The sequence below is a fragment of the Oncorhynchus clarkii genome, chromosome 31 (assembly GCF_045791955.1).
Source record: "Oncorhynchus clarkii lewisi isolate Uvic-CL-2024 chromosome 31, UVic_Ocla_1.0, whole genome shotgun sequence".
NCBI classification, from domain to species: Eukaryota; Metazoa; Chordata; class Actinopteri; order Salmoniformes; family Salmonidae; genus Oncorhynchus; species Oncorhynchus clarkii.
Genome location: NC_092177.1, coordinates 7,847,704 through 7,957,703, shown reverse-complemented (window position 1 = coordinate 7,957,703; position 110,000 = coordinate 7,847,704). Strand labels below are relative to the sequence as shown.

General features: G+C 42.8%; 6 protein-coding genes and 1 pseudogene across 9 annotated transcripts; 2 read left to right on the top strand and 5 right to left on the bottom strand.

Annotated features, from left to right (window-relative positions):
* Positions 1-89: 89 nt before the first annotated feature.
* LOC139390485 (complexin-2-like) lies at positions 90-4,596 on the top strand. The gene is made up of 4 exons (XM_071137618.1): positions 90-100; positions 559-644; positions 2,160-2,347; positions 4,399-4,596. Exons 1-4 carry the CDS (start codon positions 90-92, stop codon positions 4,594-4,596), a joined length of 483 nt encoding a protein of 160 aa, XP_070993719.1.
* A 20,134-nt stretch (positions 4,597-24,730) lies between these two features.
* LOC139390654 (THO complex subunit 3-like) lies at positions 24,731-27,728 on the bottom strand. 2 transcript variants are annotated; one of them, XM_071137924.1, is made up of 7 exons: positions 27,524-27,718; positions 27,038-27,194; positions 26,497-26,701; positions 26,105-26,266; positions 25,825-25,925; positions 25,389-25,593; positions 25,065-25,277 (listed from the first exon to the last, which is right to left on the bottom strand). In XM_071137924.1, the coding sequence occupies exons 1-6, from the start codon at positions 27,701-27,703 to the stop codon at positions 25,430-25,432; spliced, it is 969 nt and encodes a 322-aa protein (XP_070994025.1). In that variant the 5' UTR covers positions 27,704-27,718; the 3' UTR covers positions 25,065-25,277; positions 25,389-25,429. The 2 variants fall into 2 exon arrangements, with proteins under 2 accessions (XP_070994024.1, XP_070994025.1); XM_071137923.1 differs by having other exon boundaries at positions 24,731-25,593; positions 27,524-27,728.
* Positions 27,729-29,855: 2,127 nt separating this feature from the next.
* On the bottom strand, positions 29,856-52,064 carry LOC139390745 (shootin-1-like). 3 transcript variants are annotated; one of them, XR_011629535.1, is made up of 18 exons: positions 51,752-52,064; positions 48,388-48,448; positions 43,418-43,512; positions 42,758-42,920; positions 41,824-41,921; positions 40,519-40,600; positions 38,787-38,881; positions 36,241-36,387; positions 34,421-34,574; positions 34,075-34,234; positions 33,888-33,961; positions 33,648-33,760; positions 33,453-33,467; positions 32,868-32,933; positions 32,587-32,722; positions 31,727-32,042; positions 30,625-31,320; positions 29,856-30,014 (listed from the first exon to the last, which is right to left on the bottom strand). XR_011629535.1 is itself a non-coding variant. In XM_071138087.1 (17 exons), exons 1-17 carry the CDS (start codon positions 51,827-51,829, stop codon positions 31,143-31,145), a joined length of 2,028 nt encoding a protein of 675 aa, XP_070994188.1. In that variant the 5' UTR covers positions 51,830-52,064; the 3' UTR covers positions 29,856-31,142. The 3 variants fall into 3 exon arrangements, 2 of the variants coding, with proteins under 2 accessions (XP_070994188.1, XP_070994187.1); XM_071138087.1 differs by having other exon boundaries at positions 29,856-31,320; positions 32,587-32,719; XM_071138086.1 differs by lacking the exon at positions 29,856-30,014 and having other exon boundaries at positions 30,129-31,320.
* A 1,688-nt stretch (positions 52,065-53,752) lies between these two features.
* LOC139390484 (transmembrane protein 216-like) lies at positions 53,753-54,566 on the bottom strand (annotated as a pseudogene).
* A 4,126-nt stretch (positions 54,567-58,692) lies between these two features.
* On the bottom strand, positions 58,693-70,460 carry LOC139390788 (matrin-3-like). The gene is made up of 17 exons (XM_071138183.1): positions 69,175-70,460; positions 68,902-68,963; positions 68,710-68,748; positions 67,425-67,501; positions 65,052-65,101; positions 64,827-64,943; positions 64,456-64,581; positions 64,172-64,297; positions 63,955-64,079; positions 62,754-63,756; positions 62,388-62,469; positions 62,225-62,268; positions 61,885-62,028; positions 61,634-61,764; positions 60,797-61,428; positions 59,509-59,630; positions 58,693-59,081 (listed from the first exon to the last, which is right to left on the bottom strand). Exons 1-17 carry the CDS (start codon positions 70,099-70,101, stop codon positions 59,049-59,051), a joined length of 3,840 nt encoding a protein of 1,279 aa, XP_070994284.1. The 5' UTR covers positions 70,102-70,460; the 3' UTR covers positions 58,693-59,048.
* Positions 70,461-70,920: 460 nt separating this feature from the next.
* Positions 70,921-73,483, bottom strand: LOC139391134 (polyadenylate-binding protein-interacting protein 2-like). The gene is made up of 4 exons (XM_071138683.1): positions 73,308-73,483; positions 72,695-72,837; positions 72,335-72,511; positions 70,921-71,770 (listed from the first exon to the last, which is right to left on the bottom strand). The coding sequence occupies exons 2-4, from the start codon at positions 72,830-72,832 to the stop codon at positions 71,714-71,716; spliced, it is 372 nt and encodes a 123-aa protein (XP_070994784.1). The 5' UTR covers positions 72,833-72,837; positions 73,308-73,483; the 3' UTR covers positions 70,921-71,713.
* LOC139391133 (matrin-3-like) lies at positions 73,460-86,724 on the top strand. The gene is made up of 20 exons (XM_071138682.1): positions 73,460-73,520; positions 74,548-75,552; positions 75,941-76,002; positions 76,226-76,264; positions 77,226-77,335; positions 77,827-77,891; positions 78,058-78,174; positions 78,684-78,809; positions 78,994-79,176; positions 79,630-79,754; positions 79,868-80,501; positions 82,230-82,356; positions 82,553-82,695; positions 82,797-82,925; positions 83,004-83,126; positions 83,232-83,362; positions 83,514-83,838; positions 84,080-84,239; positions 85,791-85,906; positions 86,094-86,724. Exons 2-20 carry the CDS (start codon positions 74,764-74,766, stop codon positions 86,154-86,156), a joined length of 3,567 nt encoding a protein of 1,188 aa, XP_070994783.1. The 5' UTR covers positions 73,460-73,520; positions 74,548-74,763; the 3' UTR covers positions 86,157-86,724.
* The last annotated feature ends 23,276 nt before the right edge of the window (positions 86,725-110,000 follow it).

Below are 110,000 nucleotides of genomic sequence, written 5' to 3'. Positions count from 1 at the left end.
TGTTTTGGTCACTTTTGAATGCTGGCGGTGCTTTCACTCTAGTGGTAGCATGAGACGGAGTCTATATAGGGGAGGTAATCAGGAAGGGGATGGAGTCCAGGTGAGTGTCATGAGGCACAGGTGCACGTAACGATAGTGACAGGTATGCGTAATAATGAGAGAACTGGTGACAACGAGCACCAGAGAGGGGGAGAGGGAGTAGACGTGACAGTTGTTTACATTTATCATGGGGTAGTAGTGCCATAGTCCGTGGGGGCTATAGATTTGAAAGCAGTTGGGCGCTAACAATGCGCAGAGTGACCTTTAACCATGTTCTCCAGGTGCTCCAGAGTGACCTTTAACCCTGCTCTCCAGGTGCTCCAGAGTGACCTTTAACCCTGCTCTCCAGGTGCTCCAGAGTGACCTTTAACCCTGCTCTCCAGGTGCTCCAGAGTGACCTTTAACCCTGCTCTCCAGGTGCTACAGAGTGACCTTTAACCCTGTTCTCCAGGGGCTCCAGAGTGACCTTTAACCCTGTACTCCAGGGGCTCCAGAGTGATCTTTAACCCGGCTCTCCAGGTGCTCCAGCGTGATCTTTAACCCTGCTCCCAGGGGCTCCAGAGTGACCTTTAACCCTGCTCTCCAGGGGGATCTATTGGCTCCTGGTGGCCAGTAACTTCCTGTGTCAGTAGTAACTTGGCCTGCAGCCAGCCTCTTCCTGTTTCAGAGCAGTAACTTGGCCTGCGGCCAGCCTCTTCCTGTGTCAGAGCAGTAACTTGGCCTGCGGCCAGCCTCTTCCTGTGTCAGAGCAGTAACTTGGCCTGCAGCCAGCCTCTTCCTGTGTCAGAGCAGTAACTTGGCCTGCGGCCAGCCTCTTCCTGTGTCAGAGCAGTAACTTGGCCTGCGGCCAGCCTCTTCCTGTGTCAGAGCAGTAACTTGGCCTGCGGCCAGCCTCTTCCTGTTTTAGAGCAGTAACTTGGCCTGCGGCCAGCCTCTTCCTGTTTCAGAGCAGTAACTTGGCCTGCGGCCAGCCTTTTCCTGTTTCAGAGCAGTAGATCAATTCCAGGATAAAGTTGTAACTCTGCTGTTATATACATCATTCATAGTCACTCAGGTGATGCTCTGTTTATTATTGATCTGACTCTGGTAACAACAACAATATCGATACGCTGGGAGAAATCGTTGTGTTATAGTCACTAGAGAGCTGCCACGTGCTACGAGTCAGGACATTTCAGTCATTACTGATTACAAGATGACATAGACCTTTTAAACTGGACTGGCTGGTCCACACACTAGTTTTACAACTGAAGTCTATGCACCATTATTTTATCCCTAGCAAGTTTATATTATTGTAATTGGGAATCTCTCTATATTTCATCCTTACTCTACTGTACTCTACTGGAACTTTACAGACCCACAGTTGGGTTGCTGATACGGTATGTCATATAGACCAGTGAGACAGGTTGCTGATACAGTATGTCACATAGATCAGTGAGACAGGTTGCTGATACAGTATGTCACATAGATCAGTGAGACAGGTTGCTGATACAGTATGTCACATAGATCAGTGAGACAGGTTGCTGATACAGTATGTCAGTTAGACCAGTGAGACAGGTTGGGTTGGTGATACAGTATGTCATATAGACCAGTGAGACAGGTTGGGTTGCTGATACAGTATGTCATAGATCAGTGAGACAGGTTGCTGAAACAGTATGTCATATAGATCAGTGAGACAGGTTGTGTTGCTGATACAGTATGTCAGTTAGACCAGTGAGACAGGTTGGGTTGCTGATACAGTATATCATATAGATCAGTGAGACAGGTTGGGCTGCTGATACAGTATGTCACATAGATCAGTGAGACAGGTTGCTGATACAGTATGTCATATAGATCAGTGAGACAGGTTGGGCTGCTGATACAGTATGTCATATAGATCAGTGAGACAGGTTGCTGATACAGTATGTCACATAGATCAGTGAGACAGGTTGCTGATACAGTATGTCATATAGATCAGTGAGACAGGTTGGGCTGCTGATACAGTATATCATATAGACCAGTGAGACAGGTGGCAGGTTGTGGCTGTAGGATTTGGGTTGGTAGCAGATGGACAAATAGAAGTGTATTGTATTGTATTTTAACTGAATGACTTCAGGCTCTGTGTGTGTGCCTGCTTCCTCCAGGGGCCACTAAAGACATGGGGAAAATGTTAGGCGGAGAGGAGGAGAAGGATCCAGAGGCCGCAAAGAAGAAGAAGGAGGAAGAGGAGGAGAGACAGGAGGCACTGAGACAACAGGAAGAGGAGAGGAAGGATAAGCACCGGAAAATGGAGGCAGAAAGAGAAGTCGTACGACAGTCCATCAGGGACAAGGTGAGCACTGCAGCAGTCCACAAATGACTCAGAAACTATTTTACATTCAATGTACCTCGTTATAAAACCATTACATTACTCCAGCCCCAACCTTCAGCTGTATACTACACCTTAAAAAGTACTTTGTATAGTTCTTTGAATCCCAGATTGCCCTTTTAATGTAAACTATAAATAATATACAGTTAGTTCAGAAAGTATTCACAACCCTTGACTTGTTCCACATTTTGTTGTGCTACAGCCTGAATTCAAAATGGATTCAATAGATTTTTTTCCCCCTCACCCATCTACACATGATACCCCATAATGACACATTTTAAAACGTTAGCAAATTTATTGAAAATTAAATACAAAAATATCTAATTTACATAAGTATTCACATCCCTGAGTCAATACTTTGTAGAAGCACCTTTGGCAGTGATTACAGCTGTGAGTCTTTCTGGGTAAGGCTCTAAAAGCTTTCCACACCTACAATATTTGCCCATTTGTAATTTTCAAAATTCTTCAAGCTCTGTCAAATTGGTTGTTGCTAGACAACCATTTTCAGGTCTTGCCATAGATTTTCAAGTAGATTTACGTCCAAGCTGTAGCTCCGAACACTCTCCTTGGTAAGCAACTCCAGTGTGTATTTGACCTTGTGTTTTAGGTTATTGTCCTGCTGAAAGGTGAATACATTTCCCAGTGTCTGGTGGAAAGCAGACTGAACCAGGTTTTCCTCTAGGATTTTGCCTGTGCTTAGCTCCATTCCGTTTTATTTTTTATCCTGAAGAAGTCCCCATTCCTTCTCGATTACAAGCATACCCATAACATGATGCAGCCACCAACTAACTGGCTTTAAAATATGGAGAGAGGTACTCAGTAATGTGTTGTATTGCCCTAAATATAAAACGTTGTATTCAGGACGAAAGGTTAATTACTCTTACACATTTTTTTGCAGTGGTGCCCTGTTGCAAACAGGAGGCATGTTTTGGAATATTTGTATTCTGTACAGGCTTTCTTCTTTTCACTCTGTCAATTTAGTATTGGGAGTAACTACAATGTTGTTGATCCATCCTCAGTTTTCTCCTATCACAGCCATTAAACTCTGTTTTAAATTGGCCTCATTGTGAGCGGTTTCATTGCTCTCCGGCCACTGAGTTAGGAAGGACGCCTGTATCTTTGTAGTGACTTTAAGTTTAATTAACAACTTCACCATTCTCAAAGGGATATTCAATGGCTGCTTTTTAAAATGTTTACCCATCTACCAATAGGTGCCCTTCTTTGCAAGGCTATTGGAAAACCTCCCTGGTCTTTGTGGTTGAATCTGTGTTTGAAATTCACTGCTCGACTGAGGGACCTTACAGATAATTGTATGTGTGGGGTACAGAGGTGAGGTAGTCATTCAAAAATCATGTTAAACACTATTATTGCATAGAGTGAGTCCATGCAACTTATTGTGACTTTTTAAGCACATTTTTACTCCTGAACTTATTTAGGTTGCCATGGCAAAGGGTTTGAAAACGTATTGACTCAAGACATTTCTTCTTATAATTTTAAATGAATTTGTTTTAAAAAATCATCTAAAAACATAATTCCACTTTGACATTATGGCTATTTTGTGTAGGCCAGTGAGAGAGAAGAAATCTAGATTTTATCCATTTGAAATTCAGGCTGTATCAAATCAAATCATATTTTATTTGTCACATGCGCCGAATATTCAACAGGTGTAGATCTTACAGTGAAATGCTTACTTTACAAGCCAATAACCAACAATGCTTTAAGAAGTAAAAGAATTGCTAACAACAACAAAAAAATCGAAAATCGAAAATAAAAATAACTAATAATTAAACAGCAGCAGTAAAATAACAATATTTAACAATATTTAATAACAAACGGTAACATAACAAAATGTGGATAAAGCCAAGGGGTGTGAATATTTTGTGAAGGCACTGTAAGTGCAAGAATCAAGCCTTGTGGAACTCCATTTGATCTCAAGATGGGAGGTGTGGGAGTGCTACACCTTATGAAAGTGGCATCCTCATATATTGTTATCACTGTGCCCTTTATCCACGCAGTATGGCTTGAAGAAGAAGGAGGAGAAGGAGGCGGAGGAGAAGGCAGCCATGGAGCAGGCCTGTGAGGGGTCTCTGACGCGCGCCAAGAAGGCCATCCCAGCCGGGTGCGGAGACGAGGAAGACGAGGATGAGGAGAGCATTCTGGACACCGTCCTCAAGTTCCTCCCTGGACCTCTAAAGGACATGTTCAAGAAGTAAAGAACACATCAACAACAACACATGGTTCGGTCCAGCCAGGGGGAAGGGGAGGAGAGATCTGGGACTGGGGATTTGGGTAGAAAGGGTTCTTGCCAAACGGCCATTCACTGCCTTTACAGAAGTATTTGTTGTTTTCTTACTCTGACTAGACACAATGTGGTTATATATCTACCCACAGCTTCTCGTCGGTCTCTCAACTGTCGACTGAGTTTATGTTTGGTTTTTATCCCCCACTTATCTAACATTCCAACATTGGTATATAGATTCACCGCACCAGGTAGATGCATTTGGATTGGTTGGCCATTGGTATTAACTGGGGTAAGGAGTTTCTGTCCAGCCATGCATTAGAGAGCAGGGTTCAATCCACCGTACCAATGGACACTTCAATGGGCAATTCCTGCTCATGTGGTTGAAAAGCACTGACAACACATATCTGAAGATGGAGCGCTTTTTCTTTTTTTCATTCGCTGGCTTTTTCTATTTTTATAGTAAGTAAGCTACTGTAACTGTATGGGAAGGGGATATTCTATTCGCGGTCTTTTTGAGATCAGCAGTTTAGTTAGTTTTAGACTGTGCCTTCGTAGGACTTCCTCCAACAGGGGAACTGTTAATGAGGGTCTCGTTGAAGTCGTTTGATGATATCATTTAACTTTGTTTGTCTTCAAAGGATGCAAACATGCCACATTATGACGGATGTATTTAATGTTAGTCTGGCTGTACGAATAGAGCTGATCCAATGCCTTCTTAATGCTATGAAACAACTAAGGCAAGTGGAATATTTGATTTCCCTTTAAATTCCTGACTAATAATAAAACATCTCTCATTTTCCCAGATTAAATATAGGAGATTATCAGCCTGACAGACGGCATCTTGTGAGAGAAACCATTTTTGCTCAAACAAAGGTCACCCCGTCAACATTAGACACTCAGATTATCCATAGAATACAACAGATTCACATTCAACATTAAACACTCAGATTATCCATAGAATACAACATATTCACATTCAACATTAGACACTCAGATTATCCATAGAATACAACATATTCACATTCAACATTAGACACTCAGATTATCCATAGAATACAACATATTCACATTCAACATTAAACACTCAGATTATCCATAGAATACAACATATTCACATTCAACATTAAACACTCAGATTATCCATAGAATACAACATATTCACATTCAACATTAAACACTCAGATTATCCATAGAATACAACAGATTCACATCCAACATTAAACACTCAGATTATCCATAGAATACAACAGATTCACATCCAACATTAAACACTCAGATTATCCATAGAATACACAAGATTCATATTCAACATTATACACTCAGATTATCCATAGAATACAACATATTCACCCCGTCAACATTAAACACTCAGATTATCCATAGAATACAACAGATTTACATCCAACATTATACACTCAGATTATCCATAGAATACACAAGATTCACATTCAGTGTAGAGAAGAAGAAAAACACGCACAGTTCCATGAAAATGATTTAGTCAACATCATATTTAACAGTTGGTGGTTAGTGCAGTCCAAAGACAATCAAACGTGAGCACTGCATTACAGTGAAGGAAGCCGATACTGCGTATGTCGTCCTTTCACTACCCACCTCCCACCTCCCATACCACATGTCTGTTTTACACAAGGTACTTGTTTAACTCATTCTTTTGGAGGCTATTATGAAACAGTAAGCAATGTTTAATGGAATTTCATTTATTTAATAGTTAATCAATTGACCTAAATAAATTCCTTCATAAATTCCATGTTATCCTGAGAGACAATCGCATTGGTAGTGTTTGAATCATTAATATCCAAAGATACTGAAAAAACACGATCATTTATTTTGTCCCCACTAACTAAGGAAATTGTCCAGAACTAAGGAAGTGGTCCAGTCTTGTTGATTTCAGTAGGAATAGGCTGGCAACATATAGTTTTTATGTCAACATTGATGTCATTTTGGGATACACTTTCCAAAGACCAAACCCTGTGAAGCTTTAATTGTCAGAAATTCTCATATTTTTCATATAACGTACATGGCTACATGACATTGAAGATTGATATATTCGAGAAAAAAAAACTAAACTAAAAATTTAAATAATCACATGTTATGAATAAACATTTTCTCTTTTTTTTTTTATAGGTCTGATAGGGTTTTTTCACTAGGTAAAAGCATATGGTTTAGACTGTAATAATCACACACACACAACAAAAAACAAAACTATAACAATTATAATTCAATGTTGAATAGTTTTTTTTCCTGTAAAGAAAAAAAGTGTAGTTCCGTTACACTATCTACCTATTTGTCTAAACCCTTCTCACCAACTGTATCCTAATGTGTACAATATACAAGTGTATACGCAAACAAAAGACGAGGAGAAAACGATGAAGTCATTGTAACGATGTCTATGTACTACCACAGTACATGTACTGTATGTATGTTTGTATGTTTATACAATATCTGTGTCTTTCTATAGTGACGTGATATATCATGTTTATACAGTCCCTGTTTATAAGTGTCTATGAATCCTGTGTGCACAAACTCTAACCAGGCTCGAATTGGTTGTGCCATATGTCTAAAGAAATACTTAACACATTCCTTTCACATCGCCATAGGAACATAGGGGGGGGGGGGGGGAATTCACACCAAATACTACAACACAAACAATGGCCTGTTTATGTTGTAGTCTCCCGGCAACAGAATCTGTTTTACTAGATCCAGAAGTTTGGGTTGTTGTAGATTCTCAGCTCTGTGATGGCCTGTGTCGATCACATACAGAATAAGAGTTTGTTGATGACAGACTGAATTGTTATAACACCTGGCCCTATAACATCCTACTGCTATAACATCCTACTGCTATAACACCTGGCCCTATAACATCCTACTGCTATAACATCCTACTGCTATAACACCAGGCCCTATAACATCCTACTGCTATAACATCCTACTGCTATAACACCTGGCCCTATAACATCCTACTGCTATAACATCCTACTGCTATAACACCTGGCCCTATAACATCCTACTGCTATAACACCAGGCCCTATAACATCCTACTGCTATAACATCCTACTGCTATAACATCCTACTGCTATAACATCCTACTGCTATAACATCCTACTGCTATAACACCAGGCCCTATAACATCCTACTGCTATAACACCTGGCCCTATAACATCCTACTGCTATAACATCCTACTGCTATAACACCAGGCCCTATAACATCCTACTGCTATAACATCCTACTGCTATAACACCAGGCCCTATAACATCCTACTGCTATAACACCAGGCCCTATAACATCCTACTGCTATAACACCAGGCCCTATAACATCCTACTGCTATAACACCAGGCCCTATAACATCCTACTGCTATAACATCCTACTGCTATAACACCAGGCCCTATAACATCCTACTGCTATAACACCTGGCCCTATAACATCCTACTGCTATAACATCCTACTGCTATAACACCAGGCCCTATAACATCCTACTGCTATAACATCCTACTGCTATAACACCAGGCCCTATAACATCCTACTGCTATAACACCAGGCCCTATAACATCCTACTGCTATAACACCAGGCCCTATAACATCCTACTGCTATAACACCAGGCCCTATAACATCCTACTGCTATAACACCAGGCCCTATAACATCCTACTGCTATAACACCTGGCCCTATAACATCCTACTGCTATAACATCCTACTGCTATAACACCAGGCCCTATAACATCCTACTGCTATAACATCCTACTGCTATAACATCCTACTGCTATAACATCCTACTGCTATAACATCCTACTGCTATAACATCCTACTGCTATAACACCTGGCCCTATAACATCCTACTGCTATAACATCCTACTGCTATAACACCTGGCCCTATAACATCCTACTGCTATAACATCCTACTGCTATAACACCTGGCCCTATAACATCCTACTGCTATAACATCCTACTGCTATAACACCAGGCCCTATAACATCCTACTGCTATAACATCCTACTGCTATAACATCCTACTGCTATAACATCCTACTGCTATAACATCCTACTGCTATAACATCCTACTGCTATAACACCTGGCCCTATAACATCCTACTGCTATAACATCCTACTGCTATAACATCCTACTGCTATAACATCCTACTGCTATAACACCAGGCCCTATAACATCCTACTGCTATAACACCAGGCCCTATAACATCCTACTGCTATAACATCCTACTGCTATAACATCCTACTGCTATAACATCCTACTGCTATAACATCCTACTGCTATAACATCCTACTGCTATAACATCCTACTGCTATAACACCAGGCCCTATAACATCCTACTGCTATAACATCCTACTGCTATAACATCCTACTGCTATAACATCCTACTGCTATAACATCCTACTGCTATAACATCCTACTGCTATAACATCCTACTGCTATAACACCAGGCCCTATAACATCCTACTGCTATAACATCCTACTGCTATAACATCCTACTGCTATAACATCCTACTGCTATAACATCCTACTGCTATAACATCCTACTGCTATAACATCCTACTGCTATAACACCAGGCCCTATAACATCCGCAGATGCTATTCATTCTGACCTGCCCTCTCATGTGATGATGCAATTCATTTCATGACAAAAACAACATTTACAGAAGGTGGCTTTAACTCTACGTTTACTGAGACTTTTATAAACAATCAGAATTATATAATTCATATTCAACAACACTGTATGTTAACCCCAAACTGGGGACACAACAGTTATGTGTTGACTTATTAACATGCTGCCTCTAACGGTGATGGTCGACAGGTTTCTCCTATATTTTACCTTTATTTAACTAGGCAAGTCAGTTAAGAACAAATTCTTATTTTCAATGACGGTCTAGGAACAGTTAGTTAACTGCCTTGTTCAGGGGCAGAACGACAGATTTGTACCTTGTCAGCTCGGGGATATGAACTTGCAACCTTTCGGGTTACTAGTCCAACGCTCTAACCACTGCCGCCTGCCGCCCCATATATATCCTCTCATATCCTGAACTATATAACACACGTCACAGAGATAGTGTGCCACTGCCCAAGTAAAGTCCAGACAGGATGTGTTGCCATACAGATTTGCTCTCCTTATTACAGATCGTTTTAACAATATGTTTCCATTTTGGTCAAAGAAGCTGTTGAGGTTTTTGTTGTTGTCTTCATCTCAATACCCAATATAGTTCAGATACATATATGTTTCCTCGACATATTCTGCTGGGGACGTACTATATGCAGTAAATCAAACATCTGTGTATATTGATGATAGCATGTATTCCAAGCAGCATACAGCTCATACCTCTGCCCCAGTTGTAAACATACTCTTGCAATTGCGGTAATGTATGTATGAACATGTATGAGTGGTTCCAATTTGGCTTTACAATTATAATGCATATTTCTCTGTCTTGCTGCTGCATATTAGTGATATATGATGGTTGGGTGATTGTCCCTGGCTGGGATAGGGGCATAAATCTGTGTCCAAACTTCAACTGCGATACTCACACTTTCCTCCTGTAATTGTTTAGAGTAGGGTTTGTCAAACAGGAAAAATAGCCATATTTCATCTGTCTATTATCCTCTCTCTCTCTCTTTTATCTCTCTATATATCTCTTTCTCTCTCTCTCTTCCTCTCTCTCTCTCCCTCTCTCTCTCTCTCTCTCTCTTTATCTCTCTCTCTATATCTCTTTCTCTCTCTCTCTTCCTCTCTCTCTCTCTATATATATATCTTTCTCTCTCTCTCCCCTCTCTCTCTCTCCCCTTTCTCTCTCTCTTCCTCTCTCTCTCTCTATATATATATATTTCTCTCTCTCTCCCCTCTCTCTCTCTCTCCCCTTTCTCTCTCTCTCCCTCTCTCTCTCTCTCTCTTCCTCTCTCTCTCTTCCTCCCTCTCTCTCTCTTCCTCCCTCTCTCCCCTTTCTCTCTCTCTTCCTCCCTCTCTCTCTCTTCCTCCCTCTCTCTCCTCCCTCTTTCCCCTCTCTCTCTCTCTCTCTCTCTCTCTCTCTCCTTTCTCTCTCTCCTCTTTCCCCCCTCTCTCTCCTCTCTTCCCCCCCCTCTCTCTCTCTTCCTCTCTCTCTCTCTCTGACATATTCTCAAGGCACCACAGCATGATGTGAACTGCCTTTTTGCAAAGGGCTATTATAATTTAATTTTCACATAGATGAGTACATTTGTCACAAACAATGCTTGTTCTGGTAATGTTTACTAGGTATTTCATTATTTTGGTTGCATGAAATGGTGTGGAAATAATATTTATTATTGTCCTTCTGACCTATAATATTAGCAAGGCCAGGAACACAAGACTCATTAATGAAGCTCTCAGATGGAGTGATTTAACAATATAGATATGTGTCCTCTGGTATTACACAAGAACATTCCTATTTTTGAAATGGAATTGAGCCCTGCCCTGGTGAAATGTTCGATTGCATTAATTTAACTTGAAAAGGTGGAAAAACAGCAGAATTATAACTTTTCTCCTGTATATTACTTGCAATCTTTGGATTAGGGTTCAGGATGACTCCCTCAGAATTGAAGGAAAATACAAACAATATCAGGTCTGAGGTAACAAAGGTCTGATATTGAAAGACAGGATTATTTAGTCAATTTCAAAATAAATGGGATGCCCACATTCCAAAACATTCCAAACCTTAACTGTCATGGGCGCACTTTGTCCAAAGACAGAATGAGTGTTTTACTTGACATCATGTTTATGTCAAAACGATGAACAAAACGATTTTAAAAATAAAGTGATCATTTTTAAAACTAATATAAAACATATAATTAGTGTCAGAGAGAGAGAGATTTAAAAATATATATATATAATATTAATACTTTTTTGAGAGATGTTCATGCAATCATATGGGGAGATTTCTAGTGTGGTCAGGTTTTAAGATCAGATCACACATCCTGTTTCAGAATAAAGCTTTCAAATAGTGCACTCCTATCAACGCTATTGTCTGTCCAACTGTAGCCGTTATTGAGATTGATGTGTGACTTTTGTTTGAATGACTGGACTGCTGTTACATCTCTCTGATGTTGCTTAACACCTGTCAGCTATTTTGTAACGAGCCACACTGTTGTCCTGCCGAATACGGCTGTGAAACAAAGCACAGAAAGAATCCCACCATGCATGCAGTCCAGTCTTGAGAAAATGGCCCCTGCCTGTTAGTGCTATGGTACCCTATTACTGGTCAAAAGTGGGGCCCTACGCTCTTCGTAAAAAGGGTTCCCAAAAGGGTTCTTCGGCTGTCCACATAAAATAAACCTTTTTGGTTCCAGGTAGAACCCTTTAGGGTTCCAAGTAATACCCTCTGGTAAAAAAGGGTTCTACATGGAACCCATACAAATTGTATCTGCAACCAAAAGGGTTCTATCTTGAACTAAAAAGGGTTATTCAAAGGGATCTCGTATGGGGAGAGGCGTAAAAACCCTTTTAGGTTCTAGATAGCACCAAGCGATTCTAGGGTTCCATTTCAGCCATATTTCCAGTTGTATTTCCGATCTTCCTGACTGAGGATGTACAACTAACGCTAGTGTGAAAGGGTGACCGAACGCTAAACCTTAAATACATTCCAATGTTTTGATATTTGCACTAAAATATCTTCTAACTTTCCCTGTGGAGAGAAACTGTTGTGGGATCGGTCATTGTGTCACCCTGTCTTTAAGAACATTCTCTATGTGGCTCATCGTTGTCGTACTGTTTCAATGTGACTGCCATTGATGTTCTAAATAAGGGAAATAAAAATCATGATCATTTTTGTCAGTTTGAGGATTTTTTTTCCCCTTCTCAATACTACATTCAGGATGAGAATGTAAAACATTAGTAATTATAATGTCCTTCTCTGCATGTCATATACTCTTTTATGTGGAACCACATCACTATCGACTCATCATTGGGAAATGAAAATGCATAACAAATAAAAGTGTTTAAAAATAAACTTCTTGGATGATTTTGTAGATTCTTCTCATTATGAGCAAACAGAATTTGTAGATGTGCCAGTCACTCATTTACATTTTATTTTTATGTGTAACCTTTAATTAACCAGGCAAGTTAAGAACAGATTCTTATTTACAACGATGGCCTACTGGGGAACAGTGGGTTAACTGTCTTGTTCAGGGGGCAGAACGACAGATTTTTACCTTGTCAGCTCGGGGATTCGATCCAACAACCTTTCGGTTACTGGCCCAACGTGCTAACCACTAGGCTACCCTGGGTAGAGCGGACCTGTACACTCAGATCCACTCTACCCAGCTGCATAGTGTATATTCTACCTATTTACTTGCTACCTATCCCCCCCTGCTTAGAGTCTGATGAAGGAGGACAACAGTACTTTATCAGTTGAAGAGAGATTTAAAAGGAGAGATTCTGAGGGATTTGTTATGTTCTTACAGTAATTTCCACTCCATTCATATATATATATATATATATATATATATATATGAGGTTGGAATAATACAGTGAAATTGTGAAAATTAGGATAATGTCCTGTTATTATAAGAGGTGATTGAAAGGACAGCCTGAAATTCAGCCTGTTTTGGTGGGATGGAGTTCTGGCCTGCCTGGTGACATCACCAGGTGGCAAATGAGCTAATAAGACCAATAAGAGAGTTCCAAACGTCTCTGCCAATAACACTTCGTTTTCAGCTTTCCCTTCCTCACTCAGACCTAGCAAACTTCTAGCTTCAGAAATTGCTATCTTAATTGATGACAATCATAGTAAGATACTTAATTGTTAGACGGAACTGAATTGATATTCAGAAAAGGTTCTGCAATAATGAAATGTTAAATATGGAGATTAATTTAGCCACAAGCCAGTTCATTTTTACTTAATTTCTAGAGAGTGCCAACAGTTACTCATTAATTACATACAATTAAAATACATAATCCCTGCAATTAATGTGATGGTACAGAAGCTGTTGATTTTTAACATCCAGCACCATCCAGCATTAGAAACGTACAGTGCATTCGGAAAGTATTCAGACCCCTTCCCTTTTGCAAAAATGTCTAAAAACCTGTCCCCAGTGACAGTACCCCCCCCCCAAAGGTGCGGACTCCCGGCCGCAAACCTGAACCTATAGGGGAGGGTCCGGGTGGGCACCTACCCTCGGTGAAGGCTCTGGTTCAGGACACAGCCCTCCTTACGCTGATTCCTCCGCTTCTGTCGAACCGGACCATGGACCGTCGCCGGAGACCCCGGACTGGGGACCGTCGCTGGAGGTTCCGGACTGTGGAACGTCGCTGGAGGTTCCGGACTGTGGATCGTCGTTGGAGGTTCCGGACTGTGGACCATCGTTGGAGGTTCCGGACTGTGGACCATCGTTGGAAGCTCTGGACTGGGAACTGTCACCGGAAGCTCTGGTCTGTGGAGGCGCACTAGAGACCTGATGCGTGGGACAGGTACTGGTGGCACCGGGCTAAAGACACGCACCTCAGGGCGAGTGCGTGGAGAAGGCACAGGACGTACTGGACTGTGGAGGCGCACTGGAGACACAGTGCGCAGAGCCTGCACAGGATATCCTGGTTCAGGGAGGCGTACTGGAGGCCAGGAGCGCTGAGCCGGCAACGTCCGTCCTGGCTGGATGCCCATTCTAGCCCGGCCAATGCGAGGAGCTGGAATAGAGCGCACCGGGCTATGAATGCACACTGGAGACACCGTGCGCATCACTGCGTAACACGGTGCCTGACCAGTCACACGCTCCCCACGATAAGAACCGGGAGTTGGCTCAGGTCTAACCCCTGACTCTGTCAATCTCCCCTTGTGCCCCCCAAAAATATTTTTGATATTACCGTTTTTTGGAGCTTATACGTGACCCCTCGTGTCATCGCCGTTCCTCTTTCGCTGCCTCCATCTGCTTCCATGGCAGGGTCTTGTCCCCTGCCATAACTTCCTCCCATGTCCATGATGTCCTCCACTCGCCTTTCACCCGAGCCCAGGATATCCGCTCCTCTTGGACACTCTGCTTGGCCTTTTTGTGGTGGGATCTTCTGTCACGATCCGTCGTATGAGTGAGACCAAGGCACAGCGTGGTATACGTACATTCTCTTTATTCAAAGAATGAACACCGAACAAACCAACAAAAATAACAAGCTATACAATATAGTGCTGACAGGCAACTACACATAGTCAAGATCCCACACCAGAAAGTGGGAAAAATGGCTACCTAAATATGATCCTCAATCAGAGACAACGATAAACAGCTGTCTCTGATTGGGAACCATATCAGACCAACAAAGATATACAAAAGCCCTAGACATACAAAAAACGCTAGACATAAATAAAAAAAATAAAAAAACTAGAGTACCCACCCTAGTCACACCCTGACCTAACCAAAATATATAGAAAACAGAGATAACTAAGGTCAGGGCGTGACAATTATGGTGTATTGTGATGTCATTATGGGGTATTGTGATGTCATTATGGGGTATTGTGATGTCATTATGGGGTAATGTGATGTCATTATGGGGTATTGTGATGTCATTATGGGGTATTGTGATGTCATTATGTGGTATTGTGAGGTCATTATGGGGTATTGTGATGTCATTATGGGGTATTGTGATGTCATTATGGGGTATTGTGATGTCATTATGGGGTATTGTGTGTAGATTGCTGAGGACATTTTTTTACTTACCCCATTTTAGAATAAGACTGTAACGTAACAAAATGTTGAAAAATACAAGGGGTCAGAACACTTTCCGAATGCTCTGTATACATGGATTAGTGTCTGTATTGTGTTCAGCAACCAACATCCTTCCTTGTTTTACAGCTTTGAATGATGGACAGTTGAAAGTGGCTTAACAAATTAATTTATCATAATAAAACCATACATACAAGGCATTAGCATAGTAATTAATAAGGGCCTTCAGCCAAATATCTAAGAAATCCTTATGCCTATATTTTCTTGCAGGAAAACAGCAATAGCGGTATAAAGTATAGAGAGGTTGCATAAGGGTTTGCTGTAACTACCGCGTCTAGATCATCGTAACTTCTACTGTTACTGTGAATCTGCTGCTCATGGATGTAACACTCAAGTCAATCATTTTGGGCACATTGATAAAGATGAGAAAAAAATACTGTATAAAAGAAATAATTCAAATACTGACCTATATTGCATGCTCAAAAACATGGGGGAATTATATTATTTTAATACTAATATAATTGCTCAGAGAAATAGATTTAGTTTAACAAGCAAATACATCTTTTTTTTAAATACTCAAAAAGATAAGTGTCAATGTTTGGCATCCCTGTTTTCAGTATTTCAGCACCCTACCCTTGTGAGGATAACGACACTGAGCCTTTTTCCAAAATATTTTATGAGATTGGAGAACACATTGGGAGGGATCTTAGACCGTTCCTTCACACAGAATCTTTCCAGATCCTTGATATCATTCGTCTGCGTTTATGGACTGGCTCTCTTCAATTCAAACCACAGGTTTTCAATGGGGTTCAAGTCCGGAGAATGAGATGGCCATTGCAGAATGTTGATTTTGTGGTCTATTAACCATTTATCTGTGTATTTTGATGTGTGTTTGGGGTTATTGTCTTGTTGAAAGATCCACGTTCTCAGAACATTTACCGGTCAGGAAACGTATGGCTTTGTTCCCATAACCAATGGGAAACCAAAAAACGTACGTTCCCACAACTTCAAAGGAACCACATGTGCTAGCTGGGAAGATGGAGGAAAACAGTCAGTGCTCAGTAATCATCCAATTCAACTGCTGTTAAAGAAGGTCTTTGGGTTGAAAAATGTACTGTTAAAGAAGGTTTTTTGTGTTGAAAAATGTACTGTTAAAGAAGGTTTTTTGTGTTGAAAAATGTACTGTTAAAGAAGGTTTTTTGTGTTGAAAAATGTAATGTTAAAGGTTTTTTGTGTTGAAAAATGTACTGTTAAAGAAGGTTTTTTGTGTTGAAAAATGTAATGTTAAAGAAGGTTTTTTTGTGTTGAAAAATGTACTGTTAAAGAAGGTTTTTTGTGTTGAAAAATGTACTGTTAAAGAAGGTTTTTGGGGTTGAAAAATGTACTGTTAAAGAAGCATAGGGCCGGTTTTCTGAATCCAGATTAGGCCTATTCCCGGACTGAAAAGCATGATGCTCAATGGAGACACACATTTCCAGTACACAACACAGTCATGCTCTGTCACATCATGTTGAACACCTGTTACCTGATGTATTGATTGAAACAGACCACCTGGCTCACACCATACATTTAAATGCATACACACGCGTCTAAACAAAACCAATACCTATCTAACCTCCAGATGCTATTTAGAATGTACAAAGGTCATTCTGTTTTCTTCCAATCATATGACTGGAATCAATCATCGTCCATCTTGAGAGCAGACCAAAAGGCTTTATTTGGTAATTGTGTCGTGTCTGGAAGGGTTGAGGAGGCTGGGGGTTGTGAGTTATATTTCAATTTATCATGATTAGTAGCTAGTGAGAGAATGGGGAATCGGGGGTGGGGGTAGTTTAGTCTGACGGAGCTTTTCCTTTCAAATGTTGTTTTGTGAAGAGCATGGTGTCCAAGGCTACGCTGAGGGTATTAGATAACCCTAACTATCAGAAATCAGTGGGTAGTCGTCGTGAGTTGCATGGTTGGGGTCAATTACATTTCAATTCCGGTCAATTCAGATAGTGAACCTAAATCCAAATGTTCCTACTGTCAGAATAGTCACCACCCTTGATCTTTTCCACATGTTGTTGTGTTACAGCCTGAATTTAAAATGGATCAAATGTAGATTTGTTTTGTCATTGGTCTACACACAATACCCCATAATGTCAAAGTGGAATTATTATTATTCATATTTGTTTTAAATGTTTACAATTTAATTTAAAAAAGGAAAAACTGAAATGTCTTGAGCCAATAGGTATACTCTTGGGGCGGCAGGGTAGCCTAGTGGTTAGAGCATTGGACTAGTAACTGGAAGGTTGCAAGTTCAAATCGCTGAGCTGAAAAGGTACAAATCTGTCGTTCTGCCCCTGAACAGCACTGTTCCTAGGCTGTCATTGAAAATAAGAATTTGTTCTTAACTGACTTGCCTAGTTAAATAAAGGTAAAATAAAAAGTAAATAAAAAATTAAACCCCTTTGCAAGCCTAAATAAGTTCATGAGTAAACATTGGCTTAACAAGTCACATAATTAGTTGCATGGACTCTCTGCACAATAATAGTGTTTAACATGATTTTTGAATTACTTATCTCTCTACTTGTTGTGTGTATGTGTAACTGACACACACATTCATATCTATGGCTGACATGGAGGTAGCGAGCCTTTCCTGCTGACCTTGCTAGTTTAGACATCTGGACATCTGGACCTGGCCCTGTTCATCAGACATAAGATAGGACCTTGAGGGAACGATACACAGCTTTGATTTAAACGCTGGCAGCTCCTCTTTAACCAACAGCTTGAGATCACCACATCCATGTATATAAAAGACATGTCTCAAATTTTGTGAAGTTGTTTATCAAACCGTTATGTGGCCTTTGTACGGGTTTCTAGTTATCTTACAGAATTTCACTTCTAATACTCTCTGCAAAAAACAAAAGAAAAAATATGAAGTGTACTGTAACTAAATAATGAAAGCAATGCAATGTTGATCAGACGTTATGAATTGAACATGTTTTTTGTGTTTTTTCAAAAGGACATCGGTGTAGCAGATGGTAGATCAAGACGTATGCAGATGTCATGCTCTGTGATCTGAGCTCATCAAACAGAGGAACAATGATTTTTTTTAGTGGCATGGTGATTTACCCAGAGGAACAATTGAAAGACATCAACCCTGTTGTCCTCTAAAGGAGATTTCACATCAAATTGGTTTTTCCCCTTAAGCCCAGCCCACTAAATAACAATAGTCATTTATTAACATATGATTGATGATGGCTGACAATGCAAAACATTTTCTTACAATGGAAGTACAATATGAAAACTGTGCATTTGTTAATGACAGGAAGGAGAGAGAGTGAGCCCACTGAAGAACGGCCAGACGAGTAGGAACGGGAACGAAAAGAAGGTTCCTAGGACAAGCGCGCGGCGACGGAGTGTGAGTGAGCGCTTGTTTTACCTGCCTCTCAATTCCCCAGACAGTCAACCCGACAACACGCCCCTCAGGGAGAATCCCCTCGGGGTCAGTGGAGGCTACTGAAGAACTGAAGAGACGAGACAAAGCATCAGGCTTGGTGTTCTTAGAGCCCGGACGATAAGAAATCACGAACTCGAAACGAGCGAAAAACAGCGCCCAACGCGCCTGACGCGCATTAAGTCGTTTGGCAGAACGGATGTACTCAAGGTTCCTATGGTCAGTCCAAACGACAAAAGGAACGGTCGCCCCCTCCAACCACTGTCGCCATTCGCCTAGGGCTAACCGGATGGCGAGCAGTTCGCGGTTACCCACATCATAGTTACGTTCCGACGGCGACAGGCGATGAGAAAAATACGCGCATGGGTGGACCTTGTCGTCAGAGAGGGAGCGCTGAGAAAGAATGGCTCCCACGCCCACCTCTGACGCGTCAACCTCGACAACGAACTGTCTAGAGACGTCAGGTGTAACAAGGATAGGAGCGGATGTAAAACGATTCTTGAGGAGATCAAAAGCTCCCTGGGCGGAAACGGACCACTCAAAGCACGTCTTGACAGAAGTAAGGGCTGTGAGAGGAGCTGCCACCTGACCGAAATTACGGATGAAACGACGATAGAAGTTCGCGAAGCCGAGAAAGCGCTGCAGCTCGACGCGTGACTTAGGGACGGGCCAATCAATGACAGCTTGGACTTTAGCGGGATCCATCTTAATGCCTTCAGCAGAAATAACAGAACCGAGAAATGTGACGGAGGAGGCATGAAAAGTGCACTTCTCAGCCTTCACAAAAAGACAATTCTCTAAAAGGCGCTGGAGGACACGTCGAACGTGCTGAACATGAATCTGGAGTGACGGTGAAAAAATCAGGATATCGTCAAGGTAAACGAAAACAAAGATGTTCAGCATGTCTCTCAGGACATCATTGACTAATGCCTGAAAGACAGCTGGAGCGTTAGCGAGGCCGAAAGGAAGAACCCGGTATTCAAAGTGCCCTAACGGAGTGTTAAACGCCGTCTTCCACTCGTCCCCCTCCCTGATGCGCACGAGATGGTAAGCGTTACGAAGGTCCAACTTAGTGAAAAACCTGGCTCCCTGCAGGATCTCGAAGGCTGAAGACATAAGAGGAAGCGGATAACGATTCTTCACTGTTATGTCATTCAGCCCTCGATAATCTATGCAGGGACGCAGAGACCCGTCCTTCTTCTTGACAAAAAAAAACCCCGCTCCGGCGGGAGAGGAGGAGGGGACTATGGTACCGGCGTCAAGAGCTACAGACAAATAATCTTCGAGAGCCTTACGTTCGGGAGCCGACAGAGAGTATAGTCTACCCCGGGGGGGGGTGGTTCCCGGAAGGAGATCAATACTACAATCATACGACCGGTGTGGAGGAAGAGAGGTGGCCCTGGACCGACTGAACACCGTGCGCAGATCGTGATATTCCTCCGGCACCCCTGTCAAATCACCAGGCTCCTCCTGTGAAGAAGAGACAGAGGAAACAGGAGGGATAGCAGACATTAAACATTTCACATGACAAGAGACGTTCCAGGAGAGGATAGAATTACAACATACATCCCGACGGCTGAGTGGAGAGGATCCGAAGTCGCTGGGTCCATTCTTGGTCGGATTCTTCTGTTACGGTGCGTGAATGAGGACCCAAAAGCGAATTAACTTAAACAGAGCTTCTTTAATTACCAAACATAGGTAGGCTCAGACGGACCGGCAGATTCCGACAGGACAAGACAAGGTTACAGCAAACATGACGACAGTAGCTAAATTTCACATCAAATTGGTTTTTCCCCTTACAGCCCACTAAATAACAATAGTCATGTACAATATGAAAACTGTGTTGTGATCTGCAGATTTTTAGATCCTTTGTTGTTTTGGCTATAAAAAAAAACAGAAACAGGATGCCAGGATATAAATGAAATTAGGGAGTGGTCAGGGGATGCCTGTTCCATCCCTGCTACGAATAGGAAGCTGAAAAATGAGATATCCTGGAGCCCGCTGCTCAGAAGCATCAGAGATGGGAGAGGACAGCTGTCACCAGCCCAGTCAGGAGTTTCCTGATCTGGGCACCGAGACGACTCTCGCTGGGAAGAGGAACGAGGAATGGACACCATGTCTAATCTCTGTGTGACTGGCCTCACACTCCCTCACTCCCAATCTCAAGACAACTGTTGTTTTCTTTCCAACCCATTGCTCACCTTCTCCTTTGTTATCAGACACGAGGAAACTGTTCCATTCTGGAAGCATCCTGGTGTTCTTAGAACCATATGAAAAAACAGGCTAAACAAACTGTGTGCTCTCCCACCTCCTCCTCAGCTATGGCAGCCACGCTACAGAAGCTGTTGTCTTATACAATAATCACTCATCATGATAAGTGCTTAGTTGGAAGATATAAGTTCATCACTTATCATATATTAACCACTTCGTCGTAACTTCACTATGACATGACTGCAAACATACGTGCACATTACATACATTCATATGAAACACTTACAGCCATGTACAGTCAGATCCAAAATGATTAGCACTCTTGCTAAAGATGAGGGGAAAAAGACTGTATAAAATAAATATAAATGCTGAGCTATAGCGTGTTCCAAAACACACTATATTCCAAATAAGTATATTATTTTATACAAATGGAAAGAAAAGAGTTTAAGTAATAAAACTTTAACCTTTTAATACCTTTTAATATCTGTCAATACCTTTTAATATCTGTCAATACCTTTTAATATCTGTCAATACCTTTCAATACCTTTCAATGCCTTTCAATACCTTTTAACATCTGTCAATACCTTTCAATACCTTTTAATATCTGTTAATACCTTTTAATATCTGTTAATACCTTTTAACATCTGTCAATACCTTTCAATACCTTTTAATATCTGTTAATACCTTTTAACATCTGTAAATACCTTTTAACATCTGTCAATACCTTTTAATATCTGTCAATACCTTTTAATATCTGTCAATACCTTTCAATACCTTTCAATGCCTTTCAATACCTTTTAACATCTGTCAATACCTTTCAATACCTTTTAATATCTGTTAATACCTTTTAATATCTGTTAATACCTTTTAACATCTGTCAATACCTTTCAATACCTTTTAATATCTGTTAATACCTTTTAATATCTGTCAATACCTTTTAACATCTGTCAATACCTTTCAATACCTTTCAGTGCCTTTCAATACCTTTTAATATATGTCAATACCTTTTAATACCTTTTAACATCTGTCAATACCTTTCAATACCTTTTAATATCTGTCAATACCTTTTAATATCTGTCAATACCTTTCAATACCTTTCAATGCCTTTCAATACCTTTTAATATATGTCAATACCTTTCAATACCTTTTAATATCTGTCAATACCATTTAATACCATTTAATACCTTTCAATGCCTTTCAATACCTTTTAATATCTGTCAATACCTTTCAATACCTTTTAATATCTGTTAATACCTTTTAATATCTGTCAATACCTTTTAATATCAGTCAATATCTGTCAATACCTTTTAATATCTGTTAATACCTTTCAACATCTGTCAATACCTTTCAACATCTGTCAATACCTTTTAACATCTGTCAATACCTTTTAACATCTGTCAATACCTTTTAACATCTGTCAATACCTTTTAACATCTGTCAATACCTTTTAACATCTGTCAATACCTTTTAACATCTGTCAATACCTTTTAACATCTGTCAATACATTTTAATATCTGTCAATACCTTTTAATATCAGTCAATACCTTTCAATATCTGTCAATACCTTTTAACATCTGTCAATAACTTTTAATATCTGTTAATACCTTTCAACATCTGTCAATACCTTTTAACATCTGTCAATACCTTTTAACATCTGTCAATGCCTTTTAACATCTGTCAATACCTTTTAATATCTGTCAATACCTTTCAATATCTGTCAATACCTTTTAACATCTGTCAATACCTTTTAACATCTGTCAATGCCTTTTAACATCTGTCAATACCTTTTAACATCTGTCAATACCTTTTAACATCTGTCAATACCTTTTAACATCTGTCAATATCTGTCAATATCTGTCAATACCTTTTAATATCTGTCAATACCTTTTAATATCAGTCAATACCTTTTAATATCAGTCAATACCTTTCAATATCTGTCAATACCTTTTAACATCTGTCAATACCTTTTAATATCAGTCAATATCTGTCAATACCTTTTAATATCTGTCAATACCTTTTAACATCTGTCAATACCTTTTAACATCTGTCAATACATTTTAACATCTGTCAATCCCTTTTAATATCTGTCAATACCTTTTAACATCTGTCAATACCTTTTAATATCTGTCAATACCTTTTAATATCTGTCAATACCTTTCAATACCTTTTAATATCTGTCAATACCTTTTAATATCAGTCAATACCTGCCCATACCTTTCAATACCTTTTCATATCTGTCAATACCTTTTAATATCTTTCAATACCTTTTCATATCTGTCAATACCTTTTAATATCTTTCAATACCTGTCAATGCCTTTCAATACTTTTCAATACCGACACTGAGCCTTCTTTTGGAAAAAGTTGTATCAGATTGGAGAACATCTTAGAAGGGTTAATAGACTATTCCTCCAAACAGAATCTTTCCAGACTGTTGATATCCTTTATCTGCACTCATAGATTGCCCTATAACTCAAACCGCAGGTTTACAATTGTTTAATTTAAATGTAACCTTTAACTAGGCAAGTAAGTTAAGAAGAAATTGTTATTTACAATGACGGCCTACCCCGGCCAAACCTGGACGACGCTGGGGCCACCACTACGGGAGTCCCAATGTGATACAGCCTGGGGTGTCTGGAGATTGAAATGGCCATTACAAAATGTTAGTTTTATGGTTAATAAACCATTTCTTTGTGGATTTTGATGTGTGCTTGGGCTTATTGTCTAGCTGGAAGATCCACTTGTGGTCAAGTTTAGGCCTTGTGGTAAAGGCAACCAGGTGTTTGGCTAAAATGTCCTGGTACGTGGTAAAGTTCATGATGCCGTTGACCTCAACAAGGGCCCCAGGACCAGTGGAAGAAAAACAGCCCCATAGTGTTAAAAAATCCACCACCATATTTTACAGTAAGTGTGGGGTTCTTTACTACATACGATTCCTCTTTTCAACACCACATTTTACAGTAAGTGTGGGGTTCTTTACTACATACGATTCCTCTTTTCAACACCAAACCCACCACTGGTGTGCGTGGCCAAAGAGCTCTATTTTCATGTCATCAGATCAGTTCCAAACGCCTGCCGTTTTCATTTGTTGGATGGCATAAAAAAAAATAGAGCTCTTTGGCCACGCACACAAATACTTGACCCCTAATTTATTTTTAAGTATTACTTGTTAAACAAAATCTCTTCCTCCTTCTCTGTATTAGTATAAAATAATATAATTTCATATTTTTTTTTGCATGCTCAGCGTTGTATTATTGATTTCACAGTATTTTTTGCTCATCTTTATCAATAGTGTCAATAATGTTGGACCTGACTGTATACTGTACTTAGTTGGCAGGGCGTCATATTCACGCACTTAACATAATGTTCTTGTGGTGGTTGGTGTGTGGGAGCTGTGCTACAGAGGGCAGGCAGGTCTACCATATCAAGTCCAAAATCTCACATATCCTCACTTCTTGTATACATTACATAGTTGCACATCATCTTAATGCCATAGCCTGCAATGAATCTGGCTGAGATACTGAGATATTGTGTTATTGACTGTACGTTTGTTTATGTGTAACTCTGTGTTGCTGTTTTTTGTCGCACTGCTTTGCTTTATCTTGGCCAGGTCGCAGTTGTAAATGAGAACTTGTTCTCAACTGGCCTACCTGGTTAAATAAAGGGGACATCATTTTTTAAATTAAAAACGTATTGAAATAACCCACTAAAATCTAGACAGAAGGCATACCCTGCACTGTGTCCGTTTTACATCTTGATATGTCCAACCAAGACAAATAAGTAAACAAGACTGTTCTTTTAATATAAAAAAAAAAATCAATTTAAAGTTAACAAAAATATGGTACTGCACTGTGTGTAATGCAAACCGTACGGAGAAACTGTACAAGAAACACATGTTGATAATTAGGATGCAGTGCCATCTGGTGGTTATAAAGAGGAAGAACTGTTGAGTGTTTTTTCCCCTCACTACGGAGAGTAAATCTTGTTTTATCCCAATCCTTAAAGACAACTCTAGAGTCGCTGTTAAGCATCTCATTTTACATCTAAGACGGCACACTTTCTACAAACAAAAACAATAGAAGAAAGTTGAGCATACGACTTAAGACAGATATCAGTTTACATGATATAGCCATTTAAACAGGCATCCCTTTCTGGCAATGTTTAATGGACCAAAAGACAAGGATGTTGTATTGAACATATAGAGAATAAGTGATACAGCACAGGGATAGGTAACATGACTCCACGAAGTAGGGCCAATCATCCGTATAAACTCGGTTTAAAGAGTGAATCAAAATACAGCGTGTTAGATCCCACTCAGGAATCATTAGGTAATCCAAACAGTTTGACTTGTGCCTGCCTTGCTATCCCACTCAGGAATCATTAGGTAATCCAAACAGTTTGACTGTGCCTGCCTTGCTACCCCACTCAGGAATCATTAGGTAATCCAAACAGTTTGACAGTGCCTGCCTTGCTATCCCACTCAGGAATCATTAGGTAATCCAAACAGTTTGACTGTGCCAGACTCTCTATTGTTGTCGTACTTCCCTTCCTTGTCATCACATGCGTAGGCCAGCAGCGGTCTCTTAGGATGCCAGGCTACTGTGAACGTAGGAGACTCACACTGGACCTCCCACAGCTTCTCTCCTGCAAAAACACGAAACAGAAGATACTCTGAATGATGAACTCAAATTAATGAGGACTATATTCTTGCCAAGGACTATGCGGCATAGCGTGGGCTTGTTTTGTAGGCCGTAAGGTCCACGGGGAGTGGGTTATTCTTGCACATTCAATTATTTTAACTATTTTGTGGTTTTGCTAATTGTGTTTCTTATGTGTCAACAAAAAGTTGTATTGACTTTTTTCTCTCCAACTAACCTGTTTCAACCTCTGCTATGTCTATGAAGTGGTCCTCTGAGGCTGAAGCCAGCATCTTCCCATCATGGCTGAAACTCAATGTCCTCACTGGCCAGTCCAACCTGAAACGCAAGACAATCAGACTCAATGTATGTATACATTGCAAAAGCATGAATGTCAAGTGATACAAATACTGATCATTGTTTGGGTGCTTAATAGGTTACTAGGGTTAGCTGATGATGGTGATGAGGGATTTGCACTATCTGTCCATATGGACTGTTTTCAATGTAGACTCACTCACCTGGAGAAACAGCGAACACAGACCAGTTCTTCAACGGTCCACAGACTGACCAGGGCATCTGCACTTCCTGTGGCAAAGTACTTCCCCGTGGGGTCAAACTTGATGCAGATGCAGTTGGAGGGGTGGGCGTTGATCGACTGGATGGGCTTCAGCTCGGGGTAACTGAAAACAACATGTCAAAGTCAGGGAGCCCGTAACTTAGGCTAATTATGAACCTTGGGCTAATTATGAACCTTGGGCTAATTATGAACCTTGGGCTAATTATGAACCTTGGGCTAATTATGAACCTTGGGCTAATTATGAACCTTGGGCTAATTATGAACCTTGGACTAAGTAGTGCACTAAATAGGGAATAACCTAGGGTTCTATTTTGGAAGGGACCAAGGTCTTACCTCAAGATGTTGATGCACCCGTTTCCATTGGTGAGAAAGAACATGTTGTTGTCATTATTCCACGAGATCTCGTTGACTTCAAACTTAAACTGCTCCTCAGCTCGTGACCGGTGTGATTTGACGTCGATGAAGGTAACCACATCATCCTTGTTCCCAACGGCTATCGTTTGGCCGTCGGGACTCCAGCAGATGTTGATGTTTTCCCCTGCAAACAAACACAGCAGGTAGATCATGCACTTTTGGGTCGGCACAGATCAGAATGAATGCAACAGGACACATTACAAATGGCACATACTGTAAAGTCTTGCACTTCAGTACAATGCTAATGTATTGTTTTTGGCTTAAGACACAGCAGATGTATCGCTTGCATTGCTGTACAAAATGGGTTTAACTTTAGTGTTGACAGTAGCCGTGCACTTTGTTGATCTAATTGGAATGTGCCTTTAGTGTTGACAGTAGCCGTGCACGTTGTTGATCTAATTGGAATGTGCCTTTAGTGTTGACAGTAGCCGTGCACGTTGTTGATCTAATTGGAATGTACCTTTAGTGTTGACAGTAGCCGTGCACTTCGTTGTTCTGACGTCCCAGATGCGTATGGTCTTGTCCCCCGATGCAGTGACAAACACGTCTGGGTTGGTAGGATGCCAACACAACTGATCAACACTGTCTCCGTGGCCTCTGTAGTTGTTCTCCTTCACCTGTAAGGGGTAGAAATAGGTCAAAACAACAAGATAGCTAGCTGTGTGCTAAAGTGGAGGTTGCTACTACAAATAGTAACTAACTAGCCAGTTGTCTCGGCTAGCTGGTTCAGCACATAACATAGCATCTAGCTAGTTAGCAGGCTCTTCCCGATCTGATCATAGTTAACAAATTAATAGATATCTGCTAGATATAAAAGTAAGTGTATAATTTGGTGTGCCTGAATGTTACAATATAAGACTTGAGAGTTGTGTTATGAGCCTTGCACTAGCATGCGTGGTTCATTTATGCAATGTTAGCTTGCGTCTATAACATGCTAGCAACGTACCAAACGGTCTTTTTCCAAAACAAATACGCTTGCTGTTTTATCAAAAGACCCAGATGCCAACCTCCTGCCGTCGCAACTCCATGCTACTGAATGGACTTTAGCACTATGCGCAGGGAATTCCCTGCTTTTGTTGTTATTTCTAAAACTCTCTTGCATCTCTTGATAATATTTGGACGCCATTTTGGAAGATACTACCGCGTTATGTCGCTACAGGGGGGGGGGGGGTCATCTTCTTCTTCTTCTTCTTTGGAGTTTAACGGCGGTTGGCATCCAATATGTTGCATTACCGCCCCCAACTGGACTATGATGTATCCATTATACTTTGTGATAACAAAAAAAATATAAAGAAATAAACCCCCTTCGACTAACGCTACAGCCATTAAAAACCCACTGCCCCATTCCACTACTTTGCCCCTATCTCCTCCTGCACCATGCCAACAGCCTTGGAAGACCAGACACCACCACTCAACACACCCTGTAACTCTTCTGAAGTCAAATCTCATATACCCAAATACTTCTCTGCAGCTGCCACCACAACATCTATTTTCTGTTATTTACATTCCATTTCTGTGATACAGTTGATAACCATTGCTATGAACGCTAAGAAGACAACCTTACTGAAGCATATATCACTCATTGGCCTATCATTCTGTGCTGGCACAGATCTATTACTCACAGGGATACTCTCAGGATCCTTCACCCTCGACCCATTCACCTCTACTTTCTTCACTGCCTCAGCATATGACACCTTCTGCACTGCTCCCAGCAACATGGAGCCCCCTTACAGTTGACACAGACAACTTTATTCACCAAAACTACACAATCCTCTATCCCATGCCCTCCTGCACACATCCCACATCTTGGAATCTCTCTCCTACAAACTGCTACGACATGACCATAAACATTGCACCTGACTCAGTGCAGTGGATTCGGCACAAAACCTCTAACAGGATAACTGATATATCCTGACATGATTTTGTCTGGTAGAGACTCTGACCCAAAACTCAAGAGGACCACGCTCACCACCAGGTCTGATTTGCACCAAACAACGGGCATCACAAACACCAGGAATCTTTAACTTCAATTGCTCACGCGCCAGCTCCCTCTGGTCAGAAGAAACACAAACAAATATCACAAGTCCAGTACAGGTTACCTTCACTGATTCAACTGTACCCAACTCCTTTCCTACCCACCCTGAAATCACAAATGGATCCGCCAAAAGGCAAGGATCCACTTTCTCCAAAAATGTCACTCCTACTCGACCTCTTCTTCCTCTTTCCTCTCCATTCCTCTTCAGAAATCCACCTTTCTGTGTCCCTGGCCTGTCCTAATATTCCTGCTCTCCTGACTCCAACACATAATTGTTCTGCTCACCTTGGAAAACGTGTCGTCTCCAGGCGGCAACATTTTGAGAGCATGAGAAGTAGCCACACACAGAAAAAACGACCACCAAACTCACCTGTGCTCTATTCCTCGTCACAGTGGAAAACCTCGAGCTTTCTCTTGGTACACTCTGATAGCGCCTTGCGCTCTAGTTCACTTGGCATTGGCCCAAAGCACCAAAGTGGCTGGTTGACAACACCGCCAAAAACTTGTTAGCCCCGATTACACATTGCTGGCCTTCCAATGTCTTGAGGGGTGTGATCTAGCTACAGTCCTGTATTATGTTTTTTGTATTATCATGGATAAATCGTGGATTATAAAAGATTATAAACTGGGTGGTTCAAACCCTGAATGCTGATTGGCTGACAGCCATGGTATATCAGACTGCATACCACGGGTATGACGAAACATTTATTTTTACTGTCCTAATTACGTTGGTAAACAGTTTATAATAGCAATAAGGCACCTCGGGGGTTTGTGATACATGGCCAATATACCACGGCTAAGGGCTGTGTCCAGGCACTCCACGTTGCGTCGTGCATAAGAACAGCCCTTAGCCATGGTATATTGTCCATATACCACACTTCCTCAGGCCTTATTGTTTGAATATATCATCATTGTCTAAATAGTTAAATGGTTTTGAATTAACTGTAATATTTTTTTTTTTTTACTTTTATTGAACAAAATAGGCATTAAAGTGAACCAATCCATTTAAACGCTGTCTAACTTTATTGATTCAACACTCTTAACAATTACACGCCTTACATTGAGGTATTAAAGGCTCAGTCAAGCACAGCACAGTACAACACTCTGTGGTTCAGTTTCTATGCCAGTAATGCCATCTCAGGTTGTGTTTAAAATGGAGTTCAGTTTAGCAATAATGGTCTAACATTAGTCATATACTACACACACAAAGATGGAAACATAGATGCAAGTACAAGTCTTGTTGTTTTTATTGGGTCATTTTATTTCATACAATTGAAAAATGAATATCAATGTAAATGTTAAAAAAAAAACATAACACTTCATTTTTCAAATCCCAAACACACACAATATCAAGATTCACACAAACTCAGTCCAGTTATTTCCTTGTTCGTCAGCTGCTTGCCTAATAAATAAAAATGGAATTGAGAAAATGGTGACAGGTTTAAGACTTAGTCAACAATTGCATCTGGAAAACATGAAAGAAGGCGTCATAGAAAGGACTTAAAATAGAGTCAATGCTCTCAATGTCGTTTCTATATTTTTAAGAAAAAATGTACAATGTCATAATGTGAGAGTGACTGTCCTATGAGCCTTCAAATGTATTTATTTCTTAGATTAAGTTGCTGTATCAGTTAAGTTTGCATACTGTTTAATCCAGTTGTTTTAGGTTGTACTAGATATCTGAAAGCATGACCTACTAACATAATACAGGTGGGATAATACACACAGGATGAAATCAGGTTACAGCCGTAATGAAACAATGGGAGTATCCCAGCAAATATGAACAAAGCACCTTATACAGCTTGGGAATGTAGGTGGAATACATTTACAAATGTTGTGCCATTGCTAGGATAGTCAAGAGGCAAGTGTGTCTAATACGAGGTAGACTGAGTACACAAGCACCTAATTCCTCACGGACGGTAGGCTATTTTTGATTGAAACATGTGCACGGCTTTCATTTGCATCCCTACGCTGTAGTTGCATCGATTACACATTAAAGATAGTTCACAAACTGAAACAGTTTGAAGTAGCAAAAGTACCTTCGTAATGTGCAATATCAGTATCCTATTTGCTAATGATGACCCAGATGGTAAACATAGTTCTGTATCGATGTTTAGGTGGTGGTTCTACTGCACAAAGTAAGCAGTGACTGTACTGAAAGTCTTACGGTAGTCGGATAGTGTCTTCTTTAGATTCAGGAAAAGTAAGGGAGAAGCAAAACTTGCATCAAATAAGCTTGTGCTATACTGTAGATTAGAAGTATCATTCAATTCCTGTTCACTATAACAGGGTGTGCGGAAGAAGAGAAAGAACTGATCAAAAAAGGTTGGATTCTAAAACAGTGCATTTCATCAGATGGTGACACAAAGACACATCCGATTGAGATCGTTTGCGCATCAAATAAAATAACCTAACACTTTTTTTTAACGAAGTGTCTCTAACTGCAGATAACTGAGATTCTGTGCAAATTGTGCAGCTTTCCTCAGCACGCCTGCCTTCCTGGTTGGCCAGGGACCTCTGGAGCCGACCTTCAACACTCTGCATCTGTACTCCCATTCCCGCTGAGTGGGTTGGGCACTGCGGAGAGGCTGGGAGAGAGTGTGGCATGCGTGTCCGTCTCCACAGTCAGACTAGGGTTAAGGTGGCTGATTCCGTTGGCCTGTGGGGGTGCCCATTTCTCAGGCTTCTCCTTCTCAGGCTCCTCCCCACTGTTGGAACGCAACAACAAGGGTGAGTCCTCTTTCAAAAGTCCTTCTTATTTTCATACATGTATTCTGCACCAACAAAAAGATACCCCAACAAAGTATTTAATAGAATAATTTTGTTTGAAAAAAAAAAAACATTTTTAAAAAATTAAAAAATATATATGTTTTATTGTTACACACCGGATAGGTGCAGTGAAATGTGTTGTTTATAAGGGTCTGCCACAGTAGTCCTGCGCCCCTGGAGCAAATTTGGGTTAAGTGCCTTGCTCAAGGGCACATCAACAGGTGTTTCACTTTGTCGGCTAGGGTATTCAAACCAGAGACATTTCGTAGTTGTGCCTATGATATGTGAGCCAATTTAGCTGAAATAATTAACATGATGATAGTCACCATAATGGATGTACATTACCTGACAATGCATCCATTGGTTACCGGCGCCTCGGAGTAGGCCTCTTTCTCAGACAAAGAAGTACGGGACCTCCTGTCCTGCCAGGACCCTGCTTGGGGCTCTTGGGCAGAGTCTGACCTGCGCCTGGCTGCTACGGCTGGGCCAGGGCCCCTTCCGCTGGGGGAGGCTGGCTCTCTGGGGCTCTGCCCAGGCCCTGGTCCTGTAGGCCCCTCTGGCTCTTTGCCTGAGCTGTCGGAGCTGTGGGAGCTCTGGCTGTGCCTCCCGTTCAGGCTGTCAGAGGACGAAACCTTGCTTATTTGTCCGTCCCTGCTCTCATCTGAGGGAGCGAGACAAAGGGGTTAGTAGGGACATGATGTAAGAGAACAGCATGTTCACTCTCTCTGTGGGTTATTATCTGCACTAGATTACTATATGATCTAGGAGCATAAACAATAACATATTTTGACTGGCATTTTACAAAGTAAACAGTGATGCAGATTTTTTACCAACCACACTGTAGGCCTGACATCTAAACTGGTTCATGATACTTGGTTGTCCCTGGACAATAATCAAAAGACAAAGATAACACACTGTTGATTGGCTAAGAACTGGTTACAAAGACTACACTGTATAATTATTATTGAATTCACAACACGTGAATGTGGCTCACCCCTAATGAATAGTGACATCATGCATGCCCTGGTCTATAGTTTAACGATTAGAGTACTGTATCCAAATGATCACGACAGAGTGTATTGAGCCCTCTGGTGGGGATATGTAGAATAGTCACGGCTATTTCAGCACACCACTCAAATAGTCTATTCATAGCTATTTTAGGAGAATTAAAGAAATTTAAACAAACAGACGAATGGTGGTGCTACCTCCATCTCTGGAGTCACAGGCTTGTTTACGTCTCCTCCTAAGGATGACCTCCAGCTCACTGCTGACAGGGCTCTTCCCTGGGGGGGGCGGGACCGACTCCTGAGACCCCCGACTGGGACTCTTCTTCACCGTCTCCTGGGGGGGGGGGGAGCCAGAAACACATACAACGTGTTTTACTGTTAGTAACAGATATATAGATTGTTGTCACTTATTAAAAGCATATATGAGCTTTTATAATGTCTTATAATAAGGCTAATAAAATAAAAAATAAATAACATACCAGAATGCCTTTCAGTTCTTCCATGGCACTCTCCTGTGGCAACTTTTCTTCCATTACTGGAGGTTGCTAGGGGTTGAGAGAATGCTATTAATACATCAACTAAGTTAATAAACAGGACAGAACACACATGTTACTTATGTGCTGACGCACACCTCGGGCCTGGCAGCTGGTGTTAGCTTTTATCACATAGCTGGTCTATATTTGAAAGCTGGAGGCCATTTTTTTATTGATTTTCTCCTCATAGCCCCTTGGAGCCTGCAAGTTGTCATGGTGATTGTGTCAATCAATAGAATATACCGGTAAATGAAATGAAAGCGGCAGCCATGTTGTGTCTGTCAGTCTACACTGTGAGGTAATCCACGGACAATGTTACCCAAAGAGAAAGAGCCCCATGCCAAAAGCCAAACATGAAGACTGGTTTTAGTGAGAGATTAATAACAGGACTGCTATAATCCATCTCACTCTAGTACCATATGATGTGGATTATCCCTGTGATGTTGGGGGTTAGCATGCTGTTTTGTTGTGATTTTAGGATCCCGGGAGACTTCCCTTTCACAAAATTGATGTAAATGTCAATATACTCACTTTTACGGCAACTCTCTTTGGGGAGACAGTCAGTTGATTAAAAAACATGACATGGTTGGAGAAATAAGGGAGTATTCAGTTTGAGAACATCAAGTAGAGTCTATATTTCCACAGTTTGAGAACATCAAGTAGAGTCTATCTTTCCACACTCCAAGACAATTATTTAAACAAAACATGAACTGTTGACCTCTTCACCTTAGTATCTCCTCCCTTGACAGGCCTCAGAACCACTCCATGTTTAATCCTCTCCATCATCTCGTTGACTGCCTTCACTTTGACATCATCTGTACCTCCTTCTGCACCTCCTTCTACAAGACAAGGGGAGATGGATAATATTGTAAAGATGTGTGATTTTAAAATAAGAAATTCCTCAATTATGAATGATTATTTGAACCATATTCTCTATGTTCTATATTATTCTGATTTCAAACCTACCAGGAGTTTGTTCCAACTTCGGGGATCCCCCCTTTGAACCCTTGGATGATTTCCTCATGATGGCAATCAGTGAGCTATTGAATGAAAAGAGTCAATTAAACTCAGTATGATTAGACAGATTGGTGGTTGGAGCATTCATCCCTCCATGCAAGCCTGTACACAACATAATAATAGCCTATTGTCTTACCTGAGGGGGTTGCATCGGGATGGGGGAGGGGGTGGAGGAGGGGGAGGGGGTGGTGGTGGGGGTGGAGGGGGCTGGGGAACAGGGGCGGGGGGTGGGGCGATCCCTGGTTCAGGGCCTGGTGAGGGCTCAGTGCTCTTCTGGACCTGCAGCAGCTCTTGCACTAAAGATGTAAAAGACAGATGTGTTAGATGAAGCCTGGGTCACCAGTCTTTTAACATGAGAAGATGGACAACCAGTTATTCTACTGGTACTGCTGGAGACGTATTCGTTCACAAAGCTGTAGGAATAAAATCTGTGGGTAACCCACAGTGTGATGTGATTGACAGCCCGTAGGTGTCTTCCTCACCTCTTTTCTCTAGGTCACGGTTCTTCTTCTCTACTTCCTGCAGACATCCCTCTGTCTCTCTCTTCTCCTCCTCCATCAGTTCCAGCTGGCTCTGCAGCTCTGCTATCTGCTGTTTCAGAGAGTACTCCTGTAGCTCAGCCTCCAGAGCCTTCACCTACATGGATATGAATGGAGATCCAGATTGACTATATTTCAGTTGGACTGCGCAGAATCACTGATTTACAAAATCACCTTGCACTACTCATTATGTGTTCAAGATGAGCAATTCTGCTCTTTGCCTTGCTAAAACTACACTGAAGAAAACTATAAACGCAACAGCAGCAGAAAGGCTGGTAAAACAGAAACAATCAAGGTTTATGGTGCTTCAACACGACTGAAAATATAATACACTGAACAAAAATATAAACACAACATGTAAAGTGTTGGTCCCATGTTTCATGAGCTGAAATAATCCCAGACATTTTCCATATACAAAAAAATCTTGTCTCTCAAATATTGTGCACAAATGTGTTTACATCCCTGTTAGTGAGCATTTCTCCTTTGCCAAGATAATCCATCCACCTGACAGGTGTGGCATATCAAGAAGCTGACTTAACAGCATGATCATTACACAGGTGCACCTTGTGCTGGGGACAATAAAAGGCCACTTTAAAATGTCCAATTTTGTCACACAACACAATGCCACTGAGAGAGCATGCAATTGGCATGCTGACTGCAGGAATGCCGACCAGAGCTGTTGCCAGAGAATTTAACGTTAATTTCTACACTATAAGCCCAGGACTTCCATATCTGTCTTCTTCACCTGCGGAATGGTCTGAGGGGGAGTGCCGAGGACTGTTTCTGTTTGTAATAAAGATCAGCTTGTCTACATGGTGCTGAGAAAGATCAGTTACAGAAGCTAGATCTGTCAGACATATGTCTGTAATGTAGCCTGCTGTCTGTCGGTCGGTCGGTCGGTCTGTAGGAAAATATAATATACTGTCAGAGAGGGGAAGATGGTAGTTTATGATTGCTGCCAGATTAATTAGGGAGGAATCCTGTGGGCTGGACAGCTTCAAACAGACACCCATCATAGCCCCATGTCATATGTTGTGGGTACTGGGGGTGGAGATCTGAGAGGTGATGACTTTGCAGGTTTGGCCACAGCTGCAGTACAGCAACTGCTGCATGGGAAACCAGTGTGGGTAGTCAGACCATAGAGATATATACTGTATCTATCTAGGAGTCAGACTGGGACTGTGAGGCTTACCTTCTGGTGATGCTACCTATAACTGTAGTAGTCCTCTGAGGGAGGGAGGGAGGGAGGGAGGGAGGGAGGGAGGGAAAGGAAGGAAGGAAGGAAGGAAGGAAGGAAGGAAGGAAGGAAGGAAGGAAGGAAGGAAGGAAGGAAGGAAGGAAGGAAGGAAGGAGGGAGGGAGGGAGGGAGGGAGGGAGGGAGGGAGGGAGGGAGGGAGGGAGGGAGGTAGTCAGTCAGTCAGTCAGACAGACAGACAGACAGACAGACAGACAGACAGACAGACAGACCGTCCATGACCTAGACCTACCTTCTGGTGATGCTGCAGTCTCTCCTGCTCCAGAGTCTTGGTAACATTAGATATATACTGTATCTATCTCTATGAGTGAGTCAGGGACTCATAGTGGGGGTAGGATAGTCATACTGCGACAGTGGGACCTAGACCTACCTTCTGGTGATGCTGCAGTCTCTCCTGCTCCAGAGTCTTGGTAACATTAGATATATACTGTATCTATCTCTATGAGTGAGTCAGGGACTCATAATGGGGGTAGGATAGTCATACTGCGACAGTGGGACCTAGACCTACCTTCTGGTGATGCTGCAGTCTCTCCTGCTCCAGAGTCTTGGTAACATTAGCCACGTCCTCTAGAGCCTTGATCAGCTGCAGGCTGGGGTCAGCGTTCTGCAGCAGGATCATACTCTGTCTGTTAGCCTCTTTCTGCTTCACCAACATCTGGAGGAGGAGAGAGAAGGAGGGGAGGAGGGAGGGGAGGGGAGAGGAGGGGAGGGATGGAGGAAGGGAGGAGGGGAGGGAGTGAGGAAGTGAGGAAGGGAGGAGGGGAGGAAGTGAGGAGGGGAGGGAGTGAGGGAGGGAGGAGGGAGGAAGGGAGGAGGGGAGGGAGTGAGGAAGGGAGGGAGGGGGGAGGAGGGGGAGGGAGGAAGGGAGGAGGGGGGAGAGTAAGGACGGGAGGAGGGGAGGGAGTGAGGAAGGGAGGGAGGGGGAGGAGGGGGGAGGGGGGAGGGGAGGAGGGGAGGAGGGGAGAGAGTGAGGAAGGGAGGATGGGAGGGAGTGAGGAAGGGAGGAGGGGAGGGAGTGAGGGAATGAGCACGTGTTTTAAAAGACAACAGACCCAGGTTCTCTGGATATGGAAGCATTAGACTGTAGCATGAAGCAGGATATGGAAGAGTTAGACTGTAGCATGAAGCAGGATATGGAAGAGTTAGACTGTAGCATGAAGCATGATATAGAAGCATTAACCCCCCTCTCCAGCCTCAGGCCAAGCAGCGTAACAGTACACACCACTACTTTGGCTGTGGTTCCCCCAAGCAAATGTGTGCCCTTCAAAGCATTGCTGAGTCTGTGCTGCTGCTGTCAGTCCCTAGACTAGGACTAATACTGTTGATGCTGCTGTCAGTCCCTAGACTAGGACTAATACTGTTGATGCTGCTGTCAGTCCCCAGACTAGGACTAATACTGTTGCTGCTGCTGTCAGTCCCCAGACTAGGACTAGTACTGTTGCTGCTGTCAGTCCCCAGACTAGGACTAATACTGTTGCTGCTGTCAGTCCCCAGACTAGGACTAATACTGTTGCTGCTCCTCAGTCCCCAGACTAGGACTAATACTGTTGCTGCTCCTCAGTCCCCAGACTAGGACTAATACTGTTGCTGCTCCTCAGTCCCCAGACTAGGACTAATACTGTTGCTGCTCCTCAGTCCCCAGACTAGGACTAATACTGTTGCTGCTCCTCAGTCCCCAGACTAGGACTAATACTGTTGCTGCTGTCAGTCCCCAGACTAGGACTAGTACTGTTGCTGCTCCTCAGTCCCCAGACTAGGACTAATACTGTTGCTGCTCCTCAGTCCCCAGACTAGGACTAATACTGTTGCTGCTGTCAGTCCCCAGACTAGGACTAGTACTGTTGCTGCTCCTCAGTCCCCAGACTAGGACTAGTACTGATGCTGCTGTCAGTCCCCAGACTAGGACTAGTACTGATGCTGCTGTCAGTCCCCAGACTAGGACTAATACTGTTGCTGCTGCTGTCAGTCCCCAGACTAGGACTAATACTGTTGCTGCTCCTCAGTCCCCAGACTAGGACTAATACTGTTGCTGCTCCTCAGTCCCCAGACTAGGACTAATACTGTTGCTGCTTTCAGTCCCCAGACTAGGACTAAAAAGACAACAAACATTTGGAGATGTTAGCTATCACACGTAGCTAAAGACAACAAACATTTGGAGATGTTAGCTTTCACACGTAGCTAAAGACAACAAACATTTGGAGATGTTAGCTATCACACGTAGCTAAAGACAACAAACATTTGGAGATGTTAGCTATCACACGTAGCTAAAGACAACAAACCTTTGGAAATGTTAGCTATCACACGTGGTCATAGGCAACAAACATTCGGAGATGTTAGCTTTCACACGTAGCTAAAGAAAACAAACATTTGGAGATGTTAGCTATCACACGTAGCTAAAGACAACAAACATTTGGAGATGTTAGCTTTCACACGTAGCTAAAGACAACAAACATTTGGAGATGTTAGCTATCACACGTAGCTAAAGACAACAAACATTTGGAGATGTTAGCTTTCACACGTAGCTAAAGACAACAAACATTTGGAGATGTTAGCTATCACACGTAGCTAAAGACAACAAACATTTGGAGATGTTAGCTATCACACGTAGCTAAAGACAACAAACATTTGGAGGTGTTAGCTATCACACGTAGCTAAAGACAACAAACATTTGGAGATGTTAGCTATCACACGTAGCTAAAGACAACAAACATTTGGAGATGTTAGCTATCACACGTAGCTAAAGACAACAAACATTTGGAGATGTTTGATCACACGTGGTCATAGACAACAAACATTTGTACAAGTAATTTATTAACATGGTGATTTAAGATAATGGCACAGTAGAGTGTCATTATCCCAGTCTTCCCTTCCCTTCCCTTCCCTTCCCTTCCCTTCCCTTCCCCTGTCTGTCTGTCTGTCTGTCTGTCTGTCTGTCTGTCTGTCTGTCTGTCTGTCTGTCTGTCTGTCTGCCTGCCTGCCTGTCTGCCTGCCTGCCTGCCTGCCTGCCTGCCTGCCTGCCTGCCTGCCTGTCTGTCTGTCTGTCTGTCTGTCTACCTCGTGGGCATACGTCTCAGCCTTCACCCTCAGGCTCTGCTCCAAATCCAGCTGCTCCTTCATCTCCTCATACTCTGTAGTAGCCATCACAGACACTGAAGAGAGAGAGAGATGAGAGAGAGATGAGAGATGAGAGAGACAGAGAACTAGGGATTAAAGCATAACCACAGTAAAACAATAAAATATAGCCACTCAGGGAGGATGGTCTAATTGAAAGCCTGAAGCTGTTTCCAGATCACTGTAATATAGTAACAGCAGAGGAGAAAGAAGAGGGCCATCTGCTGTGTAGCCCCCTCTCTACCAGGATGAAGTCTCTGAGGGGGAGACCGTGGAGCAGTAGCATGCCCTCGACAGTTGATTAAGGATGGTGAGCAGTGTGTGTGTGTGTGTGTGTGTGTGTGTGTGTGTGTGTGTGTGTGTGTGTGTGTGTGTGTGTGTGTGTGTGTGTGTGTGTGTGTGTGTGTTGGGAGGGCCTGGTCTTTACAGGAAGACAGCCAGCTGCCAGCTACACAGCCACCCCCACATATATTACCTTATAGACAGCTGACAGGAGTTTAGTACAGCTCTTGTGGCAGTGCCTCATAGACGCATATAAATCAATGCACACATTGTATCTCTCTATATACAGTATAACTGGTATTAAATGTAACTGTTCCGAAGCCTACTACACCACATTCCCTGGTCTATACATTCTGCACTACATATGATGAACAGTAGCCAACCAGAAACATATGAACACAGTGGGTCGTGTATAGACTGGCATGTACTGATATGAACACAGTGGGTCGTGGATAGACTGTCATGTACTGATATGAACACAGTGGGTCGTGGGTAGACTGGCATGTACTGATGTGAACACAGTGGGTCGTGTGTAGACTGTCATGTACTGATGTGAACACAGTGGGTCGTGGGTAGACTGTCATGTACTGATATGAACACAGTGGGTCATGGGTAGACTGTCATGTGCTGATATGAACACAGTGGGTCGTGGATAGACTGTCATGTACTGGTATGAACACAGTGGGTCGTGTATAGACTGTCATGTACTGATATGAACACAGTGGGTCGTGGATAGACTGTCATGTACTGATATGAACACAATGGGTCGTGTATAGACTGTCATGTACTGATATGAACACAGTGGGTCGTGGATAGACTGTCATGTACTGATATGAACACAGTGGGTCGTGGATAGACTGTCATGTACGGATATGAACACAGTGGGTCGTGGGTAGACTGTCATGTACTGATATGAACACAGTGGGTAGTGTATAGACTGTCATGTACTGATGTGAACACAGTGGGTCGTGTATAGACTGTCATGTACTGATAAGAACACAGTGGGTCGTGGATAGACTGTCATGTACCGATATGAACACAGTGGGTCGTGGATAGACTGTCATGTACTGGTATGAACACAGTGGGTCGTGTATAGACTGTCATGTACTGATATGAACACAGTGGGTCGTGGATAGACTGTCATGTACTGATATGAACACAATGGGTCGTGTATAGACTGTCATGTACTGATATGAACACAGTGGGTCGTGGATAGACTGTCATGTACTGGTATGAACACAGTGGGTCGTGTATAGACTGTCATGTACTGATATGAACACAGTGGGTCGTGGATAGACTGTCATGTACTGATATGAACACAATGGGTTGTGTATAGACTGTCATATACTGATATGAACACAGTGGGTCGTGGATAGACTGTCATGTAACTCACCTCTATTGAACCTCTTGATGGTCTTGCTTTGCTGCTCCATGGTTTTGTGAAGCTCCTTCATTTCAGCCTGCTCCTTCTCAGTCTACAAAAACATTCAGAGTGAAGCAGAAAGGCTGGTCAAACAGAAACAATCCAGGTTTATGGTGCTTCAACACGACTGAGAATATAATACACTGAACAAAAATATAAACACAACATGTAAAGTGTTGGTCCCATGTTTCATGAGCTGAAATAAAATATCCCAGAAATGTTCCATACTGCACAAAAAGCTTATTTCTCTCAAATGTTGTACACACATTTGTTTACATCCCTGTTAGTGAGCATTTTTCTCCTTTGCGAAGATAATCAATCCACCTGACTTCAAGAAATGGATTAAACAGCATGATCATTACACAGGTGCACCTTGTGCTCTGGACAATAAAAGGCTACTCTAAAATGTGCTGTTTTGTCACACAACAATGCCACAGATGTCTCAAGATCTGAGGGAGCGTGCAATTGGCATGCTGACTAAAAGAATGTCCACCAGAGCTGTTGACAGATAATTCAATGTTAATTTCTCTACCATAAGCCGCCTACAATGTCGTTTTAGAGAATTTGGCAGTACGTCCAACCGGCCTCACAACCGCAGACCACGTGTAACCAAATCAGTCCAGGACCTCCACATCCGGCTTCGTCACCTGCGGGATGGTCTGACACGAGCCACCCGGACAGCTGATGAAACTGTGTGTTTGCATTTTACTCACCAAACATGTCACCCATTGAGCATGTTTGGGATGCTCTGGATCGACGTGTACGACAGCGTGTTCCAGTTCCCGCCAATATCCAGCAACTTTGCACAGCCATTGAAGAGGAGTGGGACAACATTCCACATGTCACAATCAACAGCCTGATCAGCTCTACGTGAAGGAGATGTGTCACGCTGCATGAGGCAAATGGTGGTCACACCAGATACTGACTGGTTTTCTGATCCACACACCTACCTTTTATTTTAAGGTGTCTGTGACCAACAGATGCATATCTGTATTCCCAGTCATGTAAAATCCATACATTAAGCCCCAAATAATGTATTTCAATTGACTGATTTCCTTATATGAACTGTAACTCATTTATATTTTTGTTCAGTGTACATATCAAAACTATGAAAAATCTAGACAGATATTCTGCATTCAAACTTACATAGTATAATACAAGTCCTCTCAGCAGCACTCAGAATCCCACCCCAAGCAGACAGAGACACTTTCTGTGCCTGTCTGAGACTGTCCTCCTGTGAGGTATTGATTTCCAGGCCTGGTAGTGGATACTCACCAGGGCTGTTAGCTCTTCAATCTGCCTCTGCTGCTCTTGAAGCTGACAGGCGAGCCACTTCTTCTCCTCCAGCAGAGTGCTCACTGTCTCCTGCAGCTCTGGAGGGGAAGAAAGAGGTTCCTGGGTGACACGACGTGATGACATCTCTTCACTACATCTAATATTCTGACATATAGCTCTGTTACTTTAACATTTTCAACATGGTTTATCTTGCTACTGGAAATACCATTCGAAAAAAACAACAGAAAGACGAAACCTAATATGCTGTACAGGCACAACGTCATTTCACTGCAGTCAGTCCATTACCCCGTCAAGACAAATTGAGACAAAGGGTCTGATATAGTGTTGACCTGCTGTTGGTATTGGCTGTACGGGTCTGGGCTGGTGTCCTGTGTTCCGGTCTGTGTACGGGTCAGGGCTGGTGTCCTGTGTTCCGGTCTGTGTACGGGTCAGGGCTGGTGTCCTGTGTTCCGGTCTGTGTACGGGTCAGGGCTGGTGTCCTGTGTTCCGGTCTGTGTACGGGTCAGGGCTGGTGTCCTGTGTTCCGGTTTGTGTACTGGTCTGGTAGCTACCCGGTACTGTCTGTGTACGGGTCTGGTAGCTACCCGGTACTGTCTGTGTACTGGTCTGGTAGGTACCCGGTACTGTCTGTGTACGGATCTGGGCTGGTGTCCTGTGTTCCGGTCTGTTTATGGGTCTGGTAGCTACCCGGTACTGTCTGTGTATGGTCTGGTAGCTACCCGGTACTGTCTGTGTACTGGTCTGGTAGGTACCCGGTACTGTCTGTGTACGGGTCTGGTAGCTACCCGGTACTGTCTGTGTACGGGTCTGGTAGGTACCCGGTACTGTCTGTGTACGGGTCTGGTAGGTACCCGGTACTGTCTGTGTACGGGTCTGGTAGCTACCCGGTACTGTCTGTGTACGGGTATGATACCTTTACCCTGCTGTTGGTTCTGGCTGTACGGGTCAGGGCTGGTGTCCTGTGTTTCCGTCTCCTCTTCCAGAGGCATGCAGTCTGTGATGCTAGGTAGCATCTCATCCAGACAGGGTCGAGACGACAGGCTCAGATACTTCAGCTTCCTGTTCTCACTGTTCAACTGTGGGACAAACAACACACACTGGATTATATATGATAAAGACAAATTATGTACAGCTGATAACAGAGGCCAATAGCACATAGAAACATACACTGATTTGGCATGTTGACTGTAATATTGTAAGATATGTATGTACTGTAGCCTACACGTCAATGGCTTATGGAAATAAACATTATACCTACAAACATGTAAAAATGCTTGTCTTTTTGAATCACCACCTCTTGGCAGGGCCCAGGGCCCAGGAAGTAGTGGTATACCACTACTTAATTACTAAGTCAAGCAGTGTCAGTCTCTTACCTTGGTGGTAAGGGCCTCAACTACTAAGTCAAGCAGTGTCAGTCTCTTACCTTGGTGGCAAGGGCCTCAACTACTAAGTCAAGCAGTGTCAGTCTCTTACCTTGGTGGTAAGGGCCTCAACTACTAAGTCAAGCAGTGTCAGTGTCTTACCTTGGTGGTAATGGCCTCAACTACTAAGTCAAGCAGTGTCAGTCTCTTACCTTGGTGGCAAGGGCCTCAGCATTTTCTCTGCAGGATTTTTCTATCTCCAGCTGCGTCTGCAGAACGCTCACCTCCTCGATCACCATTTGGGAAACTGGAATACAAAACACATTACATTGCAGTTAGTTTTATTGTTTTATGGTATGATTTGACTCCTATTTAAAAGAATGAATGACTGACTGAATAAATGACTGACTGAATGAGAGGAAACATGTCTATTGTGTTACTCTATTTCGCCTTCTCCCTACTGAGCTATTTAGTTTCCATCTATTTCCCTTCTCCCTATTGAGCTATTTAGTTGCCCTCTATGTCCCTTCTCCCTATTGAGCTATTCAGTTTTCCTCTATTTCCCCTTCTCCCTATAGAGCTATTCAGTTGCCCTCTATTTCCCCTTCTCCCTATTGAGCTATTTAGTTTCCATCTATTTCCCCTTCTCCCTATTGAGCTATTCAGTTTCCCTCTAGTTCCCTTCTCCCTACTGAGCTATTTAGTTTCCCTCTACTTCCCCTTCTCCCTATTCATTTTCCCTCTGTCTACAGACAGAACTGTAACAGGGTCCATGTGACATGCTAATGTAGCCAGATCGTGTTGCATTGGAGACCAGGAAGGCTCAGGCTCTTTTTTCATTGTAAATCATTAGTATTTCCTCTGGCTACTAAATACTCTAAATCAGATTAACTAAGGTCCATGTGGTTCCATTGAAAATGTAAGCTTATCCTGCATTTGTGCCAGTGGTAATTTTAGTTTCAAAACAAAGGCTACAGTGCTTAAAATGCTCTTAGATTTGTTTTGGGGGGGTTGCTGTTGTTGTCAGGAAAAGAGGTGCAATCATTCTCCCATATGCACATACACATTGCATATTGGCACACCCATAACACCCAGATGTCCATAATTTGTTATCTATTGAAATGCTCCTTAGTTTACAGTGTCTATACTACTACAGTACAACTGGCCCCTCAAGGGAGAATCTGGTTTCATCCGCTTCATCGTGACACCAATCCAACTAGGGATACAACAGCCTACCTACTCTCCTACCTAGTCTGCTACCTAGTCTGCTACCTAGTCTGCTAGCTAGTCTGCTAGCTAGTCTGCTACCTAGTCTGCTAGCTAGTCTGCTACCTAGTCTGCTAGCTAGTCTGCTACCTACTCTTCTACCTAGTCTGCTACCTAGTCTGCTACCTAGTCTGCTAACTAGTCTGCTACCTAGTCTGCTACCTACTCTGCTACATAGTCTGCTACCTAGTCTGCTACCTAGTCTGCTACCTAGTCCGCTACCTAGTCCGCTACCTAGTCCGCTACCTAGTCCGCTGCCTAGTCCGCTGCCTAGTCCGCTACCTAGTCCGGTACCTAGTCCGCTACCTAGTCCACTGCCTAGTCCGCTACCTAGTCCGCTACCTAGTCCGCTGCCTACTCCGCTGCCTAGTCCGCTGCCTAGTCCGCTACCTACTCCGCTACCTAGTCCGCTACCTACTCCGCTACCTAGTCCGCTACCTAGTCCCCTACCTAGTCTCCTACCTAGTCCCCTAGCTAGTCCGCTACCTAGTCTGCTAAACTCCCCCTCTGTGTTCTGCTTAAGCAACCACTGTGTTTATTCATGTAGTATATTGTTCCGTTGCAAAAAACACAACATCTTAACGCAATATTCAAAATGTTCATTCATTTTATTTTTTAACCTTTATTTAACTAGGCAAGTCAGTTAAGAACAAATTCTTATTTTCAATGACGGCCTAGTAACAGTGGGTTAACTGCCTTGTTCAGGGGCAGAACGACAGATTTGTACCTTGTCAGCTCAGGGATTTGAACTTGCAACCTTCCGGTTACAAGTCCACCGCTCTAACCATTTGCTCTAATGCCTTCTGAACACACATGCCTCTGCATATTATCCCCAGCTTGATTACACCATATTTGCAAAGCAGTAGGTCGATCCTAACCCTGATGTCTGACACTGAGTCCCTGAGAATTCTGGGAAAGGGGATCGAAGATTCTGCTTGTTATCACGCTTAGGAGCAGTAGGAAAGTTCTGCAGCACACACACATGACGACAGGCTGATCTCTATAGCTGTCCTGCGGTTAAACTACTCCTCTCTGACTCCCTGGATAGTCTCCACGTCCAGTAATTCTGTAATGAGACTAGAGGAAGAGCAGAGCTGGAGGGGCTGTGTGTCTGTATTGTGGTAGAGATTCTAGGTCAATAACTCCTCTATGCTTAATGCTCCATGAACTGAATGTTGACTCCAAAAACCTGCCTTTAACATGGTGTCATATACTCTGTGGAGGAGCGCTGAGCAAGTCATTGTGTCCCAAAGGGCACCCTATTCCCTACTTAGAGCAACTACTTTAGATAGGGCCCTATTCCCTACATAGAGCACTACTTTAGATAGGGCCCTATTCCGTACTTAGAGCAACTACTTTAGATAGGGCCCTATTCCCTACATAGAGCACTACTTTAGATAGGGCCCTATTCCCTACATAGAGCACTACTTTAGATAGGGCCCTATTCCCTACATAGAGCAACTACTTTAGATAGGGCCCTATTCCCTACATAGAGCACTACTTTAGATAGGGCCCTATTCCCTACATAGAGCACTACTTTAGATAGGGCCCTATTCCCTACATAGAGCACTACTTTAGATAGGGCCCTATTCCCTACATAGAGCACTACTTTAGATAGGGCCCTATTCCCTACATGGTGCCCTACTTTAGATAGGGCCCTATTCCCTACATAGAGCACCTACTTTAGATAGGGCCCTATTCCCTACATAGAGCACTACTTTAGATAGGGCCCTATTCCCTACATAGAGCACTACTTTAGATAGGGCCCTATTCCCTACATAGAGCACTACTTTAGATAGGGCCCTATTCCCTACATAGAGCAACTACTTTAGATAGGGCCCTATTCCCTACATAGAGCACTACTTTAGATAGGGCCCTATTCCCTACATAGAGCACTACTTTAGATAGGGCCCTATTCCCTACATAGTGCCCTACTTTTGATCAGGACCCTGGGAATAGAATGCCATTTGGGACACAGACAGTGACTGACTCAAGAGCTTCTCTACAGAGGGAACGGAATCTTATTTTAGACATTGTACTGTAGGGGAAATATGAGCCTGCTTCCTGTTTCCCCTACAGACACCAAGCACTTACCGCTGTCAGGTGGGAGAGGAGGTAAAAGCTAGGCCAATCAGCAGGGACATTTGCAGCGTCATGCTGGCTCGCTGCGTCAGAGAAGTACAGTACCAACGCTGCAGGCCTGAGTCTGCTTGTTTGTCAGCGACGAGGTCTTGTAAGTATTATTGTTGTTTGAACGTAATCAGACAACTTTTAGTCCTAGCAAAGCAAATAGCTATAGCCTGTACTTTCAGGACTATAGAACATAATCTCAATCTTCAGAGATTATATAGCCAATGGTAATTGTATGATAAATTGTAGTTACTAATATCTCTTGTTTTAAGTGCGTGTCAACTTGAAATTATATTTTAAAAGCTTATTTCCCCATATCATATTGACTTGAGTATAATGTACCTATAAAATATACAGTATCACTCTGAGTGAAGGGCCACAATAGAATAGATGCCAGACTGGAACACAGGAGCAGCCCCTCTCTTTCTCTAGTAATGAATCATTCATAATTGAGGATTTGAATAATGCAGTGAAATAACACAAGGTGTTGGCGTGGTGACTTGTGGTTCTCATCGGAGATGAATGAATGCCGACCACAGCAGGGGACAGGGGAGAGGCACAGTCCCCCTGATGATTATAATAAGACCTGGTAATAACACGTTTTAGACACTATTGTTCTCTTGGCCCTGGCTGAAGGCTCCTATGGTGTCTAGGTGTGTACAGTCATAATTCAGAGCAACCTGTCTTTGATGACCTATTGTTTAGGTTAAAGGTCAGCAAAACGAAATAGGTTACCTCTCTGTTTAAAGTCTGTCTGTACCTGTCTGGGAAGCTGAAACTGGTCAGCGGAATTGGTCCCAGCTTGGTTGAGGAGAGAGACAAACATCTAACTTTATTAGGTTATGTAAGAAAAATGATTTAATGCAGCACATCAAAAGGTAAACATTTCTCACATGATTTACCTATCCTACGAGAATCAAGCAGAAGCATTTCAGGAACTTGACTGGTAAAGATCCAGCCAAGCATCTGAACAAAATGCCGATGACGTAGCCTATAATACGTCATTGCCAAAAAAGACAGCTAGCTGAAAGCTGTGAGAAAGTAGCACAACAACCCCTGTCATACTAATGCTACACTTTAAACCCTACAGTATACTGTAGCTGTGAACGTTGAACAATTATTATCTTTCTTACCTCGCATAATGAAATCAGGCGGTCTGTCAGCGCTCCAGAACTCAACCCTGTAACCTTGTTCCTTACCAAATCAATTGTTAATGGAGCTACTGTGGTATTTTATTACATGTTGCTAGGAAGAACTGGGCAGGGTCGCCAAAACACAAATCCATGACTATGGTTGGCCGAAGGTCTGAGTAGTCATGGAAACTGAGATACCTTCTTACACACACCCATTCAGGAGCCGGTTTGGAGAGGCGGTCATCACCAGAGGGGTGTGTAGAGAGGTGTGAGGAAGGGTAATGTGTGTAACAGTCCCCCCCCCCTCCCCACTCCATCTCTTACACCGCTGCTACTCTCTGTTGTTATCATCTATGCATAGTCACTTTAATAACTCTACCTACATGTACATATTACTTCAACTAACCGGTGCCCGCGCACATTGACTCTGTACCGGTAGCCCCCTGTATATAGTCTCGCTATTGTTATATTACTGCTGCTCTTTAATTACTTGTTACTTTTATTTCTTATCTGTATTTTTTTAAACTGCGTTGTTGGTTAGGGGCTCGTAAGTAAACATTTCACTGTAAGGTTGTTGTATCCAGTGCATGTCACTAATAAAATGTTATTTGATCAAATGTGTGTGTGTGTGTGTGTTAGTGTCTGGAACTCACCTCTCTTGATGTGTTTCAGCTGGCTCTCTGCTTCGTCTCTCTCTTCAGTCAGTTTCATGCACTGAGGAAACAGGAAGGAATGGGTTCACATTCTACAATACAATCATATGCAGGTCACAAATAAACCTGCAAGCACAATCCATTTAAGTGTAGTGAATTGATGACAGTAATCCATGGTCCTTCGTTGTTGTAGGGTATGAAAGGATAGGACACTGGACTCACTACACTAAGACAGTTTCCGTCGGTCAACACACTGTTCCAACACAGATGTTACTCATTTAGAAGACACTGTCATACAGAGCAACCTAGACAGTATTGAGTGCATACATTCTCATAATGGTCCCCCATGGGAATTGAACTCACAACCCTGGCGTTGCAAGAGCTGTGCTCTACCAACTAAGACACACGGGACTCCTATGATCTGCTATAGGACTATCTCCTCATAGTTTCAGTCTCTATGATCTGCTATGGGACTATCTCCTCATAGTTTCAGTCTCCTATGATCTGCTGTGGGACTATCTCCCTATAGTTTCAGTCTCCTATGATCTGCTGTTGGACTATCTCCCTATAGCTTAAGTCTCATATGATCTGCTGTGGGACTATCTCCCTATAGTTTCAGTCTCCTATGATCTGCTGTGGGACTATCTCCCTATAGTTTCAGTCTCTATGATCTGCAATAGGACTATCTCCTCATAGTTTCAGTCTCCTATGATCTGCTATATGACTATCTCCCTATAGTTTCAGTCTCCTATGATCTGCTGTGGGACTATCTCCCTATAGTTTCAGTCTCCTATGATCTGCTGTGGGACTATCTCCCTATAGCTTAAGTCTCCTATGATCTACTGTGGGACTATCTCCTCATAGTTTCAGTCTCCTATGATCTGCTGTGGGACTATCTCCCTATAGTTTCAGTCTCCTATGATCTGCTATATGACTATCTCCCTATAGTTTCAGTCTCCTATGATCTGCTGTAGGACTATCTCCCTATAGTTTCAGTCTCCAGACAGCATCGTGAAGAAGGCGCAGCAGCGCCTCTTCAACCTCAGGAGGCTGAAGAAATTCGGCTTGTCACCAAAAGCACTCACAAACTTCTACAGATGCACAATCGAGAGCATCCTGGCGGGCTGTATCACCGCCTGGTATGGCAACTGCACCGCCCTCAACCGTAAGGCTCTCCAGAGGGTAGTGAGGTCTGCACAACGCATCACCGGGGGCAAACTACCTGCCCTCCAGGACACCTACACCACCCGATGTCACAGGAAGGCCATAAAGATCATCAAGGACATCAACCACCCGAGCCACTGCCTGTTCACCCCGCTATCATCCAGAAGGCGAGGTCAGTACAGGTGCATCAAAGCTGGGACCGAGAGACTGAAAAACAGCTTCTATCTCAAGGCCATCAGACTGTTAAACAGCCACCACTAACACTGAGTGGCTGCTGCCAACACACTGACACTGACTCAACTCCAGCCACTTTAATAATGGGAATTGATGGGAAATGATGTAAATATATCACTAGCCACTTTAAACAATGCTACCTTATATAAATGTTACTTACCCTACATTATTCATCTCATACGCATACGTATATACTGTACTCTATATCATCGACGGTATCCTTATGTAATACATGTATCACTAGCCACTTTATACTATACTATGCCACTTTGTACTCTATATCATCGACGGTATCCTTATGTAATACATGTATCACTAGCCACTTTATACTATACTATGCCACTTTGTTTACATACTCATCTCATTTGTACATACTGTACCCGATACCATCTACTGTATCTTGCCTATGCTGCTCTGTACCATCACTCATTCATATATCCTTATGTACATATTCTTTATCCCCTTACACTGTGTACAAGACAGTAGTTTGGAATTGTTAGTTAGATTACTTGTTATTACTGCATTGTCGGAACTAGAAGCACAAGCATTTCGCTACACTCGCATTAACATCTGCTAACCATGTGTATGTGACAAAATAAAATTTGATTTGATTTCCTATGATCTGCTGTGGGACTATCTCCCTATAGTTTCAGTCTCCTATGATCTGCTGTTGGGAATATCTCCCCATAGTTTCAGTCTCCTATGATCTGCTGTGGGACTATCTCCCTATAGTTTCAGTCTCCTATGATCTGCTGTTGGGAATATCTCCCCATAGTTTCAGTCTCCTATGATCTGCTGTAGGACTATCTCCCTATAGTTTCAGGTCTCCTATGATCTGCTGTGGGACTATCTCCCTATAGTTTCAGTCTCCTATGATCTGCTGTGGGACTATCTCCCTATAGTTTCAGTCTCCTATGATCTGCTGTTGGGAATATCTCCCCATAGTTTCAGTCTCCTATGATCTGCTGTAGGACTATCTCCCTATAGTTTCAGGTCTCCTATGATCTGCTGTGGGACTATCTCCCTATAGTTTCAGGTCTCCTATGATCTGCTGTGGGACTATCTCCCTATAGTTTCAGGTCTCCTATGATCTGCTGTGGGACTATCTCCCCATAGTTTCAGTTTGTTGGACAGACAAGGAAGCTGCTTCTACATGGTTTATTATATTGGTAATAGCGTACATGGAAAACAATGGTCCATCTACAATTCAGAGTACATTCAATAGGTATTATGTGGCCTATATTGGGTCATTATCCGTTAGGGCAGGATAGGCTTATATTTTCTTACCAATTATTCTATAACGGCTACAGGAAGCTCTTCCCTGACATCCGTGCAATGCCAGGGACGTTCTGATCTGAAATTGCCTTGACTAGCCTATTGTTAAAGCACATGTCCCACTTTCACCCACTTTCTACCTGCTCTCTGCCAAAGAGAAAAAAAAACAACAGTCCCACTGTTTTAAACAGTGTCCTCTTGCTTGAAATAACATTTTCTTTATAGATATTTAAAAATATGCTAAGGTTTATGAAATCGGCCTACTTGGTGGGACCCTTTAGTCAAGGCCTGATTTTATTAATTTATAGTGCATAGATTATTGAATTTCTAGAAACAACGTAGCGCTGAAATAAATACAAAAAAAAGTGACAAAATGACATATACAATCTAAGATGACGTACCAGATAACCAAACCTCTAATCGGGTTTGTTCAACTGAGATCCAATCATTATTTTAGCTGCCAAAATCTCACCGACCCTGGGCTTTCCTATCAATGGCAAGAATAGCGAGATTTTGGGAGGGGTCGGCCCTTTGATTTCACACAGCATAGCCTACCTACACCAAAACCGGCCGGCACAAATATATGCAGGGAAAAATAAAAACGTCTCACCTTGACCTCGTTATGTCTACCATGTTACTTCTGTAATCGTTGAAAAAGGTCTCAAATATGTAACGGAAGAGCATCTATTACCTGCATTTTTTGGGTATCTCGCGCCTCCGCCCCACATCCTTCCATCTGCACCAGCCCCGATGATGAAGACGGTAGCATTATGAACCCGGTCGATAACTAAACTAATATCTTGGACTTTATAATATCGTATTATAGAAATAAAATAAATAACTAGGCTACTTCGAGCAACTGGCAAGTCCGCTGAGATGTCTTAGAAAAAGCATTTCATGTCTATATGGAATGGATAAGACCGCTACTTCTATTCAGGCACAGTGAATCCTTTCGCTGACAGCATCGCCAGCCCCGGTCCCTGGTCCCCCCCTCCCTTCGCCCCACTACTCAGGGTTTATTGCGCATGCATCCTCATCTCGTATTCGTCTACATTTGCTGATGAGCATGAAAGCTCCACCCTTTCAGTTTGATTGTGCATTGTAATTAGGCTAAAATTTTTAATTCAAAGTCTTCACTGCTAAATGTAAAAACATTTATTATAATAACAATAAATAATAATAATAATTGCCCATCTCTCTGCAGACTGACACTCATTTCACATCTTTGCTTAGAATGCTCAACAACACAGATTTGGTCAATAGCCCTGTTGTATGGAATTAGGATCTGAGTTTAACCATAGGCAGCTGGTGGGATTCAGCAAATCAGAAATATATATAGTACGCTTGTGGAAAAAAGTTATATGGTGAATGAATAAGGATTTGTTTTAATTAAGAAAATCATTAGATACAGTGTTCTGAATCCCCCACACACACAAAAAAAACATACAAATATATTCCATTATCAAGTACAGCAGATTGAATACCCTCATAAGACAATTCCATTAGTGCTACTAGTAACACACAAAGTAACACACAAGATTGACAGTTGACACAAACACAAATAAAAAAAGTAACATTTCATCATTACAAAAATATAAACTAGGCTATTAACAGATCATATAAAAACACACATAAACAATATCATGTGGGATTAAAATATGTTCACAGAACAATCCCAGTAAAAAAAAAAAAAATTAATGTAATTCCTCTTGAAACGATGTGGAACATTGCAGCATTCCTCTTGAAACGATGTGGAACATTGCAGCATTCCTCTTGAAACGATGTGGAACATTGCAGCATTCCTCTTGAAACGATGTGGAACATTGCAGCATTCCTCTTCCTCAGTACACATTTGACCTGACCAGCAAAATGGAGGAAAAACTGATGAGAATGAAACACTGAGCAGATCAGGACACATCCAGCATCACTGTTATAGAACCTTTACAGTGAAATGTTATGCAAGGTCACATCCAGCATCACTGATATAGAACCTTTACAGTGAAATGCTGCGCAAGGTCACATCCAGCATCACTGATATAGGACCTTTACAGTGAAATGTTATGCAAGGTCACATCCAGCATCACTGTTATAGAACCTTTACAGTGAAACGCTATGCAAGGTCACATCCAGCATCACTGATATAGAACCTTTACAGTGAAATGCTGCGCAAGGTCACATCCAGCATCACTGATATAGGATTTACAGTGAAACGTTATGCAAGGCCACATCCAGCATCACTGATATAGGATTTACAGTGAAACGTTATGCAAGGCAGTTTAAGAGCAAAGCATAATATGTTAATTAATCAATAATCAACCATTGATAAGGCCTAAAACCAAGGAATCTCCCCAGTCCAGAAAGAAGAGCACGTCATGCCTAGCCTGGATGCCAGTTTGTTTCTTCTCTCTTGTCAACCCTTTAAATGTAAATTCCATAAGTAGTTGTCAAGAGAGCAGAAAGACACTGGTACCCAGGCTATGTCATGTCATGTTTATCCTACTGGAGAAAGAGACTGGCAGCCAGGCTATGTCATGTGATGTTTATCCTACTGGAGAAAGACACTGGCACCCAGGCTATGTCATGTCATGTTTCTCCTACTGGATAAAGAGACTGGTACCCAGGCTATGTCATGTCATGTTTCTCCTACTGGAGAAAGACACTGGTACCCAGGCTATGCCATGAGATGTTTCTCCTACCTGGAGAAAGCAGATATGGACATGATTCCCAGCAGCATCTCCAGACTGTAGAAGCAGAGTAACACAGCATTAAGGATGAACTCCAGGCGCAGGACGAAGGTCTGCAGCGTCAGGTAGTACACAGACAGCACTGTGCACGGCACCAGGACCAGCACACTCACTTAAATGGCCACAGAACGCTCTGTTAAGTTCCCCTTCCAACCTGGAACGAGTGTGGACGGAAAAAGGAAGGACAAATAGCATAGTTCTATTTGGCACCTACTGTAGGCCTAACAGATGCAATAAAGGCCATAAATATTAGAAATTATAAGCACAATGTAGGCTACATAATGTGAAGACTCTTATTTTCATTAACACATGTATCATTCTACATCATGTGATGATGCAGAGGCATACTGGTAGCCCAGAATACAGCTTAACAAAACACAAACCGTAAAATATTCAGAGGGACTCCAGGGCCAAGGAAAACCAGTAGTAGCCCAACGTCCAACGTGAGACTAGCGTATGGATGGAAATACAAAGGCATACTTAGAAATCAATAGTTTTGCTTTCGGCCTGACACTGGGTTTGCAAAAACATCAGGCAGTGAGCGATTGATTAAACATGAGTTTATGTCTCTTGTGTGGTCATTTGAGTAGACTACAAACCTTTGTAAACAAACATCAGACTCTCAGCAAGGAAGCAGGCAGCAAAATACCAGCCACTGACGTAGAACAGGACCTGCAGTGGTGTGGAGGACAACTGAGATGTGTCGTTAAGGTCATATCTAAGACTTGCAAATGGTAGCCCGCTGGCAGATGATATACCCATGGGTCTATGACATGAGTAGGCAGGGAAAAGCCGTTTTGGTGATTTCTGGTAGCCTATTTCGTCATAAATCAATCACAGCACATTTTTTGACTCATTCAACAGTTTTTACCTAATTAAGTCCAATACCATTGGAAATTAATTATGAAAGTTTCATTTATATTCCTAAAACTCAATTGAAAATCTAAACATAAAATGTATTATCTACACAAATGTGCAACAATAGTAATAAATTGCACACGCACCAAAAACCCTGCTGTTTTGACGATAAATCACTCGTATCGATTAGCGTGTGTGGGGGGGGGGGGGGGGGATCAGGTTGAATGCACTGTTGAAACTACCACAACTCAAAAACCACACGGAAGCAGGAGATCATTTTCCGTCACTGGTTAGAGAACAATCTGCAGAAGACAGTCAGCTACATTTTGGAATGTTGCATTTTGATACGGGGGTCATCAACAGAAAGAGAAACGCAACACGGTTTTGTCAATCACTCGCATCGATTATCAGGTTGAAATCAATAGCTCGACGCGGGAGACGTGGTTGCACGTCCTGTTAAAACTAACAGCTCAAATCCCACATGGAATAATATGTACATCACTGGTTAGTGGATAACTTATAGAAGACACCTAGCTACATTTTGAAGTGTTGTATTTTGATTCCAGTGGGTCGACAACGCGGCAAATGTAATGCAATTAACTTTGTTTTTATAACTTCCATCTATATCACGTTGAAATCAGTAGAACAAGGTGCAAACGTTTGAGGTGTACACACTGTTTAAACTAACACTATTCAAAGGCCACACGGAATCGGAGATTTTTTTATTTTTTTACATCACTTCAAGTGCTGTCACAAAAACCATCAAGCTCTATGATGAAACTGGCTCTCATGAGGACAACCACAGGGAAGGAACCTTGGCTTTGACGTCTCTAATATTGTGTCCCAAATTGTTACCCTATTCCCTATAGTGCATTACTTTTGACCAGGAAGCATAGGGCTCCGGTCAGATGTAGTGCGAATTGCAAAAATCTCTGAAGTTGGAGTCTTATAATTCTCTGAAGTTGGAGTCTTATATCTCCCTCTCTAACTTTAAGCATCAGCTGTCATAGCAGCTCGACCACTGTATCTGTACACAGCCAATCTGTAAATAGCACACGCAACTACCTCATCCCCAAATTATTACTTACTCTCTTGCACCCCAGTATCTCTACTTGCACATCATCATCTATGTGTTAATGCTACATTGTAATTATTTTCACCTCTATGTCCTATTTATTGCATACCTCCTTACTCTAATACATTTGCACACACTGTACATAGATTTTTCTATTGTGTTATTGACTGCAAGTTTGTTTATGTGTAACTCTGTGTTGTTGTTTTTGGCTTTATCTTGGTCAGGTCGCAGTTGTAAATGAGAACTTGTTCTCAACTGGCCTACCTGGTTAAATAAAGATATATTTATTTAACTTTTATTTAACTAGGCAAGTCAGTTAAGAACATATTCTTATTTACAATGGCGCTTCCCCGGCCAAACCCTAACGACGCTGGGCCAATTTTGCGCCGCCCTATGGGACTCCCAATCACGGCCAGTTGTGATACAGCCTGGAATCGAACCAGGGTCTGTAATGAAGCCTCTAGCACTGAGATGCTGTGTCTTGGACCGCTGCGCCACACGGGAGCCCCTATAAGGATAATATTGCCATTTTGGTGTGCACACGAAGGTTAACTGCTACAGAAGCTATCTAAAGACATAGCTGGCGTTAACGTTAGATAGCTATTAAATGCAGATTCTACATTACAGCAAAAACAAAAGGATACAATTGGATGTTTTCCTGCAAGAATGAGACAAAAATCAGCAGTTAAACAATTATTTTTTATAAATCATCCCATTTCATATCAATTATCTACAGGCTTACAGTGATGTTTTTCCAAAATGTCTGATTGGCACACTTGCTTGAACATCAACATCACAGATAGAAACATCTTTGTCAACATTGCTGCTGCTGTTCATGATATAATGTCACCGTAGCTAGCTAACGTTAGCTAGATAGCATAGCTAGCTAGTAGATAACGTTACTTCTCCCGTGCTTACAGTAGCCTACTCCAGTCAATTATCTTGAAAGCTCAAAAAAATATCAAAAATCATATTATGACATACGATTAACAACAACCATAGACATTTACATTTCTCAACTTGTCTACACATTTATGAAAACTATTTCCCACTCACCAGACACTGCCATGTTTGTTTTACCATAGAGCTACATAGAGGCCTCTAGCACAGATTATAGAGGACTCTAGCACAGATTATAGAGGACTCTAGCACAGATTATTGAGTCCTCTAGCACATATTATAGAGGCCTCTAGCACATATTATAGAGGCCTCTAGCACAGATTATAGAGGCCTCTAGCACATATTATAGAGGCCTCTAGCACATAGAGGCCTCTAGCACATATTATAGAGGCCTCTAGCACAGATTATAGAGGCCTCTAGCACATGTTATAGAGGCATCTAGCACATATTACAGAGGCCTCTAACGCAGATTATAGAGGACTCTAGCACAGATTATAGAGGACTCTAGCACAGATTATAGAGGCCTCTAGCACAGATTAGAGGACTCTAGCACAGATTATAGAGGCCTCTAGCACATATTATAGAGGCCTCTAGCACAGATTATAGAGGCCTCTAGCACAGATTATAGAGGACTCTAGCACAGATTATAGAGGACTCTAGCACAGATTATAGAGGACTCTAGCACAGATTATAGAGTACTCTAGTGGCCAAAAGCATGTTTTAGCATGGTAGCGCCATAGTCCCAGTTGGTATTACATTAGGGTGACCAGACCCGTTTTTCATTTCAGAAATCTGGTAATTTTATATTACATAGCATGTCACGGCCCAGACCGTCTGTAAAGGAAAACAACCTGTGGTTACCCCCATTTCCTGTGGTTGCCCCCATTTCCTGTGGTTACCCCCATTTCCTGTGGTTACCCCCATTGCCTCACAGCACAAACTTGACCTTTTTCAAAAGATGCATTTTCTTGTGGTCTGTTTGTTTTAGTCAATTGCTAAACTATATTTAAAGAAAAGTACAACATATCTAAAGATTACTTGTCAGCGTTGCCTGCTCCCGTGCGTTCTCGTTACTTGTAGGGCTCCCTCGCGCCAGGAAATAAGGGTTAAATAAAAACATTTTTCAAAAATGCCCTTTTCATGAGGGTGCTAGCGGCCACATGAGTGAGCGCTAGCTAGCTACCAACTAGAACATTAAGCTAACACAAACAATTTAACTACACAACTATAAGTAGTAAGTAGAGTTACAAACTGACTAAACTAAACAAGGTTAAATGGATTTTCTGTGATGAAATGTTTTCCACACACATAGCTACTGTGGTAGCCTATTTCCCAAAGTGGTAGCATTGCAAACCATAGGTCAGGATGTTTGACCTGGTTACATGTACATTGAATAACACAGCAGGTTTTCGGCATGTTTTGTTATTTCTTTATAACAACAAATCCACTACAAAGTTGGCTCTTTTACACTGGGGGTCAAAAGGAAAGAATGTTTGTTTCCCCCCCAATTTGTGGGTGTGGTCAAGGAGATTTCCTTATTACATGAATAACTGAATTATAATTTCTCTACCATAAGCCGCCTCTGTCATCTTAGAGAATTTGTCAGTACCAGCCTCACAACCGCAGACCACAAGTAACCACGAAAGCCACACCCAGACCAGCCACCTGGACAGCTGGTGAAACAGAAGTATTTATGTTTGTAATAAAGCCCTTTTGTGGGGTAAAACCAACTCTGATTGGTTGGGACTTGGTCCACAATGGGTGGGCTTGGCTCCCAAGTGGGTTGGCCTATGTCTTCCCATGACTGCACCCCCCCCCCATCATGTGAAATCCATAAATTAGGGCCAAATGAATGTATTTAAATCGACTGATTTCCTTATATGAACTGTAACTCAGTAAAATTGTTGCATGTTGCCTTCATATTTTTGTTCAGTATAGGTGGTGATGTTATCGTGCTTGAATTATGTTAAAATTACAAACAATTAATGCATGTTAATTAACATAATATTTTAGAATTAAATTATATTTCAACTCATCTTGAAAACAAACGAGATAGGGTTTTCTAATAGCTTTAATTCCAAGCATAGGACAAACAAACCAAGTTACCGGAAGTAGATCTGAGCTATTACAACACAAACATAACAATATATATATAGGTAGGTGCTGTACATGTGTTCATATAAACCAATACAGATTAACATAATCTGCAATCCCATTTATTGTTCTAGGATGAGTTTCACAAAGAGCCTCTTTTGTGGATTAGGTAAAACCTGTGGCTTTCTTCTGAGCGTTTAAGACATGGCAAAATCCCAAATTCTTCACACTCCTCCAGAAGTGCTTGTAACACTTCCTTGGGTTAAATTGGGTCTAAGACTGTCATCTTGTCAACTTCCTCCAGAGATGGACATCTTTTAGCTAGAGGCTGTGTCTTTAGCTGAATGTTCCTGTGAGATAACAAATCATACAGCTCAGTAACCGTCCAGGTAAACATGTAACGTACACAGCAAATAACTGCACAGAAATGGTGGTTGAATAATGTAAAGAATACCCGCAATGATCTTTACTTTTTTCAAACCCAAATCACCTGTGATTTACATTATATGGTAAAGAGCAGTGAGCAAACCATTGTTTCTATGCTTATGGTAAAGATGCATAGAAAACTCTTTTAAGTTTTTATTTATTTATTTAACCAGACCAAGTCAGTTAAGAACAAATTCTTATTTTACAATGACGTGATTTTTACCTTGTCAACTCGGGGGATTCGATCCAGCAACCTTTCGGTTACTGGCCCAACGCTATAACCACTAGGCTACTTGCCGCCTCAAAAGTGAGATGATTCTGATGAGATTCAACAGGATTCTGGTGACTTACCATAAACTTCAGATAGTGACGGAGGCTGCTGCAGTGTTGGTTCTTTGCTTCGTCCTCATTGACATAGACTACTTGACACAGGTTGCAGAAATAGCCCATGACAGGTGTAATGAATTCCCTTCCTGTAAAAAAAACAACAACATTTGTTAGAAAACATAGTACTGTACTTCATAAAGACAATGCTTCTTACTACGGTTAATTGCTGTACTTGGTAGTGTTTTCATAGCAAACAAATAAAAGTTGTTTCAGTGATGAAAGTGGTCCAGACAAGTCTAAAAAGGTCATTTAGTAATTATTCTTGAAAGGGGCCAAGACAGTAGCCAGGGTGCCTGTTGGTTTCTACTCTCTTGCCAACTGTTTATGGGATTGTCATGCCATGCAGTTGACAAGAGCACAAACAGACCAGGCTATAGCAGGAGATATCAGATCTGGGACCAGGCTATAGCAGGAGATATCAGATCTGGGACCAGGCTATAGCAGGAGATTTCAGATATGGGACCAGGCTATAAAAGGAGACAATAGATCTGGGACCACGCTATAGAAGGAGACAACAGATCTGGGACCAGGCTATAGAAAGAGACAACAGATCTGGGACCAGGCTTATAGGAGGAGACAACAGATCTGGGACCAGGCTATAGAAGGAGACAATAGATCTGGGACCAGGCTATAGAAGGAGCCAATAGATCTGGGACCAGGCTATAAAAGGAGACAATAGATCTGGGACCAGGCCATAGAAGGAGCCAATAGATCTGGGACCAGGCTATAAAAGGAGACAATAGATCTGGGACCAGGCTATAAAAGAAGACAATAGATCTGGGACCACGCTATAGAAGGAGACAACAGATCTGGGACCAGGCAATAGAAGGAGACAACAAATCTGGGACCAGGCTTATAGGAAGAGACAACAGATCTGGGACCAGGCTATAGAAGGAGACAATAGATCTGGGACCAGGCTATAGAAGGAGCCAATAGATCTGGGACCAGGCTATAAAAGGAGCCAATAGATCTGGGACCAGGCCATAGAAGGAGCCAATAGATCTGGGACCAGGCTATAAAAGGAGACAATAGATCTGGGACCAGGCCATAAAAGGAGACAATAGATCTGGGACCAGGCTATAAAAGGAGACAATAGATCTGGGACCAGGCCATAGAAGGAGCCAATAGATCTGGGACCAGGCTATAAAAGGAGACAATAGATCTGGGACCAGGCTATAAAAGGAGACAATAGATCTGGGACCAGGCTACCATGAGAATGCAGTGAGGCTATAAATCACATCAAAACACTTACCCACTGGGTTGTTGGGCTGGAATGATGACTCCATACCAGTCTTCACGTAATCTGGTCCTCTTCCCACATTATCCTCCATCTTGGTTTCTACATTGTCCTCGGTGCTACCGGCCCGCTTCTCATCCTCAGCAGCAGAGACAGGGGCATTGTTTTGGTCTTCACTGTTGGAGAATTTGTCAGTATTCAATTTAGACGCTCCTCTGTCCATGTGAAAGTGTTTGGCTGGATCAGACGATTGTTTACTACACTGTTCGGAGTGTACTTGTCGTGCCGTCTCCTCGTCCTCCTCTTTCGTCTCCTCGTCCTCCTCTTTCGTCTCTTCGTCCTCCTCTTTCGTCTCCTCGTCCTCCTCTTTCGTCTCCTCGTCCTCCTCTTTCGTCTCCTCGTCCCCCTCTTTCGTCTCCTCGTCCTCCTCTTTCGTCTCCTCGTCCTCCTCTTTCGTCTCCTCGTCCTCCTCTTTCGTCTCCTCGTCCTCCTCTTTCGTCTCCTCGTCCTCCTCTTTCGTCTCCTTGTCCTTAGCTGCTGACTTTGAGTGACTGCTGATCCGTCTCCTTATCCTGCTGCTGCTTCTACTATTCCTGTGATCTTTCTTCTGATCACTTTTAGAATCATAGTCTGATTCAGGTTTCCACCTGACAAAATAAGACCATTCCTTTTTAGTCCAGAACTATAAGTTTAGAAACATTTACCTTTAAGACAGATAGGCAGAATTCATAAAATATGATCAGACGGGGATATTTTCTATTAGAAGAGACAAAGAAACATCAATTATCAGTGGCTCCCACACGGGATGGGACGGCGTGTGTTATACGTCTGTTTAGCAGAGCAGACACCAACCCTGTTGTTAGTCTTTTGTATTTCTGAGACCGCAGGACGATCACCCTCTGGCCGTATAATTTACAGCTATCATAACGCAGCTCTCTTAAAGCCTTTGTCACATCAGAAGACCTCTCCATCTCAATGAAGCCCTGAGAGATTGATGAGAGAGGAGAGAGAGACCAGGGTTAATGAAACAACAAATGTGATCAGACTTGTAGTACATCATTAGGATCGACTCCATTTTAGATTTCCTTCTGTGAGAAACATACTTCTTCACCATTGCGATGGAGGTAATAGCGATGCACTCTCCCGAAGCCTTTAACAATCTTCAGGAAGTCACTATCTGTATAGCAGCCTCTGGGAAGGTTTTTGACGTAGATCACTCTACCAGGTGTCTGATCACATCCTGAGGGCTGAAATAAATATATTTTACACACGTGTGGTTGTGACAACCTTATTGACAATCGTTAACTTAACCCAGATAATATATGGTGCTTGACTTGATCGTTTGCTTTAAACCAGTCTTATATCACGAGGTTCAATAAACACATTCTAACTGACTCACAGAACACATCAATAATAATAATTTAAAAAATACAATTTGCTCACCTTTCTCTTGGACCTTCTTTTGGGCTCATCTATTGACTGGTTATCTGCAATGTAAGATAAACATACAATTAATGACCTTCATAGCAATCTAACTCTTTCTTTGAAAGTGCTGAAGTTTGAATGTAATCTGTGGTCCAGTAGCTAGGTGCTGAGTAGTAATCACCTTGGCCATCAGCTGATGAATCCTGCTCTAGGGCACCCAAAGTGATATGGTTCTCATGGCCCTCTGGGAAATCATGCTCCTCCTGTGCGACAATGAAGGGAACAAACATCTAAACATAAGGATTTAGGATTTACTGAAACACACAACACGTATTAAACATGACACCTTGTATTTTACAAATTGTAACTATGTTATTTGACTTATTAAATAGCTGAACAACATGTTAAAGACCTGACAGATCATGTATAGATGAACTACATGTTAAAGACCTGACAGATCATGTATAGATGAACTACATGTTAAAGACCTGACAGATCATGTATAGATGAACTACATGTTAAAGACCTGACAGAGCATGAACTTTACCTCATCAACATATGAAGCATCTGCTTTCTGGTCTTCACCATCTCTCTTTTCCCCCGGTTCTGTCCCGGTAGCTGAGAGCTCTTTGCCCTGTTCTGACCTGGTAGCTGAGAACGCTTTGCCCTGTTCTGACCTGGTAGCTGAAAGCTCTTGGATTAAGTCCTCAGCACTCTCCTGCTGTTTCTCTCCCTCCTCTACCTCTTCCTCCCCTACTTGCCCCTCTTCCCGTTTCTCCCCTACCTCTCCCTCCTCCTCACTCTCTTCCTCCTCTACCCCTTCCTCCTCTACCTCTTCCTCCTCTACCTCTTCCTCCTCTACCTCCACTACTTCTTCCTCCTCCTCTCCCTCCACTACCTCTCCCTCTTTCTCCCCTACTTGCCCCTCTTCCTCTTCCTCCTCTCCCATGTCAGAGTTCTCCTCCCCATCCTCCCCATACACGGCCATGCCCTCGATGTCACTGTCCATATCACAGGCCTCCGTGGCTCCATCCTCCTGAGTCTCAGTTGTTATCTTGCTCTGGTCAGTCGTGTCGACAGCCTCTTCAGACTTCTCCATCACATTGGAGGACAGGGATGGGGTCTTATCCTTGGTGGGAGGTTGTGAGCGAGTGGAAGTGGGAGATACCTTGTCCTTCTTGGGGTCTGTTTTACCAGAACCTGGGTTCTTCATCTCACTGGAGACCCTCTCTTTAGTATGGGAGCGAGGGCTTCTGGAGTTCCGGCCGGAGATCTGTTTGCTGGGGGACCTTGGCCTGCGAGGACTTCTGGAGTTCCGGCTGGAGATCTGTTTGCTGGGGGACCTTGGACTGCCTTTACCCCCACTGTTTGATTTCACTCGTTCTTTGTGACGGTCGCTATCCCTCTCTCTACTCCTCCTCCTCTTTGAGGAAACTGGGGAATCTCTCCTGGGGCCGAGGTTCCGCCTTCTGGGGCTTGGGGTTCTCTTCCTCTTAGATCTATCTTCAGACTTCCTGCTCCTGTCTGAAGACTTCCTGTCAGATATGGTCCTGCATGATGGGATGGAAAGAAAGTTCACATATAACACTTTTATTCCCACGTTTCTGGCTTTTACAGAGTCTAAATGAACTATTTCTCCTTCAATAACAATGGTTATAATGGTGACAGTGTCTGACAGTCTGAACTCAGAAGCCATAATCAATGAAAACAAAAGGTAATGGCACAACAAGGGGGGCGCATCAACTTACGGAAGTGTATTATACTCTGACGAGAAGTCCACTTTAATATGAATCTCATCTATTTTCAGGTGTTTGGATGTATGGTATCCAACCAGCTTCTGTGCATCCAGTGCATTTGTCATTTCCACAAATGCCTACGAAAGGACAGAACACTGTAAGCAAATTATAATAGACTATAACACAGACCAACAAAAAAAATAATTCTAAGCAAAATGCAGTTTAATACCTGCGTAGGTAAGAACAGAGAGTGCTCCACAGGTCCAAATCTTTTAGCTGCGGCCAGCAACTGTCTCTTCCACGCGGCAGACTCTTTACCAGGAGGCACCGGGGAAAAACGCAACACCCGGGAACTCTATACGGACGTAAATGTATTTATTTAATTAATTGAATAATATTCTGTGTGTGTGTGTGTGTGTGTGGTTGTTTTAGAGAAAATCCCTTTTAAACAATTACCCTTTTAAACAAACTTAACTATAATGATGCCAATTAATTTATCTTGTAAAAATGTACCTGCAGGAAGTTAAATGTTGACGAGACAGAGAAGGTGACTTGTCCTCCTTTCACCATCACTGGGTTACTGAGGTAGTATGTCACAATATCGGCGGCCTGGTCAGTTGAGCCCATCTCCACAAAAGCCTGAAAATGCAGCGTTACAAGAACCATAAAAACATTACTACTAGAATGGATATCCCGATTGGTCAATGAGGTCATGATGGATGGCAATTCTATTTCTATCCTTTCAACAATTTAATCACAACCTTTTAATCACTAGAAGATTTGTATTATTGTAATTCAGTCAATGCCTATTTCATAGGAATTGAAAACACATATATTAGCTATTTCTATAGATGGCAGGATGAATAGGCTACTAGTCTTCTTACCAAAGCAGGGAACATGATGATTTTCACAACTTCCCCAAACGGATTAATTAGGTCCTTCAAACGATCTTCGTTGAGACACCGGGGTGTAAATTTGGCACAAACCACTTTGCCACTCCCCTGGAAAACAAGAAGGCAAGTAAACAGACATTGTGAAAAAAATTTAAAATTTTTATTAAAAAAGTAATTCACCAGAACAGCAGGAAAGAACAACAATACCGTACTAACCTTTGTCTTAGGGTATATGCTTTCTCTAGAGCCGCTACTTGACGGTTTACCTACAGGACAATAGAAAAGCTAAGTTAATGGCACGTTATAATAATAATCATTAAAAAAAAAAATTGTACATATAAATCACAGCAAATGGTCCTGTGTGGATTAGTTAGTAGAGTATGGCGCTAACAATGCCAGAGTTGTGGGTTCAATTCAAAATAAGAAAAATGTATGAAAAGAGTCTGCTAAATATACGGTGCCTTCAGAAAGTATTCACACCCCTTGACTTTTTCCACATTTTGTTGTGTCTTGTCACTGGCCTATACACAATAAAGCCCCACAGGGAAGGTGTTATAATACCTATAAAACCTTGGGGTCGCCAGGGTAGCCTAGTGGTTAGAGCGTTGGACTTTCGGTAACCGAAAGGTTGCAAGTTCAAATCCCTGAGCTGACAAGGTACAAACCTGTCGTTCTGCCCCTGAACAGGCAGTTAACTAACCCACTGTTCCTAGGCCGTCACTGAAAATAAGAATTTGTTCTTAACTGACTTGCCTAGTTAAATAAAGGTCAAATATATATATATATATATATATATATATATATATATATATATATAATATATAAAAAAAAGCAAACTGGGAAATGGTTCCAATTGTTTTTCCACCTAAATTTCCCATGGGCGATTTTCACCTAAAATAAGGGCTGTGTTACCCTGTATGTAAGCTTGCTTTTTTTTAATATATTATATATATATATATATATTTGACCTTTATTTAACTAGGCAAGTCAGTTAAGAACAAATTCGTGACATTTGTTCATTTGTTATTCTAAAATTGATTAAATAAAAATCCTCAATCTACACACAATACCCCATAATGACATCACAATACCCCCATAATGACATCACAATACCCCCATAATGACATCACAATACCCCATAATGACCTCACAATACCCCATAATGACAAAGCGAAAACAAATAAAAAACAGAAAAACCTTATTTACATAAGTATTCATACCCTTTGCCTTGAGACTCGAAATGGAGTTCAGGTGCATCCTGTTTCCATTGATCATCCTTGAGATGTTTCTACAACTTGATTGGAGTCCACCTGTGGTAAATTCAATTGATTGGACATGATTTGGAAAGGCACACACCTTTCTATATAAAGGTCCCACAGTTGACAGTGCATGTCAGAGCACTGGATAGTGTCGAGGCACAGATCTGGGGAAGGGTACCAAAAACATTCTGCAGCATTGAAGGTCCCTAAAGAACACAGTGGCCATCATTCTTAAATGGAAGAAGTTTGGAACCACCAAGACTCTTCCCAGAGCTGGTCGCCCGGCCAAACTGAGCAATCAGGGGAGATGGGCCTTGTTCAGGGAGGTGACCAAGAATTCAATGGTCATTCTGACAGAGCTCCAGAGTTCCTCTGTGGAGATGGGAGAACCTTCCATAAGGACCACCATCTCTGCAGCACTTCACCAATCAGGCCTTTATGGTAGAGTGGCCAGACGGAAGCCACTCCTCAGTAGAAGGCACGACAGCCTGCTTGGAGTTTGCCTAACGGCACCTTAAGGACTCTCAGACCATGAGAAACAAGATGTTCTGGTCTGATGAAACCAAGATTGAACTCATTGAGTTCCAAGTTCCAAGAATGCCAAGTGTAACATCTGGAGGAAACCTGGCACCATCCCTACGGTGAAGCATGGTGGTGGCAGCATCATGCTGTGGGGATGTTTTTCAGCTGCAGAGACTTAGGAGACAAGTCAGGATCGAGGGAAATATGAACGGAGCAAAGTACACAGAGATCCTTGATGAAAACCTGCTCCAGAGAGCTCAGGATCTCAGACTGGGGCGAAGGTTCCCCTTCCAACAGGACAATGACCCTAAGCACACAGCCAAGACAATGCAGGAGTGGCTTCAAGATAAGTCTCTGAATGTCCTTGAGTGGCCCAGCCAGAGCCCAGACTTGAATCTGATCGAACATCTCAGAGGATACCTGAAAATAGCCGTGCAGTGTCGCTCCACATCCAACCTGACAGAGATTGAGAGGATCTGCAGAGAAGAATGGGAGAAACTCGCCAAATACAGGTGTGCCAAGCTTGAAGAATCATACCCAAGAAGACTCGAGGCTGTAATCGTTGCCAAAGGTGCTTACACAAAGTATTGAGTAAAGGGTCTGAATACTTATGTAAATGTTATTTAAAAAATCTAATAAAAATAGCAACATAAAAACAAACAGTTTTTGCTTTGTCATTATGGGGTATTGTGTGTAAATGGATTAAAATTTTAGAATAAAGCTGTAAGGTAAATACATGGGGGAAAAAATCCAAGTCTGAATAATTTCCCAGTGCACCGTAATAGGCACACTAATGCAGTGAGTTTACCCAAGTAGTTAATCAACCTATGGGAAGGTCCACCAGTCTTCTCTTCAACGTTCGGTCTCTTTGTGTGGTCATCACCACTGAAGGGATTAAAAAGGCCTGTTGTTAAGATCTTTTCTACATTAATACTAAAGCACATACACTACCGTTCAAAAGTTTGGGGGTCACTTAGAAATGACATTTTGACATGAAATGAGTTGCAAAATGAATAGGAAATATAGTCAAGACATTGACAAGGTTATAAATAATGATTTTTAATTGAAATAATAGTTGTGTCCTTCAAACTTTGCTTTCATCAAAGAATCCTCCATTTGCAGCAATTACAGCGTTGCAGACCTTTGTCATTCTAGTTGTCAGACTAAACTTAAACTTGAGACTCTTGTCCCCCTGTCGCCCATTTCAAAACATTTATTGGAGGATTTTTATTTTTGTATTGCTTGTAACTGTTTCTGGTAATGCAAGTTATTGTGCTGTTAGGGGAATAACCTGTTAGGGGAATAACCTGTTAGGGGAATAACCTGTTAGGGGAATAACCTGTGTGTAAATGTAACAATCTGCTTCTGTACACGCGGAGAGATGTGAACGGTAGTGTACACGCGGAGAGATGTGAACGGTAGCGTACACGCGGAGAGATGTGAACGGTAGCGTAAACAAGGAGAGATGTGAACGGTAGTGTACACGCGGAGAGATGTGAACGGTAGCGTACACGCGGAGAGATGTGAACGGTAGCGTAAACAAGGAGAGATGTGAACGGTAGTGTACACGCGGAGAGATGTGAACGGTAGTGTACACGCGGAGAGATGTGAACGGTAGCGTAAACAAGGAGAGATGTGAACGGTAGTGTACACGCGGAGAGATGTGAACGGTAGTGTACACGCAGAGAGATGTGAACGGTAGTGTACACGCGGAGAGATGTGAACAGTAGCGTAAACAAGGAGAGATGTGAACGGTAGCGTACACGCGGAGAGATTTGAACGGTAGCGTACACGCGGAGAGATGTGAACGGTAGCGTACACGCGGAGAGATGTGAACGGTAGTGTACACGCGGAGAGATGTGAACGGTAGTGTACACGCGGAGAGATGTGAACGGTAGTGTACACGCGGAGAGATGTGAACGGTAGTGTACACGCGGAGAGATGTGAACGGTAGTGTACACGCGGAGAGATGTGAACGGTAGTGTACACGCGGAGAGATGTGAACGGTAGCGTACACGCGGAGAGATGTGAACGGTAGTGTACACGCGGAGAGATGTGAACGGTAGCGTAAACAAGGAGAGATGTGCACTCACTTTCTGGTGGTCTGCATCCGGCAATCCCACTCAGGATACCTAAAACACAGACACAAGAAGAAGAGATGGAATGATAAAAAGCTGGACAATTTAGGAACTTAATCGATTTAAGCTAGACCTATTACAATATCAATACTGACAGTACGCGTTTGAAATGTCATGGAAAAACAACTTGAATATGTGATTACTCACATTTTAAGAAGTGTGAGCTGTCCATCTGCATGTTGAGTTCCATTGGCGTGTGTGAACCAGAACTGCAACAAAAAGAAAATCACATTTTTTCTCTCGTTGTTCATATTTAAGATACTGCTACGCATGTTAAAACACAGCCTATGCATTAACTGTATATTATCAGTGGAACAAATAGGCGTAAGATTGATACACTTTGGACCTTTTCATACACATGAACCTACCAGAGATCCAGATAATGCAATACTCAGAAATAACAGGAAGTAAGCTACATACCTTTTCAGAGAGCACGGTAATATCACAGAGAGAGCAAGTATGAGGAAACGTTTGGGGGATTTCTCCATGGAAGTCAAGAGCAGAATTCTTGGTGGGAGTGTTGCCAGAGGTGGCCATCTTGATTGTGACAACTGGGACATCTTGGTCTGGGCGTGGTCTGTAGTCTGTAGTTGGTGGTGGTGGGTACCTGTAATCTACTGCTGGTAGGGACGAGTTGGGGGTTTTCCAGGTGTTGCTGCTTCCTCCTTGGGCCGTGTTGTAAGTGGACCTAGGAGTTTGGTAACTTCTGGGAGTTTCGTTACCATAGTGGTAGTCCACAACTTGGACAGGTACAGGTTCTAGGCGAGAGCATGTGTACTGCATCGAGTTGCCGTGCCGATCTAGTTGCCAGGGCTCAGCCTGTTCTGTGGGAAGAAGTTGGGAAGGGGGAAGAGAGGGGTGGATGTCTAATGGTTGAGAATGACTCCGGTCACCCTGCTCCCACACACAGCCACGAGATGTTGCAGCAGGAGGGTAAGAGATCATAGCTGGATATGGTGACTGCTGTGTCGCCCTCTTCTTCTTGATCTCCAGGACCAGATGTGGTAGGTTCTCCACGGTGATGAGATCCTCAGGCATCTCGGCTAGTAGAGAGAAGTCTTTGGGCTTGAGCCCACAGCTGCTCAGGAGAGTTTGGTCTGACCTGTTTAGTGAGGAGTAAGGTTCTGACCGGCTTAGTGAGGAGGAGTAAGGGGACTCGGTGGCAGCGGAGGCTCTGGATGAGGAGTATGGGTAGGATGGTATTGTGGAATGAGATGGTGACTCCTGGGACGATCTGTAAACATTCTGACTGTGGTCTCCAGGGTGCAGGTGATCTGGAGAGTCGAAAGAGCTGGGTCTTAGACCTTTAGCTGGTGGTGGTCGTCTGTAGGAGTAGTTGTGAGACATGCTGGAACGTAAACGTATCTAATCTCGGTTGAGAAAGTTGCCAGGGAAGAGATGATGGGTCAAAGAAGCAATCTAGGGAATATGGATTCAATATTAGGCTATTGGGAAAGGTCATCGAAATTATTAAAAGCATAACGTTGCTGTTTACATTTACTTGAAACGGACAGTGGCTGAGCTAGCAAAGCTAACGTCAACTAGCTAACTTCCTCTCACGTTAGCATTTTTTTTTAAAGATAATTTGTGAATACATACAAACATAAAATGTCGGCATATACGTTAATTCGTTAAGTATCTTACTGAAACCTGTATCGAAGTAGCTAGCTAGCTTCCCAGGCGTCTAAACCGGAACCGGAAGTAACCACTTTTTTTTAAGTAGTGTGTTTTCGTAAAAATGCATCTGCCTTTCCAGAGTGCGCTCTGGCCATTCGTAAATTCAGAGCGTACACTGGACGCTCTGGCCGAGGAGTGGGGTTGAACCGAGCGGTCGGACCTCACAACCGCAGTCAAGCTAACTACTTCCAGACACAAATGAGAGAACACCTCACTGACTATTTTATTTGCCATAGCAGAGCTGTTTTCATGTTATCCAGAGCGTTGGTGGCTGTAACTGTGCTGCTGGCAACATTTTACTGACACCGACCTTATTCTACCGGTGTTGAGCGAAATTCACAAATCATTCTGCGCTCTGTCACTCTCAGACGAGAGAATTTTGAAATCGGAGTATAGAGCCAGCGCGAATTTACGAACGCACCCATAAGAATCGAGTGCAGTTTGTTTGCTATATATAAAACAAGAGTATGAATTGATCAGGGGCCATGATTTGTTGTGTGAAATCACAAAATATATAGTCCAACATTTATTTTCAAATACCTAAAGAAAAAAACATTTAGATTTTTGTACAATAGTTTTGATAAGTTTTTATACAGTAGTTTTCCTTTGGTGAATTTAGAAAAAACTAAAGTCAACATCGACATGGCAGTAGGATTTCAAGCTCCAGGCTCTGAAAGATAATGTCAGGAAGAAGAGGTGCAATGAAAATAAAATCTAAAATAAGCCTGGCATTTCAGACTGAAAAGAAAGTAAAATGTAGAACACAAAAAAAGAGACATATTATAAAGTAGGTAATCTAATTTATAACATCCAGCTTTAAACCCGGCTAAGATATTACATATCTCATAGCAAACTGCATTTCAACAAAATGAGACTGTATAAAGAAATATGTTCTCTGCACTTTCTTACTGAATTCATAACGCAAACAAAGATCTAATGAAAAATACATCTTGTGATTGAGATGAACCACTAGTTTTGATTGAACAGAAAATTATTATTTGATGGGGCAGGTATGTTAGAACAACTTACATAACATAGGCCTATAATATTCAAATAAGAAATATAAGTAAATGGTCTTCTGGCTCCTACACGGTTTTTACATTCAGAAGAGTAACAACAAACATATGATTTATGTACACAACATTATTCAAAACGTTAAACATGCAGGGCTAGCTGGAAAACTTTGGCAACACATTAAGTGCAACAGAGTAACAGAACTCCAACAGATCTTCCTACACTGGCTTCAGCGTGGACAGATGATTCGTTCATCAGAGGACTAGTCTCAGTGCTTCAACCCTGGTACGAATTCTTGTGCTTCAGGGTTCAAATTGCTGTTGATCTAAAGAGGGGAAAAAAACATGAGGGGAAAATGTAATCAAAGCTTACAGAGATGATTCAATCCAAACAAATGGAGATATTATAGGCCTATTCTTAGTAAAGTATGTTCCAACCTGTGTTGTCTTGCCAACTCCTCATGCCAAACAAGACAAAAATCATACTTTATACGTATGCTCAAAATGTTCTTCTATTCTACTGAGAAATATACTTTGTTTGTATTCTTATCTTTTATTATTTCTTATTGTTGTTGCATTGTCAAGAAGGAACATACAAGTAAACATTTCGTTGGACGGTGTATCCTTTGGAAATACGACTAATAAAACTTCAAATGTGGTGGCAAGAAAGCACATACATATCTGGGACTAGGCTAGCCTCAGAAACACAGGCTCTTCATGAGTCGAAGAGACAAGATTTTGAAGGATGGCCACATGAGACTAGCCTGGCAAGCCACCTGATCCTGAATGGTTCCCTACAAAATAATAGGACTAGGCCAAATAAAATGGCTACTTTCCACAGACTTTACTTTAAGGAAACCTGGACAAACAAAAATCACTGAAACATTTACCGCCAGGCCGTCGACGATGTCTGTGTCACAGAGGACCAGTAGGTTGAGTTGGTTCTGGAGTTGACCGAGGGTTAGAGGGAGATCTCTTGCTGGGATGAACCATTCGTTCTCCTCTTCCTCCAACATCTCCTGGAAACACTGCTCAATGAACTCCTCCTCCCACAGCTCCTCCTCAATCTGGGGACAAAGCATTCAAAATAATTTAGACACCCACTCTTCGCAAAACACTAAATTATTGAAATAATGATACATTGCTATTACAAAAACAGCTATTTCTTTGTATGTGGAATAGGCATTAAATATTAAATCAACTAGCTACCTAATCTAGTACCTGATAAATAGGCAGAATAAGTAGAGTACCTGTCTGTTGAATTCCTCCTCGTTCTCCATCCACATGTATTCAGCAAAAGGATTGTCATCATTGATGAACTGTCCGTGTAGGATAAGTTCGCTGTTGCTGAGGCTTGGGGTGTTGTTGATGCGACTTGGGTCTTTCATTTTGGCTGTAACAAAGATGAGATAAGTTAGTTGTATCTTCAAAAATAGACCAACAGAGGAACAATTACAATATTTCAGAACACAGTAATAATAAGACACAGCAATAAACAATCCGAGTTTCCGAGTAGCGCGGTCTAAGGCACTGCATCTCAGTGCTCGATGCGTCACTACAGACACCCTGGTTCGAATCCAGGCTGTAACACAACCGGCCGTGATTGGGAGTCCCATAGGCGCACAATTGGCCTAGCGTCGTCCGGGTTTGGGGTGTAGGCCGTCATTGTAAATAAGAATTTCTTCTTAACTGACTTGCCTAGTTAAATAAAGGTTTTATTTATTTAAAGAAACTTGTAGCGAGTCGTTCTTAAGACTCGCTATAAAGGCTTAAAGCAGCAACTAGGCACACACATTTCTGTTTTATATGGACCACATCAATGTTAATATAACGTTACGATATATTTCATAAAGGTCAACTTACCAGGTGAAGGTTCAAAGCTGTCCGTTGTTGCTTTTGTTTTGTTCTCCAACTCTTTATTTCCAAGACAAGTGAGCAATAATGGCCGCTGAGGCTGTTTACACGTTGAGCGTCAGCGATTGGACGAATCGTATGACCTTCCCATGTGACCAGGGCGCATCCTCCCTGCGACTCTCGTTATAGAGCTTCAACGCCGTGTGAGCCCACCCTGCGCAGGTAAGGACAATAAACCTCAGTTCCCTACATTCGGGAAATCTTCGTTTGACTGTAAAATAACTAACTTTACATATTACGAATATATCTTGTTTATATTGAGCTCCTTTATTTTTTTTGTAGCATAATATTACACCTCATGATGAAAACATGCAAGCTCGTTGCCATCAAATTAGCTTCGTAAGCTAACTAGGCCAGAGGCCTTGCCTTTCACATCAAATATATGTTATGCTGCTGTTATCTATTAACATTTTAGTTGGCTACTATCATCTTCAAACTAAACGTTTTTAGTTATATCTTGTACGCACAACATTCAGCAAATATTCACATACTGAGTACATATGTTTTTGGCAGCATAGACAAAAAGCGGAAAAAATCAGCTCTTGCGGTTAACTGCATCTCGTGTTAGTTAGCAACTTGAATAGCTAATGTTGCGATACATTGTCTATACTGTTGTCTTTGCTATAGCAGGATCTAACAGTGTTCTGATCCAGAGACTGGATTCAAATTCCCTTTTTTAATTTTTTTAAATCATTGTAACCTTGTAACTAAACATTTTTAAAAGCTCTTTTTCAAGTTGTGTCCAAACTGCAGTTAGGACAATTTGTTGGTCACTTGGTGCATTACCCTTTCTCTATGAAGATGAAGCCATGTTTGATATATCTTCTCTTCTGGCTATGACATACAGTTAATGCTACTGTATATCTTCCTCTACTTTCGTATGAGGTCAATTCACGTCTGAATCTTTACTGTACATTTCCCTCCTTTTCTGTGAGTGGTCTCTCTTCAATGCTTTAATAAATGGTTCTTCCTGTTTCTTTCATATAAACCTAACATTCTGATTCTGAACACAGTTCAATTGACTATTTAAATTGGTCTGTTCTCTCTACACTTGCTCTATGTACATTGTAGGCTAACTGAACCTGGCTTCAGACAGTGTTGTTGGCACCTCCATATCCCCATGCTAACTGTGGAGGAGGGTGGCAGACAAGAACTTACACCCTACACTTTCACCATTATGTTTCTGCAGAAATATTCCATCAGATGAAGAGGAGAGTTTTCCTTTTTCCTCATCCACGTTGACTTGTTGCCACGTCGTTGTCAGTTTTTGAATTGACCAAATCTTCTCTTCGTTCAAAGACTTCTAAATTGGCCCTCGCTTTAGCTGCTTCCTTATTCTGTTTATTGTGCTGTGTAATCTCACATTGAGTTAGTTTAGAGCTCGTCAGCCATTTTGAGGATTGCCATGTCCCAGAAGATTCCATCTGATAGCTCTCAGAAAGGCTTTGCTGTGGGACGCGGGCTTCTGGCTGCTGCTGAGACCCTCAACTTCAGCATGAATGAACAGCGTTCAGACAGTCTCCATGGCTCAACCTCCAGACAGTTGCACGGCATGTCCTCGGGTATGGGTGGTGGTGAGTGTGACCCGCAGCTGTCCCGTCGTGGTGGCGGCGGCAGCCACATTGGCAATTCCATAAAGCTGTTTTCCAGCTTGGGCCTGTCGCCCGCTGACCTGGACGTGCTGGCACAGATCCCAGAAGACAACATTAGTGTGGAGACCTTGCCTCACCTTATAATGCAGCTTAAGAACCGGAAGGTGGAGTCTGACAGACGCATGGCAGGCAACTCTAGAGGGGACCTGTCCGGGCTCTCCTCTGAGCCCTCATACAGAGCCAGCAGAGACGACTGGGATGGCATGCGTGTTGGCAAACTGGGTGGTTCCATGGGGCAAGCTTCGGCCCACGCTCAGCAAGGAGACTTGGGCTACAATTCCATCCAAGACACTTCAGCTGGAAGGTACGAACTCGACTATGGCCACGGCAGTGGTGGAAGAGATCCAGGGTGGTATTCAGATCTTTCCCGTGATCGCTACAGCGGTATGGGCATGGGTCCCCCTTCAGCGGCAGACAGTGTCTTTATGACCAGGAGAATGGGTTCCCCGTCCCAAGGCAAAGTGCAGGACTTCTTAGGAGTTATACCTCACATGTTTCCCCATGTGTGCTCTCTTTGTGATTTTGACGTGCACTCTACCATGGTGAGTATTAACTCCAATTCATTTTCCACTTTACCTGTCTATTTCACTCCGTCTACTCTGATCTCAGTTTGATTGCTACTCTCATAAAGGCACGGATACTTTCAATTCAAGACCACTTTTTGAATTTTATAATCAAATCTTTTATTATATCTTTTGATTTATCAAGTGACGGAAAGCCAATCCTACAGTACACTAAGTAATGATTCAACAAGTCTGTTTTATGGTAGCATCATATCTCCACTTATTCAGCTTCTTTCTCCTTTTTTTTTTTGAAGAGCCGTAGTTGAATCACCCTTTTGCTTTCTAATTGGTGTGGGAGCCAATTAATGTATACAGTGTATGTCTTCAGTAAATCAGTCTCTCATCCAGTGGTTGTCTTGGTCTGCAGGAGTGGAACCAGCACACGGATGGATTACGCCATACAGAAAACCAGAGGCTCCTCCTGCAAATGTAAGTTACATTTCCTCTTCAAACACACTATGTTATGTAAAGACCTTTTCGCAAAACAAGGTTGTTTTGACTAAAGTTCAGAGACCCACTGAAACGTCTGTGTACAACTTTTACCCTGCCTACTTGAAAAAAAGCACGAAGAGAGGGAAAAATAAATATTTTAAAATAAAATTGTGTGAACCATCAATGATTTTTGGCCAATGTTCTCCCATGACCATTATAGGTACCCAGAATGGGATCCACACATGGCCACAAGCAGAAGGTATGTGTCTCACTTTCCCGCATGTGCACACTCGCTCTCTCTTTCTCACACACACACGCCAGTTGTTATAACATGTTTGCAAATATTAGTCCCAAGAGTTGATAAAGAACATAAACCAGTTAACAAGAAACCTTTCAGGTGTTTTGACTTTAAAGAGTAACTGCCCCTTTAAAAAAAAAAACTTCTCATTTAGAAAACAGCCTATGTGGCATCTATGAGTGTGAAACATTTATTCTAATGTCAACATTGACTACAAAGTATAAATACGGTCATTTTGGTCATAAAGTCCATCTTGTCCAAAACAGAGTTTTTTTTTTTGTGAGGCTTGTGGTCCTTGACTGCATCACAACATAAACGAAGGCTGGCTTTGTTTTAATCCTGCCGACAGCTGGCATCACACTAGAAATTATACATCCAGAGCTGCTCTCGACCCGATTGGAATCCCTTCGGTAAATTTGGGTTGACTTTGGATATCCCTATGGGGCTCGTTAGGTACCATCGATAAAATGGGACAATATGTTGAAATTTCAGTGACTTAAACTCAAACCAACTATTAATTGTATTAATTAATTTACAAATATTGAAAGCATTTATTGAGAACTAAAAAAGAATGAGAATATTATCTAATTTACATTGTGTAATTTATTGATGGCCCCTAACTAGCCCTGGGCATAGGCTATCCAAATTCAAACCAAATTTACCACCGTCGCATACCAGTCAGCTAAAGTTAATTGTCTAAATCATTATTTTTTTTAAACTCTTGTCAACAGCGAACACACACACACGAGACAACCACACCCCCAAAACCAACTCGAGTTTGAATTAAGTCATGGACAATAGCATTTCTTAATGAACCAAGTATAAAACGAGGCCAAATCAGGAAGTGAAGTTGCACTTTTAAATACGTAGCTGAATCAGTCTTATGTAATTAGACTGAATCTCATGTTTGTCCCCTTTTCAGCGGTGGGTCTCATCTACTGGAGACCACCAATCAATCAGCCGGTCTCCTGGGACCAATCCCCATGGCTGAAAGGCAGCAGGCTGGAGGAGGGCGCATGAGCTCCGGTTGGGGTAATGCTGTGTTTGTGTGAAAGATTGTGTCCGTGTCTGAAATGGAATCCGATTCCCTTTTAGTGCACTACTTTTGATTAGGGTTCCATAAGGCTCTGGCCAAAAGTAGTGCACTATATAGGGAATAGGGTGCCTTTTTCCCCCCGGATGCCGCCAATGTATACTTATTCCTGTCACTTACTGATTTAATTTCTGTATTCATTACCATGTTATCATTGTCATTAAAGGGATAGGCCCAGTTCACCCAAATTACTAAATGACATATTGGCTTCCTGACCTTGTAATCAGTCTAGGGATAAAGGAAGACAGTAATCCATGTTTTGGTTAGCTGGCTACTGCCATGTTGTAATTTAAGTGACTGTGGGTCCTTGAAAAGCCATATGTATGTATGTGTATATAATATGTGTATATATATATGTGTGTGTGTGTGTATATATATGAAAACCTCTATGTATATGTGTGTATATATAAAACCTCTTATGTCTGTTTAGGTGGTGGTGCTGGATCTAATGTTGGATCAGGCAAGCCACATCAACACTCTATGGCACTTAAACAGGTAATGTGTTTTATTTGTCATGATATTATCTTGATCAAATACAATCTTTTTACTGCAATGCAGTGACCCGAGTAACTCCTCATCAAAAACAAATGTCTTTTTACTGGTATGTCTTAGGTGTGAAAGTCATGGATTCAACCTGTTTTGTAACTGTTCTCCTCATCAGATCAGAAGCAAAGTCGTGGTGGCCAAATATGACAGGAGTCCTCTGTCTAACAAAGCCCTGTTCGCCCTGGTTGAACCCTTTGGAACTCTCTGTGAACACCTGGTACTGAAGAACAAGGTAAAGCACGACTCTTTGTGCCACCTTGCCAGGGCATGTTCAATTCTGGGCGTACGTGGAGAGTCTAGGATTTGCGTGCGCAACAAACTAATGGGATTTATCAAACATTTTATTTTTTCTTGATCAATCAGAGCCATACTGTATTTCTGCGCTCGTGAACAAGCGTTACAGCCCCATCTGGAAAACAGCCTCCATTCACCCTTTATGTTAGAACTGGGTCATGACAGTTTTTATAAAGCGCGATGGTAAATTTGATCACATTTCTGTAGAGGTGTGGGCAGAATGTTTTAATATTTTGCAGTGACTTTTTAAACTACATTTTCTGACTAAATAAAAAATGATAGAACTATTTCAGTCAATATGCTGCTATGCAATCTCCTTCCCCAACTGTAAATACATCTGTTTTCACACCAGACCTACATTCTGTTTTTATTGGCCGACCATTATTAGAATTCCCGATGACTGGTCCTGTAGCACAGGGTTCATGATGCGTATTCCTACTCCCACAGGCCTTTTTAGAAATGGAGACTCATAAGGAAGCTAGGGATGTGGTGAGCTACTACCAGCAGAAGCCAGCGGTGTTGCACGGGAAACAAATCACCTTATATCTGTCCAAGGAACTCATGGTGATTCAGGTAATATTGGAGTATTGTCCTTATTCGTCTATTTTTCATGAGTTTTTTTACCTGTATCTGTTGTATCAAGGAAAATACCTCAAGTCACTGGGCTGCGTTTCTATCTTAGCTGACCGTTAACGACCCCCCAGTGATCATGCACGCAAAACCAGTACACGTAATATGTTCCTCTCTCTAAATACAGAAAGACAGCAGAACTGAGAGAATCAACCGGGAGGCGAAACAAGGCAAAGAGCCAGCGGTGGCGAACCAATCGCAGGTAGTCTTCTTCTCCAACTTGCCGCGTGAGAACGAGAAGAAGCAGGAACTCCTCACCATCGCGCGGCGCTTCGGCACCGTGGAGAAACACTTGTTTCTAACTGATGAGGTAAAAGTCCTATTTATTTATTCTCTGTATTAATTTTTTTTTACTAATGTTTGGATAAAAGCGTCTGCTAAATGGCGCATATTATAACTCAGCAAAAAAAGAAACATCCGTTTTTCAGGACCCTGACTTTCAAAGATAATTTGTGTGAAGTTATTTGGATTTCAAGAGGTTCATTTGTAGAGGGTTTAAACACTGTTTCCCATGGTTGTTCAACGAAGCATAAACAATTAACAGCTTACAGACGGTAGGCAATTAAGGTCACAGTTATGAAAGCTTAGGACACTAAAGAGGCCTTTCTACTGACCCTGGAAAAACACCAAAAGAAAGATGCCCAGGGTCCCTGCTCATCTGTGTGAACGTGCCTGAGGCATGAGGATATTTTTTTAATTGTATTATATTTTGGATCTGTCATGAAGGCTTAAAATGTATAAACGTTAGCGTTTGTCTTCCTAGTCTTTTGTTCAGCTGGGGTCTGCGGAGGATGCTGAGATGTTGGTGAAGTACTACACTCTGAATCCACTGACCATCCAGGGAAAGACTGTCCGTTTAAACATCTGTACCAAGTACAAGACCTTGAAGTAAGAATTCCCCAGATTCATTCAGTGCTTCATTATCACATTAGAGGACTTAGTTGGCATTTTTTTCACAGAGGTAGCTGTACTGATTGTGGATTGTTGTCTGTCTGTAACAGTGTGGGTAATCGCTCCAACAAACTGATGGATGATAAGAGAAGGAGAAGCAACAGTAGTACTGGGCCCAAAGACAGAAGTTCTTCCAGAAGTGGTAAATCTTCCTCTAGCAGCAAAGCCAAAGAGGACAAGAAGGAACCACCAAAAGGAGAGGACTGCAGTGCAGAGAGAAAGGGGGAGAGGTCAGGAGGAGAGGGAGAGGGGTCAGGTGATGAGGTGGCTGGTGTGATGGAGGGAGATGACGCTGAGGAGTGCAAAGGAGAGGGAGACCAAGGTTCACGTGATGATGGGTCGTCAGAGGACAAGGCTGAAGACGTGACGGAAGACCCAGAGCCCGCGGCCAACACCAGTCTGGAATCCCAGGAGGAGAAGGAACCTGCTCCGGACTCCGACGACGTTCCGAGCACTGCCAAGGTTCTGAGCAGTAGTGATGTCACAGAGAAGGCTGAGGCGTCAGAGGTGGAGGAGGGGACTGTGCCTGCTCCAGAGGAGAAAGCGGAGGGAGAGCCTGAGAGTGAACAGATGGAAACTGAAGCCACTACAGATGAGCCAGAGACCGAGGACAAGGATGACATTCCGTCGGCAGAGCCAGCAGAGAGCTCAGAGATGCATGAGGAACAACTACCTGCAGACCAGGTAGGTCAACAACAGAAAACATTTACAGTCCAAGAAAATATTATTAGTCTTGCTTACAAGTTGGCACTACTCTTGTGTTTTTGTTCTGTTGAGCACAGTGACATATCTCCCTTATATAATTTTTTTTTATATTGTTCATATTGTAAACATTTATTTATAATGTATAACTAACATGTTGACATACAGTACCAGTCTCATACAGTGACCTACTCATTCCAGGGTTTTTATTTTTACGATTTTCAAAATTGTAGAATAATAGTGAAGACATCAAAACTATTAAATAACACACAGAATCATGCACTAACCAAAAAAGTGTTAATCAAATCTAAATAGATTTTGTTTGATTCTTCAAAGTAGCCATCCTTTGCCTTGACAGCTTTGCACAGTCTTGGCATTCTCTCAACCGGCTTCATGAGGTAGTCACCTGAAATGCATTTCAATTAACAGGTGTTCCTTGTTCAAAGTTAATTTGTGGAATTTCTTTCTGTCTTAATGTGTTTCAGCCAATCAGTTGTGTTGTGACAAGGTAGGGGTTGTATACAGGAGACAGCCCTATTTGGTTAAAGACCAAGACTATATTATGGCAAGAACATCTCAAATACACAAAGATAAACAACATGAAGGTCAGTCAATACAGAACATTTCAAGAACTTACAAGAACTTTGAAAGTTTCTTCAAGTGCCGTCGCAAAAACCATAAAGCGCTATGATGAAACTGGCTCTCATGAGTACCGCCACAGGAAAGGAAGACCCAGAGTTACCTCTGCTGCAGAGGATAAGGTCATTAGAGTTACCAGCCTCAGAAATTGTAGCCCAAATAAATGTTTCGCCGAGTTCAAGTAACAGACACATCTCAACATCAACTGTTCAGAGGGGACTGTGTGAATCAGGCCTTCATGGTTGAATTGCTGCAAAGAAACCTCTACTAAAGGACACCAATAATAAGAAGAGACTTGCTTGGGCCAAGAAACACTAGAGATGGACACTAGACCGGTGGAAATCTGTCCTTTGGTCTGATGAGTACAAATGTGAGATTTTTGGTTCCAACCGCCGTGTCTTTGTTAGACGCTGAGTAGGTGAATGGAGGATCTCCGCGTGTGTAATTCCCCCCGTGAAGCATGGAGGAAGAAGTGTGGGAGTGATTTTTTTTTTTAGAATTCAAGGCACATGTAACTTGCATGGCTACCACAGCATTCTGCAGCGATACGCCATCCCATCTGGTTTGGGCTTAGTTCCACTTTCATTTGTTTTTCAACAGGACAATGACCTAAAACACACCTTCTGGCTGTGTAAGGGCTATTTGACCGAGAAGAAGAGTGATGGAGTGCTGCATCAGACCTAGTCACCCGACCTCAATCCAATAGAGATGGTTTGGGATGAGTTGGACCGCAGAGGGAAGGAAAAGCAGCCAATAAGTGCTAACTCCTTCAAGACTGTTGGAAAAGCATTCCAGGTGAAGCTGGTTGAGAGAATTGCCAAGAGTGTGCAGAGCTGTCATCAAGGCAAATGATGGCTATTTGAAGAATCTCAAATATAAAATATATTTTGATTTGTTTAATACTTTTTTTTTGGGTTACTACATGTGTTATTTCATAGTTGTGATGTCTTCACTATTATTCTACAATGTAGAAAATAGTAAAAATAAAGGAAAAAACCCTTGAATGAGTCCAAACCTTTGACTGGTGCTTTATGTTGAATATGTAACTAACATGTTGTTCGTTTCCGCCAGGAGGAGGGCAGCATGGAGCAGGACTTCCCGGAAAACATGGATGACTTTGTGACTCTGGATGAGCTGGCAGAGGACGAGGACTTGGAGAGACAGGACTCCTCATCCAAAGAAAAGTACTCCTCTTCAGGTAAACAACATTAACTTCACCTCTTATCTAGCATGATGTATGATCATTTAATTTAGGCTGATTGATTGATTGACAGCGCCTGTGGAATTGAAAACCATTGCTACAGTGTCGGCCCACGTGAAAAGTAAGCTACAGCAACTGTTGTTGGGTGAAAGTAAACAGTTGTGTAATTGTCGCCCTCATCCTCTCTTTGCAGGAAGCTCTAAGAAAATTGGGGGATTGAGAGTGGTCAACGTTGTGGGATTTAAACGAGCCTATGGTTTTCTGAACGAGATCTTGGCCCTGGCCAAACCCTTCGGTACTGTAGTTCAGCACCTGGTGCTTGACGTGAGACCTGAGGTAAAGTTGGTTGATAGATTAATTTGACAGTTAAAAAGCGATGAAGAAAAAAAATAGTGAAGTTTAACTATTGTGTATATTTTCTTTGTTGGTGAACCTAGGCCTTTCTGCAACTCAATTCGGAAGAAGAGGCCAAAGCAATGGTCAATTTCTACAGCGGGAATGTAACACCGACTGTGTGTGGGAAGTCTGTGAAAATCTACCATTCACAGACGTACGCTACCATTCAGGTGAGCTCCGTACCTGCAGATTGTTGGTCAGCCTTCTACAGTAGAAGTTGTTTGTAATGTTTGTTGTTCTTCTTGCAGAGTGGGAGAGTGGTATACGTGGGTCAGATTCCCCACTTCAAATCCTCCGACGCCTCTCTTCTGAAAATCGCTGAACCGTTCGGCAAAGTGAGGCGCTATTTCCTGAACAGATCTCGCAACGAGGTAATGAAATATTTTGTTTTCTCTTCGGCTCTCAGAGCTTCTTGGAAAGAGTGGGAAACAAAACAAATGTGGATTTCTATTGTTTGTTAATTATTTAATTTCTAGTGTTTCATTGAGATGGAACGTGGCGAGGACGCTGAGAGAATGTCTGAGACCTACAAGGACACGCCCCCTAAATTCGAAGGCAAGCGACTAACGGTGTACGTGAGCAGGAAGTACAAACAGCTCAAATACGGGTGAGTCAAATGAAACAGTTAATGTAATTGCTGTGAGCCATGTACATTTCAACTTATTTCTGTCACTACTAAGATGGCGACACTAAAGATGAAATGCTCTTTTGCGGCTCTTCCGCGACACTAAAGATGAAATACTCTTTCCCCACACTAGACACCGACCACCTGCCCCTGACTCTGAGGAGAAGAAGAGGTCGTCGAAGAGGGAGCGATCAGGCAGTGAAACGAGCTCCGCCAAAAGCTCAGCCGCCAAAAGCTCAGCCAAACAGGATGAAGAACCTCCAGTCAAGAAGTCCAGAGAGGAGACGGCATCTTCATCAGCAGACGAGCCTGAGAAAGAAGACAAGGAGGAGATGGTGGAGGCGCCCACTGAGCAGAGTGAGGTAGACGTTAGGAAGGAGGAGGAGGAGGAGGTGGTACAGGGGGAGCACGGTCAACCCTCTGAGACCTCAGCTGTACACAAGATTGACACTGACATGGTAAGTTTATCTGGCTTAGGTTGTTCTGAAAATGTCACCATATTCACTATAGTGTATTACTACGGATCACAGTCCTATGGGGCTTTGGTCAAACGTAGTTCGCTGTCATCATCAGCAATCCCTCTATGATGATCTGATGGGGAATATGACGCCATTCTGGGATGTAACCCCAGGCCGTTTTAGTTTGTCAACCAAAAGTAGTATCTTAAGGAACTGACTCTCTTATTGTCCTGTGCCGTAGAACATCAAAATGGAGGAAAACGAGACGGCCATTTCCATAGTGAGTGTGAGGAGCGTTGAGGAGAATGGAGAGACTGCCTGCACACCATCCCAGGCTGAGGGGAAGCTTTCATCAACCAGCCCGGTTCCTCTGGGGCCTTATGAGCCTAACAACCCAGTGGGTAAGGACAATGGTTTTCTATGTGTTTTAGAAATATTAATAACATAAAGAAACATTTTATTTTTCTGTCAGACAACTTTTGTCTTGTCCAACACATTAAAAATATATACACTACATAGACGAGTATCTGGACACCCCTTTCATTTAGTGGATTCAGTCTATAAAATCAAGCAAACAGCCATGAAATCTACATAGACAAACATTGGCAGTAGAATGGCCTTACTGAAGAGCTCAGTGACTTTCAAAGTGTCACCGTCATAGGATGCCACCTTTCCAACAAGTCAGTTCGTCAAATGTATGCCCTGCTAGAGCTGCCCAGGTCAACTGTAAGTGTTGTTATTGTGAAGTGGAAACATCTAGGAGCAACAGCTTCTCAACCACGAAGTGGTAGGGCGCACAAGCTCACAGAACGGGGCCGCCGAGTTCGGAAGCACGTAGAAATTGTCTGTCCTCGGTTGTGAGTTCAAAATGGCCTCAGCACAGGAACTGTTCATCGGGAGCTCCTTGAAATGAGTTTCCATGGCCGAACAGCCTCACACGAGCCTAAGATCACCATGCGTTATAACAAGCGTCGGCTGGAGTGGTGTAAAGCTCACCGCCATTGGACTCTGGAGCAGTGGAAACGCGTTCTCTGGAGTGATGAATCACGCTTCACCATCTGGCAGTCCGACGGATGAATCTGGGTTGGGCGGATGACAGGAGAACGCTACCTACCCAAATCCATAGTGCCAACTGTAATGTTTGGTGGAGGAGGAATAATGGTCTGGGGCTGTTTTTCATGGTTTGGCCTAGGCCCCTTAGTTCCAGTGAAGGGAGATCTTAACCTTACAGCATACAATGACATTCTAGACAATTCTGTGCTTCCAACTTTGTAGCAACAGTTTGGGGAAGGCCCTTTCCTGTTTCAGCATGACAATGCCCCCTGTGCACAAAGCAAGGTCCATACAGAAATGGTTTGCAGAGATCAGTGTGGAAGAACTTGACTGGCCTGCATCAGAGTCCTGACCTTAACCCCATCGAACACCTTTGGGATGAATTGGAACGCCGACTACGAGCCATGCCTAATCGCCCAACATCAGTGCCCGTCCTCACCAATGCTCTTGTGGCTGAATGGATGTTCCAACATCTAGTGGAAAGCCTTCCCAGAAGAGTGGAGGCTGTTATAGCAGCAATGTTCCAACATCTAGTGGAAAGACTTCCCAGAAGAGTGGAGGCTGTTATAGCAGCAATGTTCCAACATCTAGTGGAAAGCCTTCCCAGAAGAGTGGAGGCTGTTATAGCAGCAATGTTCCAACATCTAGTGGAAAGCCTTCCCAGAAGAGTGGAGGCTGTTATAGCAGCAAAAGGAGGGCGGGGCAACTTTATATTAATGTCCATGATTTTGGGAATGTTCAACGAGCAGGTGTCCACATACTTTTGACAATGTAGTTTATATCATATTTCATACATCAAATCAAATGTTATTTGTCACATGCCCTGAATAGAACAGGTGTAGACCTTTTTTTGTGAAATTCTTCCAACCAAACATCATAGTGACTCTGTCTGATTGCAGGTGTTGAATATGTGAAGATGGGGTACTACTGTAGAGTCTGTTTCCTGTTCTATTCCAATGAGGAGACAGCCAAGAAGGTTCACTGCAGCAGTCAATCTCACTACCAAAAACTCAAGGTAAAAATGCATTATTTTAGTCAATTAGCAGATATACCAAAATATTTGAGCAGTCATTTAAAGCTCTGACACAACACACCAATACGTCTCTCACTTTGTATCAAACAGTTGTCAGCATCCAGAAGGAAAAAAAAAACATTTTGTTCTGAAATCTAAATGCTGTCTTTTTTTTTTTTTTAATTTTCAGAAACATCTGGAAAAGGAGAAGGCCAAAGCTCAAAGTACCACAGGGACGAAGACTCCTGTTTAGGGAATGATGACGAGTGTTGGAAATGTTTACGCTTGGATAGAGTTCGTTTGTAACGCAAGAGTGGATGTTTCAGCAGTTCTTTTTTTCTTGTCTTTTCTTTTTTTTTTTTTTAAAGCTTTCGTGTTTAGTCATACAGTCTTGTAACTCTTTATTTTAACCAATGTACCGTACCAGGAGGAACCAACCATGAATGGGTCTGGAGAATGTAGGGAGTTTTGTATGCCTGGTTTTGTTTTTAAGATTTTCTGATAACTCGTCTTGCTAAATTGTTAAGTGCAAGAAACATTTTTGATTTGTGTTGAAGTCATAGGACGACATCCCTCTCAGATGCTGGTCTTTTGATTGGTTCCCCGACTGTTGTGATGCAGAGACGAGAAATAGCGTAACCAATTATATTAGGGCAAGTGAATAAAGAAAGGAGTTTGGTTGATCATTTTTAAATAAATGCCTCCCATGCAGATGTTCAGATAATTGCATTGCTTGGATGTATAATGAACAAAAAATATAAATTCGACGTGTAATGTGTTCCCACGTTTCATGAGTTTAAATAAAAGATCCCAGAAAAGTGTTTTGTGCATCTGAAAACATATTTCTCAAATGTTGTGAACAAATGTGTTTCCTTCCCAGTTAGTGATCATTTCTCCTTTACCAAGATAATCCATCCACCTGACAGATATGTCATATCAAGAAGCTGATTAAACAGCATGATCATTACACAGATGCACCTTGTGCTGGGGGGACCATAAAAGGCCACTAAAATGTGCTGTTTTGTCAAAACACAATGCCACAGATGTCTCAATTGGTATGCTGACTGCAGGAATGTCCGCCAGAGAATTGAATGTTAATTTCTCTACCGTAAGCTGCCTCTGTCATTTTTAGAGAATTTGGCAGCCTCACAACCACAGACCACGTTGTAACCAGTCCAGCCCAAGACCTCTACATCCGGCTTCTTCACCTGCGGGATGATCTGAGAATATCCACCAGAGCTGTTGCCATAGAATTGAATGTTAATTTCTCTACCATAAGCCGCCTCCAACGTCGTTTCAGAGAATTTGGCAGTATGTCCACCAGGCCTCACAACCGCAGACCGCGTGTAACCAGTCCAGGACCTCCACATCTGCCTCCCTGGCTGTATCGCAACCGGCCTGATTGAGACTCCCATAGGGCGGTGCACAATTGGCCAGGCGTCGATCCGGGTTTGGCCTGTGTGTGCCGTAAATGTAAGTAAGAATTTGTTCTTAACTGACTTGCCTAGTAAAATAAAAAAATCTTCACCTGCAGGGTCATCTGAGACCAGCCACCTGGACAGCTGATGAAACTGGGCTTGCACAACCAAAGAATTTCTGCACACACTCAGAAACCGTCTCGGGGAAGCTCACCTGCGTGCTCTTCATCCTCACTATGCTCTTGACCCAACTGCAGTTTTGCGTCGTAACCAACTTCAGTGGGAAAATGTTCACCTTCGATGGCCACTGCCACGCTGGAGAAGTGTGCTCTTCGGGCAGATGGCAAACAACTTGTATGGCATCGTGTGGTTTGCTGATGTCAACGTTGTGAACAGAGTCCCCCTGGGTGATTATGGTATGGGCAGGCATAAACTACGGACAACGAACACAATTGCATTTTATCGATGGCAATTTGAATGCAGAGATACTGTGACGAGATCCTGAGGCCCATTGTGTCATTCATCTGCCGGCCATCACCTCATGTTTCAGCATGATAATGCACAGCCACATGTCTCAGTTATCTGTACACAATTCCTGGAAGCTGAAAATGTCCCAGTTCTTCCATGGCCTGCATACTCACCAGACATGTCACCCGTTGAGCATGTTTGGGATGCTCTGGATCGACGTGTACGACATTGTTCCAGTTCCTGCCAATATCCAGCAACTTCGCACAGCCATTGAAGAGGAGTGGGATAACGGTTCACAGGTCACAAACAGTCTGAACAACTCTGTGAAGGAGATTTTTTTTCTGCTGCATGAGGTAAATGGTGATCACCAGACACTGACTGGTTTTCTGATCCACACCCCTACCTCTTTCTAAAAGCTATCTGTGACCAACAGATGCATATCTGTATTCCCAGTCATGTGAAATCCATCCATTTAAGACCTAAATGTTTTTTTGGAATTCCCTTTTTTTTTGTATGAACTGTTGCATGTTGAGTTTTCTGTTTTTGTTCAGTGTATATTGGCATGTTACTGGAGGAGAATGGGTACACAGAGATGTGTTGAGGGCCCCCTCTTATTGTGAGCATGCACTTTACACACACAGTTCATGTTGAGACCAGCAGATGGTGTTATTGTTCCTACTATACACACACACACACACGAGTCAACAGGGCTAAGGATGATAGTATTTCTCAGGATTACTTGTGATTGCTACTTTTCCCAGTGACTTCACAAAGAAATCTTAAATGAAATGCCGCTTTTCACAAAAAACAATATTTGTATAAATCAATATTTTTGAATTTGACATGTTAAAAAGGTATCTAAATTCAACATGCATTGCTAAAAGCATCACTATTTGGTGGATAATTTAGGGACCGCCAAATCCACCTTTCATCCAGATGGATCCATCCTGTTTTCTGTGTCCACTGTCCTTCACATCGCCAAGTTCCCCTGAATGGCAGCTTATGGACAAAGGTCTGGTCGCCTGCATGGTGAAAAATGATCGTTCCTGGGAGGCTTGGAGGGAGGAGAAACCAAAATGCGAGTTGTATCAATCCTCCCTGGAAAGAGGTCCTGACATTCCCTTAGTCCCCTCTCTTTCCAGTTTTTAGAGTCTGTTCTTTGAGCTGGAATATAAAGGCAGTAGTGGCTATAGATCAGACTGCAGCACCATTGTCTCCTGAGCAAGTCACCCCCCCCCCCCAGGCTGGGGCTATGCATGTAGATGAGGCCAGGGCAGATGTCCACAAATATTTTGGGGTTTGTTGCGGGGAGTCTCCGAACAAAAAGGCTTGTCCTCTCCTTTGGGACTTCCTATTCTGTCTGCGTGCCAAATTCTTTCAGAGGAGAGGACCAAGCAAGGTTTTATACCATTAGGCTTAATATCAAGGAGAGTGCTGTAGTCGCAGTGGGAGAATGTGTACAGATGTCCCAGCAGAGTCACAAGTTCATGACCCTGGTGTGTTGCAGGCACACCCTCGTTGCATCTCATCATCAGGCTCTGGCTACGACCCTGCTTGATGTTAGTAAAGGGCCTCTGGCTACGACCCTGCTTGATGTTAGTAAAGGGCCTCTGGCTACGACCCTGCTTGATGTTAGTAAAGGGCCTCTGGCTACGACCCTGCTTGATGTTAGTAAAGGGCCTCTGGCTACGACCCTGCTTGATGTTAGTAAAGGGCCTCTGGCTACGACCCTGGTTGATATCAGTAAAGGGCCTCTGGCTACGACCCTGCTTGATATCAGTAAAGGGCCTCTGGCTACGACCCTGCTTGATATTAGTAAAGGGCCTCTGGCTACGACCCTGCTTGATGTTAGTAAAGGGCCTCTGGCTACGACCCTGGTTGATATCAGTAAAGGGCCTCTGGCTACGACCCTGCTTGATGTTAGTAAAGGGCCTCTGGCTACGACCCTGGTTGATGTTAGTAAAGGGCCTCTGGCTACGACCCTGGTTGATGTTAGTAAAGGGCCTCTGGCTACGACCCTGCTTGATGTTAGTAAAGGGCCTCTGGCTACGACCCTGCTTGATGTTAGTAAAGGGCCTCTGGCTACGACCCTGGTTGATATCAGTAAAGGGCCTCTGGCTACGACCCTGCTTGATATCAGTAAAGGGCCTCTGGCTACGACCCTGCTTGATATCAGTAAAGGGCCTCTGGCTACGACCCTGGTTGATGTTAGTAAAGGGCCTCTGGCTACGACCCTGCTTGATGTTAGTAAAGGGCCTCTGGCTACGACCCTGCTTGATGTTAGTAAAGGGCCTCTGGCTACGACCCTGGTTGATATCAGTAAAGGGCCTCTGGCTACGACCCTGGTTGATGTTAGTAAAGGGCCTCTGGCTACGACCCTGGTTGATGTTAGTAAAGGGCCTCTGGCTACGACCCTGGTTGATATCAGTAAAGGGCCTCTGGCTTTTTTTTGCAGGTTTACAGAATCTACACAGTATTGGTTGTAATTAAAAAGCCAGAAGAAGTCAAGATCCACAAAAAAAAAAGGTTATTCATTTGTTAAGGGACATGTTGTGTGACAGAGAGAGAAATTACATTATAATTAGACTCATATGCTGGCCTTCCTGTAAACTATCATAATATTATTGGAAACAAAGAGGGTTTATTCCAAGCATTTGCTCCCAAAATCACCCTGAAATCAATCACTCCAAACCATCCAGGACACTTAATCACCTTATTATTCTAGCTTTTAGCAGGATACCTTTTCAAGGTAACGGGATCACAGGTAAGTGGTGTTGCCTCTATCCCTTAAGTGACACTTCATCTTCAGGTGTCATCAGCCAGACATAAATCTGAATTTGTTTATGTGGCTAATGACGAGATATATTCCTTTGTTTTCAAATTACATGCAAGGACTGATTAAAAACAATATTCTGAACATGAACTCTTCCAAATTATTCGCTAGTTTATTATGACCATTTAAAGATTTCTGTTTAGATATTACTGTAGATGCCCTCAAATACATTTTAAGGTAAAAAAAAAAAAAGTGACTAAAACAATGGTTTTCACAATAAAACCTGCATGAGCAAGTTCATGAAATTCATTTCTGAAATGTGTGAAAAACAGATTTCTTGGGACAAAGTAGATTGAGGTTCTCTTGTTGCTTTTTGCCTGTGTTCTGCTCTGTCGGAGGGATGGAGGAAGGGAGAGAGATATATAACAGACAAGCCCCAACACGAGGCTTAAGGGATTAAGTTCATTCTCACTGCCAGTCCGTTCGTCACCTAACCGATGCCCTCCACCATGCAGCCCTCTTAATGTGCTACCGTGTTTTGTGATTGGCCGATCCAGTCCACTGAACAATAGTAAGAAGGATGAGTGACTCCAGAGAGGGGCTCCAGAGAAAATATCCCCGGGGTACGAGTAGCCTCCTATTCAAACTTAGTTCAAGTTGCATGGGCCTTGTTCCCACATAGATGCACTTGGTGGCCCGACACAGGTGTCATATACAATGTCTGTGGCGTTTTTCACAACCATTGCTTGATTCTAACAGTCTTGTATGGACTAACAACCAGGGATATGTATTTGGTTGGTATCATAAGCATACATCCTAGATTAAACATTTGACAATCTGAAATGTCTATGACCGTTGTAGACTTTTCGAGAACTAAAGAAACGGTTGTTCTAAGATCAGCCCGTACATAGACTCTACCTCCAATGACGTGTTAAATCAGTGAGCAAGTTGCTCTCATACACTGTAATTGTTCAAACTCTTGGTCATCAAGTCTATCTTTGTTTCTAAAGTCTTTGTTCAAACTCCCGTTTTAACACAGGGTACTTGTGATACACCCAAGCTCCATGGAGTAGCCTGATCTTGTTAACTTCTTTCTGCTAGTGGCCAGTATTTGGAAGTTTGGATGAATGAGGTGCCCAAAGTAAACTGCCTGTTACTCAGGCCCAGGAGCTAGGATATGCGTATAATTGGTAGTATTGGATGTAACACACTCCAAAGTTTCCAAAACTGTTGAAATAATGTATGTGAGTATAACAGAACTGATATGGCAGGCATAAACCCGAGGACAATCCATCCAGAATTGTATTTTTTCAGCTCACCTCTGATTACAATGGCTGGGAATGGGAATATAAAAGGAAGTCCTCCCAGATTGCAGTTCCCAGGGCTTCCACTAGATGTCAACAGTCTTCAGAAAGAGTTTCAGGCCTGTTTTTTTTAAATGAGCTAGAATTTGTAGTTTTTCTAAGTGGCTCCCATTTTGGCTGTGGTGTTTGTAATGCGCGTACTTCGTTATTTTTCTCCGGTAAATGGTCTCCGGTATTCTCCGTCTTAAATTTGATCATTTATTTACCAAATAGGGTACCTGAGGATTGATTAGGAACGTTGTTTGACTTGTTTAGAAGAAGTTTATTGATAACTTACGGATTCATTTTGCATGGATTTTGAACGAGTCAGGCGCGCCATTGAAACTTACTTTTGGGGATATAAAGAAGGACTTTATCGAACAAAAGGACCATTTGTTATGTAGCTGGGACCCTTGGGATTGCAACCAGATGAAGATCTTCAAAGGTAAGCAATTTATTTTATTGCTATTTCTGACTTTTGTGACACATCTGCTTGGTTGGAAAATGTATGTAATGCTGTTGTGTGCGGGGCGCTGTCCTCAGATAATCTCATGGTGTGTTTTCGCTCTAAAGCCTTTTTGCAATCTGACAACGCGGCTTGATTAACAAGAAGTTAAGCTTTTAAATGTTGTATGACACTTGTATTTTCAAGGAATGTTTAATATTACGATTTCTGTAATTTGAATTTGGCGCTCTGCAATTTCATCGGATGTTGGTCAGGTGGGACAGTAGCGTCCCAATGATCCGTAATTAAGAGTTCTTCATTTCAAATCAAGCTCTTCTTTCCAATGTTTGTCCTTCGTATTATCTCCTCAGACGTCCGTGTTGAGATGGTCAATGGTTGGTTGATGATACACAAAACAACTAAGGCCTCTGAATCTACACTACAGGGCCTCCGGAACTACAGTACAGGGCCTCTGGAACTACAGTACAACGCCTCCGGAACTACAGTACAGGGACTCTGGAACTACAGTACAACGCCTCCGGAACTACAATACAGGGTCTCCGGAACTACAGTACAGGGCCTCCGGAACTAGAGTACAACGCCTCCGGAACTACAGTCCAGGGCCTCTGGAACTACAATACAATGCCTCCGGAACTACAGTACAGGGCCTCTGGAACAACAGTACTGGGCTTCTGGAACTACAGTACAGGGCCTCTGGAACTACAGTACAGGGCCTCTGGAACTACAGTACAGGGCCTCTGGAACTACAGTACAACGCCTCCGGAACTACAGTACAGGGCTTCCGGAACTACAGTACAGGGCCTCTGGAACTACAGTACAACGCCTCCGGAACTACAATACAGGGTCTCCGGAACTACAGTACAGGGCCTCTGGAACAACAGTACTGGGCCTCTGGAACTACAGTACAACGCCTCCGGAACTACAGTACAGGGTCTCCGGAACTATAGTACAGGGCCTCCGGAACTAGAGTACAACGCCTCCGGAACTACAGTCCAGGGCCTCTGGAACTACAGTACAATGCCTCCGGAACTACAGTACAGGGTCTCCGGAACTACAGTACAGGGCTTCTGGAACTACAGTACAGGGCCTCTGGAACTACAGTACAGGGCCTCTGGAACTACAGTACAACGCCTCCGGAACTACAGTACAGGGTCTCCGGAACTACAGTACAGGGCCTCTGGAACTACAGTACAGGGCCTCTGGAACTACAGTACAGGGCTTCCGGAACTACAGTACAGGGCCTCTGGAACTACAGTACAGGGCCTCTGGAACTACAGTACAGGGCTTCCGGAACTACAGTACAGGGCCTCTGGAACTACAGTACAGGGCCTCTGGAACTACAGTACAACGCCTCCGGAACTACAGTACAGGGTCTCCGGAACTACAGTACAGGGCCTCCGGAACTAGAGTACAACGCCTCCGGAACTATAGTACAGGGCCTCTGGAACTACAGTACAATGCCTCCGGAACTACAGTACAGGGCCTCTGGAACTACAGTACAACACCTCCGGAACTACAGTACAGGGTCTCCGGAACTACAGTACAGGGCCTCCGGAACTAGAGTACAACGCTTCCGGAACTACAGTCCAGGGCCTCCGGAACTACAGTACAGGGCCTCTGGAACTACAGTCCAGGGCCTCCGGAACTACAGTACAATGCCTCCGGAACTACAGTACAACGCCTCCGGAACTACAGTACAATGCCTCTGGAACTACAGTACAATGCCTCCGGAACTACAGTACAGGGCCTCTGGAACTACAGTACAGGGCCTCTGGAAGTACAGTACAGGGCCTCTGGAACTACGGTACAGGCACTCCGGAACTACGGTACAACGCCTCCGGAACTACAGTACAACGCCTCCGGAACTACGGTACAGGTCCTCCGGAACTACGATACAGGCCCTCCGGAGCTACGATACAGGCCCTCCGGAACTACGATACAGGTCCTCCGGAACTACGATACAGGCCCTCCGGAACTACAATACAGGCCCTCCGGAATTACAATACAGGCCCTCTGGAACTACAATACAGGCCCTCCGGAACTACAATACAGGCACCCCCGGAACTACAATACAGGCCCCCCCGGAACTACAATACAGGGATCCAGGACTACAATACAGGCCTCTGGAACTTCCCCAATGAGCAACCAGAGAGACAGAGCTTGTTAAATGTGACTGACTAGGAGAGATGCTCTGTGAATGGATCCCGTAAGGATTCATTAAGACCATAGATAGCTGTAAGGATCAGAGAGGCTGTGGACTGCACTGGCCTTGGTCTAACCGATGTTGTTGTCACTGAGTGCTTTGAGTTGGATGTGGACCTCACAGCTCCTTTTGACTCCATCTTGGTAGTGTGTCTCACACTTGAGAGGTGTCTATCTGTCTGGCCCGATGAGAGGTGTCTGTCTGGCTGGCTGGCCCGATGAGAGGTGTCTGTCTGGCTGGCCCCATTGGGGATAGGAGAGATGTGCTTGAGAAGGTGAAGACACCACCAGATTAGTGCAGAGAGAGGGATCCAGTGTCTCAGTCTATTGATAAGGCAGCAGATCTGAGGGCTCTCTTGTTGTATTGATGAGGCAGCAGCTCTGAGGGCTATCTGGGTGTATTGATGAGGCAGCAGCTCTGAGGGCTCTCTGGGTGTATTGATGAGGCAGCAGCTCTGAGGGCTCTCTGGGTGTATTGATGAGGCAGCAGCTCTGAGGGCTCTCTGGGACAATAGGGAGTCATTGAGTATTTTGCTCAGCAACAAGAGAAATCGTTCAGACAACTGCTACTTGTTCGTTGGCTAGACCAATTAGGGACTGCCTAGGTTGGTTACTGTAAAGCTCCAATTAGGGACTGCATAGGTTGGTTACTGTAAAGCTCCAATTAGGGACTGCATAGGTTGGTTACTGTAAAGCTCCAATTAGGGACTGCATAGGTTGGTTACTGTAAAGCTCCAATTAGGGACTGCATAGGTTGGTTACTGTAAAGCTCCAATTAGGGACTGCATAGGTTGGTTACTGTAAAGCTCCAATTAGGGACTGCATAGGTTGGTTACTGTAAAGCTCCAATTAGGGACTGCATAGGTTGGTTACTGTAAAGCTCCAATTAGGGACTGCATAGGTTGGTTACTGTAAAGCTCCAATTAGGGACTGCATAGGTTGGTTACTGTAAAGCTCCAATTAGGGACTGCATAGGTTGGTTACTGTAAAGCTCCAATTAGGGACTGCATAGGTTGGTTACTGTAAAGCTCCAATTAGGGACTGCATAGGTTGGTTACTGTAAAGCATTTTGTGACAACTGCTGATGTAGAAAGGGCTTTATAAATGAATTTGATTGATTGTGAACATATTTTGTATTGTCACGTAAGGTCGTTGAAGTATAACAGAAATGTGATTGTAATAGTATCAGAATTTGTAACTTTCAGCCATAGGTAAATGGTTTCAGTTCATAATGGAATAGACAACTGCCATCAACCGCACACGCAAAAACGTGCACTGGTTCAATGCAATGCTTCTCCTTATTCCTAAATCTGTAACACAACATGGTCCATATAAACCATGGATACTCACCCATGTAGACTAATCTGGAAATATTACCCCCAGCCTCCACATGGAATAATTAGTGTAGAATAATTGGTCACTGGTTTGTATAGTGTAAAAGGAAAGGCCTACTGACACAAACAATTGCATTACAGTTAGTTGCCCCAATTATCTGAAACAACCCGGGATTGTGTTGATTTAGCATGGAGTTATGCAAATCTGCACTGTGAGTTTCTATGTTGTATACATACATCCCTGGAGAGGCCAGGCCGGACGAGCCTGTGAAAACCATACCTGTTTTCTTCTCCTAACCCACACGTCCCCCAGCACCAGACCACTACATAAAGCCTAGGTTAAAAGGAATAACCCCAGGGACGACCCTCGCTTTGTCACCTCACTCGTCTGAAACAGAACAGAGAAGAGTGGGGAAGGAGGGAACGAGGGCGAGAGGGGACCGAAAATAAATAAATGCAGCTACACATTAAATCCACAACATTGAAGGGACCTCTGACCTCTGGTTTCAAATGGAGAAGAAAGAGAGGATAGAAGGAAACACGTTATAACTCTAGACTGAAACCCCTGACAGAACCAATCAGGCCCTCCTTTAGCCTTTATAACTCTAGACTGAAACCCCTGACAGAACCAATCAGGCCCTCCTTTAGCCTTTATAACTCTAGACTGAAACCCCTGACAGAACCAATCAGGCCCTCCTTTAGCATGTATAACTCTAGACTGAAACCCCTGACAGAACCAATCAGGCCCTCCTTTAGCCTTTATAACTCTAGACTGAAACCCCTGTCAGAACCAATCAGGCCCTCCTTTAGCCTTTATAACTCTAGACTGAAACCCCTGACAGAACCAATCAGGCCCTCCTTTAGCCTGTATAACTCTAGAATGAAACCTCTGACAGAACCAATCAGGCCCTCCTTTGCCTTTACAACTCTAGACTGAAACCCCTGACAGAACCAATCAGGCCCTCCTTTAGCCTTTATAACTCTAGACTGAAACCCCTGACAGAACCAATCAGGCCCTCCTTTAGCCTTTATAACTCTAGACTGAAACCCCTGACGGAACCAATCAGGCCCTCCTTTAGCCTTTATAACTCTAGACTGAAACCCCTGACGGAACCAATCAGGCCCTCCTTTAGCCTTTACAACTCTAGACTGAAACCCCTGACAGAACCAATCAGGCCCTCCTTTAGCCTGTATAACTCTAGACTGAAACCCCTGACAGAACCAATCAGGCCCTCCTTTAGCCTTTACAACTCTAGACTGAAACCCCTGACAGAACCAATCAGGCCCTCCTTTAGCCTTTATAACTCTAGACTGAAACCCCTGACAGAACCAATCAGGCCCTCCTTTAGCCTTTATAACTCTAGACTGAAACCCCTGACAGAACCAATCAGGCCCTCCTTTAGCCTTTATAACTCTAGACTGAAACCCCTGACAGAACCAATCAGGCCCTCCTTTAGCCTTTATAACTCTAGACTGAAACCCCTGACGGAACCAATCAGGCCCTCCTTTAGCCTTTATAACTCTAGACTGAAACCCCTGACGGAACCAATCAGGCCCTCCTTTAGCCTGTATAACTCTAGACTGAAACCCCTGACAGAACCAATCAGGCCCTCCTTTAGCCTTTATAACTCTAGACTGAAACCCCTGACGGAACCAATCAGGCCCTCCTTTAGCCTGTATAACTCTAGACTGAAACCCCTGACAGAACCAATCAGGCCCTCCTTTAGCCTTTACAACTCTAGACTGAAACCCCTGACAGAACCAATCAGGCCCTCCTTTAGCCTTTATAACTCTAGACTGAAACCCCTGACAGAACCAATCAGGCCCTCCTTTAGCCTTTATAACTCTAGACTGAAACCCCTGACAGAACCAATCAGGCCCTCCTTTAGCCTTTATAACTCTAGACTGAAACCCCTGACGGAACCAATCAGGCCCTCCTTTAGCCTTTATAACTCTAGACTGAAACCCCTGACGGAACCAATCAGGCCCTCCTTTAGCCTGTATAACTCTAGACTGAAACCCCTGACAGAACCAATCAGGCCCTCCTTTAGCCTTTATAACTCTAGACTGAAACCCCTGACAGAACCAATCAGGCCCTCCTTTAGCCTTTATAACTAACTGTAGACTGAAACCTCCACTAAAGACCTCTCCTTATGGATATATACTGTAACTCTAGACTGAAACCTCAACTAAAGACTCCTCCTTTTGGTTATATAACGATAGACTGAAACCTCCAATGAAGACCTCTCCTTGGGGTTTTATAACTCTAGACTGAAACCTCCACTAAAGACCTCTCCTTATGGATATATACTGTAACTCTAGACTGAAACCTCAACTAAAGACTCCTCCTTTTGGTTATATAACGATAGACTGAAACCTCCAATGAAGACCTCTCCTTGGGGTTTTATAACTCTAGACTGAAACCTCCACTAAAGACCTCTCCTTATGGATATATACTGTAACTCTAGACTGAAACCTCAACTAAAGACTCCTCCTTTTGGTTATATAACGATAGACTGAAACCTCCAATGAAGACCTCTCCTTGGGGTTTTATAACTCTAGACTGAAACCTCCACTAAAGACCCCTCCTTATGGTTATATAACTCTAGACTGAAACCTCCACTAAATACCCCTCCTTATGGTTATATAACTCTAGACTGAAACCTCCACTAAAGACCCCTCCTTATGGTTATATAACTCTAGACTGAAACCTCCACTAAATACCCCTCCTTATGGTTACTTAACTCTAGACTGAAACCTCCACTAAAGACCTCTCCTTATGGTTATATACTGTAACTCTAGACTGAAACCTCCACTAAAGACTCCTCCTTTTGGTTATATAACTCTAGACTGAAACCTCCACTAAAGACTGCCCAGAGTGTTGTGTTGCTAGCTGCTCCTCTCTTTTTCTCTCACTCTCTCTTTCTACTTACGTTAATCTTCTTCCCCCCCCAGCTGAATCCTCATCCTCCTCATCGGCTCTCCCTATTGTCACGCTCCTCATTGTAATGTGAGCCTCACTTCATCTCTGTGCACCGGCAGGCAAGACTGTCTTCTCCCCTCCTCTCTTAATTGCCTGAACTCAGACCACCAGTATGCTTCTCCTGCAGATGTCTCTCCTCTTAATTTGCGTAGAGCGCACAATCAGACCCATCTGTTCTAGTTTTTCCACCCTCCCTCCCTCTATCCCTCCTCCCTTCCTCTATCCCTCCTCCCTCCCTTCCCCAAAAAATTCACCTCTGCACCCCCCTCCCTAAATCTCCACAGTAAGCCCCCCCCCCCGCCCCAACACCGAAAAAGCCACAACTCCTACCCCTCCCAATGAAAACCTTGTCAGCGGCGTGGGGATTGAAAGCCTATCAAAAAGCTATGGAAGACTAGTTCTGTGTGGAAGGGCCCAATCAGAGGGTGGGTGTGAGGCCAAGACCCTCTGCTAGCTGTAGGCTCTGTTGGAGGGGGAGGAGGGGGAGAGGCCCAGGCCAGATAAACAGGGACAGATGGAGGGACTTTGGAAGGGAGGAATAATCAACGCCATGCACCGTGCACGATAAAGTTGCTGCGTGATGCCGCTGTTTATACAAAACAACATAAAATACATGGCTGTGAAACAAGTGACACTGGGCCAAAGGATTCCATGGAACCTCCCCTGCATGCGGCCTTCAGCTTGTGTCCATGACAACTACACAGGGCAACTATAAACTACAGACTAGATAAAGCTCATATACAGCATTCACAACATGCAGTCATGTCCCAATGGAATACAGATGCAGTCAAATATATTGGCACCCTTGCATTGTACAATGGGATGCAATGGAGCAGAATGTTCTGTGTTTTCTTATCAAAACTGATTGAATGGCTATTTTTTACATATATGCACCTGGAGTTTACCACAGGTGAGATCAATTACACAATAAATGAGAATCATTACCTTCAATCAAATTCATTTGAATTTGGAATAATTTAGTCCAGGAAATTTTCGGACTTTGAAGTGAAAAATATAAATTTCAGTGTTTTTTTTTGTTTTTGGTCCTGTGCAGGTGTAAACCAAAACAATACAGGTGTAAACCACACCAAATGTCTTTACAATTTCAATAATTTTTTTAGAAGAGATGGTGAATCACGCGAGGGTGCCAATGTATTGAGCCATTCTTTTCCTCTTTCGATTACTCTCTGATTAAATATAGACATTCTCATGTAAAACACTACATAGGACTGAATGGATTGATGCCCCCCCCCCCCCAAAAAAAGTGTAAACAATTACACAAAAATAGGTTGATTGATGAGTGATTAATGAGTTTGACCAACATTTGCATCAGTTTTTTTTTTGACTCCAGATCTGAAATGATTGATGGTGTATTGAGATGGGACAGAATCCTATGAGTTGCTCTTAACTTGGAGTAGCTGCTTTGATTCTATCACTCACGGCACTCTCTGTTTTTATGCCTTTGTCTATCGTCCCAAAGTGGTGCAATGAGATGAGTGAATCCAGTGTTCTTCTCGCGAGCCGTTATTGTCCACTTTACAATGAGCGTTCATCTTTGTTGATGTGGGAATTTATCATCTACGCTTGCTTGGTTTGACTGTCCAACAAAGACTAGGTTTAAAAAGATAAATAGGACACTTTTTTTTTGTTGTTGTTGCAAATGATAACCTGCAGTGAAGTCTGGTTTGTGTTTTGTGATGCTGTATTGATTATGTCTTCTGTTCTAATGAGCTGATGACATAAAATACTTTGATGATTAGGTATTCTCCTGACATGGAATACAAACAATCACATGCTGTAGTTTTGCTTGAATCCATCCACAAAGTGTGAGGGCCTCCACTGTTAGCTACATAAACCTGTTGTAGACGCTATGTTCAAATATTACTCTATCACAGTTGGTAACACCTACGTTTGTTTATATACCTACGTTTGGTTAAATACATAGATAATCACCATCTAATGCTATGTTGGGACCCAACAGTCCGATAATCACCATCTAATTCTATGTTGGGACCCAACAGTCTGATAATCACCATCTAATGCTATGTTGGGACCCAACAGTCCGATAATCACCATCTAATTCTATGTTGGGACCCAACAGTCTGATAATCACCATCTAATGCTATGTTGGGACCCAACAGTCTGATAATCACCATCTAATGCTATGTTGGGACCCAACAGTCTGATAATCACCATCTAATGCTATGTTGGGACCCAACAGTCCGATAATCACCATCTAATGCTATGTTGGGACCCAACAGTCCGATAATCACCATCTAATTCTATGTTGGGACCCAACAGTCCGATAATCACCATCTAATTCTATGTTGGGACCCAACAGTCTGATAATCACCATCTAATGCTATGTTGGGACCCAACAGTCCGATAATCACCATCTAATTCTATGTTGGGACCCAACAGTCTGATAATCACCATCTAATGCTATGTTGGGACCCAACAGTCTGATAATCACCATCTAATGCTATGTTGGGACCCAACAGTCTGATAATCACCATCTAATGCTATGTTGGGACCCAACAGTCTGATAATCACCATCTAATGCTATGTTGGGACCCAACAGTCTGATAATCACCATCTAATGCTATGTTGGGCCCCAACAGTCTGATAATCACCATCTAATGCTATGTTGGGACCCAACAGTCCGATAATCACCATCTAATGCTATGTTGGGACCCAACAGTCTGATAATCACCATCTAATGCTATGTTGGGACCCAACAGTCCGATAATCACCATCTAATGCTATGTTGGGACCCAACAGTCTGATAATCACCATCTAATGCTATGTTGGGACCCAACAGTCCGATAATCACCATCTAATGCTATGTTGGGACCCAACAGTCTGATAATCACCATCTAATGCTATGTTGGGACCCAACAGTCCGATAATCACCATCTAATGCTATGTTGGGACCCAACAGTCTGATAATCACCATCTAATGCTAGGTTGGGACCCAACAGTCCGATAATCACCATCTAATGCTATGTTGGGACCCAACAGTCTGATAATCACCATCTAATGCTATGTTGGGACCCAACAGTCCGATAATCACCATCTAATGCTATGTTGGGACCCAACAGTCTGATAATCACCATCTAATGCTATGTTGGGACCCAACAGTCCGATAATCACCATCTAATGCTATGTTGGGACCCAACAGTCTGATAATCACCATCTAATGCTATGTTGGGACCCAACAGTCCGATAATCACCATCTAATGCTATGTTGGGACCCAACAGTCTGATAATCACCATCTAATGCTATGTTGGGACCCAACAGTCTGATAATCACCATCTAATGCTATGTTGGGACCCAACAGTCTGATAATCACCATCTAATGCTATGTTGGGACCCAACAGTCTGATAATCACCATCTAATGCTATGTTGGGACCCAACAGTCTGATAATCACCATCTAATGCTATGTTGGGACCCAACAGTATGATAATCACCATCTAATGCTATGTTGGGACCCAACAGTATGATAATCACCATCTAATGCTATGTTGGGACCCAACAGTCTGATAATCACCATCTAATGCTATGTTGGGACCCAACAGTCTGATAATCACCATCTAATGCTATGTTGGGACCCAACAGTCTGATAATCACCATCTAATGCTATGTTGGGACCCAACAGTCTGATAATCACCATCTAATGCTATGTTGGGACCCAACAGTCTGATAATCACCATCTAATGCTAGGTTTTGACCCAGCAGTCTGATAATCACCATCTAATGCTATGTTGGGACCCAACAGTCCGATAATCACCATCTAATGCTATGTTGGGACCCAACAGTCTGATAATCCCCATCTAATGCTATGTTGGGACCCAACAGTCCGATAATCACCATCTAATGCTATGTTGGGACCCAACAGTCTGATAAACACCATCTAATGCTATGTTGGGACCCAACAGTCCGATAATCACCATCTAATGCTATGTTGGGACCCAACAGTCTGATAATCACCATCTAATGCTATGTTGGGACCCAACAGTCTGATAATCACCATCTAATGCTATGTTGGGACCCAACAGTCTGATAATCACCATCTAATGCTATGTTGGGACCCAGCAGTCTGATAATCACCATCTAATGCTATGTTGGGACCCAACAGTCTGATAATCACCATCTAATGCTATGTTGGGACCCAGCAGTCTGATAATCACCATCTAATGCTATGTTGGGACCCAGCAGTCTGATAATCACCATCTAATGCTATGTTGGGACCCAACATTCTGATAATCACCATCTAATGCTATGTTGGGACCCAGCAGTCTGATAATCACCATCTAATGCTATGTTGGGACCCAGCAGTCTGATAATCACCATCTAATGCTATGTTGGGACCCAACAGTCCGATAATCACCATCTAATGCTATGTTGGGACCCAACAGTCTGATAATCACCATCTAATGCTATGTTGGGACCCAGCAGTCTGATAATCACCATCTAATGCTATGTTGGGACCCAACAGTCCGATAATCACCATCTAATGCTATGTTGGGACCCAACAGTCTGATAATCACCATCTAATGCTATGTTGTGATCCAACCAGAGATCAACTTCTACTGATTCTATAGACCGTTGAAAACCTCACACCCAGTTTCTGTAAATGTAGCTTCTCCCTTCTTCACACTTAACAGTCGGATGCATTTGGACTATATCGGCTGTGAAGGCCAGTGAAAGGGTATTGTCCAGACCTGTTGGGCCTGTTATCTATGGGGGGCCTCCCCTGTCACTCAGAGGGAGACCAGGGACCACATAGAGACTATGTAACATTTTACATCATGATAGAATTCAACTTTAAAACACAGCAGTATTGATGCGTCAAGCAGCCAGCAGATGGCACTGTGTTGTAGGCCTTACCAATTGTCTTGGATCACAAGATGCTTCTCTATTCTAAACATAACCCTCTCTTGGTAGATTTTTTTTAATGAAGACAATATTATGAAAATTATGTTGTTCCCAACATGATTGCCACTTTAAGATGTTTGACATATATATTTTAAGTAATGATGCAATATTTATATACTGAACCAAAAAAATGCAACAATTTCAAAGATTTTACAGAGTTACAGTTCATATGAGGAAATCAGTCAATTTAAATAAATAAATGAGGTCCTAATCTATGAATTTCACATGACTGGGAATACAGATATGCATCTCTTTGTCACAGATACCTTAAAAAAAAGTTAGGGTGTGGATCAGAAAACCAGTCGGTATCTGGTGTGACCACCATTTGCCTCAAGCAGCGTGACTCATCTGCTTCACTTAGAGTTGATCAGAAAACATGTCAGTATCTGGTGTGACCACCATTTGCCTCATACAGTGCGACACATCTCCTTTGCATAAAGTTGATCAGGCTGTTGATTGTGACATGTGGAATGTTGTCTCACTCCTAATGGCTGTGCGAAGTTGCTGGATATTGATGGGAACTGGAACACGCTGTCGTACGCGTTAATCCAGAGCATTCCAAACATGCTCAATGGGAGACATGTCTGGTGAGCATGCAGGCCATGGGAGAACTGGGACATTTTCAGCTAGTGGGAATTCTGTACAGATCCTTGAGACATGGGGCCGTGCATTTTCATGTTGAAACATGAGGTGATGACGGCGGATGAATGGCACAACAATGGGCCTCAGGATCTTGTCACAGTATCTCTGTGCATTCAAATTGCCATCGATAAAATGCAATTATGTTCGTTGTCCGTAGTTTATGCATGCCTATACCATAACCCCACAGCCACCATGGGGCACTCCGTTGACATCAGCATATCACTCAAACAACACGACGCCATACAAGCTGTCTGCCATCTGCCTGGTACAGTTGAAACCTGGATTCACCCGTGAAGAGCACACTTCTCCAGCGTGCCAGTGGCAATCAAAGGTGAGTATTTGGCCACTGAAGTTACGACACCGAACTGCAGTCAGGTCAAGACCCTGGTGAGGACGACGAGCACGCAGATGAGCTTCCCTGAGACGGTTTCTGACAGTTTGTGCAGAAATTATTTGGTTGTGCAAACTCACAGTTTCATCAGCTGTCCGTCTGGGTGGCTGTTCTCAGACGATCCCGCAGGTGAAGAAGCTTGATGTGGAGATCATGGATTGGCTTGATTACATGTGGTCTGCAGTTGTAAGGCCGGTTGGACATACTGCCAAATTCTCTAAAATAACATTGAGGCGGCATATGATAGAGAAATTAACATTCAATTATCTGGCAACAGTTCTGGTAGACATTCCTGAAGTCAGCATATCAGTTGCATGGTACCTCTAAATTTTGAGACATCTGTGGCATTGTGGTTTGTGACAAAACAGCACATTTTAGAGTGGCCTTTTATTGTCCCAAACACAAGGTGCACATGTGTAATTATCATGCTGTTTAATTAGCTACTTGATATGCCACACTTGTCAGGTGAATGGATTATCTTGGCAAAGGAGAAATGCTTACTAACAGGGATGTAAACAAATTTGGGCACAACATTTGAGAGAAATAAGCTTTTTTTTTTTTGTTGTTGTGTGTATGGAACATTTCTGGGATGTTTTATTTCCACTCATGAACATGGGACCAACACTTTACATGTTGTGTTTTATATTGTTGTTCAGAATAATTCTGAGGTAAAAACCTGAATAAAATATATGGTTGACTGGCCACCAATTGCTATGCAAAAATATCACGCCTGCTCCCGCTCTCCCTCCTTGGCGCTCAAGGGCAGCCCAGCGCTACGCACTCCTGCTACCATCATTACACACACCTGTTTCCCTCGTCGCGCGCATCAGCGCTTCATTGGACTCACCTGGACTCAATCTCCTGCTTTCATTACCTCCTCTATATCTGTCTTTTCCTGAGATTGTTCCTCGCTTCAGCATTTATTGTCGTCATGTCGTTTTGTTCTCCCTGTTCTGACACTGTTCCTGTTCTGTCACTTGTCTGTTCATTAAATGTTCACTCCCTGCACTTGCTACTCATCTGCAGCGTTGGTTCTTACACAAAAGTATTTGTCAAAGTCATCCGTGCTCTGAATCCTAAGGAACCTTGTAGGCTACAGATCGAGATGTCCCAAAATGTCCATTGTTCAGCAATTTAAAGTATTTTCAAGTGGGGACCTGCATTTCACAGATATGTAATTTCACTAAACCAATTCTGCCTTTAGGAGAAAAAACTCTCCCAAAAAACTGGTTCAATCCAGGCTACTCTATTATCATAATCTTCTCAAAGTTGTTCTTTCAAAGGGCCTGTGGTGTAAGGGTAAGTGTGACGTGCTTTGGACCGCCACCACTCCTTGGCCTCTCTTGGCCTCTCGTGCCTAACAGGGGAGTAGTGTGGGTGGCTGGGTATAGGTGAGGGTGGTGCATAGCTAATAGGCACAGAGGGGACCGAACCAAGGGGGGGACCATGGTCGGTCGGTCGCGTTCTCTTCTCCTGTTCTCAGAGGGAGCCCCCCAACAGAGCCTGCTTCTCTGTGAAGCACCGCCTTTTGTTGTCCATTTGTTTACCTTGCTTCCCCAAGTCCCCGGCGGCAGGACAATGACGCCTACAGCAACAGCTCATTCAATGCTCCTTCGGCTCCTTTATCCTCAGCCTCTGAACACTGGTTACCTCAGAGTGAGTGAGTGATTAGGAACCCAACAGGCTATCTTACAGCTCACAGGCACAAAGGCACTCCACTTATCCAATAAAAAGTGTTCCACACAGTCTGTATACCTCTCACACATCGCTGAGCAGTGGAGTGAGTCGCCACTGACATCCGTCAAACTGATGGTTCTGGTGAATTTAGCCAATGTGGCTAGTTTGTTGTTATCCCGACCAAAATAATCAGTTACCTTGAAAGAACAGGTACCTTGAAAGATTAGGTACCTTGAAAGATTAGGTACCTCATAAAAACAGGTACCTTGCATGGTGTTGTTTCTGCTGTTGTTGGTGGTTGTTAAATTAAATTAAACCTTTATTTAACTAGACAAGTCAGTTATTAAGAACAAATTCTTATTTACAATGATGGCCTACCGGGTAACAGTGGGTTAACTGCCTTGTTCAGGGGCCGGCAGATTTCTACCTTTCGGTTACTAGCCCAACGCTCTAACCACTAGGCTAGGTAGGGGTGGTGGTATACTCTCACTCATAATTTTCCTAAGGAAGATGAAAATCTATTTTTTTTTGTGTTATTCGGTGGGAACATGGGGTTACTGGGGTTAAGCTGGCGGGATATCTGGGGATGAAGGGAGGTTTTGGAACAGACAGGCCTTCTATACCAGCTGCTTGGTAGATACACCCCCCCCCCCCCCCCCCCCCCATTCCCCTCTCGGCCACAAAAGATGAAAGCCACGTCCTGCTGGGTGGCAAAGACACCAGGTGACTGGAGCAACCTGAAGGGTTAGTCAAGTGCTCCCTAATGTGTAAAACCATACCACGCTGTATAGAGACCATTTACGGGAGGTTTTAAGAGGGAGAAGTGAGTTGGGGTGATATGTAAAGTCTTTTCTCTTGTTTTTAACCACATCATCTTTGCCTCTGAGTTAGAGACAATAGAATAGGGTTGAAGGTGGCACCACAGTGGCCAACTCTTAAGAAGGGGCCAGGCACTCTGGTCTAACAGTAAACCCAGGTCAGGTTACCTAAGAGGAATAGGACATCTTTAATGATGAGGCTGGTGGCCTCACAGGAAATGTCGTCCCTCCTTCATTATTCTATTTCACAGTCCAATTAGTGAGCAGTGAACACCTCTTGACTATATAGTGGGGTAAGCATGGATATCTATTTAGGGGGCAAATCATTGGTTGCAGTGGCTGCCTTTCACAGCTAGGCTACTGCTCACAACTTGATAGCTAGCCTATAACCTCACAGCCTGATAGCCTATAGCCTCACAGCCTGCTAGCTAGCCTATAGTCTCACAGTCTGCTAGCTATTCTATGGCCTCAGTCTGCTAGTTAGCCTATAACCTCACAGCCTGATAGCCTATAGCCTCACAGCCTGCTAGCTAGCCTATAGTCTCACAGCCTGCTAGCTAGCCTATAGTCTCACAGTCTGCTAGCTATTCTATGGCCTCAGTCTGCTAGTTAGCCTATAACCTCACAGCCTGATAGCCTATAGCCTCACAGCCTGATAGCCTATAGCCTCACAGCCTGATAGCCTATAGCCTCACAGCCTGCTAGCTAGCCTATAGTCTCACAGCCTGCTAGCTAGCCTATAGTCTCACAGTCTGCTAGCTATTCTATGGCCTCAGTCTGCTAGTTAGCCTATAACCTCACAGCCTGATAGCCTATAGCCTCACAGCCTGCTAGCTATTCTATGGCCCCAGTCTGCTAGTTAGCCTATAACCTCACAGTCTGCTAGCTATTCTATGGCCTCAGTCTGCTAGTTAGCCTATAGCCTCACAGCCTGCTAGCTATTCTATGGCCTCAGTCTGCTAGTTAGCCTATAGCCTCACAGCCTGGTAGCTTTTCTATGGCCTCAGTCTGCTAGTTAGCCTATAACCTCCATGGCAGTCCACCTTTTACAAACACATCTTAGACCATTGCAAACATTGTGAAAATAAGTGTTATTTTGAACATGTCCTCCAGGATGTGTAGTTTTGTGTAGTCTGCTCGCTAGGATTTCTAATTTAGCCTACAGCTAGCAGATAAGTTAGCATAGCACATGCTACAGTTGGCTAGCTAGCTGCCTTTATCTTTTGTTTTTCTTTAATCTATGAAGTATTGTTCATGAGCTCTCATGCCTTGTCAAGATATTTTACACAATTATTTATAGTCGTAGTCATTGTTACTGATCACAAAATATCCAGATAATGCAATGATCTTTTTCCAGTCCATGTCTAAAACTCTGATGTCCTATTTACTGAATTCAACAGCTCTTTTCACAACCGCTATAAAACGTTCCAAGTGTCCTTAGGAGCCCGGACTTATTCCAAGTTTGTACTGACATAAAAGGCGAACGGACGGGTTCAATAGTTCATGTCATAAACGCAACAACAATTGTTCTGAAGAATCTGCCATTGTTCTAGCAGAGAAAGGGGGCACATTCTTTGTTCTCCATTTTGTTTTTCTTGGCTTCACTGTTGGTTCACAATCATTGTGATCAGCGCTCTAAATTAAAAAATGTCATTGGAGCACTGGTGCTCCCAACTTTCAAAAAGTAAGGAGCACAACATTATATTTTTTTATTGAAAAAAAAAGAAGATAACATGTTGATGCAAAAAAACATTGTCATTGAAATTACAACGTCATTTGTGGAATATCAGGTTTCTGCATTGTGTAAAACCACTACCTATTGAGATGTATTACACAGACAATTCTACTCTGTCTCTTTAAGAGCGTCAAGTTTTTTGAGTGAAGACTTGCAAGATATGTGACGTTAAAGAAGCTATCCCTTTAACTGTCTTTCTGTGCCGCCAGATGTTTAAATATACTGGTAAAGTAACCAGGTTATTAACTAATTCATGAGGTAACGTGACTGAACGAGGTGTAAACAAATGTCCATTTTTGGAACGACTCGTGACATGGTTTATGAACAGGGCCTAAAAACGAACTTTTTGGGTGCATCAGTCACTGTGGCAGGTAGATCAAAAATCTGCCACTCAGAATTCATACCAGCCAATACATTTAATAATAACATAAAAAACACAAACATTTCTAGGTTTTGTTTTTCCAGGTTTTCACTCTCAGAATTACACTTTCATAAAATAGAAAAACAACCGAATTGGATGTTGTACACCACATCAGGAAACGACTTTTGAGGTCTGGGGAAGACTTTTACATTTTTTACAATTTTGAATGAGGTAGTTGGCCTTTAATTTAAATTGCACACCTCAAGAGACTGGTGTTTGTCTGGAGGTGTGTCTGTACTGCTCAATAGCAGAGTTTGCAAATCAAAAGACCACCCGATTGATACAAGTCATCATAATATCACGTCATTCTACTAGGTAAGCCTACTTTGCAGTTATTTGTATGTGTGTTTATCATGGATCCCCATTAGTTCCTGTCAAGGCAGCAGCTACTCTTCCTGGTGTTTATCATGGATCCCCATTAGTTCCTGCCAAGGCAGCAGCTACTCTTCCTGGGGTTTATCATGGATCCCCATGAGTTCCTGCCA

Excerpts from the sequence above, each read along its gene's own strand:
- LOC139390654 (XM_071137923.1), bottom strand. The coding sequence starts at position 27,703 with ATGGCGTCCAAATATTATCAAGAGATGCAAGAGAGTTTTAGAAATAAC. Across the intron at positions 26,702-27,037 it reads GGCTACTGTCAACACTAAAG|GGGAAAACATCAACATCTGC; the intron begins GTACATTCCAAT and ends GTTTGTTTGCAG. Across the intron at positions 25,594-25,824 it reads CATAGCAGAGGTTGAAACAG|GAGAGAAGCTGTGGGAGGTC; the intron begins GTTAGTTGGAGA and ends GTGTTTTTGCAG.
- LOC139391133 (XM_071138682.1), top strand. The coding sequence starts at position 74,764 with ATGTCCCAGAAGATTCCATCTGATAGCTCTCAGAAAGGCTTTGCTGTG. Across the intron at positions 77,336-77,826 it reads GCGCATGAGCTCCGGTTGGG|GTGGTGGTGCTGGATCTAAT; the intron begins GTAATGCTGTGT and ends ATGTCTGTTTAG. Across the intron at positions 84,240-85,790 it reads TGAGCCTAACAACCCAGTGG|GTGTTGAATATGTGAAGATG; the intron begins GTAAGGACAATG and ends GTCTGATTGCAG.
- LOC139390745 (XM_071138086.1), bottom strand. The coding sequence starts at position 51,829 with ATGCTACCGTCTTCATCATCGGGGCTGGTGCAGATGGAAGGATGTGGG. Across the intron at positions 38,882-40,518 it reads CATCAAGAGGTTCAATAGAG|TGTCTGTGATGGCTACTACA; the intron begins GTGAGTTACATG and ends CTCTCTCTTCAG. Across the intron at positions 33,962-34,074 it reads TCCCGATGCAACCCCCTCAG|CTCACTGATTGCCATCATGA; the intron begins GTAAGACAATAG and ends TTCATTCAATAG.
- LOC139390788 (XM_071138183.1), bottom strand. The coding sequence starts at position 70,101 with ATGTCTCACAACTACTCCTACAGACGACCACCACCAGCTAAAGGTCTA. Across the intron at positions 68,964-69,174 it reads TTACCGTGCTCTCTGAAAAG|TTCTGGTTCACACACGCCAA; the intron begins GTATGTAGCTTA and ends TTTTTGTTGCAG. Across the intron at positions 63,757-63,954 it reads TCAGAGTATAATACACTTCC|GACCATATCTGACAGGAAGT; the intron begins GTAAGTTGATGC and ends CCCATCATGCAG.
- LOC139390485 (XM_071137618.1), top strand. Across the intron at positions 645-2,159 it reads GGGGGATCTATTGGCTCCTG|GGGCCACTAAAGACATGGGG; the intron begins GTGGCCAGTAAC and ends TGCTTCCTCCAG. Across the intron at positions 2,348-4,398 it reads GACAGTCCATCAGGGACAAG|TATGGCTTGAAGAAGAAGGA; the intron begins GTGAGCACTGCA and ends TTATCCACGCAG.
- LOC139391134 (XM_071138683.1), bottom strand. The coding sequence starts at position 72,832 with ATGAAAGACCCAAGTCGCATCAACAACACCCCAAGCCTCAGCAACAGC. Across the intron at positions 72,512-72,694 it reads AGGAGGAATTCAACAGACAG|ATTGAGGAGGAGCTGTGGGA; the intron begins GTACTCTACTTA and ends CTTTGTCCCCAG. Across the intron at positions 71,771-72,334 it reads ACATCGTCGACGGCCTGGCG|ATCAACAGCAATTTGAACCC; the intron begins GTAAATGTTTCA and ends TCCCCTCTTTAG.